At 47.3% G+C, this 143,528-nt stretch overlaps 3 protein-coding genes and 1 pseudogene across 3 annotated transcripts; 2 read left to right on the plus strand and 2 right to left on the minus strand.

Annotated features, from left to right (window-relative positions):
* The first annotated feature begins 684 nt into the window (after window positions 1–684).
* On the plus strand, window positions 685–29,438 carry SLC1A4 (solute carrier family 1 member 4). The gene is made up of 8 exons (XM_075535198.1): window positions 685–1,444; window positions 14,235–14,277; window positions 16,095–16,157; window positions 19,650–19,816; window positions 22,179–22,412; window positions 23,886–24,080; window positions 24,276–24,410; window positions 26,748–29,438. The coding sequence occupies exons 1-8, from the start codon at window positions 933–935 to the stop codon at window positions 26,980–26,982; spliced, it is 1,584 nt and encodes a 527-aa protein (XP_075391313.1). The 5' UTR covers window positions 685–932; the 3' UTR covers window positions 26,983–29,438.
* Window positions 29,439–39,457: 10,019 nt separating this feature from the next.
* LOC142430829 (small ribosomal subunit protein eS19 pseudogene) lies at window positions 39,458–39,895 on the minus strand (annotated as a pseudogene).
* Window positions 39,896–60,031: 20,136 nt separating this feature from the next.
* Window positions 60,032–86,791, plus strand: CEP68 (centrosomal protein 68). The gene is made up of 7 exons (XM_075535623.1): window positions 60,032–60,140; window positions 71,403–71,778; window positions 73,088–74,539; window positions 74,981–75,103; window positions 79,928–80,024; window positions 81,330–81,500; window positions 82,217–86,791. Exons 2-6 carry the CDS (start codon window positions 71,440–71,442, stop codon window positions 81,494–81,496), a joined length of 2,178 nt encoding a protein of 725 aa, XP_075391738.1. The 5' UTR covers window positions 60,032–60,140; window positions 71,403–71,439; the 3' UTR covers window positions 81,497–81,500; window positions 82,217–86,791.
* RAB1A (RAB1A, member RAS oncogene family) lies at window positions 85,325–120,164 on the minus strand. Its single transcript, XM_075535624.1, has 6 exons — window positions 119,939–120,164; window positions 96,059–96,131; window positions 91,763–91,858; window positions 89,402–89,497; window positions 87,412–87,543; window positions 85,325–87,076 (listed from the first exon to the last, which is right to left on the minus strand). Exons 1-6 carry the CDS (start codon window positions 119,959–119,961, stop codon window positions 86,879–86,881), a joined length of 618 nt encoding a protein of 205 aa, XP_075391739.1. The 5' UTR covers window positions 119,962–120,164; the 3' UTR covers window positions 85,325–86,878.
* Window positions 120,165–143,528: the final 23,364 nt, after the last annotated feature.

Genomic DNA, 143,528 nt, shown 5'->3' on the forward strand with positions numbered 1-143,528 from the left:
CTCTGGTAGCAAGTGCCTCTGGTATACAGTGTGACCCGGCCCAGGCGCTGAGGTTGATGTTATCAGGGTCTCCCTTTCCCTTGCGAGGGAAGCTTTGTTGGAGCCTTTCACGGGGGTGCCCAGGCGTCTCCCACTCATCCGGTCCCTCATTCATTCTGCATGCATCCTTTGTTTCGGGGCCAGGGCCTGTGAGTCCTAAGCACATTCTCTCTCGGAAACCCCACTGAACCAACGAGGGATTTCTAGCCCTAGGAGAGTGTGCCGCGCTGCCCTACGCGGGTATGTGTGTGTGCCCGGCCTGCGTGCGTGTGTGTGCGTGTGCGTGCGTGTGTCGCCAGCATCAAACCTGGCGAGGCCTGCCCCTAGGGCTGGGAACGCGGCTGCGTTCTACCTTTGCCCGGGCCCGCGGCCCGGAGCCCAGGCGCCGCCGACCTGGGCAGCCCGGCAGGTACCAAAGAGCCACGCCGGCCCGCTCGCCCCCGTTAGCCGGGCGGGACGAGGCTGCGCCGCCCAGCCCCGGCGGGTTCGCGCACGGGCCCGGGCTCGCCGCGCTGCGCCGTCACCGGCGGCCAGGGGTGGAGACGAGGGCGTCTGCGGCCCTTTCCGGGCGCTGATTGGTCGGACGGGCGAGGGGCGGGGCGCCGGGTGGGAAGCGGACCGGCTCGGACCGCTCCCGGCGCCCGCTCGCGCGGCTCCCGCTTGCATCATCTCGCGGCGGAGGGGCTCTGGACAGCTCGGCTGGCAGCTCCGCTCTGCCCCGCGCTCCCGCCGCTCTCCGCGCCGCCCCGCGCCCTAGTCTGGGGAGCAGCGGGCCGGCTCCTCGGCTCCGCCGCGCACCGCTCCAGCCAACTCCATTCATTGGGAGAGCCCCGAGTTTCCCCGGAGGATCCCGGGACCCCCGCCTCCTCCTGCACGGAGCCGCGGGGAGCACCATGGAGAAGGGCAGCGAAACCAACGGCTACCTGGACGGCGCCCAGCCGCGACGCGGGGGCCCCGGGGAGGCGGCGGGACGCGGGAAGTGCTGCGCCTTTTTCCGGCGCAACGCGCTCGTGCTGTTCACCGTGACTGGGGTGCTGGCCGGCGCGGGACTGGGCGCCGGGCTGCGCGGGTTCGAACTCAACCGCACGCAGATCTCCTATCTGGCCTTCCCGGGCGAGATGCTGCTCCGCATGCTGCGCATGATCATCTTGCCGCTGGTGGTCTGCAGCCTGGTGTCGGGCGCCGCCTCCCTGGACGCCAGCTCCCTCGGGCGCCTGGGCGGCATCGCCGTCGCCTACTTCGGCCTCACCACGCTGGGGGCCTCGGCGCTCGCGGTCGCTTTGGCGTTCATCATCCAGCCGGGGTCCGGCGCGCAGACTCTTCAGTCTAGTGATCTGGGGCTAGATGAGTCGGGGCCTCCTCCTGTTCCCAAAGAGACGGTGGACTCTTTCCTTGACCTAGCCAGGTAATGCTTCCCCCACCTTACCTAGGGGTCACCGGGCCACACCAGCTCTCCCTGCCCTCCGGCTCACACAGGAGCACACAGCCCATCAGATACTCCAAGGGTTAATTATGAATTGGCTTCATTAGATTCTTAATGTAACATTTGGGACGGTATCAGGATAGCAGTGTTTGCACCCAGGCAACGCCTTTTCAAAAATCCACAACAAGGGTGCACGAGACAGTGTCTCGTAGGTGGGCTGGATCTGTGGGCACGGTGTTGGATGACGCACTAAACAAGGTAGGCACGGGCTTACTTGTGCATGCGAACTAATTTGTAGTGAACAATTGAACAGTTTTTCCAGCAGAGATTTCCGCTGCTAGATACAGGTGGCATCTTGCTTCCAACCCCACAGCACCTTCCTACGGAAGCAAAGCTGCTTCCAATTTGCAATCCCTGACAGCAGTGGAGTGCCTGGAAATCGAGGTCAAGCGCAGGCTTATGTTTGTGAATTGGTACTGAGCAATTGCACATGTAGTAAGTAAGCACGAGGAAGTCTGCGCTTACCTTGCTGATGAAACCCATGAGGAAATGTCCCATACAAATTAGTAAATAAGTACAAGTTAAGCCCATGCTTACCATGCTTATTGGGTAATCTGTCCCTGGTTAGCATGAAGCAGTGTTTCCATTAGGTGGGATGGGGGTTTAGGAAAAAAGCCTGTATGGGGCTTCTTGTACTCCTATTTTGTTTCCCCGGTTGTTTTTTTCAATCTGATCACTCCTGAGATCTTAATCCCATTCCTTACCCTTGGGGTCCGGAAGCTGCTTGGACACTGGTTCAAGTGTGTTGGTTGATGGTACCCCCTTGTGGAGCATTCTCTTTCAGCACTTGAGCTTGGAGAAAGCTGAGTTTTCTGAAGATTTAGTACCGAGATTTAGACCAAGAATTACAGGACTGCAGTTAGTGGAGTGGGACTTACTGCCTAGACAAGCTCCTCTCTCAGAAGCGTAGGACAGGTTGCTGACTATCACAAGGGCCAAGACAGGTGATTTTGTAAGCTTCAAGGGGCTCTAAGAAGCCCTGGTAGCTCAGTGGGTTATGTCTTTGACTGCTAACAATAAGGTCCACAGAGGCGTTCTGCCCCATACAAAGAGTGACGGTCTCGGAAACTCACAGGACAGTTCTACCATTGAGTTGGAACTGACTCAATGACAGTGAGTTTGGATAGAGCATCGCTGTGCATTGGAACCGGTGGCAGTGAGCTTGTATTTGAGTTTGAGGAACCCTTGTGGTGTCGTGACAATGTCAGCAGTTCACGTGCACCAGGGAGGAAGATGTCGGGTTCAGCTTCCCTACAGATTTCAAAGAGCAAAACCTCAGACTCCCAGTGATCCCATTGGACATAGTGGTCCTGTCCCTGTGGGTTCCGAGCCTGTAAATCTTTAGGGGAGCAGAAAACCTCATCTTTCTCCGTTGGTGCTGCTTGTGGGTTCAAACTGCTGATCTCCCAGCCCATAACCAGCGTTCCTATAAAGCCTTACAGCCTTGGAAGCCCACAGGGATCTGTTTTGTTTTAGGTTGATGCCTAAGTCAATTCGATGGTAGTGAGTGAGTGTGAAGGGACTCGGAGGAATGTGGAATTCTGTTTTAACGGGGTGAGAGAGAGAAGTGCCTCACTTGGCTTTGACGCCCTTGAGATGATGTAGTGTCTGTTTGGATCCTGCAAAGCCTTAGCCTCTCCCGGTTTCTCAGCTAGCCCTGAGTTTACAGATGGGGGAAACTGCAGCCTTGGAGGCATGAGTTACCCCTCCAGGTTTCCAATGATTCTGAATTCTGAGCCTTGTGGTTCGGTTTTGTTTTGCGTCACCGAGGTAGAGTTCCTCCTGGCCTGGGTGGTTGGAAACAGCATACCCTGAGCAGAAGTGACTTTAGAACGACTGCCTGGTATGTAAGAGACAGGTTGTTGATTAAAACTGAAAGTACCCAGGCCACCGGCCTTGACCACGACCTTAGATGATGGGACCAAAGAAGCATGCTTAGCAAAAGCCCGGTGGCCACTCAAGGTGGCCCATTAGGGTTTCGGTGGGATCACAGCCTTAATGTTTGGAATCTTTAACCTGCTTTAAAGTTTGGGGATTTATTTTCAGGTGGGTCCTGGGCGTGGGGTGGAGTTTACCGAAGTCGAGCCATCAGCTGTGAGCCTGGAAGGTGATCGTGGAGTTAAAGGAGTCTGCTTCACAGAGCAGCAAGTGGCCTGGCCCCCAGGAAGGGAGCATGGATGTCCTGCTCTGACCTGCTGGTGATATCACCGGGGGTGGGGTCTCTGGGGCGGGGTGGGAGTGTTTGCTTGGGGATTCTGTGTTTCCTAACCACGCTTATTTCTGGTTGTAGAGGCAAGCCCTGCAGCCTGTTTCTGAGGTTAAGGGCCGGGTGTGGGGACGGCAGGTGCTTTGTGGCTCTCAGGTGGGTGCAGGTGCAGACTTTACAGTGACGGGCTGCAGATGCAGTCAAGGGTTTAGGAGCGGCTTTGTCACTGCTTCTCGGGTGGAGGTAGTGTTTCATAATGTGTCCAACGGCCAGCTTCATGCTAGCTCGCGGTCGGGCAGGTGGGGTTACCCTCGTAGACAGCTGAGGGAATTGAACCAATGGAGACACGGAGAGATTAAGCAATTCTCGCAAGGTTACAGAGGGGTTTACGGAAAGGGATTAGCCGGATGGCGGTCCCTTCTTGCTCATTCGACCCTGCTTCAAGCCATTCAATGAGGCCGGAGATGTGGGTCATTAACTACATTCTAGTGTAGGCAGTCTGTTTCAGAAACGTTTTCTCCAGGTCAAAAGAGGAACCAGGTATGAGCGTGCCCGGGTCTGGGCAAGGGTGCACTTGCTCCAGCCCAGGGGCTGTGCCCCTTCGGGGAAGGGCCCTGTGCTTGTGTGGGGCGCAGCTGCTCAGAGTGGGCTTTCCCAGTGGGCGGGCAGCCTGTGAAAGGAAACTGAGGCCTGCGCCCCCTGGAAATGCTTCCTGGGTCTGGCAAAGCCTTCCAGTCAAAAGAAACCTGGTGGGTGCCGATTTTATGGGACTCTGGGCATGTTTGTTTGGCAAAGGCAAGGACCAGAGTCCTCTCTTGCCTGTGCGCACCTGGGTGAAATGAGAATCTCAGTAAACACCCCAGTTATCCAGCTGGTGCTCAACTGCTAATGGCCCAGAAGTTAAACACTTGAAAGGAGTGCAAACAATCTCTAATGAGTTACTGGGGGTACAGACCCTCCCACCTCCCACATCGCTTTCTGCCATGGTTTTTCACATACTCCCCCTCCCCACCTCCACCAAGAAGGTATTAACAAGCCAGAAAGAAACAGAGCTAAGGTTTGTTTCCTTTTAATTTAGAATACCAGTGCTAAGTGGTTTGATGTCTCAACTCTCAATGGGTTAGAAACCACAATGTAGCATGAGGGGTCTGGTGCACCTGAGGCAGGTGCTAGAAGCATCCCCTTGAGAGCTCAGAAGCAATGGTGGCTAGCAACTGGCAGGCAGGACAAGGGACAGAACAGTGTCCTGGCAGCCCAGAGCTCCGTGCCCGCCCAAACATCACGGCACTGGCAGAGCTGTGACCCTTGTAACTGAGTTGTGTCTTTTCATTCCAAATAAAATGTTTTGCTCCCAAAGAGACAAAAGCAAGTTATCAGGAAACCTGTCTTTGTGGAACCTCATGACCCCTTCATGCTTACCAGTTGGGGGCCTGGGCACACGGGCTCTATCTTTCTGGGCCACAGCCTCCTGGTCTGTATAACGGGGAGCAGAGTAGTTACAATCCACGTCACAGAAGTCTCAGAGGGGTCTGACAAGCGGGGAAGCGCCTAGAACACCCAGCCCAACAAATAGAGGCCATGGGAGGGACGCACGGTTCATCTGCTCAGCTACTGACCACAAGCCTGGAGTCTAGCAGATGTGCCTCAGAAGAAAGACCTGGTGATCTTCTGAAAAACTGGCCCTCGAAAAAGCCTGCGAGGCATAGTCCTACTCAGACACCCACGAGACCACCATGGGTCAGAGTCGACTCCACCACATCTTGCTCTTGGGATTGAAGGTAGCAAACAATGCTATAGAGCGCTGGCATTTCCCAGTTCCCATGGGCCACGGGCAGGGGGTAGCCCTATTTTATAGCCTGAAATAAATGAGGGGAAGGGGAAGGCAAAAGACAAGTAACGTGGGTCCCTGGCTGTGAGGGGACTGGACAGCTGAAGGAACCTGAAGCTGCTATTTGGAGCCCTGGTGAGAATGCCCTGGGCTCTGAGGAGGAGAGACTGTCCCAGACTGGTGCAATCACGGCGGGACTTTCAGAAAGTGGAGAAAAGACAAAATTCAGGATTTCCACCCCCCCCCCGTCATTGTCCTGACATGTTCATTGTCTCCCAAGTTGATCTTGGGTTTTTGTTTTGTTTTGTCCTGCTTTTTCCCCTTGAAATAAAGGAGCATCCGCCCCTTGGGAGAAAGATGAGGCTTTTTCCTCTTGCAAAGAGCTACAGCCTCGGAAACGCTCAGAAGGGGCTCGTTCTACCCAGTCCTCGAGGGCCACGATGAGTCGGCACCCACTCGATGGCAGTGCGTTCGGTCTGAGGTTGTGAATTGAAGGTACGGAACCCACTGGCCTCTGAGGCTCCTGGGATCCACCACTTTGGAAGCTTTCAAATGGTTTGCCCAGCGAGAGACCTTGCTGCAAAGGCCGCCAGTGCCCGGGTGCAGGGCTCCGCGGGCGCCAACGGCGGAAGCTTCGCGTTTCACTAGCTGGGCGAGGTAAACAGAGTGGTGCCAGGTTTTCTTTTCCTTTTACCCCTTGGGCTCATTCTCTCGGCAGTAGACCAGTGGAAGCCTGACAGACATTCATTTCACCTCCCGAGCAGCGAAGACCCTGCTTCCTCATGGGCACAACGAAGGCGTACCTGGGCTTGGGATCTAATATTAGCCCCTCGTTTGCAAAGTCAGAGGAGTTCATTATGAATCTGACCATGGCAGGTTATTTTATTAATTATGCCTGGGTCTGTCTCTTCTATCAGACGCTTAGCAAATCTCACAAGATCAGATTTAATAGTTTCTCAGCCTAACTAGTCACTCCAAAAAAAGAACCCTCAAACTCACTGCCATTGAGTTGATTGCAAATCACAGTGACCCTAAATGACCTCTGGGTACCTGAGACTTTACAGACAACCTCATTCTCACAGAGAGCACCTGGTGGATTCAAACCACTGACTGTGTGGTTGACAGCTCAATGCATAACCCACTACACCACCAGGGCCCCTTAACTAGTCCCTAAAGGGAATATATATACATATATATATATATCTAGAAGATTAGTACTCATTCCTTCTACACTAGGAGAATACCTGAATATTTCAGACTGAGAAGAGCAAACCCTCCCAAAGGTGGCTTGAGTATCTGATTGACAGCAGACACAAAAGCCAATTCCCTGGGCTCCAGTCCCAGCTCTCCTCTCTGCTGGTCAGTCATGTAACCTCTCCAGACCTCAGATTCCCGAGCTGTCAACTGAGGTGAGTGATAGGGAGCATCACCTGCCTCCAATGGTGAAGTGAGTTCATTTTTGAGTGCCTTGCTCATGTAGATCCCAGTGCCCCGCCCCCACCAGCTTCTAGAGCCCATCGAAGGCTACTTGATATCAAGAAAGAACATTGTTCTCATCCTGATTTCCCAGCAAGCCTCTACACCCCAGGAGGTCAGCACTAGCCTTTCCGGCAGGAATCTAAGACTAGATATGGGCCTTTTTAAAAAGAGGGTGGATTCATCCCCTCCCCATGGTGCGAACCCACCACCTTCAGCCCTCCTCTGTTCCCAACCTTGTCGGGGGTACCAAGATCTGAAGGGGCATGTCCTCGTTAACTGGCTCTGTAACAACAAATACTAAGGCGAATAAACATTTATCAAGCATTTGCACTGTACCACATCCTGTTCTGATAGCCCTTTGAAGATGCCACAAATGTGGTACTTTTGGACTTAAATAAAAGCAAATTGTTCTGGGATTAAAAAAGATATAGCTCTACCTAAACAAAAGTAGACTGTTTTACATTCTTCTCATATAGAAGAGGGAAATGCATTCCACTCCTGACAATAGGCTCAGAAGAACAAACGGCTCCAGGTGCAAAGAGGGAAAGTTTTGGGAAGGCTTTCCCGTGTGGGCTGTGTGAGTCCGGAGGGCAGTTTGACAGCCGTTCTCATTCTGCCAGTTCAGCCTCAGCTCCCACCAGATCCCCTGTTTGTCTGGTTGTTGTTAGGACCCAAGGATTCTCTGGACAGACTGGTCCATTCATTCTCTAGATTCCTCAGACTTGGGTCTCTGGACATAATAGTACGGTCTCAGCAATGTGGGGAGTGTGTTTGGCCGTGACCCGGGATAAAGAACGCCATTTGACATCGCGGCGCCCACACGCACTGCCCCTCCTCCCTACGACATGTACACCCACGCACCAAAACACGAGTTCCGTACAGTATGGGACGTGTGAGATGCTTCTGTTCTGCATACTGCAGCTCATCTTTTATAAAATGCCGATTTGGAGCCAACAGATGTAGTGCAGAGCCTACAGATGTAGTGCAGATTTGAGAGTCGTTGGGCTAATGGCTATTTGGTGGTTGATATTCCAGTCTCTTTCTCAGGATCAAGTAACCCCAACGGGGGGCGTTTGAGGCCCTGAGCGAGAGGGTGAGCTGGTTGGTGAGGATATCCCTAACACCCAGTGAAATCCAGTGATCTGCAGAAGGGAGCATGAGGACGTGGCTCATCCGTCCTGTTTCCAGACGGTCGCCGACTGCGCCGTCCCAGAGGATGGCCACTAGTTACATGTGGCTTTTTAAATTTATTTATTTTATAAGTAAAATTTCAAACTGGTGCACTTACCACATTTGTTATGCAGATTTACCCACCAACCACTAAAGCTAGTGATGAAGAAATTGAAGAATTTGATTAGCTTCTGCAGGCTGAAATTCACCAAACACAAAATCAAGACGCATTGAACATTACTGGTGGTTGGAATGCGAATGTTAGAAACAAAGAGGAAGGCACAGCAGTTGGGAAAGAGGCCTTGACAGAAATCAAGCTGGAGATCACAAGATAAGAGTTTGGCAAGGCCAACGACTCCTTCATTACAAATACTTTTTTCAACGATGTAAATGGTGACTGTATACATGGGCCTTGCCAGATGGCATACACAGGAATCAAATTGACTACATTTGTGGGAAGAGACAATGGAGAAGTTTAATATCAGCAGCCAAAACAAGACCAGAGACCTGCTATGGAACAGACTATCCATTACTCATATGTATGTTCAGGTTGAAGTTAAAGAAAATTAAGTCCACGAGAGCCAAAATAAGGCCATGAGTATATTTCACCAGCATTTGTAGAGCACTTCTCAAAAACAGATTAGACATATTGAACACTACTGACAGAAGACCTGATGAGCCGTGGGAATGACATCAAGGACATCACACACGAAGAAAGTAAAAGGTCATTAAAAAGACAGGTCCAAGTGGATGTGAGAAGAGCCTCTGAAACTTGCTCTCAACTGTAGCGTAGCTGCGCACATGAAGATGAAGCTGAAGCGAGCAGAATGTTGTAGGGCGGCACAAGAAGCCAAACTATCACAACACAATGTGCAGAGACCTAAAGTTAGAAAACGAAACTGGAAGAAAACTCTCAGCACATCTTACAACACAGTCACTAAACCAGAAAGAACCGGTTGACTTTCAATCCTTTCAAGAGGAAGCGTATCATCAAGAACTGGTGGTACCGAAGGAAGACCAAGCTGCCCTGCAGGTCCCAGGAATTGAGAGAATACCAATAGAAATGTTTTCAACCAATTGGGCAAGCGCGGGAAGCACTCACTTGCCTAGGCCCCCAAAAGCTGGAAGAGACCTGTCCAGCTGACTAGAAGAAAACCCTATTTGTACCCATTCCCCCCAAAGGGGGACCGACCTAATCTACAAATTATAGAACAGTATAGTTAATATCACAGGCGAGTCAGATTTTGCAGCAGGACATCAACAGGGAGCGGCCAGAAACTCCGATTCAGATGAGAACGTGGAAGGAAGGCGAGCATATGCCCACAGATGGATCTTGACTAAGCCGAGAATGCCCGAAAGATGCTGTGCTTTCTTGACTGTGCCAGAGCTTGAGGCTGCCGAGCACACCACACTGGGTAACACTGGGAAGCGGGGTTCTAGAGCACTTCCTCGTGCTCCCGTGAAACTTGTACTTGGGTCAAGTACTCACTGTCATTAAGCAAGGCCGACTCAGCGACCCACAGGGCAGAAGTGAGGTAGAGGGAGAGCCTTGCAGCACAGGTGCTAAGAGCGCATTGGCCTGGCTGTGAACTGCCCCTGCTCATTGGCAGCCACAGGAGCCAATTGAAAGATGCCGGCATTTAGTAGTTGCCAGGAGCCCTGGTGGCTTAGTGGTTATGCACTGGGACTGCCAACTGCAAGGTCGGCGCTTGGAAACCACCAGCCGCTCCACCGGAGGAGAGTCGATCTCAGAAACACACTGGGCAGGTCTGTGCCATCACTGAGTTGGAATCAATTCAGTGGGTAGCGAGTCTGTTTGCGCTTCTGCTACCAGGCGCCAGCTAATTCTGATGGATCTGAATGCCCAGGTATAGAGTTGAAAGAAAGTTCAGTCATCTCATTGAAAGGATGTAACTTCAAAAAAAAATTCGATTCTTAGGTTATTACTTTATCAGTGCTGTTGTTTTGTTTGTAGCGGCTTGGATGAACGCTTACAAAGATCCAAGTAGTTTCTCAATCATGAGGTTGGTGACAACCTCCTCTGGTATTTATTGTTTCCGTCACAGGCCTTCTCGGGTTCGGCTGGCTGTGGTCTCTGGGACTAGGTAGGCAGTTCCAGGTTTGTAAAGGGCTCTGTCTTGGGGTTCCTATCTGTCTCGATCAGACCAGGAAGTCTGGTCGCAAGCATGTATCTATCTTGGAAAATAAGTCTCCTTCCCAGTTCAGGTATCTTACCCCCTCCTCCCATCTTTCTAGACTTTTGAGCAGTGATTCACATACAGGAAGATGCTCCCTGCTTGCATTTTGCAAAAAGCAAAGGTCACCAAGTTGTGACTAGTGTATACTCCATTTGAACACTGCTGTCCCCTCCAAGTGTGCACATGCTTGCTTTCTCACGCTCACAGGTGCGTGTGCAAACACACACACACACACACACACACATGAGATTTCTCAGCCTTCCCAGCTCTCACCCCTGGCCACAGGAAGCTGATTACTTTTGCTCTTTCTAGCCTGCCCAACACTGGCATCATTCCATACGCCTTCTCCTTTGTCTCTGGCTCCCTGGGCTCAGGGTTGCGGAGAGTGGCTGTGTTCTTGGGTATATCCTTTCTGAGTTCCGTCTTACTGTGGCCGTGAGGCAGGACCCCCGGATGGCAGCGAGGTGAGATGGATGGAGGAGCGTTCGTTCCATTGTGCGGCCATCCCCCTCGTGCCAGTGTGACATTATCACCCCATGACGTGCGCGGGGCCTTGCTGCTGGCTTATGCTTTCATTTCTCGCCTAAAGAGCCAGAATTGCTGGGGCCAGATTGTAATTTGTGAGAATCTGCCAGAACACATCGACCTTTTAAGAAACTTGGAATTTTATTTGGGAGGGGGGGGGTGCTGGTCTTTTGCCCCAGGAGTGCCCTCACCTCTGTGTCCCCACTGGGTTTGTACACTAGGTGGTGTGGACGGTCTGAAAACAGTGGCCATTTGGTCTCAAAATCCTGGGTCAGGGTCAGCGGCTGTTATGGGGGCACTTGGACTGGACACGGGCCGAGGCTTGCCGTCATCGTCCTGCAGAGACCAAGCAGGCCAGGCTGCAGGGTTTAAACAAACAGCGTGTGTGCTCTTTGGAAGAGAGTGCTTCTAGAGACTGTGGGAAAGGTGGTAGGCGCATCAGAAGTGGAGTCTGCTAATCCCTGACGGATGTGAGGTCTTTACAGGGAAAACCTGTTCCCCAGGGGCTGGTGGATGCTTCTAAGCTGGCTCTTTCCTTAACTTCCCAGGCCTCTCAGTCCTGGAACGATTGAGAGTGTACACAGTGGACATAGGAGCCTCAGTGAGGGGTCACTTCATCCTCCAACAGAGCAAATGGAAATATGAGGGCAAGCCAACCCCACAAGATTGAAATGTGTAAGAAAGTTGCTTTAAAATGCAAATAACAGCTACATCTGCTATTCGCCCACGTGCTAAAGAACAGCTAGTACAAGTTACTATACTCTGTTTCTACCTTTAAAATTGTTCTAAATTTTAAAATAAATATACTTGTGGGTATCAAATTTCTGTTCACAACTTTGCAGTGGCAAATTCAGCCAAATGCAGGCCTGTACTTGGTGGTAGGTATCCCGTGTCGATGGCAATTCCTGTTTCATAAGGAAGCTTGGGAATGCCGGTCACCGTGTCTAGAGGCGGGCTGTTCTGTGTATGGCTCCCCCTACGGGTTCTAATGCAGGTGTTTCATCCGTCAGATGTTCCATTAACTAAACCTTGTCGGCAGGTGCCTGAGTTAGCTGTTGCTGCCTGACAAAACACCACGCATGTAGCAGCTTAGAGCCACACGCATTCATGGCCTCACAGTATCTGCCTGTGGTTCAGGAGTCCTGGGTCCTCTGCCGCAGAGTCATTTACGAGGCTGCAGTCGCCGTGTCCATCGGGGATGCGGGTCTCATCTGAAGGCTCGACTGGAGAAGAATCCACCCCTGTGGTTGCTGCAGAATGTGGTTCCTTTAGGGCGCTTCTTTGTGGCTCCTTTAGGGGCCCTCCGTTGCTAGCTGGCTGTTTGGCTGGAGGCCACCCTTAGTGTCTTGCCCCATGGGCCCCTCCAGCATGGCAGCTGGTTTCATCAAAGCAGGCGAGCCCGGAAGCCTAGGAAGCGTCTATGAGCAAAACCGAAGTCACCATCTTGAGTAAGCGAATCACAGAATTGGCAGCCACAGGTCCTACCGACAGTGAAGGGGGGGACAATGTCTCAGGGTGTGAATGCTGGGTGGGGTCATTGGGCCATCCCAGAGTCTTGTTTCCCTGTAAACTCGGATGCACTGCGAAGAGTTAACTGGAGACTCTAGTCCTGGCTGACCGGCCCAACCTCAGCAGTCAGAATTAGCAGGTACATCTGGTACAGATGATCAAGGACACGTCTCTGGCCCTTCTCGAACGTGTGTGGGAAAACCAAATGGTTGCGTGCTGGACGCCCAGAGCCTGATCCAAAGGAGACTCTCCAGAGCCTGATCCAAAGGAGACTCTCCAGACCCTGATACAAAGGAGACCCTACATAGAAACTGTTGGCATGGTTAGATGTTGCTTCAAAATGTACCTTAATGCAATCCGTTCTTTCCCTCTCAGAAAAAGTATAGCAAATACTCTTAATACCTTTCTTCGACAATCAGAATTTGCCTATATGCAGATAATTTCAAAACAATCGGCATAACTTTCTTATGAAAGATGAAAAGAAAATGATTTGTCATAAAATAATGCACTGGACCCTAGTAGCATAGTGGCTACTCAGTGGGCTGCTAACCACTCGGTCAGCAGTTTGAAATCGCCAGCCCCTCTGAGGGAGAAAGACGGGGGTCCACTTCCTGTAAAGAGTTAAGAGTTTCAGAACCCCACAGGGGCAGTTCCATCCTGTCCGAATCAGCTCGATGGCATTGTTTGGTTTGCTATGTGAATGCTCTGAAATGGTAGAATGTTCTAAAATGGGATGCTTGCTTCTGAATTTTGAATCACATTGATGGGATTAGGAACCTCTGGCATCGTGACAGGTTGGGCAGCTAACTACAAAGTCAGCCGTTCGAATCCACTAGCCTGCTCTGCAGGAGAAAGATGAGGCAGAATCGACTTGACAGCCAGGGCCTTGGTCCCCGAGTTTACTGATGACACAGCTATAAGTGGAGTCTGGCTCACGATACGAGTGCATGGAATTCAGGACTCAGATCCGACCATTGCCACTGGTGGTATGATGTCCAGAAAGGTGAACTTTTAGAAATATTCTGAACAAAATCATAAATAATCTTCCCACGATTTGCATGGTGGTTGCACTTCTGGTAAGTTCAGTATCTGTTCAGACTGTGACACCACCCCCACTTCACCTCCCACCCACACACACGCCTGTAGTGTCCCCCTGCCACACCCCACACCCCCAGCCAAAAAAAATCACTGCTCTAAAGCTAGTCTAGGCTTAGGTTTTCATCTACACCATATTCATCTACACAGACCTTGAGACAGTGGATTGTCCAGAACTTGGCTTCACATTGGAGGATGAAGGCTAGCCCCTGGCCTTTCTCCCCCACCCCCACCCACTCCCTCCATTCCCAGGAATGCCTCCCAGCTACAGTGGGCAGTGCCCCTGACCACTGCAGGAGCCCTTCCGAACAAAAACCCAGCTCACTGCCATAAGGCCCTTCTGACTCCGAGCCACCACATAGGGACGGGGTAGATCGCTCCCTGCATGTTTCCACAACTGTAAACTCTTTACAGGAGTAGAAAGCCTTGTCTTTCTCCCGGGAGCCACTGTGAGTTCGAACTGCTGACGTTAGCTCCTTCGCCAGGGGAAAGTTACGTGGTGCCGTGACTCTGCTTCCGTTGGACCCAGGCTGAACATCCAGGAGGGCCGTGAGGGAAAGGAGGGGAGAACTGGTGCCCTCTGCGTCCCTCGTGGCCCAGAGAGAGACCACCAAGTCAGGCTGCTCAGAATCTGCATCAGAAAGTGGATACTTGGAATGTTACATTTTCAGCATACTAACGGTAGGATCTCTTTTCCAACAGAAACCTGTTTCCTTCGAATCTAGTGGTGGCCGCTTTCCAAACGGTACGTTCCCATGCTTGGCTGCAAGGGTGAAAGCTGGGGTGCAGAGACTGATGTGCTATGCTGTGCTGTGAGGTGGGAGCAACACTGGCCCTCGGAGTGTAAGAAACAGCAAAACAAAGCAGACAACAGAGCTTCTAAAAGCGCATCACTGTTCCAGCAACTTTTCACATCATCTCACGAATCCCCTCGAGTTTAAAAATATTTCGGAGTTTAAAAACTGCACTTCAATCCTTTTATTTCCTTTCCACCCTGGCTATAAAAGTAACGTGACGTAGCATGGGTGCTTAGTACAAAATACAAAATAAGAAATAGCCCCAAAGTGAGAGAAAATAAAAATTAGCCATTACTCTGAACCAATAGGCTGGGGTTCAAAACAGCACAGAGACTCTTAGAAGATAGGCTTGGCATTCTGCTTCTGAAGGGCCTCTGCCGTGAAGATCCCCAGGGCAGCCCCCACCTACTCCCTGGGATTCGAATCAACACCACCCACACTGCCATCCGGTCGAGGCCACCTCAAAGCAACCCTTTCAGACAGGGTAGAACTGCCCCTGTGGGTTTCTGAGACTGTAACTCTTAATGGGAGTAGAAAGCCCTGTCTTTCTCCCTCGGCATCGCTGGTGGTTTCAAACTGCTGCCCTTGAGGTTAGTAGCCCAATGCATAACCGCTACACCACCAGGGTGCCTACAGCAGCTAGCAACCATCCCTCTCTCAAGCAGTTCATTGTCAGCACTGTAGAAGCATCCTTCAAACAGGCGATTCTATGCGTGTACACATGCATGTTTTACAAACAAAGAGTGAGCTCACCCCCCACAATGCCCTTTCATGAGGCGGGCGCTCGGGAACCCCGTTGTCGCATGTCAGTTGTGCCTTCTGCACCAGGGCTGGTGGCTGTAGGGAGTTCCCGAGGACGGCCCAGCGCTGCCCTCTCAGTGGATGGCCTATTCATGCTGCTTCTCATCCCTCCCTGTTTTCAGCGATGCTGCGAGTAATGTCTGGAGCCACAGGAAGAGAATAGAAATGTCTGGATGAGGTTGTCTGCCCTCTTGGCCGTTTTCCAGCAACTTTCCTGTTTCTGTTTAAAGCTTCTCCTTTTGTTGTTGTTGTTCATGAGTAGAAGCACAGGTGTGCCGTGTATATATGCATGCAAGCATCTATATACATGTGCGTGCTATGAGGGAGGAGACAGTAGTGTGAGTTTTGCTTCTTCTACAACCTTCATCTCTGGACGGCAGGCTTGGAGCTGCAGTCCTTAACAGGCTCCTGCACAGACAGTTCAGGAACCAGCGCCTCCACAAGCGATCGGGAGGCCTGTCTCCTGTCCGTGCCTGCCGCCCGGGGAGCCCAAGGGCCCCCAGCAGGAGGGAGCAAAGTCGGAGAGCCGTGAGCCAGTCTCCCGGCCTCCCAACCCTTCCTTCCCTGGGAGAGTGGCTGCTCCAGCCAGATTAGAAACAGATGCTGGAAGGCACACCACTCGAGTCAGTCCTGGAACAAAGGGGAGCACGAACGCACGGCGGGAAGACGGCGCCACGGCGGCCTGTGGGAGCCACGGATAGGCTGTTTAAATAAGAAAAACTAGCAGCTGCTCAAGATCTGAAAGTACACACTCCCTTTGCACTGCCCGGGGCGTTCAGAGAGCCGCCCTGCTTCTCCGGGTCTGTAACATCACCGGCGGCCTCTGGGTCTTCATGTAACTCCCTGGTAGTTACCAGCCAGCGGGTGAGGGCTGCTCCAGACAGGGGTGTGATGGTGCAGGGAACCAGAGGCCCCGCAGCCCCCGTGAACTGACAACAGGTGTTTTTCTCTTTCTCGCTCACAGTACGCAACCGATTACAAAATGGTGAAGTACAACACCAGCTTGGGAAATGTCACCATTGAAAAGGTAAAGCTCTTCCTCAGATCACTTCTGAAAAGCACTGATAAAGCAAATCCGGTTTCCTAACGGCAGGTGCCTGTGTGATGCTGCGCCTTCCGCCTCAGGAGGGTTTGCCTGAAACACAACCTGGGCCTGCTGGGTGGGCCACTTTCCCATACTGGTGCACACAGCTTCCATGGCGCTCAGATCCAAAGTGGAACACTCACATCCAATTGGAGCGAACATGCCTTTCTGCCCCACACATTTCCTAGTACCCCTTCTGTGACTCTAAAAATGGGCCCAACTTCCCCGCCATTGAGTCTCTTCTGGGTCACGGCGGCCCTCTAGGAGGGAGGAGAACTGTCCCCGTGGGTTTCTGAGACTGTCGCTCTGTTACGGGGATAGAAAGTCTAGTGTTTCTCCCTCAGAGCACCTGGTAGGTTCAAACTGCCGACCTTCCGGTTAGCAGCCCAACACATAACCACTACGCCATCCTGGGAGTCACTAGTAGGTGAGTTCAGCGATACTCGTTTTTCTTTAAAACAACATCATGGGGAAATAAGAGACATAGGAAAGAGTTTGTATTTTGCCGTGTAAAAGCACAGCTATGCCAAGAAGTATAACAGAGTTTTCAGGTGTTTGTTACCATGAATAACTGGGGGTTAAAAGCAGTAAGAGAATGTAGAGGACTCTGGTAGTGCAATGGTTAAGTGGCTGGCTGCTAACGAAAGGTCAGCAATTTGAGCCCGCCACCTGCTCTCCGGGGGAATGAGGAAGCCGTCTGTCCATGAAGGTGACGGACAGCCTTGGAGACCTGCGGGGCAGTCCTAGTCTGTCTGTCTCCGTAGTATCACCATGAGTCAGAATCAACTTGACAGCTATGAGTCAATAGAGAGAATTCAGTTGAACTTTGTTGGTACTTTTTTGAGGGGGCCATTTTGAAATAAGGGACAAATACCGTACGTGTATGAAACCACATAGGAATATTCCTAAACTCACTGCTGACGCTCGGTGACCCTCTGGGGCAGACTCGATCTGCCCTGTGGGTTTCTGAGACTTTATTGATGGGAGTAGAAAGGCTCATCTTTCTCCCATGGAGCGGCTGGTGTGTTGAACTGCTGACCTTGTGGTTAGGAGCCCAATGCACAGTGACTGTGCTATGAGAGCTCCTATGGATATGTTAACACATATGTACGTATGTCCACTCGGAGTGCAGTGGCTACAGACTGACAGACAAGCGTGGTACCAATGACTTGGACATCATTGTCACTGAAGGACAAACAGTACTCCGTAAAGTTCAGACCAAATTATAGTACAGTCTGTTTAGCTTACATCAACGTAGCCTTCCGGAAAACTCTATTGTGGATGAAAACAATGCACATAAGAGGCTGTGTTTATGCATGGAGTGCATGCAGGTCACAGCTCAGGTGACAGGTGTCACAGGTGTCAGCTGTATGACAGCTGCTTGGAGCCGGGGGGAGGGGGGCTGCTGGGCACAGCTAGGCATTGCAGGTCCCTCGGTGGCCCCCTCCGTTTCCCAGTAAGACCCCACAAGCATTATGATGACCAAAAATACCACCGCACATCCCAGCACTCCCGAGGGGAGGCTAGGTTGGCCTTGATTGAACAGGAGGGGCGGTCTTCGCCACCCTCTGGCCCTGAGAGAAGGTAGTAGAGCAAGCATGGCAGTCACTGGCTACCCTGACCCCCCGCGCCCCCAATGGAAAGCCGGTGACCCAGGAGCTCCAACTCCCAAGGGCGGTGACCCAGGAGCTCCAACTCCCAAGGGCGTGCGCTTGCCTCCACTGTCCGTGTCAGCCAGCAGCACACAGGACCTGCGGGAGAGGAGTGATGCTGCCCCTCCATAGTTCCCCGGGGGCTCCCAAACTGTGTCAAGACGGACCAGCCTTCCCTGAGCAGGCTTGTTAGTGACACAGTGAAAAGTTGGAGGCGCAGCAGCCCAAGAACATCTGGAAGGCCCCAGCCCTGACCAGGCGCCATCTCCACGCCCCCTTTGATCCCCTGTGGTACCCTGCTGTGGGCACCCACCTCGTAGGCTTTGAGTCCTTCCCTCATTAAACAGATTCCGTGCCCTTCCCAGTGCCGGGCTGTAGCAGCGATCTCAGACAAAGCTCTGCTCTGTGCAGGGAAATGTGAAAATATAAATATGTTTATATATATATATATACACACACAATTCCCCAGCTCTTGAAACTATAGCTTCAATCAGTCAAGATCCAAGAGAGAACAGTGACAGTCAGACATCTTATTGTCTATGCTGTTAACGTGAAATTGTAAGAGAAACTCTGCAACAGGAGGCTAGAATGCCCTCCCGCAAAAGACCCCCTGGAAGCCTCACACTAGCTTGTTTCATGTGGCTCATACCTGTTACCTAGTTCTCTCCGGCTAACCCGGAAATCAGAAACGACTTTGGAAGCCTGTCTGGTCATTTTATTGGGCAAACATGCTTCTGGGCACTTGTCGCAAAGGTGACCACGTGCAATCATGACTCCTGTTTGGTGGAGGGTCCCCTTGTGACCGCTGCCATCACTGTCATCTGCTGCTTGCCCGGCACTGGACTAGTCTCCGTCTTTGTGGCACTAACAGCCAGGACATGGAATCTGAGAGCCAGGAGAGGCGGGGCCCTTCAGGATGATTCCTGACTCTGCCCCACAGAGCTGTCGTGGGGAGGAGTAGGTCCATCCAGCCACCTGACACCTCTTGTCTCCCAGGGATTGAAGACCTTTCTTTCTCTGACGGAAAAGTTCTACTTCCCAAAATGTAAGCATTGAAAGCTGCTGGTTCAGCTTGGTTTGCTTCATCTTGCAGGCTGAGAACAGAGCTCGAGAAGTTAGTTGCTGTCAGAGCCTGGACTAAGCGCCGGGGCCCAGGGTGCAAACACCCTCCCTGTTTTCACCAGGTCAACAACATACGTGTCCCTTCAGAAGGCCGCCGCTGCGTGGGAATGGTGGGGTGAGAAGTTTGTCCCATACGTGCAGCTGTGAGACAGCTAGCACCGCTGGTGGAAAAATATCCAGACTGCGTTACGTCTGCACGTGTCTAAGTCAGGGATTTCGAGAGGAAGTGTGCTGAGAAAGCGCGTCCGATCCTGAACCTCTGGTGAAACGAGGCAGCTCAGCATCTACAGGAAGGGCCTGGCGACAGAAAAGTGTGCTGGCCGTTAGGAGGCAAAGCTACAGCCTGACTCTGGATTTAGTCCTTCTCTTGGAAGGACCCACCTGAGGTCCCCACCGCCTTTAACCGTGTTCCCTGGCAGGAGGCTCCCGGCTCTGTGCCTCTGCCACCTTTGAACAGCTGGTGTCGCATGAACTAGATGAGGGTTTCATCTGTTGACTTTGTGTGCCATTTTCCAGTGGGTTCCCTCAACTCCCACACTACCGGCCAAAGAGACCATGAACCGTCGTCCCGTGCTGGGCGCCGGGTTCAGGCTAGTAGACACGCCACGCCAGTTTTCCTCCTCGGGTCTCACTGCGGTGTCTCTCTGCTCTGGTCCCCTAGATCCCCATTGCCACCGAGATCAAAGGGATGAACATTTTGGGCTTGGTCCTTTTTGCCCTGATGTTAGGGGTGGCCCTGAAGAAACTGGGGTCCGAAGGAGAAGAGCTCATCCGTTTCTTCAACGCCTTCAACGAGGCCACCATGGTGCTGGTCTCCTGGATCATGTGGTGAGTGTTGCACCACCCGCTCCCCGCCGCTCTCTGCTCCACCAGAGACTGCACCTGCAGCGTGGTCCCCCGCTCTCTGCTCCACCAGAGACTGCACCTGCAGCGTGGTTCCCCCGCTCTCTGCTCCACCAGAGACTGCACCTGCAGCGTGGTTCCCCGCTCTCTGCTCCACCAGAGACTGCACCTGCAGCGTGGTTCCCCCGCTCTCTGCTCCACCAGAGACTGCACCTGCAGCGTGGTTCCCCCACTCTCTGCTCCAGCAGAGACTGTACCTGCAGCGTGGTTCCCCCGCTCTCTGCTCCACCAGAGACTGTACCTGCAGCATGGTTCCCCGCTCTCTGCTCCACCAGAGACTGCACCTGCAGCGTGGTTCCCCCGCTCTCTGCTCCACCAGAGACTGCACCTGCAGCGTGGTTCCCCACTCTCTGCTCCACCAGAGACTGCACCTGCAGCGTGGTTCCCCCGCCCACCCGCCCAGGACTCGGTATTGGCTGATGCACTGAGAGCTGGTCTTGACCTTATAAAGGATTGCCAACGCTGTCAATCTTTTTTCATTAGGGACTCTTGCAGCTCTTATCACAGTCCATCCATCCCTGTGTCAAGTACATTTGTACATATATTGCCATCATAATTTTCTTTGTTTTTTAAAATCATTTTATTGGGGCCTCATACAACCCTTATTACAATCCATACATACATCAATTGTATAAAGCACATTTATACATTCGTTACCCTAATCTAAAAACATTTGCTCTCCAATTAAGCCCTTGGCATCAGCTCATTTCTCCCCGCCCCCCTTCCCCTCTCCCCATTCCCTCATGAACCCTTGATAATTTATAAATTGTTTTGTCATATCTTACACTGTCCAATGTCTCCCTTCACCCTCTTTTCTGTTGTCCAACTCTCTGGGAGAGGATTATATGTCAATCATTGTGATCAGTTCCCCTTTTCGCCCCCCACCTTTCTCTTACCCTCCTGGTATCATTACTCATTATTGGTACTAAGGTAAGGTGACCAGATTTTAACATTGGTAAAGTGGGACACATGGCAGCCGAAAACCGTATACCCTAGCTTGTCATGCATTCTTTCCAAAAATCGGGACTTTTTAAAAATGCCGCAGGATGTGGGAAAATTTGTTAAAAATCGGGACGTCTGGTCACCTTATTGGGGGTTTATCGGTCCTGGATTCTCCATGTTGTAACCTCTTATCTGTACCAGAGTACATGCTCTGGTCTAGCTGGATTTGTAAGGTGGAATTGGGGCCATGATAGTGGTGGGAGGATGGGATGGGAGGAAGCACTAAAGAACTAGAGGAAAGTTGTATGTTTCATCAGTGCTATACTGCACCCTGAATGTTGTCAGTCTTCATGGGACCAGACAGCCTCTTCTTTCCTCCAAGGAGTAGATGGTGGATTTGAACTCCAGACCTTGCAGGTAGCAGTGCAATACTTCTCCGAGACAGCATCATGGGGCTCCTCATGGACTGTTAACTACCTGTCTCATTGAAATGCACACCTGAGTAAAGCCGAGAGCTATCAAACCCTGGCTCAGTCTGTTTTAGATCCCAAGCATCTGTTCTTTGTCGTTCCTGTGGGTAAGAGTTCCCCTGCCTTCCTCCCTCTAGTCCTGCCATTTAAAAAGTCCTCAGTCTTAGAGGGTCCCCAGCATGTCATGGTTCATGGCTTTCCCCACAGTTTCCTGTGTTCCAAACCACAAAGGCCTTAAAACTCCTTCACAAAAGCCCCTGCTGCGGCTCACTTTTGTCCCACGGAGATTTGGAGTAGTAGGTGTTGGTCTTTCATGTTTCCAAGTCGCAGGACAGGCAAGAGCAAAGCTGAGTGTCAGGCTCACAGTCCCTGGAGCCTTTGGTCTTGAGCTTCCTGCCTTTCCTCCTGGGAGTCAGTCCCCACTGCTGGGAGCATGCATTTGCTGAGAAAGGGGAAACAAGGCTGAGTTCTGGCCCTAACTCCATCCCCATCAAAACACACTGCTTTTAAGCTGATCCTGATTGAGTGAGCTTGTACAGTTGCCCCTATGGGATCCTGGGATCATCAGTCTCCACAGGAACAGCTGAGGGGGAGGGGCAGAGTTTGAACTGCCGGCCTTTTGGTTAGCAGCCCAACTTGTAACCCCTGACCCCACCGGGCTGCTTTCCAGTTCCCTGGGTGAGGGAGCATCTTCATTGAACTCAGTTTCACGGCCTGTCAAATGGGCTGGTGAGCTCCTTCCTTCCTGTTCCTCAGGGTCTCCCAAGGGAGAGATGGGAGCCATTGGGAGGCCCTGTGTTCAGTCTCAGCAGAGTCTGCGTGTCCAGGCTCCCTGTCCCCGCCCCCACTGACAAGTCCCTGTGCTTCTGTCCTAGGTACGTGCCCGTGGGCATCATGTTCCTGGTTGGGAGCAAGATTGTGGAAATGAAAGACATTGTCGTGCTGGTGACCAGCCTGGGAAAATACATCTTTGCGTCAATCCTGGGCCATTTCATTCACGGAGGGATCGTCCTGCCCCTTATTTACTTCCTGTTTACCCGAAAAAACCCCTTCCGCTTCCTGCTAGGCCTCCTCACGCCGTTTGCCACCGCCTTTGCTACCTGTTCCAGGTGAGTGGGTTTGGGATGTCCCCCTGCCCCCCTGCTCTGAGCCCTATTCCCGTGGGGACCAGGTGAGCTCTGTGGGAGACACCTGAGCAGTGTCTCACCATATTGGACCTAAATTGGTCTCATTCTGGGTTTTCAATGTGACCACCACACTAAAGCCTCCTCCTGTGGGGTTTTCTGTCTTATCTCGTCATCTGTTGGGGTTACCTCTTCCCTCCTTGGAAAATCACATCATGACGTAAGCCAGCCACGGTTCCCTCGCCCTACTTGGTAAGTCCTTTGCCCGGTCAAAGAAGTCAGCCCACCTAACTCAAGGTGTGCCTGGCAGGGCGATTTCCAGAGCGGGACCTGCCCAAACCACCCTTTCCGGGCACGTGGGTTAGAAATCTCTTTCGGTTCGTGGCTAAGGCGTTGTGAGGATTTGCATGCTCGACGTCCTCTGAGTTTTGTGGATTATCCAATTTAGCACCAAGGAGGCAACTTGTCACTCACTGGAAATGCTTCAAGAGAAAGAAATGGGCTTTCCAAAGAACGGGAATGAGACGGCCACACGGTGTCTGCACATCATTTGATTTCTACGTTTAACACTTGCCTCCCCACTGCACACTTCCCCCGATCTCTGCTGGCTGTTGATCTTCACAAGACGCGTGCTAGAAAGAATTAGGGAAGGGAGGGAACACCAGAACCAATAGTGATGACCCAACTCATTTTAAAAGCGATTTAACCACGATAAAAAAAGAAGAAAATGTTCTAAAATTGATTAGGGTAATGATTATATAGTTCTTCTTGATATGATTGAAGTATTGAATTGTATGATGATGTGGATTATGTGCCAATACTGTAAAAAAAAAAATTAGGGAGCCGTGCTTTATCCGCCCTCGACAGAACCAGCCCTGGTTCTCAGTGGCCCGACAGCTTTGTTGGGGTTTTCAGAACCAGTCGGAGAGAGGGGGCCCTGTTCTTAACTGGACAGTTCATGCCTCCCTACTGACCGGTAGCTCTCTGCCATTCCGAGAGACTTTTCTGCTGGTTGGCCTCCCAGGGGAGAAGTGGAGGGGTGGGGTGGGGGTGGGAATCCTAGTTTGCACATTTCTTTTTGGGAAGCAACATTCCAGAGAGGAAGTGAGCCAGACACACAGCTAGAAAGCACGGCTCTCACTCCTCTGGAGAACACTTGGCAGGAGGGCGCACCGTGGGGCTCTTGAGAGCCTCCTACTACAGGCGAGCGCAAGTCAATAGCAGAACAGGGGAACCCAGCAAGTGGTAACTGGGACACTCTGGGAGTTCACAGACCTGCCCGGGTCGGGACAGAAACACGTGGGCCCTTTCCCTTTCCCCAGGGAAGTCTACCCCAAACTGGGACCATGCCAAGGTTTCTTTGTCCAGGCTTCTAAATGAGAGAGATGTGAGCCTGCCTGGAAGGAACTGCCCTTGTGCCTTCTGGTTGGTTTTCTCATGTTCTGTCTCCATTTCTAGCTCGGCTACCCTCCCCTCCATGATGAAGTGCATCGAGGTAAACAACGGTGTCGACAAGCGCATCAGCAGGTTCATCCTCCCCATCGGGGCCACCGTGAACATGGACGGGGCCGCCATCTTTCAGTGCGTGGCCACGGTGTTCATCGCCCAGCTGAACAACGTGCAACTCAACGCCGGGCAGATCTTCACCATCCTGTGAGTGCCCCTCCCCCTCTCCCTTCACCGTGTGGAAACAGGACGATGCGAGCTCCCTGCCAGCCAGGTGGGCTGTCTCTGAGGGGCCCAGCTGACAGCATGTCTGACTGAGCGGGTGTCCAAGCCCTGGCTGGAGTGCTTGGCGTTTCTCCCGGGCGCTGCACTAATGGCTGGCCCTGCTTCGCCATCCCGCAGAGTGACCGCCACAGCGTCCAGTGTTGGGGCAGCAGGCGTGCCCGCTGGAGGGGTCCTCACCATCGCCATTATCCTGGAGGCCATCGGGCTGCCCACGCAGGACCTCTCTCTGATCCTGGCCGTGGACTGGATTGTGTGAGTAGCCCGTCCCAAGGGGGCCTGTGGTTGGGAGATCAGATCTGTCCTGCTAGAGCCTGGCCCCCTGCTAGGCCTGAGGGCGGGGCCAGCAAACCAAACTGACTGCTACTGAGTCTTTCCGACTCTCAGCAAGACTACAGGACAGAGCAGAACTGCCCGCAGGGGGTTCTGCAGCTGTCGATCTTTACGAGAGCAAAAAGCCTCGTCTTTCTCCCACAGAGCAGCTGGTGATTTCAAACAGCTGGCCTGTGGATAGCAGCCCAACAAGTAACCCCTATACGGCACCAGGTATCCTTTGGGCCACACAGAGAAACTTAAAAGAGGGTCCTTGCCTCATGCAGGCGTGTCCTGTTGAATCAAATCCCCGTGAAATAGCGCCATTACTGAGCACTTGCTGACAGCACCCTAAAAGGTAGGGGGTCCCAGAGCCAGGCCGGGGCTCTCGGGGTAGGTAGGCCCAGGGACCGGAAGGGTCTTTGGGAGTGTTGGCAGCTCAGGAGAGTAGTCGTTGCAGCTGTGATCCTTCAGGAATGCTGGCCCTTGGCTGGGAAGAGCCCAAGTGTGGTCTCTGAGCAGAGAGGAGATGAACACGCCCAATCACAGGGGCTCGGGCTTGGGCTCCTAGACAGGAGGGGAGGGAGGACAAGGAGCCATAATCCAGACCACCTGGGCCTCTGTGAAGATACAGACCTGTGTTTGCATGTCAGTGCCCTGAGTTTCATGCCAGCTTTGAGCTGTATTATTGGGAAGGATGGCCGAGACACTGACATTGAGCGCTAGGGAGCATAGCGCTGAACACGGAGCCCTGCCGTCTGGAGGCCTGGGTTCAAATTCTGGCATCACTCTGGAGCCCCCAGGCAATGTTAACTGTTCTGTGCTTCAAGTTTCCCATCGATACACCGGGAACAGTATGAGGACGCTTCAAAAAGTTTGTAGGAAAACGTCTTTATCCTGTATTTCCAGTGTGCAGGCCCCACTGTGGGAGCATCTCCACCAGGGCTGTACTGGCGACAGTAGGAGTTAGTGCATGCGCCATGCACAGAACAGGAGAATGGGACACGCAGTAGCTAGCGGCCATGGCCAAGCCAGGGAGCGCTAGGAATAAGGTAGCTGAGAGCCAAGCCCCTGCGCTGGGCTGGGCTCTGCCTATAGTCATTGGGAGTGGTCCTTTCCAGCTTGATCTTTTTCTTCCCTAAGCCTTGGAGCCTTAAAGGAACCAAGGGCCCTTAGGGCCCCTCAGTGCGATGAGCGGGAAATGTGCGGCAGAGAGCCCCTCGGTCCAGACAGCTCCTCAGAGGGCACATCCCTCCGCTCAGAAGTTGGGCAGGACCAGAGCAGGCGGTCCACAGCCCTAGCTCCTTCTCAGCCGCCTCTTCTGCACAGGGACGTGGGCGCAGCCAGAGCAACCTGCCACGGCAATGGCCTCTGATGCATTCCCAGCCTCCTCAGCGCCCTGGGGCAAGTTCACAGTCTCCCCCTCTTCAGAACGGCACAGCAGGGCCTGTGGCTGCCGGGGACTGGAGGGTGGCCACTAGGCTCATCTCTGGACAGAGGAGGGACCCTCCGGCCGGGAGGCCGTGTGGGCGAGCAGCCGTGAATGCACGTGAAGATGACACAGTAACAGCAGCGCTGGGGGGGGGGGGGGGAAGAGAGGCCTTCCCACCGTATCTTGAGTGGGTGCAAACCAACCAACCAGACACAGAGCAGTGTGTGCTCTCCTCTCAGTTATAGGTAATTTCTACACAGCGGCATTCTGCCTGAAAACAGACAAACCCTCGTACTCAAAAAGGACTGACCCGAAACAGATCCGAACGTTCCCTCTGACTTGGGGTTGGGAAGTATAAGCACATGACTTTGGGGTCGGTCTTTATACTTCTCTGTTTTTTAGTTTTTTCCCGGTTTTCTGCAATGTCAGTGGATTACTTTGATAAGAATACCCCCTCCCCCGGCCCCCCAAAAAACAAAACCATTGTCATTGAGTCAGTTTTCACTCATGGTGACCCTTTGGAACAGGGTAGAACTGCCCCTGTGAGTTTCAAAGACTGAACCCCTTTCTGGGAGTAGAGCGCCCCTTCTTTCTCCCACAGAGCAGCTGGTGGTTTCAAACTGCTGGCCTTCCGGTTAGCCGTCTGACTTGCCAACACGCTGCCTCCGGGGCTGCCTTTTGTTAGAGTCAAAAATGTTTATGGAAAATCCATGTGGTGTGAGGGAGGCAAGGCCGCCTATCTCAGGCTCTCCGGGGAGCAGTCGCTTCTCCGTGGCTCCGGGCTGGCTCCCCGGAAGCTGCCGGGCAGGGCCGGATATCACACCTGCCGTTTGCTCTTTTCCCACCAGGGACCGCACCACCACCGTGGTGAACGTGGAAGGGGACGCCCTGGGCGCGGGCATTCTCCACCACCTGAACCAGAAGGCCGTGCAGCAGGCGGAGCAGGGGCTGTGCGAGGTGAAGGTGGAAGCCGTGCCCAACAGCAAGTCGGAGGAGGAGACCTCTCCGCTGATGGCACACCACAACCCTGCCGGCCCTGCGCCCGGTGCCCCCGAACTGGAGTCCAAGGAGTCGGTCCTGTGATGGGGGCGGGGACACCCCACCCTGTTAGTCCAGCGGCCGCACCTGGAAGACCGCCCTCACCTACGTGAACCTCCCACCTGAGCTTTAGCCCACCAACCAGTATGTGGTTGGTTTGGCACTGGACTTCCTAGCGGGGCTGGTTACCCAGGACCAGGCCCCTCTGTGACATTGGACTTGACCCAGGCCCAGCTGCAACTGTGTTTCACAAGGAATCTGTCGGAAATACCCCCTACAGCCGCCAGACTCCCAGAAACAATGAACTCATGAGGAGCTGGTGGGACTAGCTGGGGGAAAACACAGGTGTGTTCTTCTTTGTCCCGGGTCGGCTCTGCACCTGCATGGCGGGCAAGCTGGGCAGATCTTGGGGTTCCCCGTCACCTCTTGTATGGTAGTAATAGGAAAAACTCCCAAATTCTTAACCTTGGCTGGACTTTACTGAGCGGGCACTGGATGTGCATGGGAAGTGGGCTGTAGCCAGGTGGGGTTGGGTGCAGGGCTGCTGTCCAGATGGGGGTAGGAGGTGTGGGGTGCAGGCCATTGGTGCAAGCTCACCAATGCTTACACCAAGAGCTTACGCAGTGTAAGCGCTGGGGCCCCAGAGGGCAGGGAATGCAGGCCAGCCCTGAGCCTCTGACAACGCTGGAGTTTCACCCAGTCACCTCTGATTTGGTGTCTGGCCAGAGGGAGGCTTTTGTTTCTTGGTGAGTGGGGGTGGTGTGGGGTGCGGGTGGTCATCACACTCGACACCTTCATTGGCTTATGGGTGCATTCTCCATCCACCTAGCCCAGTGGTTCTCAGTCTTCCTGATGCCTTGACTCTCATACAGTTCCTCACGTGTGGTGACTCCCCCTCCCCTTCCCCCTCCCCCTTCCCCAACCATAAAATTCTGTTGCTACTTCATACCTGTCATTTTGCTACTGTTGTGAATTGGGCAACCCCTGGGAAAGGGTCGTTCGACCCCCAAAGGGGTCACAGCCCACAGGCTGAGAACCGCTGACCTAGACCTTCCTTAGAAGCCACACTGCAGCAACAAAAAACAAACACCCCATCTAATTGAGGTGGCGGATCCCCACCCCCCCGGACCCCTGGCCTCACCGATTTCCACGGAGCCTGCTCTCCCCTCCTGTCATTGTATCCACGTGGAAAACTCTTTAAGGGAAACGGTCCGCCACTGGCCAGCAGACTTGGCTTTAATCTAGTTTGTGTGTTTTGGTTCTTCCCCAATCAAGAAGTCGGTGGGTTTGTGTGGCTGTTGGTGTGACCCTCACTCAGCAAGTCCTGGGGCCTCACTCTCCCCCATTTGTAAAATGGGGCTCATGTCACCTGCCTCCGACCTACCTCACAGGGAGACGGTGGGGCACACCGCCAGAGCCCGTGCAGGTGGCCACCTCGCTGTGCGTCTCCAGTGCCAACACCCAGCTGCCTTCCTCCACGGGCCTCGTGCCCACGGCAGACGGCTTGTATGAGCGGGACTCGGTCCTCCGTGCCCACGGGCACACTTCTTACTCCGCCAGCTCTGTAGCACCAAACGTAGCCCCTCCTGATGATCGAGTACGTACTTAATGAGCTCGCCGCCTTCCTCTTTTCTGGGTGCCAGACCTTGCCGTGACTCCTCCCACGCTATAGGTACTGCTTCCTACTCCCCCCTCCCCTCCAGCCATGAAAGACCTGATGTTCCAGCCTCGTTCACCCCAAGCCACCCAGGCGTTACAGAAGAGCACCTCTAGTTGAGTGGGGGCCGCTGACTCTCAGTGTGAAAGACAGAGGTCTGCCTCTGAGCAGAGCTGCTGGGGAGAAGCCCTGTCCCCTGGGACGAATGCCCAGCCCTCTGGAAACCCGCTAAGCCACTCCAGGCCCCGGGCACGTATGCGGGCGCAGGGGTGGAGAGCGGTCTGGAATCGTTGGCTCTCAGCCTAGAGCTTGTTGGGAACACCCTTCCGTGTCCACGGTTTGGCTTTGTTCCCAAACAGCAAGTGAGCTTTTGGTGTCATTCAGCTTCAGGGGACCACCTCCCCACCTGAAGGGAGTTGTTGCCTCTTCAGGAGGGTTTGCGTGTGGAGAGAAGAGCCTAAATCTCCCTGAGGTGGGAATCCAGCTTCCTGGTTTCCCCAAGTTGAAAGGGTGACGGGGTCCAAGGGGGACAGAGCCTCACCCTTCCTGGAGCTTGGACAGTCGACCCCCTGCGCTCTCAGAGGCAAGAAGAGGCTCTCACTCCTCCCCTGCCCCCCACCCTGTTTGGGAGATCCACAGCCAAGAGAGAAGTCAGTGGGCTGGGAATCACCGGCCTGGGGAAACCCCATTTCTGGTTGTCTGAACACATCTCCCCAGCTAGTCTCCTAACATGCTATCAATGCTGCCCAAACGCTGTTCATTTCTGCCTGCTTTGTATGTGTGACACCTGCCTTACAACATAGCACAGTCCTCCAAAAGAAAAAATACAGTGTTTCTACTGGGATCTGCACAGCTCCTTTATTTTCTTTAACTCTTCAGAAGAGAGATTTACCGATGTAACTGTTGGATCTTCCAGCGGTGGCCTGAGATAACGGAATTTCTCCCCTTCTTTCAACACACCTGAGCCCCTGCAGCAGGTGGATATGCCAAGGTGGCCCAGGCTGCAGCTGGGCATCGCAGGTGCATCTCTGGCAGCCAGCTGGAGGCTAGGGAGCATTGCGTGGCCCATGGGCTCCTCAGGCAGCAGCAGGGCTCTTGCAAAATGTATGCCCTTTGCACACAGCTCCGTGAAGCCACCTCTGGTCATGACAACTCAGGTCAGCAGGCTATAACTGAGCACTCACTGTCAGCTGAGAGCCAGGATGGAGCAAGAGAATGAATGCCTCAGGCCACACATGACTGGGGAAGTCCCTGAGGGGACAGCTGCCCATGCCTCTGCCCATGCCTCTACCCATCACTGCCACCACGCCCTGACCATTCCTAGAGGGAGCCCTGTTGGCATTGTTTCAGCACAGTTAGGGGCCCTCAAGGCTTTTGTAAGGTGACCAGATTTTAACATTGGTAAAGTGGGACACCATTGATAAAACTCATATCCTGGTGAAATAGCCACATGGCAGCCGAAAACCATATACTCTCGCTTGCCATGCGACGTGGGAAAAAAATGGTTAAAAATCAGGATGTCTGGTCACCTTATTTTAGAGTCAAGGGACCCGGTACACTCACACCGAACCCTCGGATCCCAGACCCTGGGATCTCGGAAGAAAAGCCAGTTCTGACCCGAACATTCCCAGCTCTCACGTGCGGGGGAACCAGCTTTCGGTTCTGTGCATAGTATGCAGCGTTGGTGCAGATAGGCTGCTAGTGGCAGTTTGGCTCCTAGACTCCAAATTGCCTCCATTCACGTTTGTGGGGCGTGTGCGGAGGTTGGGATCAGTACTCGATGCCAGCTTTACAGGGTGGCCTAATCTAGGAGCAATTCCACACACACGGGTGCCCAGGTCAGGTCACGTGAACCCGCTCCGAGGAACACCTGTGACTGGCCCTGCCGTGTAGCTAACAGCAGGAGCTGTCTGCGCCCCAGGACAGCTCAGCCCTGCTTATTGTGTGCCCCTGGGCTCCATGTCTCAGTGGGCCCACTTTTTAAATGGGGTAAATCGTTGTTAGGTGCCATCTGATCGGCTCTAACTCCTAGTGACCCTCTATAGAGCAGAACAAAACGTCACCCAGTCCTGTGCCACCCTCCACCCTCACAAAGGCCAAGTTTGAGCCCGATGTTGCTCAAACTTAGCTATGGGGTCAGTCCACCCCACAGGGGGTCTTCCTCCTTTGTGCCGACCCCCACCAAGCGTGATATCCTCCAGATGTCTCTCCTAATGGGATTGCCAAAGCTCATAAGAGGAAGTCTGGCCCTCCTCACTTCTAAGGGACCTTCTAGAGCTACTTCCTCCAAGACCGCTGTCTGTTCTTCTGGTCAGGTTATGTCTGGTAAACATTACAGCGCTGGCAGCATCCAGCAGCTGGGAGACCCTTGGGGGAGGGGGAGTGGCTTTTGGCACATGGCTGAGTCCAGGACAAGCTCAGACTCTGACTCTCCTGCCCACGGATGACAATGCCCACTGTTGTGGAAGCTCAATCCAGTGGTGCCCACTAGCAGGGCTAGTCCAAGGCACGGCACCAGCAATAAGAAAAGGGACTCGGGAAAATCCTGGCCCATCACATCCTGGTCTGCTTTCGAAATGCAAGGGTGGGGAAATGATGGAGACAATTCCATCTGAGGGATCCCAGCCACCACGACCATCTGCAAAGGCGAAACCCAGTTAACTTAAAAAAACAAAGTTTTACTGGTATATAGTTCACAAACTCCATTTCACACAATTCAATAGCTCAATCATTAAGAAGACTTCTCCAATAATCACAATCTATTTTTGCTTATTTTCTTCTTTCTTGTACGCATTACAGCCTACTTCTCCCCAAACCTCCCCCACCATATGCCCAAGAAACCATTCATCTCTATAGATTTACTTATCCCAGATTTCATATGCAGAAAAACATTACTCCTCTGCCCCCCCCCCCGCAAAAAAAAGACAAAACAGGAAAAACCTCAATTGAAAAGAAAACTGGAACAAATTTTAAATGGGTCAAAAGGGATATCAAATGATATTTACACACACACAAAAATCCAATTAGCTGAAGTTCTTGACCCCACCTAATTTAGAGTCTTGGTTAAACTGTGAAGCTGACCCCCGCCTTTTGAAGTTTTACCTAAATCTCTTGTTGGTTGCCCTTAAGTTAATCTGACCCTATCATGCCACAGGACAACAGGATGGCCCCATCCGGCCTCAGGCTGCAGTTTTCACAGCTTGATACGCTGGCGGCCGGTGGAGTCATGGAGGGGTCAAGTTGGCCAGCCTGCCTTCAGCATCTGAGCTGTACAGGGCCTCGAGAGGTCAAGGTTGTGAAAGGCTCAATGGCTACATGAGACCAGCAGTGAGGAAGGATGCAGATGCAGATGCAGGCTGACCCACTGCGAGGGGAGACTCAGGGTTCTGTTCCAGTGGTCTGAGAAGCAATTCTCCTCTTGTGACAGGATCGGTAATACAAATTCCAAAATACAAGGTCCTGCAATTCTCTGGATGGTTCCAGAGCAAGATGGAGGGCGAAGTAGGACAGTCACTTCCCTGGTGGATGCTCCAGATGGAATGGGAGACAGCCCGTGAGAGTGGAGGACTTGTAATGGATGGTGGGACCAACACTGCAGTCCCCTTAGGAGATGACTCATGGGGGGCTGGACACAGGAGGTTCACCCTGGGGGACACTCCCGGCTGCCATGTACTGCCTAAGGAGCAATGTGAATGTGAGAGAGGGTCGGGCTGGAGTTGAGCATGGAGCTCCCCAGGAGGCTGAGATGGCCCTTGGGATTCGAGGGTGCTCTCGAACCGATGGGCCTGCCTCAGGGCCCACACCTCTCCCCAAGCTGCCTTGCAGGGGGGGAAAGAAAACGCAAAGGTAAAGCTCAGGAGGGTACCTCGGTCTGTTGGAAAAATAGCCTCCGGGCTGTCTGGAGGCTGCAGCCCTCACCATCATCTAATTCCAGAATAGCTCCATCACCTCACCAAGAAACCCAGAAACCCAGCTCCAATAGCAGCCTGCCCTCCCTGCGCCCTCAGCAAGCAGTGATCTGCTTCTTGCACGGTGGCTTTGCCTAGCCTGAGCACGTCATGTGATCTTGACCTTAGTACAGGAGCCCTGAAGTAGTGGGTAAGCATTGGACTGTTAACCACAGTCAGCAGTTCAGAGCTACCAGCCATTCTTGGGGAGGAAGAAGGGGCATTTTACTCCCATAAAGAACTAGTCTCAGGAACCCACAGGAGCGGGTCTATCCTGTCCTAAAGTGTTGCTATGAGTCAGGAAAGACCCAATGGCAGTGAGGTGGGTTTTTTTTTAATTACCTTGGTAGATAACCACCCAGATAAAGGGAATTAGTGCCCCATCCCACACCCTACACACACACTCAGAGAAGGCTCTAAGATTCTGTCATCAAATGCAGCTTCAGTCGTTTCAGCCTGTTCTACATTAGTTTGGAAATGCATTTGCTTCTTTTATATCTAAAGTTAAACCTGTGCTCAGGAGAGGGAGGATAAAGAGGAGCTGATACCAAGGGTTCAAATAGAATGTCAATGTTTAGAAAATAATGAATGTCATATATGTACAAATATGCTGATGCAATGGATGGATGGATTGATATAAGAGCTATAAGAGCCCCAATAAAAAGATCTTTTCATTAAAAAAAAGAGGGGAAGTGGTCTGGGTCCAGAGTCAGTCATTCTGTTAACATCGGGCTGGACCAGGATTCTGCAATTCCTTTGCTCATCTTTGTATTGTGTGTGAAGAACACACCCCGGAGGTGTGCAGTGTGCAGCCTCCCATGCTGTACACAGCGGGTGGACTCTGGAAAGAAGCTTCCGTTGAAAGGTTTCACATGCACGTGCACACACTGCCTAACCTGAGTTCTTTTAAGAGCGACTTCTACCAAGTCACACCTTTTCTGTTTCAAACCATGCGCTATGCTTCGTTCTGGTCACCAGGGACTGCCTCTCGCTCCATGTACCCGTTCTGCACGAGCACAGTGTCGCGTCCTGGAAGCCCCGTTCTTCTAAACGTTATCCAAGTTGTGATCCGCACAGTCACATGCCTTTGCATAGTCAATGAAACACAGGTAACCATCATTCTGGGTCTCTGCCTTCAGCCAAGGTCCATCTGACGTCAGCAATGATATCCCTTGTTCCACGTCCTCTACTGAATCGGGCTCCAATTTCTGGCAGCTCCTTGCTACGACTGCTGCAACCATTGTCGAACAATCTTCGGTGACATTTTACTTGGATGTGACATTATTTGTTCAATAATTTCTTCCTTGAGTTGGATCACCTTTCTTTGGAATGGGCACAAAGATGGATCTCTTCAAATCAGTTGGCCACAGGTAGCTATCTTTCAAAATTCCCACCACAGACAAGTGCTCTGGCACTTTGTTGAAAAATACCAATTGATATTTTGTCATTTTGAGGACTCAGGTGCTCCTGATCCAAGCCTTGGTATTTTCCATCACCTCATTTGCATGGAGAAGCTGGACAAGGAAGAAGGAAGCCCGAAGAATCCTCAATGTCTGGAATATACCATGGAATATACCATGGGCTGCCCAAAGAATAAAAAGATCTGTCCTGGAAGAGGCATCTCCAGAATGCTCCTTAGAAGCGAGGACGTCACACGTCCTCTGGGTGTGTTACCAAGAGGGACCAACATCCGGAGAAAGACATCACATTTGGTAGGCAGTCACCACAAGAGAGACTTGTGGTTGCAACAATGGGCTCAGGCAGGGCAATGAGTGTGAAGATGGTACAGCACCTGGCAGTGTTTGGTTCTCTTGTAGAGAAGGGTTAGTCCAAGTCAGGGCTAATTTTAGGACACCAAAAAATGATGGGGTCAAATCACAGGTTCTAACTGGTTCATATCATCGGACCCCCCTACTGAGAATTTGCATTCCCTCCCCAGATATACTGAACCAGAATCTGTATTTTAATGTGCTCCCCCAGGTGATTCTTGTGTGACTGTTATGTGACTGTTATGTCATAATTGATAATTATGATATCATTATTATAAAATAATAAAGAATAACTATTGTTACACGATTCTGATTCCATATATCTAGGGTGAAATGGCAAATCCTCAGGAGGGGCTGAACAAGAGCAAACCAGTTTAAACCCCTACTTAGGGGGCAGCGAGGCGCCCTGGTGGCATAGTGGTTATGCTCTGGACTGTGATCTGCAAGGGCAGTTCAAAACCACCAGCTGCTCCTGAAGAAAAAGACGAGGCTTTCTATTCTGGTAAAGAGTGACAGCCTCAGAAACTCACAGGGTGGTTCTACCCTGTCCTGTAGGATTGAGATGAGTCGGCATCAACTCGAGGGCAGCGAGTTTGGTTTGGTGAGTTTCAGCGAGGAGGAGATGGGGACAAGAGGGGTCTCTGGGAGAGCTGGCAATGCTCTGCTTCTGTAAATAGAAGCAATGACATGAAGCAGGGGGCAGGGTGGGGAGCTTGGATGGGCACAGTAGGTATCTGACCTGCTCTGGCTTCTAAGGCGAAAGGAAAATCAAAATCTACATTGCCCAAAGCTGATTTCTAGAACTCTGAGGTCACACATACCTCCACCCTCCAACCATCCCTCCAAAGGCACTCAATGCTTCTCAGCTGAGCTCTATAATTCGTTGCAATGGTTATATAGAACTCACAGAAAATACTCACGATTGCTGAGTTTACTAGGGAAGGGAACAGGTTATAATCCAGGTGAGAAATGCTCAGGATACAGTTGTATCATCAGGACCGTTTCTTTTCTGCTATGCCTGCAGCCAGGCCTCTCTCTGGCCCTCAGCCTCTTGGCCTGGCCTCTCCACTGCTCAGGCTGAATTGCAAAGCTCGTTTAGGGCTGCCAATAAATACCCAAAGGGCATGCCACTCCACTGTAAGACTCCACCTGAAGACACTCAGCTCCAGCAAACCCAGCTCCCCCAATTAAAGTGCTCAGAGGCACCCACTCCACAAGCTCAAAAGCACTCTTCATTCTCTGTCTTATGCTTTGGTTCCTGGTTCTGCTACTGCTGCTCCTGCAGTGTCAAAGCTGCCTGCTGGATCAAGGATGTTCCGTGCACAGGAATCTGAGTTCAAATGCCATGCTCCACTCCTGACTATCCTCCATTGCTGGTAGCGAAGACCATCCCTCTTCCCGCTTCTGCTTTTTACACCCAGCGGGACGGCGGTCACAATTAACCCTGCTGATGATCACTCACAACTGAATCATATAGTCCAATCAACATGTTCCGCGCCTTCTTGATAAAGGCTAATTACAGCTAGAAGAGCCATATGAAATAATTCGCTGCATTGCAGTCTTTTCGCCTGGATGGTGGTTACATGGACATTTTTTTTTTTTGCTTTGTGATAGCCATTTTAGCTACACTTAGGCTTTATGTGCTTTTTGATTTTTTTACATACTGCAGAGGAGAAAAGGGGTGGGGGATGGCCAAGGCCTGGCATATGATCTCCCTCTCAGTAGCGGTTATTTTGAGTGGTCATGTCTTTTCTCAGGTGTCTGTGCCCCACCAGAAATTCTCTTGTAGGGAACCGATTATAAGGATCTACATGTGACCTCCTCTCTCAGGGACGGACAACAGAAAAGGGGGTGAAGGGAGATGCCGGACAGGGCAAGATATGACAAAATAATAATTTATAAATTATCAAGGACTCATGAGGGAGGGAGGAGCGGGGGGGGCGGGCGGAGAGGACTTGATGCAACGGTCTTAAGTGGAGAGCAAATGCTTTGAAAGTGATTAGGGCAAAGAATGTACAGATGTGCTTTATACAATTGATGTATGTATGGATTGTGATAAGAGTTGTATGAATCCCTGATAAAATGTTAAAAAAGAAAAAGAAATTCTCTTGTGCCTTGGTCACTTACAGAGGGCGCCAGCTCGCGATGACACATGGGCCAAATCCAGCCTGCTTTTCTGTGTCCACAGGCACCGATCCTACAGACTAGTGCTCTGTACCAGGGAGACCAGGCCTGGGCTGCCTCTCCACCCATCCAGGATCAACTCCCCCATCAAGCACAGTCGTCACAGTGTCTAGGGTCCATGATAATGTTTTAACTTTTATTAAGTCAGAGGGGAAAGATGCGTAAACCATCTTGGGTTACATTTAGCTTTATACAGCATAGTCAGAAAATACAATTTCTGCTCGTTTTATTTGTAGTGGAGGAAGGGGCCCACAGAGCCACCTGCAGCCTTGGCTCCAGACCCCCCTCCACTCTGAAGTGTTCTTGTTTGTGAAAAATTTCCATTATCTTTCCATTCCGTTTTCCATGAAATTTTTTGGAAGCCCCTTCCTAGATCTCAGGTGAAAATGCAAATTCTCAGGAGGGTAGAACTGGAACGAACCTGTTCCAAGTCCTGCTTCCTTCCTAGGTAATGGCCTCATGTCAGGTGTGGCGGCCCATCAAGGCTTTATCTCCAGGTCTTCAAGAATCAGGTCTGTCTCTCACTGCTGCTGCCCCCAGGTCCCCTGCCTGACTGGAAGCGAGTGAAGACAATGGGCAAGGGCAGCCGGAAGTTGAAGGGCAGGTCCTCTCCTCTTTGACTCCCCAGTTCAAGGACAGGGTGGCTTGTAGGTGAGCGGCTCCCACCATACTCCTCTGATCAGAGATATGAGGTATCTATTGTGTGCCAGGTCAGGGAGGGCTCACAGAGGGGAACCTTGGTATGTGGCTCATTTGTTACTTATGATGAAATTATCTCCTTTCATCTGATATAAAATCTGCTTATGTTGCCAGATCAACTTTGCCCCGTGCCATTTCCATCCGAGTGGCAGCAGTGACTTCCAACGGAGCACAGCATCATACGTCACGGAGGAAACTGCCAGCAGGCCCCGGGAGGCAGCAACCCATTGGTCTGAAGGCGAAATCCATTCTTTGACCCTTAAGAGAAACAACTTGGAACAAAGCAATCTCTAAATTGAGGGGACCAGTAGGGTAATTCTTAGCGTTAGGGAGCCACCTTGTGGCCAAGGGTCAAAAGTGAGGTCTTTCTAAACTTCCAACTGCCTCACTCTGATCCAACCCTCTGCTGACAATCTGCATTTCCACCCCAGATCTATGGAATCACAAATTATAGTTGCACAAGATCACCAGGTGATTCTTATATTCTTATCATATATTATATATACACAGGTGAATTTGAAATAAAGCCCAGTTCACTCAGTAGGGTTTCCACTTTGAATCTTTCTGGTGTGGCCTATGAAGGATGTTGTGAGTCTCAAAGGGCGGAGTCTAAAGTCCCAGTTGTCTACGCCACATGTACTGGGTCACCAAGGGCTGGACAGAAATGAGTCAAAATTCTCCAGTTAGGAGCACAGTACCCCTGTCGGTTGATTTGAGGTGGGCTTAGCACAATGTTACATGGCAGCAACTGAACGGTCTTTTTCCTCTTCCCACATCTGAAGGAACGGAGGTGAGGTCTCCTCTGTTGCGTGGTTTTTAAGATGTACATGTCAATGGATGGTATGCCGTCTGGGGTGCCAGGCAGGCTCTCCACCTCATTGGCTGTTTGGCCCATTTTTTAATTGAGTTATTTGGTTTTTTTCTTATGATGTATCTTCTATTATTCTATAGATTTCAGAGAGCAGTTCCTAGTTCATTGCCATTGCTAAAGGACTTTCCCAGTCCACAGGCTCTCCTTTCACTCTTTTGATGAAGTCTTTTGATGCACGTAAATGTCATATATTTAGTTGGTCCCAGTCATCTATTTTATCGTCTACTATGCATGCTTCCTTTGTTATATTAGGCAGCATTGGGTGTATGCCCGGTAAGAGGGCCCTTGAAGTCTGTCCCTATCTCTCATCGATGATCTGCGATTTACATTTATTTCTTTGATCCATCTTGAGTTCATTTTAGTACATGGAGTCAGGTGTGGGTCCTTTTTCATTCTTCTACAGATGGAAATCCAATTTTGCTCACACCATCGCTGAAGAAACTCTCATTCCATGTTTTGTTTGTTTGTTTGTTTGCTTGCTTGTTTTTCCCTTTGTGGAAGACTAGTTGTAAGTGAATGATCGATTTCTGGGGTTTTTATTTTGTTCCATTTGTCGATGTTCTTTATCACCGTTGCAGCCCCAGGCTGTTTTGACTATTGTGGCTGTGTCATGAGTTTTGAGATCAGGAAGTGAGAAGCATCCCATTCTGTTCTTCTGAAGAAATTCTTTGCTTGCGTTGAATCTCTTCCCTCTGAAGTTAGGTTTTAGTTTTTCCATTTCTTTGAAGAGTGAGCTGATCTGGATAGGAACCGTGTTGCATTTTTAGATTACTTGGCTTCCTATCAATAAACATTGAATATTCTTCCATTTATGTAGGTCTCTCGGTTTCTTCAGTAGTGTTCTGTAGTTTTCTCTGTACAGGTCTTTCGTTTCTGTAGTTAGGTTTATTTCTAAGTATTCATCTTTTGTGTGACTACTGTAAATGGTATGGTGTCCTTGTTATCTTTTTCAGAGCTCTCTCTCTCTCTGTTAATATAAAAGAATCTGATTGATTTCTGCTTCTTGACCTTATAGCCTGCCCTGCTGCCAAATCTTGTGATCGTTTCTAACAATCTTTATGTTGAATCTTTGAAGTTTTCTACATATAAAATCATATAATCTGCAAATAGGGAGCGTTTCACTTCTTCTTGGCCCATTTGGATTCCTTTTATTTCATTTCATTGCCTAATGGGACTGGTAAAGTTTCCATCACAATGTTGAGTAAGAGTGGTGATAGGGGCATTCTAGTCTGGTTCCCATTCACAGGGAAATACTTTCCATTTTTTTTCCCACTGAGCGAGATGTTGGCCTTTGGTTCTTTTTAATATAGCCTTTATTATATGTCTAAGGTCCCTTCTATCCCTCTTTTTTTTTTTACGAATGAGGCGATTTATTAACCCAGCATCATTCGTTCTAATGTTTCTTGTTGGCAGCTGCCACCTGTCCGGCGATTCTGTCCAGATCTCTCTGTCCCTGAGGTGTCAGTTTGCGGCCGCCGTCTTGGTCCTTCTCCACCATCTTGAGCCCCTCCAGGGCTTGCAGGACCTGGCGGGCCACGCTCTTGGAGCCCCGGCTGAAGTGGCTGGGCATGACACCATTCCTCTGCCGTCCCCCATAGATCTTGGTCATGGAGCCGACCCCAGCGCCACCCCGAAGGTACAGGTGCCATGCTGTAGAGGCAGCTCGCGTGTAGAACCAGTTCCCGTCATGGGGAGCAAGCTCTTTATGCTTGGCCAACTTGACTGTGTCTACCCATTCAAGGACTTTCAGCTTTCCGGACTTTTTGAGGAAGGCTGCCAGAGCCCTGACGAACTCCTGCTGGTTCACGTCTTTTACAGTAACTCCAGGCATCGTGTGGCCTCCGCGCTGCCGGCCAGGGGAAAGGCCCCTTCTGTCCCACTTTTGTGGGTATTTTTTTATCAGGAATAGGTGTTAAATATTATCAAATGGGTCAACTGATACAAGCATGTAGTTTTTTTATGTGTTGTTGACGTGGTGAATTACACTGATTGTTTCTCTAATGTTGAACCATCCTTGTGGACCTGGTATGAATCTCACTTGATCGTGGTATATTATTTTTTGGATATATTGTTGGATTCCCTTAGTCAAGATTTTGTGAGAATTTTGTGGCTTTGTTCATAAAGGATCTTGATCTATAGTGTTCTCTCCTTGTGGTGTGTTTGCCTGGATTTGGTATTAGGAGGATGCTCCCTTCATAAAGTTAGTTCAGGAGTCTGCTGTTCTTTGCTATGTTCTAGAATCATCTGTGTCAAATTGGTGGTAACTCCTCAATGAATAGTTGGTAGAGTTCCCCTGTGAAGCCATCTAATCCTGAATTTTTCTGGGTTGGAAATTATCTAATGACCCATTCTGTTTCTTCTTTTGTTACGGGTCTGTTGAAGTCTTCTACATCAGCCTGTGTTTACTTTGGGTAGGTGGTGTGTTTATAGAAATTTGTCCATTTCATTAGGTTTTCAAGCTTGCTAGAAAACAGTCTTTCATTGTAGTATATTATTCTGTTTATTTCATTTGATTCTGTCTAATGTCACTCTTTTCATCTCTAATTCTAGATATTTGCATTTCTCTTTCTTTTCCTTTATTAAGTGGGCCAATTTTGTTCATCCTTTCAAAGAACCAACTTGTCTTGTTTATTGTTTCTCATTGTTTTCTACCTAATTTATTTCCACTCTCATCTTCACCATTTCCTTTCTCCTGTTGGTTGAAGGTTTATGTGGTGGCTCTTGTTCTAGTTGCTGAAGACGCTGCTCGAGGCATCGATTTTGGCTTTCTCCTCTTTTTCAGCATGTGCGCGGATTGCTATAATTGCCGTGGTTGCTGTGTGCTAACGTTTTGGTATGTTGTGTTCTTGTTTTCATTTGTTTCAATGTCATCCTTATTTGATGGATCACCCCATTGTTTTTAGATGGTATGTTGTTCAGTGTCCATTCGGTTTATTTTTTTTTTTGCCCTGGTTCTTTCTATCGTTGATTTCTAGTTTTATAACATTATGGTCTGAGGAAATGGGCTGTTGAGCCTCGTGCTTTTTAATTTATTAAGGCTTGCTTTGTGGCCTGCCATGTGATGTATTCTAGAGAATGTGCCACGTGTCCTGGAGAAGGATGTGCTGCTGTTGGGTGGAGTGCTCTGTAGGTCTAGGATGTCGGGTAGTTGATTGTATTGTTTAGTTCTGTGTCTTTATTGGCCTTCTTTCTTGATGACCTATCTTTCTTTGAAAGTAGTGTCTTGAAGTCTCTTAATCCCAACCTCCTGCAAACTTTTCGGAACTGCCATGTCTGGGTGAATATTTACAGGAGCAGATGGTCTCATCCTTCTCCTTTGGGCAGCTGGTGGGTTTGAACCGATGACCTTTCAATTATCCATCCCAAGCTTAACACACTGTGTCACCAGGGATCCTTTTTGAAGATAGAGCCAATACGTTTTCCTGACAGGAAAACATACTCTTAGGATGTATCTCATTAAGCTTGTCTTTTGCTCCCACACAATTTGCATAATTCTTTGTTTTAGTACAAATATTCCACCTTCTTTTATAAAAATGTGCTTCAGTTTGAACAAGTAGCTTTGAATGTCACAGACAATACATTTAAACACCAGCATCTACAGTGAAGGTAGCTGCTGTACTTAAGGTAATCAGGGATCATTCTTCATAATAGGAACAGGGCTTGCTTATGGATTTACTGTTCATGTTCTCTCTGCTGTACAAACTAGCAACAATTATATATAATTCACACACACATGTTCGTCATTCACCATCCAGGCTTTTGGCAACCTCAGCCACCTGGAAGAGAGGTATGAATTCCCAAACTATCTTCCGGCGGTTAAGTGATATGGCTAAAATTGAGGTTAGTATAAAAATAGGCTTAATTCTGTGGCTTCCTCTGGCAACCGTCCATTCTTTCTGACTTAATCCAATCCAATAAATGATTGTTGAGTGCCTACTGTATACCAGGCACATTGAGCTGCTTCGATAAGGAGTGTGGAAAGTGTGGAAAGAAGGTGGATTACAGCCACAGGGAAGGAGGGATGCAGACAAGTTGTTGAGCAAGAAGGCAGGAACACCTCAGAGGCTTTCAAATAGCTCTAAAAATCAAAACCAACAACCTCACTGCCATCCAAGTAACTCTGACTCATAGTGACCCTACAGGACTGTATAGAACTGCCCCTGTGGGTTTCCGAGTCGAAAGCTTGATGGGAGTAGAAAGCCTCGTTTTTCTCTTGTGAAGCAGCTGACAGTTCTGAACCCAATGTATAACCTACTAATTAGCACCAAATAATTAAATGGCCCTGAATTGGGTATTCACCAAGACAGTGCTTAAGTTTTCATAAAAATGAGTCTAAGGAAAAAAATCAAGGTATTTACTAGCATAATTTCCTATGACATGGAATAATAGTACATGAAACTTTAAAATGTTTACTCAAAACAACATTTGACTTAAAGGGATTCACTTAAAGGGTTGGTTTTCAGTCATTTCAGTGATCACTTAAATCCAGACTCATTTCCCTAAGAATTAGCAGGCTGGGCCGTGAAATGTGCTCACCCATCACTGTCATCAAGTCGACTGAAACCATAGCAACCCCACATGGGGTTTCTGAGTCTGTCAATATTTACAGGAGCAGACCAAAATTAAAACAAAATGGGTTCACTGCCATCTATTCCATTCTAACTGCTGTTGTTAGGACCATTGAGTCAGTTCCAACTCACAGCGACCCTGGGAACAACAGAACGGACCTCCACCCACTCCTGCACCATCCTCACGATTGTCTTCACACCGCCCACTCCTACACCGTCCTCACGATTGTCCTCACTCCACCCACTCCTACACCGTCCTCACGATTGTCCTCACTCCACCCACTCCTACACCATCCTCACGATTGTCCTCACCCCGCCCACTCCTGCTCCATCCTCACGATTGTCCTCACACCACCCACTCCTACACCATCCTCACGATTGTCCTCACACCGCCCACTCCTGCTCCATCCTCACGATTGTCCTCACACCGCCCACTCCTGCTCCATCCTCACGATTGTCCTCACACCGCCCACTCCTACACCGTCCTCACGATTGTCCTCACTCCACCCACTCCTACACCATCCTCACGATTGTCTTCACACCGCCCACTCCTACACCGTCCTCACGATTGTCCTCACACCACCCACTCCTGCTCCATCCTCACGATTGTCCTCACACCACCCACTCCTACACCATCCTCACGATTGTCCTCACACCACCCACTCCTACACCATCCTCACGATTGTCCTCACTCCGCCCACTCCTACACCGTCCTCACGATTGTCCTCACACCACCCACTCCTACACCATCCTCACGATTGTCCTCACTCCGCCCACTCCTACACCATCCTCACGATTGTCCTCACACCACCCACTCCTGCTCCATCCTCACGATTGTCCTCACACCACCCACTCCTACACCATCCTCACGATTGTCCTCACACCACCCACTCCTACACCATCCTCACGATTGTCCTCACTCCGCCCACTCCTACACCATCCTCACGATTGTCCTCACACCACCCACTCCTGCTCCATCCTCACGATTGTCCTCACACCACCCACTCCTACACCATCCTCACGATTGTCCTCACACCACCCACTCCTACACCATCCTCACGATTGTCCTCACTCCGCCCACTCCTACACCGTCCTCACGATTGTCCTCACTCCACCCACTCCTACACCGTCCTCACGATTGTTCTTATGTTGGAACCCATTGTTGGAGCCACGGTGTGAGTCCCTCTCGTCAAGGCCCTTCCTCTTCCTCGCTGTTGCTTTACTTTGCCAAGCATGTCCAAAGGATGTGTGACAAAGTCTCACCATCCTTACCTCTAAAGAGCATTCTCGCTGTACTTTGTCCAGACAGATCTGTGTGTTCTTTGGCAGTCGTCCATGGCACTTTGAATCTTCTTCACCAACACCACAGTTCTAAGGCATCAATTTTTCTTCAGTCTTCCTTATTCAATGCCCAACTTTCACAAGCCTACAAAGCTTGCATCAGGGTGTACCTCAGTCCTCGAATTAACCTCCTTGCTTTTCAACACTTTAAAGCGGTCTTGTGCAGCACATTTACCCAATGAAATGCATTGTTTGATCTCTTGACTGCTGCTTCCATAAGCAATGATTCTGGATCCTGGTGAGATGAAATCCTTTCTCTAATGACCGTGATGTTGCCTACTGGTCCAGGTGTGAGGATGTGGGTTTTCTTTGCATTGAGTTGTGATCCACACTGAAGGCTGCAGCCCTTGTTCTTCATCACTGCAATCCTTGTAAGTCCTCCTCGCTTGTCAGCAAGCAAGGTTCTGTCATCTATACAGCAAAGGTCGGTAGTAAGCTTTCCTCCAATCCTGGTGTCCCATTCTTTTCCATACACCCCAGCTTCTCCGACTTTTTGCTCAGTATACAGACCAATAACTACACTTAGGGGCTACATCCCTGATGCACACCTTCCCTGGGTTGAAACCATGCAATACGCCCTTGTTCTGTTTGCACAACATGTACAAGTTCTGCATGGGCACAATAAAGTGTTCTGGAATTTCAATTCTTCTCAATACTTTCTGATGCAAGGTGACCCCAGAGGACAAATTTGAACGGCCTCTTGGGTTTTCAAGTCTGTAAATCTTCATGGGAGCAAAAAGCCTCATCTTTCTCCCACTGAGCAGCTGGTGGTTTCAAACTGCATTTACAGTCCTGTGTAACCCACCATGCCACTAGGAATCCTTGTGAAGGAAGAATTTGACACGGGACTTCTGATTGTCCAAACAGACACTTGTCTTGGGTTCTGTGCACATGAATGGTGACCCTGGAGATGGGATTGAGAATAGAAGGGAATACTCATTCACTTTATTATTAGCTACTGCTTATTCTGCCTGGATGCGAGTCGTGGTGGCAAAAGTGTGGCCTGCTAATAGAAGGGTGGGTGGTTCAAACCCACCAGCCACTCCTCTGGGGAAGCTTGGAGATGCCGGCTCCCATAAAGATCTACAATCTTGGAACCTTGGTGTTACTGGCTGGGAACTTGAGGTCTCAGGGTACCCCTCTCTCAGTTCTTGTCCCGCTCCAACTATTTGGATGAGGGACAGAGATAATGTTTCTGGAACGAGTGAGGTCATAAGAGAGGTGCTTCAGCAGGGACCATGCCAGCTAGTCTGCGGGCACCCACAGGGTGGAAAATTAAGATTTTAAACTGCTTGTGGTGGACCTTCTGTTATTACTTGGCATTTTGTAGCATACCCCTGCTTCATAGGTGATGGGCATGCACCCCATAATTCATACTGTACCTTTGATGCCAGGCCCCAAACCCAGAGTCCATTCAATCATTGTGGGCAGGCGTGATCCTGTTTTTCCACCTGCACCCTTTCACTGTCTGCTGCTTCTCGAAAATTATTGATAAGGAAATATGTCTTCTCTGCCCTCCCTCTTCCGTTGTGCTGGGAGGCTCTTGATAAGAAAAATGTGCTAGAAATTCCTCCTATTGTCCTTCTTTGCTCTTGTCCCAATCTGTCTCCCTAGCGTGACGGTGCTGTTCCACACTTCCACTGCGAGGAGGAAGCGAATCGATGGCAGGGGGTGCTCTGTACGTCTGCCTTTTTATCTTTTTATTAGGAGATTTTAAAAAGTGTTGATTTTGTTTTATCATAGTGAATGAGCGGGGGAGTGCGGAGTGGAGACCCAAAGCCCATTTGTAGGCCACTGGACATCCCCTTATAGAAGGGTCTTGGGGAGGAGATGAGACAGTCAGGGTGCAATGTAGTAATGATGAAAAATACAACTTTCCTCTAGTTCCTAAATGCTTCCTTCCCCACCTCCCACTGTCATGATCTGAATCCTACCTTGCAAGTCTGACTAGACCAGAGGATGTACACTGGTGCAGATGGGAACTGGAAACACAGGGAATCCAGGGCAGATGATCCTCTCAGAACCACTGGTGTGAGTGATGATACTGGGAGGGGATAGAGAGGGTGGGTTGGAAAGGGGGAACAGAATTTAAGGATCTACATGTGACCTCCTCCCTGGGGGATGGACAACAGAAAAGTGAGCGAAGGGAGACGTGGGACAGAGCAAGATATGCACAATAATTTGTAAATTATCAAGGGCTCATGAGGGAGGAGGGAGTGGGGAGGGAGGGGGAAAAATGAGGACCTGATGCCAGGGGCTTGGGTGAAGAGCAAATGTTTCGAGAATGATGAGGGCAACGAATGTACAAAAGTGCTTTACACAATTGATGTATGTATGGATTGTGATAGGAGTTGTATGAGCCCCTAAAAAATGATTTTTTAAAAGTGTTGATTTTGTGGTTGTCAACATACACAGAGCAAACCACCACCAGCTCACCCGTTTCTGCATTCACACTTCATCGGCGAGGGGTCAACTATCCGCGATGCTTTCCGAGCTGTTCCTCCAGCCATAGCATGAGCCCGCTGTCTCCTAGGCTTTCCACCTAATCTTTTGAATTGCTCTTGTCAATTTGGTCTCATAGATAGTTCTCAAAAGAGCACAGTGCTAAGGCAGATTTATTTTTTAACTAATTCAGTAGAGCTATTGTTTGCTTTTAAGAAGACATCAGGGAATATTTTGGTTTGTGGATTAAGGGTTATAGCAGGGAAATAGTTTTCAAGGCTCATCTAGTTTAATTATGTAATTTTGAAATTAGATACACCAATATGACAATTAAAGTTCAAGTGGGATGAAGCAAAATAATGGCATCTAAGGAAAACGTCCTATTTTGTGCATCAAAGCATTTGTTTACAAAGACAACCCATGGGCCAGCAGTTTGAACTCATCAACTACGGGGGGGGGGGGGGGGGGGGGGGGAGGGGAGATGAGGCAGTCTGCTCCCAATAGATTTACAGCCTCAGAAACCCACAGGGGCTATGAGTTACAATCAGCTCGGGTGGCAGGGGAGTGTGTGTGTGTGTGTGTGTGTGTGTGTGTGTGTGTGTGTGTGTGTGTTGGAAATGTGGACAGGAGGTGTTTGGAGTATGTCTTCAGAGAAATCAAGGAGAAGTGTGGTAATTGACAGGTGATGGCTCCTGGCTTCGCCTCGCCCGTTTGTTCTCAGCTCTCGGACTGTCCTATGATCCTGGCTATAGGACTGCACCCAGTTCCTTCTCCTTCGGCAGCGGCTCCTTCCACACTCTACCAGAAGAGGGCACCCGAGAGAGCTGGCAAGGCCCAGGGAGGAACAAGGTGTTCCTGTGTCTGCTACCCTGTCCTGTCCTGCCGCCGGCAGTTCATTCTACGAGGAGCTCCAGAAACTCCTGACTCACGGTGACCTCACAGGGCAGAGTGAACTTGACAGTCGGCCAGTGGGTGTCAGACTGTAAGCTCTACAGGAAGAGAAGGCGTCATCTTCGCCTGGCCCCCCAGCTGGTGGTTTGGGGGTCTTGCGATGACCAGCCCACAGGGAAACTCACTAGCCACCAGGGCTCCTGTCAGTGAGAGCAGGTGATTCCAGGCCCCCTCTAATCTCACCACCCCCGGGGACCAGCACCTTCTCCTCCGATTGCTGCCCTTCCAACCAGCTTCTAAAAGGTAACACCTCCCCCGGCTTCTCTTCGTTCTCAAGGTCCCAGAGGTTGGTTCCAGGTTGCTACTCTATGTGACCTTCCCGGTCTCTTTCTCTCCTGTTTCTTTTGGTCTTTTGGGGTCTTTCAATACTTCGTCAAGCATTTTTCCTATTAAATCACCGGATAAAATAATTATGTTTCTGGCTTCTGACTGGACCCTGACTGATGGGGTGGAGCCACGCCCGCCTTTGACTCAAGCCGAGTAAAGAGGGGTTTCAACCAGAGCCCGTGGAAAGCAGGCCACGTGTCCTCGTGGACAGAGGACCTCTCAACGGCCTCAGGCAAGCCGGTGAGCTGCTTGGGAGCAAGAGTTGCTCTGTCACTGGGCTGGGCCTGCATCCCAGTTTCTCAGGCCAGGGGGAGTGTGGCTGCCATGAAACGTATTCGAGAAAGAGGACCAGAGAAGCAAAAAAGCACGCGTGGTCAGAGTGGGGGTCCTCTGATCGAGACCATCATCGGCAGAGGTGGACCTAGCGCATGGCAGGATGGCAGTGCCCTTTCCACGGGTGCCACTGAGCCGTTCCTAGTAACCACTGCATTTACGTGGCCAGTAGAAGAGCTCATTCGGTGACTTCAAGCCAATCCTTTGGTATTTGAGAATCTGTACAGGTCAAAGCAGACTGGGAGATTTTGCTCTGCTGAGTGTAGAAATTCGAGGGGGACGTGGGTGGTGGGGGGAAGGAGGAAGGTGGTTAAATTTTGAGCACATTGTCCATGAAAGCAAGAAAGGGGCAGGTATAATTTTCATGTAGTGCTGCAACGCGGTCAGTGAAAGATGAATGCACTTGACCTGTAATTGTGAGCGAATATTATGGTGAAGTTATCTAAAGGATGGTGTCAGATGTTTGGACAGGGGGGTGAATCCAACAATTGCCATAGGGGTTATTTCTTATAGGTGACGTTGCTGCCAATAGCGCCGCCTGGAGGGGCCGTGGGGCCTCAGACAAAAGTGGAGGTTGAAGCCGATTCTCAGGCCCTCTGGAGGGAGCCTAGAACCCACCGTAATTCCAGGACGAAGGAAGCCAAGAGGAACCAGCAAGGACAGGGTTCTTATAGAGCAGTGGTTCTCAACCTTCCTAATGCCGCGACCCCTAAGACAGTTCCTCATGGAGTGGTGACCCCCAACCATAGCATGACGTTCGTTGCTACTTCATCACTGTAATTTTGAATAGTCATGTAAATATCTGATAGGCAGGATTTATTTTCATTGTTACAAATTGAACATAATTAAACATAATTAAAGCAGAGTGATTAATCACACAATATGTAATTAGATATTGTGAAATATTTCTGTATTTTCTGATGGTCTTAGGCGACCCCTGTGAAAGGGTCCTTCGACTCCCAAAGGGGTTGAGACCCACAGGTTGAAAACCTCTATTATAGAGAGTCCCATGGGAGATTTAAACCAAGCCCTGAGAGGATAAGGCTTCGAACTACAAACTCAAAAAATCAAACTCATGGCCACTGGTTAGCTTATTGTGCCAACCTGGCTGATAAACACATGTGGGGTTAATTGAAGGGCAGAGGGATAAATGGCTCAGTGACCTCGCCCTTCCAGTTTTTGGGTCTCTTGCTTTCTGATGGTCGGACCAGGGTGCAGCTGCTTTAGCCAGTTCTCTGCTTTAGCTGGCAAAGCTCACTTCCTGCAAGACATCCCTGAGGAGAAGCCACATGCAGCCCTGCAGCCCTGGGTGCTAGAGCAGCCGTGTGGAGACCCCTGCCAGCTCTGAGATGCTTACACACTCACTGACTCAGCTTTCCTCCTGCAGTCGGCATCATTGCGTCTGTTTTGTGAGATGGAGGAGGACTTTGTGGATTGGTGTCGGACATATGGGCTAATGTTGGACTTGTGGGCTTGGGCAGCCCTGGGTTGGGATGTTTTCTTGATGCGCACTTAACCTTTATGTAAAACTCTCTCTCATACATGAATTTCTGTGGATTTGTTTCTCTAAAGTACCCAGACTGACACAGCCACTGACTCAGCTTTGTGAGATAGGGTCAAACTGCCCCCCGTGGGTTTCTGAAACTGATTCCTTTTTTGTTTTTGAGTAGATTTTTTTTAAAAAATCAGTTTATTGGGAGCTCTTATACATCCATTGTGTCAAGCACACTTGTACATATGTTGCCATCATCCTTTTCCAAACATTTTCATTCTACTTGGACCCTTGTTATCAGCTCCTCATTTTTTTCCTCCCTCTCCCACCATTCCCCACCCCATGAACCCTTGATATTTTATTAATTATTATTTTCATGTCTAATACCAGCTACTGGCCCCCTTCACTCATGCCTCTGCTGCTCGTTCCCCCAGGTGATGGGGCGCAGCCATATGTCGATCATTGTGATGGGTTCCCCCTTTCTCTCCCCTCCTGTCCCTCCGCCCTCATGGCACCACCACGCCCATCACTGTTCCTGAGAGGTTCATCGCCCTGGATTCCCTGTGTTGAGGAAACTGTGACTCTTCATGAGAGTAGAAAGCCTCATCTTCCTCCAGTGAAGCAGCTGATGCTTTTGAACTGCGGACCTTGTGATTAGAACCCCAATCCTAACCCACTACACCACCAGCACTCCTCCAGCTCACCATAGTAACTGCTCACCAAAGACATTCCTGGCCCTCCTCACACCTCTTCCTCCTGAGACTGTAATCCAGAGGGGTTCAGAACCAGGGTTGGAAAGCTGGGGTGCCCACTAAAGCTGAAAGCAGAAGAAAAACGACTCCTCCCTGGCTGCCCCAGAATCATGTTTGGAGTCTGAATGCTGAGGACTGGCGTTTTATTTTCAATGATCACACGAAGAACCATCAGGTTTGCTGTGTGAGTGCCAGTGAAGGATTCCTCCCCACCTCAATGATGGGGGCCCTCATCCGTCTCCTATGGAGTGGCTGATGCGAGGTGGACTGGTTATGCTTTGGGCTGTGATCTGTGTGGTTGATAGTTCGAAACTACCAGCAGCTCTGAAGGAGAAAGATGGGTCTTTCCACTCCTGTAAATAGTTATAGTCTCAGAAACCCATGGGGGGCAGGAAGGGGGGTGGCACTGTGAGTCAGCATTGACTCGATGGCAGTGAGTTTTCAAAAAGGAAGCTCAAAATGCAAAACTGAAGTTGCTGTTATGATTACGTTATAAGCCTTGCTTATTCAACATACAGAAGCAAAATACAAAAGAACAAAATCCATTGTCCTCGAGTCGCTAATGACTTTATAGGACAGAGTGGAACTGCCCCACAGGGTTTCCAAGGCTGTCAATCTTCATGGAAGTAGATTGTCACATCCACTGCGGGGGAGGGGAGAAGGGGCAGCTGGTGGGATCAAACCAAGGGCATTTCGGATAGCAGCCAAGCACTTACCTAACAGGCAGATGCGCCATGTTACCACAGGGCAGTTCCTGTCACTGTCACCAGCGTGTAGACAGAATGAAACACTGCCCGGTCCTGGGCCATGCTCACCATTGCGGCGTCTGAGTCCACGGATGCAGGCACTGTGCTGGTGCAGCTCTTAACACGCTTCTTCTCTTTTTGCTGCTCAAACCTGACTTTACCAAGCACGACGACCTTCTCCAGGGACTGTTCTCTCCTCATCACATATCCAAAGTCCGTGAGAGGAAGTCTGGCCATCCTGGGTTCTAAGGAACAGTCTAGTTGCACTGCCTCCAAGACAGGTTTCTCTCTCTCTCTCTCTCTCTTCTTTCTTTCTAGTAGTCAATTGTACTTTCAATCTTCTTCGCCAACACTTCATGGGAGCAGACAGCCTCCTCTTTCTCCTGTGGAGCAGCTGGTGGGTTTGAACCACTGCCCTTGTGGTGATCAGTCCAGCATTTGCCTGGCAGCACCACCAGGTCTTGTAGTCTTGTTAATTGGGCATCTTTTTTTCCTAGCCAGGAAAGAAAGGTCGGTTCCTTCAGCCAGATTATTTATTTTTAATGTGTCAGCGTGCTTATTTTAAAAAGGGAAAGAGGGAGAAGTTTTTCTAAAGCCCTGGGGGAAATCGCTGGGGTCCTGTTAAATATTCCCTCTTTTCTAAGTGGGGTTTCAGAAGTAGAAAAGCACATCTTAGCTCTTGGAGAACCCAGTGCTGCAACTCACTGGCACCTGGAGGTAGGGGGGGGGTGGGTGGTGTGTGTGTGTGTGTGTGTGTGTGTGTGTGTGTGTGTGTGTGTCAGAGGAGGACTGTGTTTCACAGCGCTTGGGGGGGGGGATGCCTTGGGGCAGGGGCAGGGAATAGACAATCAGGCTTTGCTCCTGAGGTGGCTCTGTGGATTCAAATAAGTGCTGCATGTATAAATTAGAAATGAGACCTGACGAGACTGTGAGCCTGGAAAGGGCAGTCACAACCCAGGCACAACAGACACCCGTTAAAGTGTAAGGGAAAACGTGCAAAGCAGATCAGCCGAAGCAGCCCATGGGTGAGCAGGGCATGCCGAGAGCAGATTGACCAGCAGCGGAATGAGACACAGGACATCGGGCTCAGCTTGAGGCGATCACGCCGGCTTCTCCCTCCACTTGGTGGCCCGGAGTTTCTGGGATCAAGGAGCATGACCAGCAGTGCTCCCTCGCTGAAGGACGTGCTGCTGACCACAACCCCAATGACCTTCCTTGCAGTACACTGACACGGCACCTGCCCCAGACTGCTAACCAAGACTCTCGCTTGGTCTTTGCTTATGAGATCTGAGACTGTGACTCCTTCGGGAGCTCAGTGAGGTCCCTTCAGTGAGGTGCAGCCCATGCAGAGGGGGCAGGAAGGGCTTGGGCTTCATCCTTCACCCCAAATCCACGCAGGCTACTGACTGCAGTGAATGAAACCCATACACAATTCAACGTCTCCGGATATTTTAGGGGATTTGCTTAAAACAAGAACCAACCCTTTTGGTGAGCAGATGTGCGGGTTGAACCGTTTACACTATTCATGGACAATGACATTAAAAAAACAAAACACCTCTTCTGCAGACATCTTTACCATGATTCACTGCAAAACCCACTGCCAGCAAGAGAACTCTGACTCCTAGCGACCCCGTAGGGCAGAGTCGAACCGTCCTCCAGAGTTTCCAAGGTTGTAAACCTTTCTAGCACAGACTGTCCCATTGTTCTCCTATGGGGCTGCTGGTGGGTTTGAACCAGTGATCTTCCAGTTAGCCACCTGATGCTTAATGTGCTGTGCCCCTGGGCTCCTGAGTGACCTCAAACTAAATCTATTCTTTATCCTCCTAGTCTGCATCCCCTGCTTTCATAGATTTCCCCAAAGGCACAGCAGGCCAGGTGCTTTAAACACATTTTCACATTGAATTCTTACAGCCACCCAAGAGGCCGACAAATGTTAGCAACCCCATTGCACGAACGAGGACATCTAGGTCAGGAGGCTCAAAGGGTTTCAATACCTTCAGAACCAGTTAGTAAGGGAGTTGGGGCTCGAAATAAATCCGACTAGACCTGAAATGCATGCTGCATCCACTAAGCCACACTACCTCACGGTTGATAGAATTTCAGGTTTTCCAACTGGAAATTAGTAAATTATTCTGGATCGTACCTCTTCCTTCATGGTATCGATGGATTAAAAACAAAAATCTAAACTGAATTAACCCCACTGCCATTGAGTGACTTCTGACTATTAGGGACCCTGAGTTGGGTTTCTGAGACTGTGACTCGTTATCACAGCCTCAGTCTCATGAGGAGCGGCTGATGGGTTTGAACCGCAGACTTTGAGGTTAGCCGTCTAATGCTTATCCACCACGACCCACAGGGTTGTTGAAAGGACTTCCTAACTTGTCCCTTCCTCTTTCCTCATGGGCAAAGTCTTCCTGGCCCCCTCCCTTCAAATTGCGCACGGAGTATTCCAATAGGTGTCCAGTCCCGGTCCCACTGGAGCGAGGGTCCTCATTCCCAAGCCAAAATCCAGACAAGCACTCCGCACCCAGAGAGCCTTTAGACCCCACCGAGAAAGAGCCTAGAAAATGTGAGACCCTTTTGAACTTTTTAACTCTTGTGAATGGGGCAAAGGTTTACAGGGCAGAGTGGCTTGACACTCAAGTTCTCCCTGTTTTGTTTCATGTCGTTGATCCCAATCCCCACAGTGCGACATCGCCCATCCCACAGCCTCTCCACGCTTCCACTTGCATTCCCCTTTCTTTCCAGCCCTCTGAACTTGGTCCTTGGGTAAATGCTGCCTTTGGATCCCAAATGATCGATTATTCTGAGGTGTGGGTACCATGCTAGTGTTCTTGTGACCTGTTTTGGGTGAGCTCATTTCCAGACAGGAAGGGTGACGAAGGGCTGTAATCTCAGGAGTTCTATCAGTGCATCACCAACCAGTAGGCCTGGCCTTTTTTGTCATTTTGAATTGTGTTGTACAATGTTCTTCCTTTCTAGCCAGGACTTTCTTAGTGTGATTCCCTCCGGAGCGGTTGGCAGTGATGGTCAGCCTCCTTCCGGAGCAGATGGCAGTGCTGGTCAGCCACCATGTAGTTCTTGTCTCAAGATTGTGGAGGCTGATGTTTGCATGGTCCAAAAATGTCTGCACCCTTTGAATGAAAAATTCCAGTTCTATAAGTCAATCTTCAAAAAAGAATCCTGCGTGCAGGGAAGGTTATAGTCTCAAAAAGGAGCCCTGGAAGTATAGTGAGTTACTCATCGGGCTGCTACCTGTAAGGTCGGCAGTTTGAACCCACCAGTCACTCCTTGGGAGAAAGATGAGGCTTTCTGCTCTCGTGAAGTCTTACAGCCTTGGAAACCCATGGGGGCAATTCTACTCGGTCCTACCAGCTCATTGAAAATCAGAATTGCCTCACTGGCAGAATTGGTGACAAGCAGGGTGGTTTTATATTTATGTAGTATATCCATTCCCTGCCATTAAAAAACAACAGGTCCACCGTGGATTTAATTCTTTAAATGACCTTAATTTCAACTACAACCCAAAAGGAAATCTTCCCTTGGGAAGCCCTCAAAAGACCCTTCAGTTTGTGCTTGGGAAGAAGACCCTGGATTCAAACATTCTACAAAGTACATTCTATTAAGCTTTAAGCAGAAGACAAAAGAAACATAATCGTCTGAATGAGGGAAACTGTTAGCGTGCGCACAGAACAGATGCTGACGGAGTCCGACGAATCACATCCATCGGATCCCAGCGAGGACAAAGACTATCACAAGATGAGGACTGGGAGCAGGTCAACCCATCGCTGCTGCCCCCAGGACCATCGTGGCAGAGAAAGGACCATGATAGGGACAGTACACCATTGTAGGTTAAAATGGTTACAGGATGGAATCTGGGGTTTTGCTTCCCTGGCTATGTGGTAGTTGGGACATGACTCATGATGACGTGACATTTAGTGGGAGGAGCCTCAGCGTTTCCGGACTCTTCACTCCTCGGTTCTTGTCCCGGGCATGAGAAAGATTTCCTGCAACGAGCAAGCTTCAGACAAGGGCAGAGAAAAGGTTGGAACAGAAATAGTACATTTAGTGAAGGGGGGTTTTTTTGGAAATGAAGTTCAAAGCACCTTTACCCTCATCTTGTCCAGGATATGCATTCGGGCCCCCAGGCTTCATGTAGTACTCCGGTCTCAGACCCCGAACTCAAGAGTCCACCCAGTCCTTGTGGGGTTGTGTGGACATCCTGTCCTTCTTCCCTGGGCCTTTTCATGATCTCTGATCTCTAGTCTCTCAGGGTGGTGGGGTGTCTCTTCTACTGATCTTCTACTGCCCTTCACCTGCCTTCGTGCTGGAGGGCTAAGAAGTCTCCCTTTTGTGTTACGATTCCCCCCAGTTTCTTTCCATTCTCCCCTCTTCTCCCCTTGCCAGCCTCTGACTGCCTCGCAGGTCTCAGAGTCAGTTTTCAGGCCCCCCACCTCCAACTTCAATTAGCAACATGCATCTTAGCGGCTAATAAATGCCCAGGCAAGGGCCCAGCTCTTCGTGGGAGCATCTTTTCACATCCAGCCAGCGGCGGGGGAGAAACATAAAGAACTCAAGTGGTGTCTGATCTTACTTCAAGCCTAAAAACGGGCTTCAGACCTCCTCCTACAGACCAGAGTCTTCCACAAACCAAGAGCTTCGGATGTAAGCTCCAATGCCAGTTATGGGTAGTCTTGGTCACTGCCAAGGTCCCAGCCTCCCTGTTAATCCCATTCCCTCAATTCTAGCCCTTTAGCTTCCATGCCACTGTTGGTGCATACAGATGTCTGGTGAGGCTGGGAATCCCAGGGAGCGCCCTCTGAGGCTTGGCCACATGCCTGCAGTGGTGACATGAAGCAAAGCACAAGTCTCTGCTCTGAGGCTCCTCTCCCAGCCCGAGGGAATCTTTCCCCCTAAATCCGACTCCTCTGCACACCTCTTATTTTTGCTCAGGTTTCCTGTCCCTCTGGGCAGTAAATGACCTCAGTGGGTTTAGACTTAAAACAAGGTCAGGAAGGGGAGTGTTTTGCAGGCCACTTCTGCTTTCAAGCTGCCACAAGCCTCCCCTGGGGAAAGAAGCACAAAGCCTGCCCGAGGAAGGGAGGGGTGGCATCCCGTGTGCCAACCCCATCCTGTGCTCTAGCACACACTCCAAACTCAAGCTCACTGCCAAGTCAATGCCGACTCCGAGAGACCCTGTGGGACACAGTAGAGCTGCCCTGGGGGTGGGGGTGGGGGTGAAGGGGGTGGTTTCCAGACTGGAGCAGTTGGTGGTTTCAAACTGCTGGCCTTGAGATGAGCAGTCCACCTTCAAAATTGTTTTTGAAAATTAAAAAAAAAGCTTGTATTAGTTCAAAAGAATAACGCCATTTGATTGGTCTGTATACTATTTTCAAATCAGGGCAATGCTTTCCTCATACCAGGGGAACCTGCTTCCAGAGAAGAATTCAGAGACCTCAATAATTTTTGCTGAACGAATACAAGTTTTCATGGTGCTGAAGTTTTAATGGCTGCTGACTTAGCATTAAAAATCTGAACACACACTCACACACAATAAAAATAAACAGCTGCTGGGAGGTTGTAGCCCTTTGCCCACAGTTAGAGGAGCCCTGGTGACCTCTGATTATGAGCTCAACTGCCCCAAGGAGAAGGCTGGCTGCTTCCATAAAGATTTATGATTTCGGACACTCTCTGGGGCAGATCTACTCTATCCTACAGTTTCTATGGGGCAATAGGTTTGGTTTCTTCCGTTCTTTCTTTGAGGGTAAGACCCACTAAGAGACCTCTTGAAATTAAAATTGGGCGAGGCCCAGAGTCTTTTTCATGAAAACAGAGGTCATGGGTTTGTTATTGACTGCTGTGATAGTTAAACGTTTTGTGCTGGGTCAAGATTCTCAATGGTTTGAAGTTAAAATCTCAGTGGCTTGCAGTGGTTTGCAGCTAATCCTTTATTATGTGTTCTAACCCAGAGCAATCACTTTCAAAATAGGATCTGCTTTGAGCAGTCAGTCTTAAGAAGATTACCACGGGGTTCAGTACCCTGAGGTCATAGCCCTGATGCTATCAATTGAAGACATTTCCCCTTGGGTGTGACCTGCTTCTAATATAAACAGACACTGTGTAAAAGCTCGCTTTCTTTTTGCTGGGTTTGGAACCTGCATCTGACTCAACTACCTCCAGTTCTTTGGATTAGAAAAGCGAACGACCTGCCATATTGCCTGCCAACCCTGAGAGTTGTCTGCAGCCTACCATGTGACCTGCTGATCTTGGATTCATTTGCCTCTTCGGCTACCAGTCTGTCATCACCCTGTCAATGTTCAGCCCCTGCAGCTACTCCAGTCAGGAGAAGCCTCCAGTTTAACATCTTTAAACCAAGAATTTAGAACCTGCAAGGACTTGAACTTTACACTTCTCTGACTCACCGCCCTTGAGTGGATTCCAACTCATAGTGCACCCATAGGGCTAAATATAAATCAATCAAAATCTCTCTCTCTCTCTCTCTCTCTCTCTCTCTCTCTCTCTCTCTCACACACACACACACACACACACACACACACACACACACACACACACACACACACAAGCATCACTGAATTTGCTTCTCCAAAGAACTCAGCCAAAACCAACTGCCCTTCATGCAGGAAAGAGAACCTTGTGTGTGAGAAAAACAAAACAAAACAAACAAAACCCCAACCAAAAACTCCACAACAAACAAAGCCCCCAAAACCAGGCCAGCAAAGTCTTAGGCAAGAACAATCATAGGTCCAAAAGTGTTAAGTTCCTGAACAAGAAAAGCCTCTTGAAATGAAAGTAAAATATCTTTTTAACTTAAACAATGATTCCACAAAATGTATCTGACTCCAGAAGCTTAATGATCAGAAAATGTGAATGTTACGCATGAAGTCTGTGGGTTGCGCATACATACCAAGGAGGTCTGGGTGCCATGTAGTTTGCAAAACTCATTCTATTCTCTTCACTAGCTTAGTCTAGTTGCAAATTTCCCAAGTTCTTGTCAAAACGTTTGGAAGAATCAATCTTATCACAGCAAATTCTCTCCGTGGTTCCAGCTTGACGTGGAACTTTTTTTCCTGTCCGGAGTTTTCTCGATCATGTCCATGGGACCAACCAACCCATCTTTAACTCTGGGTTTGATTTTCAGTTTCAGGTTTTCGGCTGCCGACAAGACGCTTCGTGTGCAAAACCAGCTCCACTGTCTTTAACCTGAGTCAGGGTCCTCTGTATGAGTCTTCTTTTTGCCTATGAGACTGGAGAGGATCAGTCAAGCAAAGGTCCCCTTATAGACATCCTCAGATGTCTGCTGACGTCTTTGACGTCAGAGCTCCATAGTGGAAGTTGCTCTATTTGGTACCATCTCAAGCACAGATGGCAAATAATTCATGGAAGCATCCCCAGTGCAGACGTGCACCCTACTCAGAGTGCTGGGGCAGCATGGCTTGCCCGAGTACCTTGCCATGTGGGTTTCTAGATATTCAGTCCTGATTCTAAGCATTTATGATACAAGGAGTATAAAGTTGTGCCCAACACAGAAATACAGAATGTTGGAACAGAAAGCAACTTTGGGACACATCCACCTCCTCCCACCATTTACAGGTGAAGAAACCGTGCATAGCAAAGGCCATGGTGGAGGCATGCACATGGAGCTGCAAGGTCCAGGAAGAGATCTAACCTGGGATTTGACAAGCAGCTGGTGTAATGTGCCGGCCTCTGCTGGCTTCAGATTGATTTCCTGTCTGCTTATGCATCGACTTGCCATGTGGAGCTGTTATTCATTTGCCCTTGCTTGTGACATTGACCTTCATTTAAAATTTTTATTTTAATAAATTTTATTGGGGGTTCTTACAACGAAAATCCATACATCGATTGTATCGAGCACATTTGTACATAGGTTGTCATCATTTCCAAAACATTTTCTCTCTACTTGAATCCTTGCTATCAGCTCCTCTTTTTCCCATTCTTAATAATAAAAACCTCTGTGGTACCCAAATAAAACCATCCGTGAGCCAGCTTTTTGTGGCCCCAGGGTTGAAGAACATTTCTGTTAACCTGTCACGGTAGGTCTCAACAAGACCAAGAATATGGACCCTGTCTGCCCCTGGGATTAAGCCGTTTACACACCTGTTTTCTGCACTGCTGGGGTATTTCCGTGCAAGATCGCAGAGAGGGATGCTGAGAGCAAGTCCTCAGGAAGGAGGGACAGGTCTCCTAAGGATTCAGTGTGATCCCTTGTCATCCCTGGCCTTACTTGCATGCCCCAGGACTGCGCTAAGCAGTATAAAGCGGTGTCTGTGCGGCGCGGGGAGGACGTGACTCCTGCCCTCCCGTAGACCCCAGCGCCCTTCCCTACAGACCAGGCTGCGGAGAGCGCTCCGCAGCGCGCGTTTTATTTCTCCCACCCCGGCCCTCCGTTGCGCAGAAGCTGTCCTCGGCCTCCGGAGTCCGCGCCCTCGGGCGCTGCTGCCCAGCAGCACCAGTTCGGGACTCGGGCACACGCCGCCCGGTGGTTCGGACGCGAAAGGAAACGGACGCACCGCGTCCTGGGGGCCGCCTCCTCGGCCTGGAACGCACTCGCAAGCCCGGCGCAACATGACCGGACAAAGTGACCCGCCCGCGCTGAGGCCTCCGCAAAGAGAGGGAGCCCCTCGGCGCCCAGGCCTTTCGTCGCTCCTCCGCGTCATCCCCAGCACGACACGGCCTCGCACGACCCAGCCATCCCCCTCAAGGAGAGGCGCACCCGAGCCCGGAGCTCCAAGGAGAGCCGCCCGAGGACGATCTGGCTTCCGATAGGCCAGGGCCACACAGAGGGTGGGCTCTTCTTGCAGCCGCGGGTGGCGTATTGGTCGAGGCTCTGAACCGAGGGACGCGATTGGCTGCGCCGCCACAAAGCAGCCCTGGGCGGGGCCTGTGGGCCAAAAGACGGGTGGGAGGAGGAGACGGGCCTGAGGGGCGGGACCAGAACACGGCCCCGCCCTGCGCGTTCCGGGCTGAGGAGGGCGGGCCGCGCTCACGGCGAAACATCCCAGCCTCCGGGCCTCCGCATGGGCTTGCCTCCCCCGCCGGCTCCGCCGCAGGGGCCGATTGCTGCGTGCGAAGCGCCCGAGACGCGGTAAGCGGTGGCGGCCGGTGGCGGCCGGGCGCCAGGAGGGCCCTCGGGGCTGGGGCGGGGGGCCCCCGTGCAGACCCCGCCGGCCCCTTCGCCGGGTCCTCTCGGGGTCCGCGAGGTTGTGGCGCTGCGACCGCCGGGCCTCGCGTCCCCGGTCGGGAAGGGCACCGAGGCTTTTGGGGGACGGGCGCACCGGGGCCGGGGCCTCCATTTCGCCGTGAGCCGGCGTGTGCGGGTCGCAGCCGAGGAGTCGGGTCCCACAGCCGGAGGCCGAGCTGGAGAAGGCGGGGGCGCGGGGAGGGCCCCCCCGGGAGCGCGCGGTCCCGGCAGCCGCGCGCACATCTGCCTCTGCCGCAGCGCGCCCCTTTTTTCCCCGTGCGTCCCCGCCGGCGCCGAAGTATCGGTTATCAAAGACCCTGTTGCACGATTTCAGGGCAATTCCTACTGCAAAGAGGTGAATGCAGCTTTGCGGGAACGTCCCCTCAGATGGCAGGGGTGGAGGGGGCGGGGCATGGGAGCAAAATGGCTCAGTTGTTTTGTTTTGGCTAAAGGCGCCCTTCCTAACTATCATAACCAGAACAGTTATCAGCAGGCCAAAGGCACATGCCCCAAACACCCCCTCATTCCAGGCCTTTTATAATTATTAGGTTGAGTTTGGTGTATTGTTTGTAGTAAAAATGAGCGGAAGACTTGTCTTGGCCGATAGGACCTCATGGTGATTCGTAAGGGAGGGGTTCTGCAAAGAGCAGTCGCCTTTCTAGATGCCCTAAGAGTTCCCCAGATCTTGAAGGATGTTGTTGAAAATGCAGAACAAAGTGTGTTGCATCATTTTGCTCAGGTTTGGTTAAAAGAAGTAGACGCCCTTATTCATGGCACACCCCATTTCCCACCAACCCAATATGTCAGGGGGGGGGGCGCTTCAAATGACTCAGTTTCACCTTTTCTAGAAAGTACTTTCCACCCTCCCACCTCGTTTGAGCCACCTTCGTCGCTCCTGTTTTTATACATCACCTTGGACTGTGGTTTCCCCAGCTGCTAACACGGCGCTTGGAACACGGGCCGCGCTCCGTCTTTGAAGGAAATAAAAAGAAAGCAAAGTCGGCAACATAGCCAAAAGTGGATGAAACACAAACATTCATTTGGTTTACTTGTTGGGCCAGTTACTCTTACAGGTGGTTGAGCTCAGGGTCTGAGACAAATCAGGCGTTAGTTTGACAGGTTTACTAACTTTAGGCAAGTGGTTGACTGTCTTGGTGCCTTAGTTTCCTTGTCTGAACTGGGCGGAGTGATAGGACCTACTTCATGGATTTGCTCAGAGGATTCCATCCCCGTCTAAGGTGCTTTAGCCTATTTCCTGGCCCGAAGAAAATGTTCAGTAGCTGTTAGTTGTTAGAATAAAAAGTATTGGAAGAGATGTGCTCATTAATAGCAAATAATTGTATTCCGACTGAGGTGCACAGCTGGCCCAGGGCATCATGGTATTTCAATGGTGTCCTGTGCATGTGACAGCGAGACAATGACCGAGGAAGACCTCGGAAAATTGCCTGCATTTGAATCATGGTGTTGGGTAAAAATATTGCAAGTACCCCCAGACTGCCAGCGGAAGAACAGAACAAATCTGTCTTGGAAGAAGTACAGCCAGAATGTCCCTTGAAAGTGATGAGGTTGAGCCTTCATCATACTTACTGTGGACCTATCACCAGGAGAGCTCATTCTCCAGAGGCAGGGCATGCCTTTGGCAAAGCGGAGCTAAGTCCGTGGAAAAGGGAAGACCTCAGCGAGGTGGAGTGACACAGGGGCGCGGACATGGTGAGGATGGCGCAGGACCGGGCAGCCTTGCGTGCTGTCGGACATGGGCTCCCACCGAACGGACAACGCATTTAATGACAACGTTGAGCTTTCAGAGTAGTGCTACCTTTTGGTCTTTCTCTGATCGCCCCCTAAGCTTTTTCCGATTCTGCTCCACAGTAAGATAGTCTAAGGCTTAGAAGATAACCTGTTGGTGCCTTGCATCTCACCAGCCTCTAGAGCAGCGGTTCTCCACCTGTGGTCGCGACCCCTTTGGGGGTCAAACTACCCTTTCACAGGGGTCACCCCCTCACCCCATGCCTGGCCACAATTACAGTTATGAAATAACAACGAACATAATTTTATGGTTGGGGGGCACCACAACATGAGTGTATTAAAGCGTTGCGGTACATCAGGAAGGTTGAGAACCACTGCTTTAGAGATTAAGGGCCAAATAAGGAGCCATTCTTCATGTGGCTTCTTACGTGAAATGATTACAGAAGTGCAGAGGAGCCAAACGGCCTGAGGTGGCCAACATCGAATCTTCAGGATGTTCGGTTCCACCAGAGGTGCGCTCTGGGTCGCGTGATTCTGCACTCCTGAAGAAATCGTCTCTCCTCTCTTTATAGTTGCTCACAGTGCATTGGGAAAAGTGGAAGTCTGCCCGTCCACTGTAACCAGGTTGGCAGACTTGGAAGTCCCACTGCAACTCACTGGGAACATTGCCTCACTTCCAGGCTTTCCTGGTGAGCTTCATTGTGAGTGAGTACCGCTTCCTGGCCAAAGGAAACGGATAGCTAGGTTGTCCATTTCCTTCCCACCTGGAATGGAATTGTTAATTTTGCAAAAAGTATGTTGATGTCAAGAGATCACAGATTACCGTTCCGGTCCCCATTCGTATCTGCCACCGGGAGAAGTCGGCTTCTGAGTCTGCTTTTTGTGCTGCCGCCGTGAATCCTGGACGTCTATAGAGAATACGCTCCTTTCTGGAACGTTCAGCTTGGACTGCACTCTGCAGTCTAGTAATCGGTGCTTAAAAACCTGCCGCAAACCTTAAAACCCTGAAGGGTGCTTTTTCTAGTGGCCTTGAGGACAAGGATTTCTTTCTCATGTATTTCTGGCTTATAGGCATTCAAGGAATGGTCCCAAAGCCAGCATTATAGTTGTTTTTTTGTTTTTCGGGATGCTGAAACAGGCTTGCTTACTGGCTGGGTCTCCCCATATGTCACTGTGCTTACCTGGGGATCTTGTGAAAAACGCAAGTAGTGATTCAGGTTCTGGGGTGGGGCCTGAGATTGTAACCCCGCAAGTTCTGGGAGGCCGCAGGTGCTACTGGTCCAAGGCCCACACTTGGGGAAACTGCTACTGTCTTAGTGTCAGTTCACCCACCATTAGGTTGTACTGGTAAAGCAGGTCCCATTCCTGAAGGCATTGGGCTGAATCTTGGATAGAGGAGTTGTTTTGTCACCGACATTTATTCTGTTCTTAACAATTCCTTTCCCTCGTCCCAATCTGAGGAATCTTTCCAACCTCCTTTTACTGTAGTAAGAATTTTAAGGAGAATCAGGTAGGGTAGCACACAGTGAGAAGTAAAGGGTAAGATTGACACCAAACCCGAGTGAGTTTTTGTCCTCTATTTCAGTAGAGCGAGACTGTATATTTGGCCCTGAACATCCTAGCAGTAAAAGCAAGGATAATTCAGTTAGTTCTCCTAGTACCCGTTTTTTAAAAAGGAAGAAAGGTGTGTTGTTTTTTAAGGAGCCCTGGTAGCACAGTGGGCTGCTAGCTTCAAAGTTGACAGTTTAAACCTGCTGGCCACCCCTGCAGAGAAGGCCAGGCTGTCTGCTTCCCTGGAAGTTGATAGCTTCAAACACCCTAAAAGCAGTGCTCTGTGCTATAGAGTTGCTTTGAGCTGTAAATGCCTCAATGGCCGTGGGGTTTTGGTTATTTTGGGCTGTGTTTTAAAAGGCGAAAAAAACCACACAGACAAATAGCTCGTTTCTAAAGTCACTAAGGAAGACCCGTGAATGTTTTTCCTGTGAGTGCTCTAAAGAAGACCTTGGTACAGTTCATGGTACTCTTCGTAGTATCTCTTGAGAACATGGATAAACTCCTATAGATCGTCATTCATAGAGACCGGCGGCCTCACAGAAAACCGAGCACACTGACAGTTACTGCCTGTAGCACTGCAGCCAGGTGGCCCAGCCACAGTTTCACCTCACAGGACTCTGCTGAGAATAGACGGTGCCTTCCATGGACATGCTCAGCCCTCGCCCTCCTGGGACTCGGAGCTCTGTTGGACCAGGCCGACCTCCTGTCTGCTGAGAGACTGGAGCGCTTGGGGCGGGGCTGGTGGGGAGGTGATGGGAAGCAAGGGTCCCAGGAGCTCAGCTGAGCTGCATGACGATGTGGCAGCTTCATCTCCTTAGAGGTCACCTGAGACCTTTCCACACCTGCTCTTGCTGTGAGGCTGACTGGTGGCCTGGTCAGTGAGCCAGCAGGGAGCGACTGAGAAAGCTAGGAAACCATCAGAAAGCCCTTTTCTCACGCGTGTGGGCTTTGGGGAGGTTCTTTGCACCCACGGGAGAATTGCTCTCTAGTGCTCATTCCCTTATTTGAATGGTGTTAATGAAGAGGGGATATCACCCCCCTCACCCCATGCCTGGCCCTCCTTTTTTCCACCCTGACCCGAGTGAGGGGCAGCAGTTCTTGCAGCTGGGACGGGACTGCTAGAGGCCAGTGCAGTAGATCCCTGGAAAGGTCAGGTGGGGCAGAGTTAGTGTTACTGCATACTTAATGTGTGAGCATATTTTTACTGTAGCGTGAGGGTGAGCCAAGTCTAGGTCAGTCCTAATTTTATCTGATAGGTCATACATGCCTGCAGGTTCTGGGGATTGATGTTGTTAGGAGCCTGTGTTAGTTTGGGTAGACCAGAGAAACAAAATTCATACATACTCATGTGTATGAAAGGTTTATATACAATAGTAATTGAATATTGAGAAAACAGCCCAGCCCAGTGCAACTCAAGTCCTTAAGTCCAATATTAGTCCATAGTTCCAATACCAATCTATAAAGTCCTCTTCAGATTCACGTAACACATGCAATGATGCCGAATGCAGGAAGACCACAGGCCAGTGGGTAGGTAGTCTTGTAGATCCAGTGGCGTTGTAAGTATCTCAGCACTGGCAGGGGTCTCCACATGGCTTCTCCAGGTCCAGGGTTCTGGCTGCATCAGGGTAGACCCTTGTGGCTTCTCCTCAGGGATGTCTCCAAGGGAGTCAGCCTTGTCAGTAGTCTCCAAAACAGGAATTCTCAGGAGAAGGCCATGCCCACACAGAGGGCTCATTGGCTATAACCCGATTGACAGACTAGACTCCCTTCACTCTTAATCCTCTCAAGTCCCAAATTGACACCAGATTATGTAACTACCACAGGTCGGATACAGTATTTGGTGGCTGAGAGACACCATAGTATCTGCGGTGTTGGGAAGGGGGAAGGCTTTGGGCGTCCTGGGGAGATGTGGGCCCTTGGCTCCGTGATAAAGAGGTGGAGGGTGTGAGGATATGAGCACTCTCAGGAAGCTCTGTTCTGATGTGCCAGGTGCCAATCACTGCCCAGCAGAACACTGACCAAAAAAGCATGGCTTTACTGACTGGTTTCTGTGGCAGAGCTGAAGTAGCTACAGGAAGGGCTCCCTGGGAAACGGCCAGCATTCTGGAGAAAATCCATCCAGATCCTGGAGTACCTAGTGGTCTGTGCTTGGAGTTGGAAGAGGAGGGCTTCTCTCTGGCTGACTTACCGAAAACAATCTATCTCCACAGAGAGGACCAGAGCACTCAGTTCTCTAGAAAGTCCCTTGAATCTTGACTTTGCCCTCTCCGGCCTTGTTGTTTGAAGCACCTCAGGGTTCACTGCTTGGATCGCGCCACTCATCAGCTTCAGGTGGGTCTTGTAACGGCGCCATGAGGGTTCACTTGAAAGAGCCTTCAAATAAATGACAGCCTTGGTTAGTGCCCACCCCTTCCCCAGAATAGAGTTTTAGATCACCTGGAAAATATCCAGCGAACAGAAGAGACAATGACAAATGGTTTGGGAAGTTAGGCGTATGCCTTAAAGGTTTCTAAGCACGCTGGCTTGCTCTCTCCAGCCTTGCCACACCTGGGCCTCAGCCCCGGGACTCTTCCAAGCCTAGCGTTGGCGGCAAAGAGAAGCCATTTGCAAAACAGCACCTAGGGTCTTGCTTGTTGGCTTTTACCAGATGTCTACAATGGGCTGCTTGGCAAAAAGAATCCATAGAAACGGTCTCCGGGGTTGGAAAAGAGCTGGACTGGTGGATTCTGCTAGTAACAGTGAACTGCCCAGAGCACACAAAGCCCCTTCCAATTTCACTTCTCCTGCTGATTTCTCTTTTGATGTTGCCCTTGGCCCCGGAAGAGAGGTGTTCCACCTTCCACCCTTTTCCAGGATGGCAGCTGCCGAAGGTGAGTTCTTCTGCCATGGCTCCCCAATCTATTGGATGCCAATAGTTTCTGGATGGAGTGGAAGTAGGGACTGAACGTCCTGGTTTCCCAGATAGTCCAGGTGTTTGAGAGACTTGCCCTCCAGGGGCAGGTTGAGGAAAGGTTACCACAGCACGACTTGTTCAGTCGGACTAAATATTTAGACAAGATCACCTCCACAGATCAGAAGGTCTGTTGGTCCCAGCCTTTTCCACGAACCTTGGCCATGAAACAAGTCCGCCCCAGCCCGGCTCTGGATCCTGTGCCGTGGGCTGGAGCACTCTTTATCAGCTGCTTGGTAAAGCATGCCATTGGTATCACGTGGCAGAGTCTGAGCTGCCCCAGGCCAAGAACGACTCGGCTGAAAATAACCCTGCTAGCTCCTCCTAGAGCAGTGTCGCTGGGAGGGCCCCCCAGAGGCAGGCTGCACGCGAGGGACCCCGGCAGGAGCAGCACAGACGGTCTACCGTGAAGTCTGCTGTGGAAAGAGGTCAAGTAGGTGCTGAGCGTGACCGTGAACCTTAGCACCTCTCCCCACCGAGGTGGATTAGCTTGGAAGAGGCTGAGTGTTGACCAGGCGATAAAGACCCTGAGGGAAGAAGCTTCACAGCATCTCCTTCATCTCATGAAACCCTTCCATCTCACTCAGGACAGCGTGGCCCAGGCACTAAGGTGATGGGAGCTGGCTCCCCAAGCCTGGCAACTGTGACCGTGAATGCCAGGTATGGCCAGTATTGGACATACGGTGCACGTGGCTAGGAAATGGCCAAAATTGCACCTGCAGGCTGTAAAACAAGCAGCCCGGCCACATGATCTGGAACCAAAGGAGGGCCGGGGTGCTGGGAAGGAAGTGCACAGAGCCCGGCAGCGGGATGACTGACTGCCCGGACACCCAGCCTCGAGGCTAGGGCGACGGGCAGACGTGGGTTCATCTTCCCAGGACAAGAAGGGACTGCAGGAACTCACGCCGCTACTTCCCAGGAAAGCTGTGTCACTGCCCCTACTTCCGCCACCACACAGCCGTGTCCAGCAGAAGCACAGACTTCATCTTGCTCTGTGTGCAGGAAAGTGCCAACTAGATGGTGGGTGGGACGATCTTATGTGGACATCAGCATCCTCTCCGTGGTGTGTTTCAATTTGAAAGAACAGCTCTGAGAACTGGCTCTGTATAATGGTTGTGAGTTACCTTTAAAAACCAGTGAGCCCTTTCTGCCACACACAAATCTCTGCAGAAAAAAGATTTAGATCCTTGGAAACCATGCATAGGGTCACTAACCATGAGTCAGAATCGACTTGACAACACCCAACAACAGTGAGTCAGAATCTACGCGATGGCCCTTGCCCCAGCACCGGTTTAATCAGTCCCCTGTCTCAAGTCTACATCCTCTAATCTGGGAAGAAAGAGGGGGCAGAGGGAGCTAGCCAGCCAGCTGTGCCCCTGCTCTGGTCAGTGGGAACTGTCAGAAATGGAATGGAAGTAGAAACTGTGAGCTCTGGATTTAAGCTTCACTCTCATTTATCCAGTGTGAGAGTTCCATAATCTGGTGTCAATTTGAGACTATTAAGAGTGACGGGGTGGAGTTGTGGCTTGACCTCCTTTGGAGGCACTGTAGAGATAAATAGCTCACCGGAGGCCAGACGCACACTGCTTGACATTCCTGTTGACAAGCCACATGGAGCTACCCTGATGGAGCCAGAGCCCTGGAGCTGGAGGAGCCACATGGAGACCCCTGCCAGCACTGAGATGCTTCTACCACCACTGGATCCTCAAGACTTTCCACCCACTGGCCTGTGATCTTCTTGGATTCTGCGTCGTTGCCTGTGTCTGAAGAGGAAGTTACAGGCTGATATTGGATATATGGGCTAATATCTGGGCTTGGCCGGGATGTTTTCTCAACATCTCTCTGAAACCAAGTTTTCTCTTTATCTCTCTCTCTCTCTCTCTCTCTCTCTCTCTCTCTCTCTCTCTCTCTCTCTCTCTCTCTCTCTCACACACACACACACACACACACACCACACACACACACACACACACACGAGTCTCCCTGGATTTTTTTCTCTAGTCTATGCGGACTAACACAGCAGGTTCCTGGGCCCAGCTTATTCCCGTAGGGTCTCCAGGGCCATACTCTTCCTGGAAGCCGACTTCTCTGTCTTGCTTCTGTGGAGTGTAGGGTGGGCCCCAATCACTGACCTCTCGGGGAGAGGTTGAGAACACAACCCTGAGAAAACAACCCTCCATTGCCCGTCTTCACCTGCAGTTCCTTAAAGGGCCTGGTGGAGACTGCGGGGCCATGAACTCTCAGCCTGCAGCCTCACCTGCCTCTGCCCTCTGTCAGTCTTCTCCATCCTGTCCTTTGCGACTTGGTTCAGGAGAGCCCGAGTCCTGCTGTCAGTCCGTCCAGAATTTGAATCTGGGGGAGCCCACAACTATAAAGGGAGAGAGGTGACCACCTCCTTTGGGCTCCCGGCACTCTTGCATGTTGTGGTGCGGAGTGTGAAGTTGATCCCCACCCCACCGGAGGACTGCTTGACAACGTAGGTCAAAATTCCTCATGCCTCAACTTCCGGCCGCTCCCCCTTCTCTCCGCTTCTCCGCCAGCTGGTGTGCGGTGGCCTTCCATCTTCACGGCGCCTTCTCATGAGACTTTCAGCATCAGGACAGTCACGGCCAAGAAGCAAAAGCGGCATCGGCCCATTCCCCAATGGACTATCATGAAAGCTGGTGAGAAGATCGGGTACAATGCCGAGAGGAGACGCTGGAGGAGGACCAGGCTGGGTCTGTGAGGCGACCCCGTGCGGTGGCAGGCAGGCAGCACTGACCTGTGCTCGCTCACTCACCAGGCATGCTCTCCGTGCCGAGTTTAAGCCCTAGCCACCATCTGAGCCATTTGGTTTGGATTGGCAGACATCTGATTTCTTGCTCGGTTTGTTTGCTTCCGCATTGAGAAAAGCCAATGACTACGTGAGGCCTGTGGTTTGAGGGGAATAAATGGCACCCGCCTCCGCTGTTCTCCCGCTCGCACCTAGTGCTGCAGGTGCCCCAGCACACCAGGGGATGTTGACTTCTTTCGGACGTTGTTGATTGGAGATGACCAACTACCCCTTGGGCCCCGGCAAAGCAAGCTGCAGTGGGCCTGTGTAGTGGAATAGAGTGAAAAGAAAGAGGATTGTGTATTGACCAGGGCCCATCAAGGATATTTTGTGAGGGGAAAGCAGCAAGTTTCCGAACAGTCTCTTGGACAGTCTTCTCCCTTACGCATTGAAGGTGCTGATTTGTGGGCGTCTGCATGTTTCTCAGGGCACAGGGGGGTAAATGCTGATCAGGTGTTTTGGGGTATCTGGCAGCACGTGCGTGATTGATTTGAAATGTGGCTGCTTTTTACCTACCATTCAGCGCCTTTGTCCGATGTCACCCAGGGAGCCAGGGGGTTAGATGGTGGGCGCTAATCAATAGATTGGCAGTTCAAACCTACCGGCTACCCCACAGTTGTCTGCAAAGATTTATAGCCTTGGTGGCCCTGTGTTAGGGTTGCCCTGAGTCGGAATCGGCTGGATGGCAGTGGATTTGGTTGTTGGGCTGTCGGCTCACCTGTCCTCTGATTCCATCTCAGACTCCTGCCTGCACATACCCGGCCCCGGTCACTTGCGGCGGAATAGAGGACAAGGGCCGAGGAAGACTTAACGATGGAAGTGCATTATGTGAACCAACTGCCTGTACTCCCTTTTCAAAAAGCCACGAAAGGGATTTTTTCCCCCCTGACCACTCCCTGCTGCCTGTGGTGGTGTGGGAGTGAGCTCAAGTCTGAGTGGAGGGCAGTGCAGCTCTGAGGTGTCCATCAGGCAGGGCAAGGGGCTCTCCTGTATGTGAGCCCCGCGCCGTCTCAGGCCCTCCTCGTGGGAGCTGAGCAGAAAGAACTTGCATCCATGGCTTGCTGCCACCAGAACCTGCTCTTCGCATTTTTGGGGCTGGGAGTGCAACTCTGTCCGGGTTGACCGGAGTGTTCACCAAGCGGTTGTGGGCATCCTCAGTGAGGAGGGTCCTCTAACCCCTTCTAGAACCGGTCAGTCTCGTTAGCTTCTTGCTCCCTGGTCACCTCCCCAGAGCTCTGCCAGCAGTCCTTGCCGCTACACCAACCTGCGGGTGGGCTTCCTCTGTTGCCCCCCGTTAGGGTCCGTTGAAGCAGAATGAAACCATGCATGGCCCTGGGCCATCACCATGGTGAAGTTGGGGCCCCTTTTTATCCCGGAGGCTGTTCCTGTGCATACGGCTGTATTTCTGGGGATGATTTTCCCCCTCCCTCGGTCTCAAACCCGCACACCGTGTGGACGTGACCTATCAACCACCCAAGTCCCCAAGCCAAGTTCGGGATAACCCAGGCTGTTCGAGAGGCATGGTGCCCATCTCGCTATGGTGCTGGCTGCCATCAGGGGGAGCCGTGGCTCTTGGGCCATGGTTTCCGAGATGGGAGGGCATCGTGCCTTCCGAGGCAGGCATGGTCGCCATGGCGGGGAGCATCCTTGCAGGGCTGCCAAGCACGCCCTGACTTGCTGTTTCCAAGAGCTCTGAGAGCCCAGCGGTCAGAGCCAGGCCCATGCCACTTGCCCAAAGAGACGTTGGGACACAGAACCAGGGCTGGGCCGGATACTGGGTCTCTTAGTGATGGGGCTGGGTCAAAGAGGCAGGGCCAAAAAGGTGACTTCAGCCATGACTCAGTGGTGACTTGCTGTTGTTGAGGACAGTCCCACCACTGTCGAGACAAGAGAAGCAAACATGGTGGATCTGGGTCACCTCTGAGGGGTTGGAGGTCAAGGAGACAGGAACTTTGAGTGCCCCTGTGAAGAAGGGGCCCTCTCCATTTGTCCTTCCACTCTCCCTCCTGCCCTCCCATAAACAAAGCGTGTTTCCCATAATTGTTAAAAAATGCCGTTTCCTGGGTGCCGGTGCAGAAGTTTGACCCCTGCCTCTGTTTTGTAGGAGCTGAAGACCCCAGGCCCCGACTGGGGACGGCTCAATGGCCCTGGGTGAAGAGAAGGCTGAGGGGGAGGCTTCCTCCAACGCCAAGACCCGGCCCTACGGGCAGTGGAGCTGCAGGGAGCAGGACACGGGCACTCTGGGGCCAGTGAGCGGGGAGCAGCCCCCACGTCTGGAGGCGGAGGGAGGGCCTGCCTCCCCAGGGTGGCGGGCAGAGGGGTCGCCGGCCCCGACCTGCTGGGCCAAGGCCAACCCTGGCGGTCCCACGGGAACCCTCCTGCTGCAGCGTAGCTGTGCCAGCAAAGAGTCGGCAGCTGGTGGGTCTAAGCCTGCCCCTAGCACGCGGCCTGGGCCCTTTCTGCACTCCGTGGGAGGCCAGGTGGGTACCCCTTTGAGAGTGTTGTGCTCCCCCTTTTCTCAGCATCTCCCACCCGCTATGCAAATGGGCTCAGTGGGCAGCCTCGGAAATGTGATTGAGGCCTCTACCTTCAGCATCTCCGGCCTGCTGCCCAGAGGAGTGGGGAGCTAGGCTTGGGGGCTAGAAGACATGGGGGTCAGGTCTGGAGGGCCCTTAAGGCGGCTGTATCCCCAGGGTTCCCAGGGAGCACCGCCCCTAGGCAAGGCAAATTCCACAGGACTCCCGGACTATAAGGTAGCACCCAGTGGAGGCAGCTGGGGTGGGGCTGTGTGGCCTTGTTTGTAAATGATGGGCGGGCTGACTGGTCTGCCCCTCCCACTCCTGTCATCCCTTGTGCTCTGCCTGCCAAGGCCCTTCCTGGGCATGGTGCTGCTCTTCTGGTGTCCTGGTGTCCAGTATGAAAGCCTGGGGGCAGTGCAGGCCAGACAGCCTTGCCTGGCAGCAAGGGGTGCTGGGAGGCCCCAGGCACCTGCAAGGCCGGAGGTAAATAAGCAAACACAAAAATGGGCTTAGTTTCCAGTGTCTGATCTGGTACTTATACAGCCTGCTGTTTGCTGAGCTTTTCCCACCCAGAGTGCACATAATCCCCACTCCCTGATGAGGCGGGGCTGCTTTTAGCCCCGAGGTGCCAGAGAGGGAGATTCAGCTCAGTCGCAGAGCTAGCAAGTGGCAGGGGGGTGGGGGTGGTGGTGTTGATGTCAGCTCCATGTGGTTCCAAAGCCCATGCCCTTACCCACTCCGCTATCCCACCGTCCATGAGCGTGAGCTCTCCATTGGACAGATGGGCGATGCAGATCAAATCCTTACCCATGAGACCAAAAGAACTCGCTGGTGCCTTAATGGTGCTACCGTGACCCAAGTGCCAAAGATTTCTGGGGGAGAATCCTCAGAATCGGGGGGATGCAGAACAGGATTTCAAACGTTCATGGGCTCTGGACTTTCAGGAGACATGGATAGTGGATGAGCCCCACACACCCCCAAATAGCCCCAGAAATCATGTTGAAACTGAGCAGCAGTGTGGCTCAGCTTAGTCCAGAAATGGTCTTAGGCTCTGTGGCCTTGGAGGAGAAATGGCAAGCGTGATCCGTCCCCAAGTTAGCAACCTCAATGCTGTCGTATCTGCATAGCTGCCCCACACCTTTGGGGGTGCTAAAGAGAAGTGGGTATTAGTTCACTGCCCTGACCCTCTGACCACGTCACCAGATACGGAGCCGTGGCTCGGTCATCTTCACCTGTGGGTGGGCGGGCTTTCTGTCCCCTCTCCCTGCAGTTGGAGGAGACCAAGCTCTCGGCCCTTGGGGAGCTACCCCAGGCTCTCACCGTCCTCAGATCCGCAGCGGCCTGCTCAGGATGTGACCCCGATACCAACGATGACCTTTCCGCGGTGGAGTCGCCCCGGGCGCTAGACCTCAGCACGCAGACCCACCTCTCAGGTTTCCCTGCCTCATCAGGATGGGCGCCCAGGCTGAGCCCTGGGACCACTGCCCCTCAGCTTTCCAGCCGCAGCCTCTCCACCTCGTCCCCAGGCACCAGTTTGCAGAGTGGCCAAGAGAAGGCAGAGCCTCCGAGTGGCTCTCCCGCCCAGGCCTCGGCCCCCCTGGAGCTGGCCGTCCCCCAGACACCCCCGCCTGCGGTGGGGCCAGGGCCTCGGCGTCACTGGTCACTGGCACCCATGTCCTCTGCAGGGGGTGCTGCCGAGCCGGGCAGGCGGCGCCTCTCCTTCCAGGCCGAGTACTGGGCCTGTGCGCTGCCAGGCTCCCTGCCTCCCTCCCCTGACCGCCGCTCCCCTCTCTGGAACCCCAACAAAGAGTACGAGGACCTGCTTGACTACACATACCCCCTGAGGCCCCCACAGCACCTCGAGAGCCACATGCTGACTGATCCTGTGCTGCAGGACTCGGGGGTAGACCTCGATAGCTTCTCTGTCTCCCCCGCAAGCACCCTGAAGTCACCCACACATGCTGCTTACAGCCGCCCACCCGCAGGGGCCTCAGGCCTGCTCCTCCCGGGGCCCCAGAAGCCGGACAGCGCACGGCTGCCATCTTGTGGCCATCTTGAATCCACCCCCAGAACCCCAGGCAGGAGGGCTGCTCCCTGGCCAAGCAAAGCACCAGCCCTGAGGGCCATCCAGCCCGAGGGGGGCTCGCCCACACTGAAGACACGGGGCGGAGCATGGCCCTCCTTGCCAGACAGGGCTCAGGGGGCCGGCCAGGATGTCCCTCGTGCCCCCCACGTGGTACCTGCCTGCAGAGCAGAAGAGCTGGACGGAGAAGATGAGTTTCTGGCCCTGCCCTCTCGGCTGACTCAGGTGTCTGGCTTGGCTGCCTATCTTGGCTCCTTTCCCACCTTGGCACCCCTGGCCCCTGGGGCGGCTGAAGGACAGAGCTCCTTGGACATCTCGGACAGCGATGGGCCAGCTTCCCTCCCTTCACACTCCAGCCACAGCCAGCTTCCATCTGAGGGTGTGGCCCCAGGGGCCCGGGACTCGGGTTCCCAGCACCCTGGCTTCCTGTACCCCGTGACCCGGGCCCGCCAAGACACCGCAGGGGAGGGCAGTCTACTGAGCAGCCTGGCCTCGGGGGTACCCTCTGGACAGCTGAGATCTCGCCCCTCCTGCCAGAGCAGGCTGGACCTGCGGGTGTCCTCACATTGGGGTGCTGCAGGGCGGCAGTCGGGGGAAGAAGGCGAGCAGGGAGAAGCATCACTTATGCAGTGTGTGAAGGTAAGATGCCTTGCTCTTCCTGCCGCCCGTACCATGATGTGCCCAGCCCTGCTTTACCCCATTCAGGCCTCGCCACCCCAGTAGGACCTTGCACCATTGTGAGAGAGGCACAGAGACTAGGTAACTTGCCCGAGGTCACATGGCAACCCCAGGCAGGCCGTCTGCATACCTGGCCACCACCGCAGGGACTGTTCCCCACCCCCTCCCCGAGGACCTGAGCACTGTCAGTGCCCTGCACAGAGAGCATCCCATGTCTGGACATGTTTAGTAAACACTGGGCTAAGCCGAGGGCAGTGGCCTCCTCGACACCCCATGACATCAAGTGCAGCCTTCAGAGAGGAGAGCCTGAGAAAGGTGACACCCCCAAAATGACCCTATTGACCATGGTAGCCAGCGGTTCAGTCAGATCCAACGCCCCCACCCTTCTGTTTGTCTGAGCAGACCTTTTGCTGCCAGCTGGAAGAGCTGACCCACTGGCTGTACAACGTCGCAGGCCTGACTGACCTCTCAGTGCCGTGCCAGCCCAGCCTGACGGGCCTCAGGTCCTCTCTCCAGCTCTACCGGGTGAGTGTTGCTCCTGCCTTTCCAGCCTGGTCACCACGCAAGCAGTGGCCAACCTAATGAATCTCAGAGTAAAAGCCCTTGGTACATAACTGCCGTACATAACATCTATTCAAAAACCTTTCTCCAAACTCCCGGGAGGAAGTATGTTTATCTTCAGACAGAAACACTTAAGGGAGCTGTGAAATGTGTGCTTAGTTGCCTCGACAAACAATGGCAGCGGCCTGCTTTGCCAGGAGATCAGAAGAACTGGAGGGTGCCCCGCTACCACTATTGAGGATTGGGATCAAAAATCTCTTGATCAGAAATGACGGGGGTGGGGCAGATAGAGAACATTGTGTGTACTCTAGTGTCTGGAGCCATAGAAGGTAGATGGACCCTGGAACAACTGCCCTGAGAGAGAAGCTCCAAAGTATCCCTTGCAGTCCTCTGGAAGCTGAACAAATAATAGAGCTGGACTATTAAAAACGTCTGCATTGAGCCTTCCAAAACCCAATGCTGTCGGGTCAGGTCTGAGCCTAGCAACCCCAGAAAGGCTTTCTGAGGTTAATATTTATGGGGGCAGACAGCCTCAGCTTTCCCCTGTGGATTGGAGACTTGAAGGTTTGCAGTCCGCGATTACTCGACAGCCCCAAATTGCGCATTATGCTCTTCTGAAAAACCACATGGGATCAGTGACACTAGCTCCAACTCGAAAACTTTAATAGGAGCCTTAGAGGGGCGGTGATTAATGACCAAGGCACAGCTTTTGACTGTGAGGTAGAGAAAGGGGAAACTGGGTTGTTGGCACTAGGGACCGGGCACAGAGAAATGGTTAAATTGATGTGTGCAGTGCTGTATGTGCAAAGGCAAGTCTGGAAGCTTTGCTGTAAACCATAAATCCATTTTGGTCCTCCATGCATGCGTCCCTGAGGCCCGCATGCTTTGAAGGCTGGATTTCTCTTCCCCACCCCACCCTTCCCTGAGGAATCGTCACTACTAACCACGTTTTTCAATTCTTTTTTTTAATTGCCTATTTTGATAGGTTTTTCTAGGGTGGGTTGATGCATACATTTTTGAAAACAGTGATGCTATAGTTTGGTTCTTTACTATAAACCTGCAAGACCATACTGTGTGTGTTTTAAATGAAACTTGTGAAGAAGAGAGTCTCGAGGGGCTAGGGCCGGCTGGAGTGGAGCGCATGGGATACAGTTTTCCTGAGGAATTTCTCAGGACATCCTTGGAGGGGAGCCTCTGGCCCTAGAAGGAGCAGGGGTGTTGTCCCGACGGGTGAAGCCCTCAGCACCGCTTTCCTGGCCTTTCCTCAGCGATGCCTTTTCCCGCGGTCTTGAAACTCCTTCCTGCTAAGTCTCAATGACTGCTCCATGTCCTTCAGGACAGTCTAACTAGGTTGTCCCCCAGAACTCTCCTTACCCAACTGTCTGAGCCCCCTTGAAAGCCACTGCGTTGACTGGACTTTGACCTTAGCTCGCGGTGGTGAATCCAAGCCTTGTCCCAGAGTACAGCTTGTCTCCTAAGATGGTCTTCGCTCGTGTCCATCTTTCTTAAAAGACCTGTGGACAGGTCAGCTCTTGCTGGCCAACCAGCGTTTTGGGGAATACACCCTGATGAGACTAAGACAAGTGTACTTCTGAGAGCCACTGGTCTCAGAGGCCTGTCGATACACATGTTGCGTGTGGACTGGACCTGTGTGTAACTCGCTTGTCCTATCAAAAACAACAGCGACCAAGTTAGATAGAAAATACTTACGGCCGATTTGCCATTTAATTTTTCTTTCAATCATTTTATTGGGGTCTCATACAACTCTTATCACAATCCATACATGCATGTGTCAAGCACATTTGTTGCCATCATCATTCTCAAAACAATTGCTTTCTACTTGAGCCCTTGGAATCAGCTAGTTTTTTCCCCCTCCCTCTCTGCTCCCCTCCTTCATGAACCCTTGATAATTTATAAATTATTTAGTCATATTTTACACTGTCTGACGTCTCCCTTCACCCACTTTTCTGTTGTCCGCCCCCCAGGGAGGAGTTTGTATGTAGATCCTTATCATTGGTTCCTCCTTTCTGTCCCACCCTCCCTTAGCACTGGTCCTGAAGGGATCATCTGTCATGGATTCCCTGTATTTTCAGTTCCTATCTGTACAAGTGTACATTCTCTGGTCTAACTGGATTTGTAAGGTAGAATTGGGATCATGATAGTTGAGGGGGAGGAAGCATTTAGGAACTAGAGGAAAGTTGTATGGTTCATCATCGCTACACTGTACCCTGACTGGCTCGTCTCCTCCCCACAACCTTTCTGTAAGGGGATGTCCAGTTGCCTACAGATGGGTCTTGGGTCCCCAATCTGTACTTCCCCCCTCATTCACAATGATTTGATTTTTTGATGTCTGATACATGCATGATCCCTTCAACACCTAGTGATCACACAGGCCAGTGTGCTTCTTCCATGTGGACTTTGTTGCTTCTGAGCTAGATGGCTGCTTGTTTACCTTCAAACCTTTAAGACCCCAGACACTATATCTTTTGATAGACAGGCTTTACCACATTTGCTTATGCACCTTTGTTTTCAGCGATTGTGTTGTGAAGGTGAGCATCATCGAATGCCAGTTTAATAGAACAAAGTATTCTTGCACTGAGGGAGTACTTGAGTGGATCGCCATTTAATTTTTCCAGTGCCTCAGAATTGGTTAAGTTTGGAGAGGCAAATGTCCGTTTAATAGCCAAGCCAGATATGATCTGAACCAGTGGTTCTCAACTTTCCTGATGCTGTGACCCTCTCATACAGTTCCTCATGTGGTGGTGACCCCCCAACCATAACATTTTCGTTGCTACTTTGTCCCTGTCATTTTGCTAGTGTTAAGAGAACCGCTGATCTAAAGGAAACCTCCTGCCATGGCACGGGGTTGACCCCGACTCTTAGCCACCCTACAGGACAGGGGAGCATTCCGTCGGGCGTCTGAGGCTGTGAATCTTCATGGGAATAGACAGCCTCGTCTGTCCCCAGGGAGTGGCCAGGCAGGTCGGTGCTGTTGACTTTGCGGCTAGCAGCCCGACTCAGAACTCAGTGTGCCGTCGGGGATGCAGCCACATTGGCTATTTCAACCTAACTAAAATTTGCTCAAATCGAAGGTTCTGCCCTTCCTTTATAGTCCCAGTTCTTCATGCTCAGACACCAGGGAGAACATGTCTCAGGGCCACCACTCTGGACCCTGCTGACTAGACCATTCCCTGGTCACAAAAAGTCTGTTGGAGCGCCCTGGGGGGCTGGGGGGGGGTGTTTGTTTCCATTCAGGTTCATTAAACTCCTGTTCTTTAAAACCAACCCATCCCACCTCTCTCTAATTGAGGGCCCTGGCTAATGTGCTCCGATAACACCCATTCTGAATGGAAGGTCGCAGGGTGTCTGAGTTTGTACCCGTTGAGGTTTAAAGATAGGCTCCCCCTTCAGTCTCAGAAGGACCCGTATGAGAGTGATATATTACATAGCTGCCCTAAATATAAGGTTAACCTTACCAACCTAACAGCATGCATGGTCAGCTAAGCTTTTTCTAGTAGTCACGAAGGCACACAGGTGCTTGTGGCTTTCTGGGCAAGCTGTTTGAATTTCCACCACTTTATATGGCCCCAGCCTTTGGCCTCTGCCAGCCTGATGGGCATGAAGCAGACTGCTCTCCCACCTCCAGCTGTTGATGCTAAGCTTGTATGCACCAGCTAATTTTGGTGGGGCGGGGAGCCTCACCTGGCCCCATCTTAACGGGAAAGCTGTTTAGGCCGGATGAGGCCTTTGCCCAGGGTGAGCTAGGGCCAGGACAATGGCCCTCTGCTTGGTTTGTGTGCCCTCCAGTCATGCAGTGGACCCAAGGAGGTCTTCGTACCAGGCTGTCCGAAAGAAATCACCTCCTTGAGCTGACCTTGATAGCCCTTCACCAAGAGCAAGGGACAGTAGCTCCCCTCCCCCAGTTTGCCCTTCATACCATCCTGCGCCTCAACTATAGATTTCCATCTGCGCCAGAACTTCGGCTGAAGGCCCGGAAGGCCCAGCCCTGTGTCCCCACACAACTGCCGCAGGGTGGCCTCATCCTCTTCCTTTGGTCAAAGGGTGTGTGGTGCTTAGCATAAGTAAATGCATGTGTGTATACACTGATAGTCGGGGATCTTACCTTTGCTTCTTGCTTCGTTTTCTCATGTGCCCTATCTTAGTTAACCACACAGTGGGGTTACGGTGGTGTCGACACTACAGAGTACTAAAGAATAAGAAAAGAACACCTAAGAGTCAGGACAGAGAAACTGAAGACTGAAAAGTAGCCCACCACAAAATAGGAACTACTATAGGTTCTCCATCCCCATGGGCCATGGATTGGGAGGCACTTAGCAGCTCAACCAACTTCACAAAGCTACAGGGTTTGGGGCCTGTGAGAAGACCCGTCAGCTGCCCGCTCAGTAGATTGCCCTGATGCTAACACCCAAGAGGGGTTCTTCCTGTGGGTGCTCCAAGACTGAGGCACTGGGGTGAGGGTCCATTTAATGGGGGTAGGGTAGGGGTGTTACCTTGTGGTTGTCAGACCCCTTAGAACAGCATGTGTGCTCTCTGGAGTTCAGGCGGACCCTGCAGGCTGTGGCCCCAAAGAGAAGCCCTGAGCCCACACTGTCCATGAGCCAGACTGCCTCAAAGAAGCTGAAGACTAACTGTCGCACCATTTCACTGAGGGAGGGTCCCTGCAACCGTGAGGGGAATTAGCTGTGCTGCTCAGTGTTCACTTTGAATAACTTTTCTTCCAAAGCTATAGTACTGATGCCTTTTTCTTTTCTTGTATTTTGCTCTAAGCAATTTAAGAACAACATCGATGAGCATCAGTTCCTGACTGAGCGCGTCTTACAGAAGGGGGAGCTGCTGCTTCAGTGCCTGCTGGATAGCACTCCAGGTGAATGCTGCACAGCGGGAGGGAATTTAGCCAGTTAACACCCCACCCCCACCAGCAGTCCCAGGACTCCACCCTGCAACTGGCAAGGGCCTCTTTGCATGCATACACCTTCATCATCAAAGACCCACACTGCCCCACATCCTCACTCCCAGCACCCCCTGCAAGCCCCCATGCTCAGGCATAATAGTCTGGGTAGGAATCCCATAGGAGCGGGCAGCCTTGGGGCTCCCCATTCCCTCCAGTTCTGGGTACTTTAGGTTAGGCTTGGGGAAGGCTGCTTTAGAGTTGGGACTGCCCTTGCCCTCCTCCCCACCCCCTCTGTGACTCTAGGGCTGTGGCTGCTTCCCACCCACACTGGACAGCTGGGTTTCTCCTTCCGTTCAGCATTGTCTGCAGCCAGGCACCTTCTGCTCTGCCTTCCTTTGCTAGCAGATGTTGCATGGGGGCAGGAAATGGGGTAGCGAGGTAGCACAGTGATAAAGGCCCAGGAAACCCAGGCGGGGAACTTGGAAAGAGAACAAGCCTGCTGAGCCTGGTGTGGGCCACACCCTCAGCAGAACACTGAATCTTGAACGAACTTTCTCACCTTAGGCCCCCTTTTGGGGTATTTTCTAAGGCAAGTCCTTTTAGTTGGCACCTACATAAAAGGAATAGCAAACACCTCCAAACACATTACTTGGCCCCATTACAAAAAAGCCATGGGGTTGATTCCAGCTCGTAGTTCCTGAGACAGAACTCCCTGGGGCCTCTAAGGTCTCACTCAGTCTTTACAGAAAGCAGACTGCCATCTTGCTCACCCTGGGGGGCTGATGGCTTTTGGTGAGCAGCTAAGCACTTTGCCACTATGCCAGCAGGGCTCCTCAGAGCCTCCCCTCACTTTGCCCCCCACCCCAGGCAACCAGAGGTAGCAAAGCCCAGTGCCCCCATCTTGGCATGTTTGTTCCTTCATTTAAGCCTCCGCTGTAGTGGATCCGTATACACTGCACATGTCTCAGCTCTGTGCCAGGTGACACCATCCCTAGAGAACCTGGCCTGTGCTCTTGCCTAATGGCATCCCGAGGTGGCGCCAGCGGATCTCTCCTCAGGAGTTCACAGTCAGATACCCCAGTGGCAGAGGCCCTGAGAGACACCGAGAATGAAAGGCCCATTCTGAAAGGTCTACCACGCTCCTGTTTTGTGCAGAAAGAGAAAATCCCTTATACAGGGGTCTTCCAAAAGTTCACGGGAAAATGAGGACATCCGAGTCTCCCCGGTGGTTGTGTTCCCATGGGAACGTCCTTCATTGCTCTCCATCCTGTTGGCTAGTGTTAGAGGAGGTCCTGGCGAGGATCGCTGAGCAGCCTGGAGAGTTGGAGCGCCATGCCGACCACGTGTATGACTCCATCTTGGCCTCCCTGGACATGCTGGCTGGCTGCACCCTCATCCCGGACTGTAAGCTGACAGCAAAGGAGCGCCAATGGGAAAGGGTTTAAGCAGGTAAGAGGAAACCTGCTTGCTCCCAGCCCAGGGCTTACTCCTGCCCTGACTACGTGCTGTGGCTTATCTGGTCGAGATGCTAGAAGCCACCCTGGGGTTCTGATGGAGTGGCTAGCTACCGCTGCCAGGGGCAACCAACACTGCCCCTGCCATCCAGAGGTTTTATTTTTGTACACATCAGGCATGGTGGGCTGCCCCACAGGCTCTTCTCACCCATCCTTTGATAGCCCATCTGATGGCAGCAGACGTCACCAAAAAAGTTGATGATTCCATCCGCCTGCCCTTCCCATAGAGTTCCCGAGACGTTCCCATGCCCCATCCTGTAGAATGGGCCAGGGGAACCAAAGGAGAGGCATGGCTTAGATGCTTAAGACACTTAGAAAAAAGAAAAACTGGGAAAAGTAGGAGAGGAGCTCAAGAGTGGGTACCCACATGGGGTATGTGATTCCACCTTTGAGCTTAAGACTAAAGACCAACTCAGATGCTAATTTGTCTCTGTTTGCCACCCGCGCCCTGCCAAATATTCATAGATTTTGTAGATGAGAATTCACACTAGACAGAATGTGGAAGTGTTAATAGGGTAAGATCTCTAGGCACGGTAAGAGCTGAGACACACTGTATTTGAGTGGCATTCATCTTTGTTCTAAGGTGAGCACGGTGGCCCCGCACTCACGCCTAGGCCTTCTGCCTGTAACAAAGGCTTCTTTCTCTTTCAGGTGTCTTCTCCGCCCAAGTGTAATCTGTCAGCCAAACCTGACTGATGGGGAAAGGCACTTTCAGGAAGTCCTTGCAAGAGCTATTTCAAACTTCCAGCTTTAAGACGCCTTGCTCGTCCATGAAGTAAGGGCTATTGAGTTTGGGTTTTTATTTAAACTGAATTCTTCCAAACTAAGGTTTTTCTTGGGTGCTTCTCCCCCAAAGAGCATGTGTGGCTTTCTCAAAGCTGGGCCATTATAAGGCTTATTACCCTTCCTCCCCTCTTCTCCAGACAGAGCCTAGAGCAGTTCCACCTGCCTGCTGAGGTGACTCATGGCTCAGAGGGAGAAGTGGCCTTGCTCAGTAGTCTGTTACACAGGAGGGTTCAAGAGACTCAAAAACAAGGTAGTGGTTGGCCATGGGCTTGGATTTTTTTTGTAAAAACCTAAGCCTAGGTTATCCCTGGAAGATTTAGGATAAACTTCAACCCTTATTCTGCAAATTGGGGGGAGGGAGCGGGGAGACAGTGATATAGGTGAATAACCCCTAAAAATTCTTTGAAGTATATGATGACACCTCACCATAGGTCAAAGCCTAAGGCTCCATCTTCACAGCAGTTTAAAAGGCACAGGAGTGCCAGGGCTATGGTGTGAACGCCGAGAGGATGTTAACTCTGGGAGGCTTTCTTCAAGCCTATCCCCACCCCACAGGGTGACAACTGGTAGGGGAAGGGATGGGATCACTCGGTCAATTTAGTCCAAGGAAAGACGGAATTCTGTCTTGCTTGGGAGCTGGGCAGTTAGGTACCATGCGTGGGTGGGGATATGGATTAACCATTTAAACTACCAATACTATGACCTTTTTAAAGCAAAAATGATGAGTTAACTACAGATTCTGCACAAACAAAAGCACTTACCCCTAAAAATTTCTATTTTGGCCATGAATGAACAAGTAAGGAAAAATCATTTTTCCACTTAGTTTAAATCTAGTATAAGGTCTGCCCCCCCCCAAAAAAAAACAAAACCAAAAAACCTTTCTGAGAGTATTCCTATAAAACTCGTCAAAGCCAAAATGGCATTAAAGTGAAGAAGCCATTCCCATTCATATGGGGAAAGTTTGAGAGTCCACAGCCCCCCAATCCCAAGCCTACCAAATCATACCAAATAAAGATGACACTTCACAAAGTCGCTGCAAAACAATTGAGAAATATGCAGTTTTCCCAAGTGCTTTTAGCCCCCCCTCCCAGAGACTGGGCAAAGCTCTGGAGGTGCGATGCAGACTCCTGAGTGCAGGTCCCAGGAAAGGAGCTTGGTGAAGCTTCTCTCCCACCCAGGGCTCAGCCTCTAAACAGGGGTTCTGCAACACAGACACAAGACTAATTCCACTCTTCGCTTTTTATCTTAAAAGCGACAATGGTCATCAAGAATGGGTACCCATGTTGGTCTTTCGTTAAATTAAAGTGATATAATGCAAACTTTGAAAAAGCACCAGATTCCTGTGTGTGTGAAATGAACATTTTGAGGAGTTTGAAAAAAGGAAGCTTGGGGGAGATTGGCGAGGGTGTGATTTTTAAGTTTGGGGGCCACAAAATTTTATCACATCTAATTCAGTGATGAAGGGAAACTACATAAAACCCACCAGTCGCCATGCAGAACAGAGTAGTTCATGTGCCTGCTGCTTCTGCTGCGGAGTGGTCACTCGCCACTATGCTAAATTATCTCAGTGCTGCCCCTTCTGAGCTCACCTTCGGTTTCACAAAGAGCAGGGCTTCAAAAACCCAAGATGGGTTACAAAGGCAGGCATGTCCACTCATGGCCTGTTTGTAAAATGGACACGCTGTGCAAGCAGTTAGACCCGGTTACTTACTACAGAATGATGGTACAGAAAGGAGTCCCTTGGCTGGTGTATAAATGCACGGTGACATTTGAGATGAACGACAGCAGTCTGAACACAGACTAGGGCTTTCTGTTTTCACATAAACTAGTTACAATCGACTTCAACTGATAGGAGTTGAAAACCAACAGGAATTATTTTGGAGTGTCCTATTTCCCCAAGTGCGACCTTAAAGACTATCACAGATATTTTTGTTCCTCCCCTTTGAAATACGGTGTGACTAAAGAGTGCCAATCTTCTGAGCCTGGCTGTGAATGCCACTGAAGCATCTCGGCCCAACCGAATGCGCTTCACCAGGGCTCAGAGACGTTAATACCTCCCTTGAATGACACTCAGTGGTTTCTGGCTCCCTTACCTGCATGGTGATATTCCCACGAGCAGCGACGCAAGGCAGCTAGACAACCCCGGCTTTAATTCAGAAGTAGGTGACATAACACCAAGTCTATCCCCGGAATAAAATTTTAGTAGTTACTTAAAATTAATCGGGTTTACAAAGTGGCTGGGGTGGAGGCCAGATTTTTGTTGCAGCTCCGGGCCTGAGCTCATCTGCAAATGGGAGTCTGTAAAGAAAGGGCTGTTGGGAAGCCTGAGCAGGAACAAAGAAGAGCTGTCTGTATATATTAAAAAAAAACAAAACACACAACTGTAACAGCAACTTGTGCTTAAGGAAACGCCTTTGTGAACTTCCTGCTCCGAACAGGATGGTGCTCTGTAGGATGTCCACAGGGTGGTGAGGTCTTTGACTTAGTCTTCAAGGCAACCAAGTGAACAGATTATTAAAACCCACAGTAGTTTGGAAGTTTTGTGTTCAAAAGTGATGACAGACCTGGGAGTTTACATTTATAGCATTATCACAGTAAAAACAAGCATGCTCAAACACCCTGTGGCCAGCCCCCATCTTAAATGCCATAGGGGAAAGAACAGGTTTTTCAAAGTGTGTAAATAAGCTTGCATCTTGAATGTTTTTTGCTAACTCACTGAGCTGCTGGTGTAAACTGGTTGCTGTATAAAACCAGTGCATGACATCATACCTTAACATTTGTGTCTGTAAGCTTGTTCAGAAAATCGTTCACAGATTTTACCCGTGTATTACTTTAGGTAAAGTTAAAAACAGACAAAACAAAACCCAAACTTTGAACCATTAAAGGTTTTTTCCCCAAATAATTATCGGTAATGTCAGGAATTTGTCAGTTGCCTTATGTGAGGATGAATAGATCCAACAAGCACGTCTATAATACAAAGTAAACTATGATTTTATTGTGAAATTCTCAGATGGAAAATTAAATGGAATATTTATTCTGTCCATTTCATTTTACAATAATCTTACCACTTATTTTTGTACCATGTATTTCAATTGCCTGCTTAGTGAAAAATAAACCTTTAATTTTTGGCTTGTTTTTTAGCTAAAATTTTATCATTAATGAAAGAGCCTCACCATAAAATGTGTTGTCAACAGCCACATCCCAAGCTCTGACGGGAAGAATCTTTTGGCTGCTACTTCTACCCCAAGGGAAAAGCCTGGCCTCAGTCACCTGAAAGTGCCAATTTAGGTGGAAGGCTGTTTCCACAATCAAACAGCCCCTGGGATCTCTCAGGTCTTAATGGACAGAGTACCACCCAGAGAAACACACCTCTCTCCAAGGTTCCATCCTGCACTCATGCTTCCAGTCAGTTTAGGGGGTATAAGTTATAAAATTAGGACAAACAGCGAATCTCCAAGCTTTCTACGAAAGAGTTGTAACTTTCCCCCATCATCCACTATTTAATCCACTATTGGATGACATCTGACCTTGGCCTGGAAGAAAATCATTCACCCGTGTGAGTCTGATTTTTTTTTTTACTAGTTCGTATAGGGGTGTTCGTTCCTGTGCTACTACCACAGTGGGTAACAATTAGTTAATGAAGTCATTTGGCTTGAGAAAAGGACAAGCATATATTCTATCTAGAATTTTAAATTCCTGCATCACTAAGGTTGGTTAAATCCCTAATAGCACAGCTGCCTCCCTGGGTCGTTTAGCAGGTTATTATCCGGGAAGCATATTGGACGCTGCTCTGAGAGAGACCTACAGTGTCCTGGTTGCACACACAAATGGCTGTTTTGAGTATAATGCAAAGCTAAATTCCCTTTAACCATTAAGAATTAAAACAATATTTATCACCATACAGTTTGATATTACTTCCAATAAGTACAATATTTATTAAACATATCTTCAGTTGTTTTGTTACATAGTGTGCAACAAATTACAATATTCTGCAGCCACAAATTATATGCAGAGTATGAAGAAACTATTAATCAGATAGTGTAATTCTTTCCGTTTATAACTCTACAAGGAAGAACTAGCGAATCAGATCTTACATATAACATCTCACTAAACTTTATGCATGGAAAGTGACAGACACTGGTAGTGCTGTTTGATACAAAATGGCTGAACTTCATCTTCAGAAGACTAAATAAACCCGACATCTAAACATGCCAATATAAACAAAACAAAATATATTCTAACCAACCACGGGGAAACGGTCTGATATCAGGAAAGCAACGAGGATTACACACATTATTTTATAAACCAGCACACAAAGGTTTAAAACAGTTCTGAAAATGAAGTTAGCTGTCTTGAGTCAAGGGAATAAAAAAAAAGTCAGTATTGACCATTTACAATCTCTGACCTTTGTGGAGACGGTAAGAATCTGTTGTAGTGCAGCTACATACAGTACAATTCAGGCAATTTTGTTTTCACTTGGGTTCAGATTGCAAATTCATTGCTGTGAGAAAAGGATGGAGGCGAGTTTTAGCAGCAACCTCCCCCTGACTGCTTGACGGGAGTGCTCTGAATTTTAACATTGGACTTCTCTGCACCACCGGCTGTTGCTCCCGGGCCCATCCGCTTCTTAATCTCAGCTGCCATCGTCATGAAAGACTGTTCTACATTCGTTGCGTTTTTAGCACTGGTTTCCAAAAATGGAATTCCAAGGGAATCAGCAAATTCCTAAGAAAATATAAGGCACAATTATTATTCCTCACTTGTTGAGAAGTATTTACTGAATCCAACCAATCACACTATGCAAACTCACAATCGTACTATTTTCATAGCCACCCAAAACACCCACCACAGGCATTGAGTCAGTTGTAACTCATAGGCCGTCCAGGACAGAGCACAAATGCCCTTCTGGGTTTCAGGGATTGAAGTTTTACAGAGCAGAGGGTCCCGTCTTCTGCATCCCAGTCTTTACTGCCTGCGCACTACTTTACAACAGCAGTTGGTTGTGTGATTAGGTCCAAATGGGACTCAAACTCCACTTGATGAGCACACTTTGGGCTTACCTTTGCTGTTGTGTAGTCTACTACTTTCTTTGTAGTCAGATCACATTTATTCCCTACCAACAACTTGTTGACGTTTTCACTGGCATAACGATCAATTTCCTGCAGCCACTGTTTAACATTATTGAAGGACTCCTGGGGAGGGGAGGGGGAGAATTCACATTCAGTAGGATAGTAACAGTTCTAGACACTCCTCCAATGAACAAGTGACACAAAAACCCTTTTCTGACAAGGCATTTAAGAACTGGTGAGACAACTCTAAAAATAATCACTAGTGCGGAGAAATAAGTAAACCGACATTAAATAACTAGACATCTAAGTGGGAAACTGGAAGGTGAACTGATAATGAAAATACTGTGACAGCAAAATATGCATGAAACCATAACTCAGGCAAATCTAATTGTTTTAGATTATGAAAAATGAAATGCAATAAAAATCCTGGTTTTTGAAACATGATAAAATCTTAGTATATTAACAGTCTGCTGTCTTGCTTCTAGAGAACTGTTAAGAGATGCTATTAAAAATAGTTCCAAAATAAATATGCTGTTTCTTTCTGTAATCATACATAGAGGGTTAAAAGCTTTTGTTTTTAAATATGTAATAGTACTCTGACTTGAGCTTTTTTTAAGGTATTTTTTTCTGCTTGGTAACACCCACTCAATCTAAACAATTGTGCTGCTTCTAGCTATCTCCTGTCATAGCTAACATGTGCTACAAGGGGCAACATGTACTTTTCAAAGTTTATTTTTTATTCCTTTCTTTGAAAAGATCCTGAAATGTGCTAGCTTTATGGTCAAAAGGAAGCATCAACATATCTTTCTCAATATAGCCCCCCCTCCCCAAACAGCTAATCGTCAGACTATACATTCCCCTTCTAAACCCTTCCTATAACTCATCTTATTCAAAATTTTTATTCCTAAACCAAATTTTCCAAAGGCCAACCTTTAGTCTCTTTTGGCAATTCTGTCAAGTTTAACTGCCACACAAATTCATATTCATTCTCAAAATCAAGAACACAATATAAAACAACTCAATTTCCTATAATCTTGTCTGAATAATTATTTACTGGTTAATAATATAACCACAGAATCATAGGTATTTGCTTTTCACTCAGAGATCAGGTAGATAAGAGGTTAAGATCACTAAACCAATTCTATACTAGAAATACATTCAAAGGTGACTGGATTTTTAAGAACTTTAATATTAGAAAAAATAATTATTTGCTTATTGGACATTAAAGTGATTAAAAATGTAAATTGGCTATCAATTTTTAGCAGCAAAAATAAAGAATTTTGACAATTTTAAATAAATTAGCTTTTAATAAACCTTCCAAAAATATTAGTTAGCCAAACATTTATGTAAGTGTTGGAGGAGGGGAAGTAAGTAACAATGGGCTACTTCTCTCTGGTTCCTGTAGGTAGAGTTCACACCCTACTGATAATGGTCTCTTTAGTTGGGGGGGGGGGGGGAGGGGGGAAACAGGTCAAACCTGCTTGCTCAGTGACATCCAAAGTTAGGCTGCCATCCTGAATCTAGGATCCGCCCATCTTGCCACATGTATACCCCCAAATCCCTTAAATCACCCCCCCTCCCATTACTGTATTAACTATAGCACAACCCTTTCCTGTAATTAGGGGGCTTGCATGTCCTCAGAGAATATAAAAGCCTTGGTTAGCAATAATTATCTCTCCATGGTGGACCACCAAGTGAGGCTGAGGTGAGCATTGCTACCATGAAATGTGTCTGACTCCATTATTTCAATCTCTTCTATCTCTCACGTTCTTTATGACTTTACTATAATCTTATCGCTGTACAATTGCGCCTACTGGACCCATGATGATGTGTTAGGGGCTGGTTAAGCCTGACATACCTGGGCCTAGAAAACGGCTTCCATCACAGAATCAATACTGATGGCCAGTATGCAGAGTAAACAACATGACACCTGTCGAATATTTGTTTTGTAGTTGCAAAACCATTTCCTCTTGGCACTTACCTGATCTGTCACATCATAGACAACTATGATGCCATGAGCTCCTCTGTAATAACTAGAGGTGATTGTTCGAAATCTTTCCTGGCCGGCTGTGTCCCACTATGATAAAATAATCGAGAAATCCAAACAATGTCATTAAAAATGGGAGAAATGCGCAAGCAGAGGGAGATAAATCAGGATCTGACTTGGAAGCATTAACATTCTTAATGATAATGGGTCAATTCCAGCTCCTGGCAGCCCTACAAGGATAGGGTAGAAGGGCCTCTTGTTGCTGTCCAAGACTACAACTCTACAGGAGTGCAAAGTTTCATCTTGCTCCTGCAGAGCAGCTGGTGGTTTTAAACTGCCCATCTCTTAGTTAGCAGTCCAACGCATAACCTCTACGCAAGTGATCCCAAAATTGTTCTAATCATAACAGACTAAACGCTCTAAAACCAGGAACCATGTCAGAAATTCAGATTGCCCACGACCCTTAGCACAATGCAAGCAAGGCATTTAACAGAATAAGGAAAGCAAGTTGATGTGCTTAGGAAAACAACTGGCTTAAAAAATACACACTCTCACATGTAAGAAAATCACTGTCTACCATCACAGACAATCCCAAAGGAACTAATTCAGGTGATTCCCAGTCAGGATAGCTCTTTAACCTTTAAGCAGGTATAATACTAAATAATCCTGGGGAAAACGATGCAAGATTACAATACTTTAGTCTAACTCATTTTAACCATCATTTACCACCCTCCAACATTCAAGTAAAACACCCAGAACAAATACATCAATATTAAAGCTCTAATTTATGCAACACATTGTTAATTTGGGGGATTTTAAAAGCCTTGGTTTAACAAAAGCAATGAGAAATTTGTGTAAGTTACTCCTAGGCAATGATCCATCTCTCTAAAATGCTAATTGTATAATTTGAGTAGCTACTTAAAACCCTCATAAATACTGAAAGATACAGGTGAAAGACAACATTGTGATTAACTGTAATGGGAAAATCACTGAATGGCAACCATTTAAAAAATGGGACTAGAGGTCTAAGACAAATGGAGACTAAGATACAATAGTCTAGGGACAGCAGTTGTGACTGATCCTTATGTTTAAGTCTTTGCTTAAGACTTCATTGGTTCTAAGTATTTAACTGTCAATCACGTGCATTACATGCAAAGGCACAATTATCTTTGTCATTCTTTTCCTCCCAGTAACAACAAAAAGAAACGAGGGGGTGGGGGAATGAATGAAGCAGATGCCCATCCATTTGGGCACATTATAGCAACATATTTGTGTACTAACATTTTAAAACAGGAAGTTACCAAGTTGATTGTCAAAATTGCTTGGTAAGTAAATCCAACCTCTTCACATCCATTTCAGAGCTAAGAAGGGAGCCTCAGGAAGTAAGTGAAACCCATAATTCTTTAACTAGTTAACACTAAAATCAGAACAACATATCCATCTTTTCTAACACCCAATCCAGGACTTCTTTCTGCCAGTAGACAGTTACATATTCGCCTCATACTAAAAGACTCAAGAAGATTTTTATAGGGCCACTGTATGTCCACACTGGTAATATGACAAAAACGTAACTGACGGAGCTCCCCATTTTTCAGTGAGGCGGGTACGGAGGGTTAGGGCAGGGTTTAGTGATGCTGGAGGACAAGTCACTTCACTCTGGCACTAACTGTAGGCAAGTCATAAAATCTCTCACATCAATTTCTAAACAGTAAAATGGACATGTAAGTTACGTTTCTTGCCAAAAGTAAGACTTTCTAGAGTTGGTACTTCCTACTGCATACTCAAAACAGAGCTAAGTAAATACTTTTTCTTTGTTTAAGCCGATTATGTAAAACTTCATCTAGGTTTCTGGCAATGTTCTACAGGACTCAGAAAAGCAATGAACTAGAAATAAAACTCATTCATTTCTGACTCATGTAGGACAGAGCAGAACTGCCCTGGTGGGTTTTGAAGGCTGGAGCTCTTCATGAAAGTAGAAAGCATTATCTTTGTCCTGTGGAGTAGTTGGTTGCTTTTGAACTGCTGACCTTGCAGTTAGCAGCTCCCAAAAGCAAGACATACAGAAAAGAAAAAAAAAAAATCTTTAATAACACTTCCGTATAAGGCACAGTAAGCCTGAACTTTCCTTCACGGTTAAGAGCATAAGGGACTAGCCCAAGTCTTACATAAAAACTACATGTATTTCTGCTTTTTCCATAAAAAATTAGCTAGAAAAGATTTAAGAAGTAGTTCTACTATGTCATAACTGCATGATTTTAAATATACGTTCTATTCAATTTTTTAGCATTACAAATAAATTTATTCTAAATGTAACAAAATATTTCCAAAAAGTTTTCCGGACCAAAAGCCACTTACTATTTGAAGCTTGATTGTTTTCCCATCTAACTCTATAGTTCTTATTTTGAAATCGACACCAATTGTGCTGATGTAGCTTTCTGTGTATGTGTCATCCTAAAGGAAAGAAAAGTAAATGATAAACATCGATGTGCAGATAATAAGAAGTCTACTTTTAGGTACAAAGTATATAACATGCTGACAACAGCCTCCCCATGACAAAGCACTGACTCCTTAAGAAAAATGTTTACCTTAAGAATTTTTTTTTCCAGTTTTTATTTAGGCTTCAAATATCTCTTGGCAAATTCTCTACATCCATCATATAGAAAAAGTTAAATATTTTTCATGATTATGAACTTCCCAATGATTAGTTAGAAAAACTCACCCCTCACCCACCCAATGTATTCATCACAATGCAATGTTCACGCCACTCTTTCTTGTGAGCTGTTTTCCTGGAAATGTTTTATTTCCTAGTTGGGATATCTTTAAAAATTTGAAACATAATTCAAATAACAAAATTTACTATTTAAAAGTCACAATCCAATATGTGTACAAGGTTATGCAAACAATCATCCCTATTCTAACTCCAGAACATTTTCATCACTCCCAAAGGAAACTAGTGATTAGTTGCCCCATCTCCCACGGCAACCACTACTCTACTCTGTCTTTAGGATTTGCCCATGCTGGACAGTTCCCCTCAATGCACTCTAGAAGATATGGCCTTGTTTCTGGCTTCTCTCCCTCTGTGGTGCAGTACACACAAGTACTCCCACTCCTTTTGCTACCTAATACTATCTCATTGTATGAACAAAACATTATTTTATCCATTCATTAATTAATGCAATAAAGGCTGCTTCCACTCTTAGTGTCTATGAATAATGTGGCTAGGAATGAACACTGTATATACATTTTCATGTGAATGTCTTCTGTAAACTTTTAATCCAATGTTGACCTTCTAAAATTATACCTGTTTCATTTATGGGTCATGACATTTTTCTCAGAATGGAAATAAGCCACCTTTATAAAATGAAAATGCTTCTTGTAAAAAGCTATGTGAATGGAGAGTATTTGATGTTAAACCCATAAATCAATTCTAGCAATACTACACGTGGGACAATCAGGCTTGTGTCCTGAAGCACAAAATACCACTTATGAATTTTGTTAACAATGATGAAGCTGAATTGAATTGTTTCTATCTAATAAAAGTAGTGCTAGCAAATAATTTCAAGATAATAGGAAAGTTCTATAAAGTAGGCTAGCCAACGATAGCCACAGAGTCCTGGTTGTCCCTCTGGGTTATGCACAGAGCTGCTAACTCTAAGGTCAGCAGTTCAAACACACAAACTGCTCCAAAGGAGAAAAGAGACGTTTTCTACTACTGAATGCATGTAAAAAGGAACAGTTAGAATGAAGTCTTTTTTTTTTAGAATGAAGTCTTAAATAATTAAATCTTAAACATTCTCACAGAACATGTGATTAGCACTGTTCCTGAGCTTTCTTCCAATCATGGAAATATGAGTTATAAAGAATACACTTAAGGACACAGGAAGCAATGACAAATCTATAATGGATAATATACAGGTCAACGGACACACATTTTGAAGAAAAAGATGAAATCACATGCACAAGAAAATATGGATATGGATGGCTGGATTTAATTTCCCTAAAGTGACAATGTAAAATATTCTGTCACCAAGAACACCATCAGAACCATCCTGGTGGCACAGTAGGTTATGCACTGGGCATCTCCGAAGTAGGAAGATGGGCTTTCTGTTCTCATCAAGATTTACAACCTCAGAAACCCAAAAAGGTAGGTTCAACTCTGCCCCATAGGGTCACTCAGGTTCAAAACTGACCCAGCGGCAGTTTTTGTTTTTTCATATCTTGATTAATGTAAACATCCTACCTGACCCAACTCTGAAGCTTTGCATGCCTTCATTCCTCTCAGACGTAACCAAGCTCCACTGACCTTTCCCTGTTGTTGTTGCTATATATAGTAACCAATAAGACTGAACTGCCTCCTAGGCTGTAATCTTTACAGGAGCAGATTGCCTGACCTTCGTGCCTCCCTGGAGCAGCTGTGGGCATGAACCACATAACCAATGTGCCACAAGTGTGTGTCTTTATCCCTAGTTGTTACTTAATGCAGAAATTTTGGGGGGGAAAAAAGCATAAGAAGAGATAAAATAGCTATTTCACCATTTAAAGAACGCTAAATAATTTGGATTATAAATTTCCTTTCTGTGCATGTAACATTTTTTTAAAGGGGGCACTGCATTTTAGAGCCTATTTTCTTCAATAGACAATCACTTCACACTTAATGGGAATTATAAATAATTTTATCCTGAAACAAATTATAGTTTGTTGACTTAGCTCATATGCCCACTTGAGCACTACTAAGTAAAAGGAGGTAAAGTTTTAAGACAGTTAAATGCAATTTCACAAAATGCACTACACATCTCACTATACATCTTGTTAGGTGCTATCAAATCGGTTCCAACTCACAATGAATTTCTGTACAATCGAATGAAACAATGCCCTGTCATGCACCATCCTCACAATTGTTATGTTTGAGCTCCTTGTTGCAAGCAGTGTGTCAATCTGTCACACCAAGGGTATTCGTTTTCACTGCCCTTCCACTTTACCAAGCATGATGCCCTCCAGGGCAAAGTACACGAGACAAGTCTCAATCTCCTCTCTTCTACAGAGCAATCTGAATGTGAATTCTCCAAGACAGATACGGTTGGTCTTTGGGCAGTCCATGGTACTTTCAATCTTCTTCACCAGCACCATTTCAAATGGATCAATTCTTCAGGCTTCTTTATTCACTGTCCAAATTTCACATGCATGAGATAACTGAAAATATCATGCCTTGAGTCAGTCTCACCTTAATCCTCCAATTATCACCTTTGCTAATTAACAAGTCTTGAGCAGCAGACATGCCCAATTCAACGATGTCATTTTGGTTTCTGGATTGCTGCTTCCACGAGCACTGATTGTGGATGCAAGTAAAATAAAATCCTGAAAACTTTAATAGTTTCTCTTTTTATCATGCTGTTGCCGGTTTGTCCAGTTGGGAGACTGTGTGCTTTCTTTATGTTGAGGTGTAATTCGTAGGGAAGGGCGGGAGGTAATCTTTGATGTCCTCCTTGGTTTCAGTAAGCAATGTTGCATCATCTGCATGTTGCCAAGTTATTGATAAACCTCCTCATAATCCAAATGCCACATTATTCTTCATATAGTCCAGCTTTATGCTTATTTGCTCAGCATGCAGACTAAATATGGTAAAAAGGATAAAACTCTGCCATTCATTTCTGGATTTCAAACCCTGAGGCATTCCCTTGTTCAGATTAAATGACTGATTTTTGGTTTACGTACAGGCTGCTCCACATGAGCACAAATAAGTATTACGGAACTCATATTCTTTATAATGTTATCCATAACACTGTAGCATGCATGCAGTGCTGTATACTCCCATTTTCTCACATAGAATATTGCAGAGAGAGAATAATTTTTACTATTTAATCAGCACATTCCTAAGTACAAAACATTTTTTCCTCTCCTCTTTGAGTGCATGGTGCTGAAAAGTAATACACTGACAGTTTGGGGCCTAGCACTGCGCCTTGATGTATGCCAGGGCACCAGCAGCAGTTTCACCCAACATTATGTTTATATTTTTAAAGTGAAAAGGAAAATGTCTTTGCTTTAATATAACTACTAAGTAGACATTTACTACGTAAAAACTAATGTCTGATAATAGTTTTTATCTTACAGACCCTCTGAACGGGCCTAAGAAACCTCAAAGGTTTGGGGCCCATATCCTGAGAACTACTGGCCTAGAGAGTGACAAGAGAGTCGAGCTAAATTTGAAGGCAGCTGATAGATTATACAGGAAATTGTGGGTTCTACTCAACAGTGTCATTTTGTCAGTCAGTTTCTGCATAAAGAAGACTATTGTCCGATCAAGTTGGTGGTAGACTATGCCTTTGCTTTTTATACTACTTCAGTTGTACTTGAAGTTTAATTTTCATCAAGTCACTTTCAACGTAAGGCAATTCCCACCCCCACCTAAGCTGGAATAATGTCAGAGTATTACATACTCCAACTGCAATCACACTTGGCTAGATTTCGGAATCTTGGAACATTTGATTTCTTTTCAGAGTAACAGCATTTCTTCTAGTTAACTATACAAGTTTGAAGGCTTGAAGTATATAAATTCTGTATTAATTAATTTACTGTGAATAAAGATGTTTCATTTTTTAAATTCTACCTAGAGAATATATGTAGCGTTAATTTCTTTAAAGCATTTCAACTTACTGCAAACCTGAGGAGGAGGCAGGACTTTCCAACCCCAGAGTCACCAATCAGAAGTAACTTGAATAAATAATCACTGTAAAGAGAAAAAGAGGGGGGGAAACATAGTTTTATAGTAAGTTTCACATCAATTTACAGCCCAGAGTAACAGCTCACTTTTCAAAGTCTGAGAAGTCCACGGAATGCTTGACAGAAGCAAAACTGCAAGTGACATTATAAGCCCTTTTAGAAATATTATCTTTGTGAATACCAGTTGTTAGTAAGGCTTACATAGTGATATGCAATACTTGATATGTTATTTCTTTTTTTTACAAAGTTACCATAGTACACTATTACCACATATACTCGAGTATAAGTCAACCCGAGTGAGTATCAGCCGAGGCACCTAATTTTACCACAAAAACTGCACTAACAATGTGCTGAAAAACTTGGCTTATATACGAGTATACACGGTATTTTTAATTATATCTGGAGAATGAAACATCTAACATGCCCTGCCATCCACAGCCAAACAGAGGTCTCAGGAGGAAATAAAATATTTTAAACCAGTATATCAGGGGACAGGATTGAAACACCGAATGAACTAAGAAGTAACTAATATCCTGTCTAGTTTGAGGTTGTTTTTTTAAAAAAAAATTGTGATTGTAGACACTGACTTTATAAATGACTAATATCTAACACAAAACAAATTCTATTATGCAGTACAATTGATAACTTCCTCCTTAATCAGATCAAACCAACTTCTTAACAATGTTCGGCATTGAACATTAAACAAAGAGTACACATTAATAATTTCTATTTTGGTGAGAAGCAATATTCAAGGCACTTACACTAGACACTTGGTTTTTAAACTATAGTGCCTCATTTCCAATTCCACGTATCACAATGTCAGGCACTCAGTGAATACTAAAAAATGTCTCAATAGGCTGTACTGGATCCAGGCTGGCCCACTTATGCTTCCTAACCTATCCTTACTTTAAAAATTAATTTCTCAACTTTATTTCAGAGCTACCAAGGTCAGAAAGATACACAAATGCATCCTAATGATGTTACATGTTATTTTATGGTTTCAAGAAATTAATGTTCAAATTAAAAATAATCTTTATCAACATTCTTTAGAAGTTTGCACATTCTTTAGAAGTTCAGTACACATACTGTTATTTCAATAGAATGATTTATGCTTTTCTGATCATTTAAGGCAATAAAAATAAGTCAAGCAGCACTGCAAAAGATGATTTTGATCTCTTCTAAATTTAAGAGAATGGCAAGTAAAATCAAACCCACAAGGCTCCCCATCAAATACACGTTATTTTTATACCGTACTTAGCAGTATGTCCCATGTCTTGTTAGATGTCAGTGAGTTGGTTGCAACTCATAGCAACCCTAGGTGCAACAGAAAGAAACATTAACCAGCCTGCACCATCCTCACAGAAGCCTACAACTTGCACTCAAGGGGTAAAAAAGTAAACAAGAAAAAAACTGCTACTGAGCAGATTCTGACTCATAGCAACCCTATAAAATAGAACTGACCCTGTGGGCTTCTTACAATGTACCTCTTTACAGGAGTAGAAAGGCTTGGCTTTCTCCTGTGGAATGGCTAGTGGTTTCAAACTGTCAACCTTGTAGTTAGCTGACCAATGTGTAACCATTATGCCAATAAGACCCTTGAAATTAAGTGTTGACTGCTGTATCCTATTTCCAAACTATGAATGTACTGAGTGTTTAAAACAATTCAAGAGATATGACACTACTTAAGATTTTTCTTTGACTTCCAAAACAGTTATACAGAAGATTAAGACACACAAGGGCAGAAATTGAGTACTAAGAGGCAAAAACAAGAAAGGAAAAAAAAACAGCAAATAATCAGACTTTTAAATGGATTTATTCTTTATTCCCCAAGAATTAGCAAGCCTCTGTTTGGATCACTAAATTTTCAACCTACAACACAACTTTGATTTAAGTGAAAAAGCTAGTTATGCTTGTCTAAGTTAAGAGATACATAATTTTAATCACCCCTTAAATTTGATTCTCTTTATAAGACCTGCCACTGTTCCCAACCCAGAACTTTCTCTTCTTGTTTACATTTCTAATTGACTATGACACTTGCCTTTTGTAGCCCTGAGAAGTATGGAGTTTATTTCTCTCACTCTTACTTCTGACATAACTATCTGTGTGTGTGAGGTAAAACTGACTTATCAACTGTGTATTCAGGATCAACTACTGTACTTTTTACAGATCATATGCTAAGGCATCAGAAGGTGTTTTACTTCTGCATTTTTAATTAGTTATCTTTCACTGTGAGACAGCAAAAAAAATCTATTGAGGGAGGGGGTTTAAGAAATTAAAAATAATTTAGAAATTAACTACCTACAATTTACTGGAAATACCATTCTTGACAAACATTTTGAGGTTAACACCAAAGGGGGAGGGGAGGAGAACATGCCAAGACAAAGACACAAGAGATGACCTGAAAGTTCTCTCAATGGCTAAAGCCAGAACAATCTGAGTCACAAAACGAAGCACACACTGGACTACCGCACACACTGGACTACCGCACACACACAAAATAAATATTCATGAGTCCATACTGATAAAATGAATAAATAAAAAAACAGGACAGATAGAACCAATCTACCTTACAGAAGAATCCCAAGTAATAAATGTAGATGGAATGGGGAAACAGAGAATTCCAGTAGGTAAGTATAGTAATATTATTGTGCCCAAGATTCACTAAGGAATGCCAAAATTAGTTAGTGAAACTTTAAAAAGAAATAGCCTATATGTATGGCTTCAAAGTTATTTTCCAAAATAAGAACCTTTTTCTGTTTTGTTTTGAAGATCATTTTTTGCGGGGGCTCTTTTTTTTGGGGGGGGGGCTCTTATAGCTCTTCATACACATCACTTGTATCAGCATCTTTGTACATATCTTGCCACCATTATTTTCTAAACATTTACTTTCTATTTGAGCCCTTGGTATCAGCTCTCTTTCCCTCCCCCTCGCACCCTTATGACCCCTTGATAAATTATAAATTATTATTTTCATCTCTTACACTGACCACTGTCCCCCCCCCCAAGTTTGTTGCTCATCCCCACCCACTTCCAGGGCGGGTGGGGTGGTTATATGCCCATCATTGCTATCAGTTCCCCCTTAAACCCTCATGTCCCTACCTTCCTTCTACCCTCCTGTTATCACTACTCCCCCATTTCTGCTGAGGGGTTTATGTGACCTGAAGTCCATGTGCGTGAGCTCTTAATCTGTACCTGTGTACATGCTCTGGTCTAGCCTGCAGTAAACGGTAATAGGTAGTAGTTTTACACATTGGGCTCCTAATCTCAAGGTCAGCAGTTCCAATCTACGACTCTTCAAGGAAGAATGCAGCTTTCTTCTCCCACAGAGTTAGTCTCTGAAACCCACAGGGCAAGTTCTATCCTGTCCTATAGGGGAGCAATGAGATGGCATCGACTAGATGGCAATGAGTTTGATAGTAATTTTAACATTTGCCCACTAGTTCAGCGATACTCCTCATTCCAGGAGATAGAACCTACCTCTCCCCCCTTTTGAGTGTGGGCTCTACCTGGGACTAGTTCCCAACAAATGGAGTACATACAGAACAGGAACAATTAGGTGATGGAGCATAAGAGACAGTGAGAAGTACAGTTTTTTGGTGCCACCAGTTTCTCTCTAGATCCCACAGCCTGTTTTAGCAATACTTAAGACTTCAGGAGTAGATGCTCAGGACGGATGAATTTTATTTTGCCCAGTTTTGGGAAATTGATGATCAATGACCAGATGATATTTGGTTCTTGGTAAAGTATTTGAGTGGTCTTTTGTAAAAGTTAAAAAGGGGGAGGGGGAGGGGAGGCAGAAACGAACCCTTCATTCTATTAAAAATCAGTTAAAGAGTCCATCCCTGAACTTTTGTTTCCACTTTTGGAGTTTGTGGTAGTTACATAATCTCCTGCCAACTTGACTTGCGAAAGAGTGGAGTCTAGTCTGTCAATCAAGCCATAGCCAATGAGGCCTCCATTGTGGGCATGACCTTCTCCTGAGGATTCTGGGAATTGCTGTATTTCTCCCTGGAGGTGGGAGACTCTCTGCTGCTTTCTTCCTGACAAGCCACATGCAGCCAGAACCCTGGAACTGGAGGAGTCAAGTAGAGACCCACGCCAGCACTGAGATGCTTCCACCACCACTGTATCCACAAGACTTTCCACCCACTGAACTGTGATCTTCCTACATTCATCATTACTACATGGCTGCGTGAGTCTAAAGAGGAATTTATGGACTAGTATGGACACATAGGATAATATTGGACTTATGGACTTCATGTGGACGGAGCTAAGATGTTTTGTTAATGTACAACTGCTCTTTGATATAAAGTTCTCTCTTACACACACTAGTGTCTCTGGATTTGTTTCTCTGGTATACCCAGTCTAACACAGAGTTCTATCCCCATTATTTATGATCAGAACATAAAAATCTTGCTGCCTATACTATTCTGTCATTAAAGACTAAGATATTTCATTGTCATTGAGTCAATCCCCACTCAAAGTGACCATATAGGTCAGGGTTTCTGGGACCATAAATCTTAATGAGAATAGAAAACGTCATCTTTCTCCCAAGAAGAAAGTGGTGGCTTTATACTGCTGACCTTGCAGCCCAATGTGCAACCCACTACACAGCCCCATGGCTCCTCCCTGAAATTCTTACTTTAAAAGCCACTATTATGAAAGCTTGGAACCATATTCTGCAATAGGTTACTAAAACCAATTTTATATTCATAATTTTATTTGGGTAAAATGCTTTTCCTTTAGGAAGAAACTATAAAGTATGAAGCAGGGGACAAATCAGCTTGTTTCTATATCTAAAATGCTATGAGAATTCTGAAACCTCGAGATAACAGGTTTTGAAAAATCTTTGTGAAAAGGTTATAGAATATTTCATATGGTATATTTCCATTCAAAATATTTTTGAATATAAAAGATTTAGAAATAAAAGTGGATACTTCTCTACTGCAGGATTACAATCTAACTGATTAAAAAATACAAACCTGTATTATATGATCAGGAAAACAAGTTAATTGAAAAGGGAAACAGTTTTAAGCAGAGGGTTTACTCAATAACTCAACACTCTTGCTACTTTAATCAAGAAACCTGCCATACACAAATGACTTCAAAATAAAAGTCAGGGGGCGGTAATGGTTCAGGGGCAGCACTCTTACCTTCCACATGGCAGCCTGGGTTCAAGTCCCACCCAACTACAGCCACCACTTACGTGAATGCAGGTGTGGGTGTTGCTATGATGCTCAACAGGCTTTCAGCACAACAAAACATTCTGACTCAAGATTCTACAGAAGAATTCTAATCAAAATGGAGGAAAATATACAACAGAATTCAAGTTCTCCAGGAATCCAGGTTTTATGAAGTCATTGAAACTGAATGACTACTGCTCTAGATGATATTTAAACCTTACCTACATTCCAAAACCAGTTTCACTTTATCAGCAAAGAATATCACCCTGAGCACTGTGTTATTTTACATATGGGATCATAATGAAAACTATTCAGAGAGTTAAATGAAATGCTTATGAGGACAGTTTATCTTACTGTCAGATTAACTTGGAAAAGCATAGGAAGAATGCATAACTTAAATATAATCAATGCGACTGCATTGTACATGTAAAAATTGAATTCAATGGTTTACCACATATATTTCTACCCCCAAAATGATGTTTACTGGAATTTTACAAATAGCATGCACCTGCATGTAACACACAGTGAGAATGGGGTGCTCGGTTTAAAAACCATGTAATATGCTATTTGGGTTAAAATGTATTACACACATATACACACACAGGCATGTGGGTAAGTAAAATATATATATACACACTGTATATACTCGAGTATAAGGAGACCCAAGTACCAGCTGAAGCACCCAATTTTACCACAAAAACTGCATATAAAAATGTGCTGGAAAAACTCGGCTTATCCACAAGGATATACAGTATATTACTACTAGGGTTCCAGTTCATACATGCGCAAGTTTACTCTAAACAACCCATGTTGAAACATGTCTCTGCCATCAGTGTCGCAGACATGTTTTCTCAGTAATATACTTGTCTAAGCCTTGCCTTCAAAAAATAAAACTGGTCCAATCTAAGAGATCAGCTCAGAGGGTTAATAATCATGATAGATTTTCTTGAAAGACACATGTGATGATGAATAAGGGTAGGAAAGTTGTTACGAGGCATTCTTTTCCATCTCAACAACACACCTGTTCAATCCTTGAGGGCAGTCAAGGCAATCATAAAACAATTTCTTTGGGAAATCTTCCCCCATCCACCTTACAGCACCAACCCTGCTCCATTCACACCACACTGCCCTGCCCTCAGTTTGAGCCCATTATTGTGTTCCATGCTGAGTTTTTGGGAAGCAGAACCCCAGCACTTTCTTCTGAGACATCTCTGGGAAGCCTTAAACCTCCAACCTTTAGGCAGAACAATTTGAACCCAAAGATGCCTTGCTTAGAATAGTGTTGCACATATTCAAAGCTAGAAATCTGAAAATAAGAAAATCCTTGATAGTATCAGACTGCTCACTGCAAGGTTGGTAGTTTAAACCTACCAGCTGCTCTGTGGGAGAAAGATGTTATCCCGATCCCATAAAAACAGCCGCAGAAACCCTAGACAGGGTCACTGAAAGTTGGAATTGAATTTAATGGCAATGGAATTTTAGGGGGCGGGGTTTTCACCAGGGCTGACAGGAGGGGCAAGTAACAGTGGCAAGAATGCACTGCCTTACGTCTATCTATCAAACTAAATGCTACAGCAATTAAATACTGAAAGTGTACCAAGAGGAAGGTGTAAACATCCATTCTCTTTAACTCTTGTATTTTTACCTCTTTAAACCTGTATGGCTTTCAGAACTGAGAAGACATACTAGAATTCAGGTTCCATCCGCATACTAGCTCCAAGATCTCAGGGCAAAGTTATGCAATACTATAAATAAGCCTCCATTACTCAAATAAGTGACAGAGGATCATGAGTTTACATATACCCTGAACTCATGAAGCTAGTAGTTGTAACTAGGGTGATGACAGGATAATCAAACTCTGAAAACCAGCAGCACATTACATAGTAAGTCACCATCAAATGTGCCGTGTAGAACAAGAGAAAGGCGGCAGTTTTTGTCTGTTTCACTTCATTCACAGAATGACATCCAAGAGGTCTAACTATATATACACGAGAGGTTACCCCACAAAAACCGTTGCCCATTTTTTTAATGTGAGGATAGTGCCTTTAGTGTTCGGTTCCACCAGGTCTGACTGTTAATCAAGCTTTCTATTTACTTTCTGAAAATATTGCATAACTTTGTGACAAAAAAGGCCTGATTTGTGGCTGCCGGGGAAACTGGTTTTGCCACCAGGACAACGTACCTGCTCATGCAGCCATCTCAGTGCACCAGTTTTGGGCAAAAAATAAAATGGCATGCCTTTCTTAGCCCACGCACCTTAGCACCTTACTCACCTGATGTCGTTCCTGTGACTTCTTTTTGTTTCCGTGAAGAGAAGAGAAACATGAAAGTACAGCGATTTGACAACTTAGGAAAAGTGAAGAAAAAAAATGAGTGAGGTGGTGTCAGCCATCCAAACAGATGAGTTTGAAAAATGTTTCCAAGAATGGAATGGCAGATTTGACAAATGTATTAAGTGTAATCGAGAATAGTCTGAAGGTGGTAAGGCTGTTTGGTAAAATACATAGCTTTGGAAAAAAAATTTTTTGGGAGGTGTCCCCTGGTATGCCAGAACAATCATGAGTAGAAAAACTAAACCGACACAATAAACCATAAACCTGGAGAATATCTGAGTATCATCAAACAAGATGTGAAAGAGAAAGCCAAAGGTCCACCGAGAATGTACTTCAAAATTCTGTTTTAAAAAAAAGATATATCCCCATTATGAATTTTTAGAGTAACCGACAAAAGAGAGGGAAAAAAGCAGAGGCCTAATTGTCTTAAACTTTAAACTCCCAGACGTTAACCACGTTATGAAGTGAAAACAGCATGTTTGGACAGTGAAATTACAGACTTACAAGCTAAAATACCAATTTTAATTTCTCTGAATACTGCTGGGCAAGCCACTAATTCAGGCAAACTAAGACTCTCTTTCTACAGATCATTACTGTGAGAATCAGGGGGAACAATGCACATATTTATAAAATTCTTAGCTGTTATTAGGAATTAAAAAGGTTAGTTGCTGACTCTTTATCAAGACTAGCATCCAGGGCTCTGCAGAGGCCTCTGCCTTGTTCCTCTCCCGCTACATCAAACACAACTAAAGCTTTCTGTTAATAGAAATTTATAGGCCCCTCCCTCCTTCACATCTGTATCAACTATTAAGCAATCATATATAAAACAAATTAAACCCCCCTTGGCATGTGTTTGCCTGTCTGTATATGTTAAGTGTCCTTGAGTCAGCTCCTACTCAAAGGTACCTATGCACAACCACAGAGACACTGCGGGTTCTGCAGCATCTTCACGACTGAATGTTGGAGCCCATCGTTCTAGCTATCTGGTCATCTGCTTCAGCAAGAGTAATGACCTCAGTAATGGTCTCTCCTGGTAACATGTCCAAGTAAGGAAGATGAAGTCTCTCTAGCCTCCATTCGATAAGGAACACTCTGGCTGTACTTCTTCCAAGTCATATTTCTTTGTTCTTCTGTCAGTCCAATATTCTTCAGTAATACTGCAATACAAATATATCAATTCTCCAATCTTCCTTATTCAATGTCCAACTTACACATGCATATAAAGTGACTGTAAAACACCACAGCTGGGGTCAGGCCCACCTAAGTCCTCAAAGTAACATCCTTGCTTTTCAGCACTTTAAAAAGGTCTTGAGTAAATTTACTTAATGCAACTTGTCTTTTGATCTCTTGACTGATGCTTTCATGAGCATTGATTGTTGAGCCAAGCAAGATAAAAGAATCTTTGACAACTTTAGTCTTTTTTCTGTTTACCAAGATGTTACTATTGGCCTAATTGTGAGGATTTGGGTTTTCTTTACATTGAGTTGGAATCCTTACTGAAGGTTGTAATACTTGATCTTCAACATCAAGGTTGTCATCGGCATATCAAGCGTTGTTTATAAGCCTTCCTCCAATCCTGATGCCATTCTTCCCCGTGTAGTCCCCGGTTTCTCTCACTATTTGCTCAGCATACAGACTGATTAAGAATGATGAGAGGACACATCCTTGACACACACCTTTCTTGATTTCAAACCACAAAGTATTCTCTTGTTCTGTTCCCACAACTGCATTTGGACTCGGTTCGGCACACGCACAATTGACTCCCTCAATATTACAATTTGAGGCTTGAGTGTCGACTTCAGTTCTTGCAGCTTAAGATATGCTGAAGATGTTCTAACTTTATAACTGCAAATCTTTTATTAAGATGTCCTTTTGCTTCTTCTATACAGCTCTTGTACAGCTTCATTCCTTCCATTTACTTTAGTGACTCTAGAATCTATGGTAAAGATGTTCTGACATCTGACATCCACTTTGAGCTTTTTCCCTTTTTAATGACTTTTTTAAAAGTCCTAGATGTCATCTCACAACTCAGCAGGTCTTCTGTTTGTAGTATTTAATATATCCTATCTTAAGATGTTCTCAAAAGTCAGTTGGGATATTCTCTTGTTATTTTGGCACTCTTGGACTTGTTTTAATTTTCAACTTCAACATGAGCAATTGATAGCCTGTTGCACAATAAGCCCCTGGTCTTATTTTACTAATATTTAGTTTCTCGATTGTCTTTTCCTGAAAATACACCAAATTTTTGATTCGTGTACAGTCCACCTGGCAAAGTCAACGTGTATAGACACAATTTATATTGCTGAAAAGTGTATTTGAATGAAGTCAGTGATTTTATAAATTTCTGTGATCTCCAGCTTTGTTTCTACCCCTAAGGTCACATATTCCAACTATGGTCCCAGCCCTTCCTCTCTTTGCAACTTTCTCCATTCAATCAGCAATTAACAGTGTATCTTCAGCTCCTGTTTGATCAGTTTCAGACTGAAGAAGTTGGTAGAATTCACTAGCTTTAGTAGTTGGTGTATAAATTTGAATCATACCTGTACTAACTGGACTCAATTGTAAGCAAACATATTATCGCATCACAGCACCGCAAGCTATTATCTTGAAATGTTCATTTTGAAGTTGAATGCAATGCTATTCCTCTAGGATTTGTCATTCCCAGCATAGTAAGTCTTTAAAATGACCAATAACAGTCCATTTTAGCTCACTAATGTCTACAGTATCAATTTTCATGTGCTTCATTTCATTTTTCACAACTTTCAATTTTTCTAGATTCATACTTTGTACATTCCACTTTCTGATTATTAATGAATTTCTCCTTTTGAGTTGTGCCCCATCAGCAGATAAAAGCATTCAAAGGCTTATTAATCCATCACAACATTATGGCCAACTCAACTTTGAGCAGGCAGCTCTTCCCCAGTGCTATTTTGAGTGGTTTACAACGTGAAGGGTTCATCTTCCAGCATTACATCTGACAGTCTTCCACTCTTACTCATAAGGTTTTCCGTGGCTGATCCCTCAGAAGTAGATAGCTTTTCCTTTTCTGTAGTCGTTTTTATTCTTGAAGCTCTGCTGCATCCTGTTTGCTTTGGGTGATCCTGCGGGGTTTCAAAATAGAGATGACATAACCGCTGGCATCACACTAATATGCAAGCCACTGAAGTACTACAAGCAGACAGACAAATGGTAGGTGGTGGTTGTTAGGTGTCATCAAATCAGGTGACACCTGGTATGATGTGTAACAGGAGGGAACACTGCCCAGTCCTGCACCACCCTCACAATTGTTGGCAGTCCTTGTGGTAATCCATTTTGTTGAGGGTTTTCTTATAAGTTGATGGTTTGTCCCAAGGTCTGGTCCCCAAAACATTTCCAAAGTACGAAAGACAAAGTCTCACTACATTCTCTTCTAAGGAGCATTCTCACTGTACTAGTAAGTTAGATTTGTTTGTTTTCTAGCAGTTCATGGTATTTTCGATATTCTTTACTAGAACCTTAATTCAAATATATCAATTCTTCGTCAATCTTTATTCATTGTCCAGCTTTCAAATGTATGAGGCAAGTAAAAATACCATGGCTACATTTAGAATCAATTTATGGCTCAAAGCGACATCTTTGCACTTTAACACTTTTAAACAGTGGTTCTCAACCTTCCTAACACTGCGATCTTTGATACAGGTCCTCATGTTGTGGTGGCCCCCAACCATAAAATTATTTTCGTTGCTACTTCATCACTGTAAGTTTCCTACTATTATGAATTGTCATGTAAATATCTGATATGAAGGATATATTTTCATTGTTACAAATTGAAAATAATTAAAGCACAGTGATTATTCACAAAAACACTATGTCAATGTATATCGTGAAATATTTACTTCTAATAACAAATAAATGAAATTTTGTCTTGAAGCATGATGTAGCATGGGTAACTGTCTTCACGCCAGGAACTCGTATGTGCGCATTATCTACATGTGGGTGGACCCGCCTGGAGATGGATAGAGCGATGTCAAGTTTCCTAAGACCATTGAAAAACTGTGTTTTCCAATGGTCTTAAAAGTGACCCTTCACATGAAAGCAGTTATGAGAATGCGATTTATAGCAATCAAAATACATGAAAAAGAGGAGAAAACCAAAATCAACACCTTAACCCAGCATCTGCAACTGAAACAAGAGAAACAATATAGACTGTGATAGGAGTTCTATAAGCCCCCAATAAAATGATTTTTTTTTTAAAGTGACCCTTGTAGAAAGAGGGGCCAGACTTCAACCCAGCGCTCCAAGATGTGAATGCAACATGCCGGCATGGAGTGGCAAACCAGTGGAGAGGTCTGAAAGGCAGGCCCCAATCCCAACTATGTGGACACCTGCCCCTCCCCACCCAGAATAATTTATTTCAGAGGACAGGACTGAATCTGCAGCTCCAGGAAAGGGACATGGCTGATCAGAGCACACAGGAACAACTGAAAGGGTATGGAGAGAGTGGAGCACATCTTAGCCCATCTTCCCACTCAGAGCAGCCAATCCACAGTGAAGATCACATGGCTGGCCCACTATGAGACAAGACATCCCTCACTGAACCATAGCCCTACAGGGGACAACAGTGGAGACACAATGTGTAAATCCTGCCCGATCTGATCTACCACACTGAGTCAAAACACTAAGGGCGTACAACAAAACAGCAAGGGGAGCAGAGCAACAAAGTCCCAAGCGAATACCAAAAATAGACTTTGGGGTCAGGGCTTGGCACCCCAACAGACTCAACTGGAAAACACTCCTAAAGGCCAACAAACAGTCCTTGAACTACAAACTTTTATTTCTTGTTGTGTTTTGTTTCATTTTTATCATTGGCTTGTTGTTGTTTTGTTTTCTTTTGTTGCTTGGTTTTGCTCTGTCTTGTTTCTGTGCATGCTATTATCTCCGCAGGTCTGTTTAAATAAAATAGGCTGGATGAACAATCTGGAGGAGAAAAAAACAGGATGGACAGTTCCGGGGAGACATGGGAGAGGGGGAGTTGGGGGGGAAAGGTACTGGTGTTAACAAACCCAGGTACAAAGGAGCAACAAGTGATCCAAATCGGTGGTGAGGAGGGTGTAGGAGGCCTGGTAGGGCGTGACCAAGGGTAACGTAACCGAGAGGAATTACTGAAACCCTAATGAAGGCCAAACATGATAGTGGGACAAGAGGAAAATAAAAGGAAATAGAGGAAAGAGCTAGGAGGTAAATGGCATTTATAGAGATCTAAATAAAGGCTTGTACATATATATGTAAATATATTTATATATGAGGATGTGGAAATAGTTCTGTGTGCATATATGTATGGATTTAGTATTAAGGTGCAGATGGACATTGGGCCTCCAGTCAAGTAATCCGTCAATGCAAGAATGTTTTGTTCTATATAAACTGGTATTCCACGAAGCTCACCTTCCTGACACAATCGCTGAAGACAAAGCGGGTGCATAAGCAAATGTGATGAAGAAAGCTGATGGTGCCTAGCTATCAAAAGATGTAACATCTGGGGTCTTAAAGGCTTGAAGGTAAACAAGTGGCCATCTAGCTCAGAAGCAACAAAGCCACATGGAAGAATCATACCAGCCTGCGTGATCATGAGGTGCTGAAAGGATCAGTTATCAGGCATCAAAGAACAAAAAATCATTATCATTGGCTGCACATCTCCCTGAAACAATAGCTGAAGACAAATGGGTGCATAAGCAAATGTGGCAAAGAAAGCTGATTGTGCCCGGCTACCAAAAGATATAGCCTCTGGGGTCTTAAAGTAAACAAGCGGCCATCTAGCTCAGAAGCAACAAAGCCCACATGGAAGAAGCACACCAGCCTGTGCGATCACAAGGTGTCAAAGGGATCAGTTATCAGGCATCATCATAAAAAAAATTAAAAATCACATCATTGTGAATGAGAGGGAGTGGGGACTGGGGACCCAAAGTCCATCTGTAGGCAACGATGAAACATACAACTTTCCTCTAGTTCCTAAATGCTTCCTCCCCCCACTCCAACCCCCACTATCATGATCCGAATTCTACCTTGCAAGTCTGGCTAGACCAGAGGATGTACACTGGTACAGATAGGAACTGGAAACACAGGGAATCCAGGGCGGATGATCCCTTCAAGACCAGTTGTGTGAGTGGCGATACCGGGAAGGTGGGCTGGAAAGGGGGAACCGATTACAAGGATCTACATATAACCTCCTCTCTGGGGGACGGACAACAGAAAGGAGACGTTGGACAGTGCAAGATATGACAAAATAATAATTTATAAATTATCTACAGTTCATGAGGGAGAGGGGAGCGGGGAAGGAAGGGAAAAACGAGGAGCTGATGCCAAGGGCTATGTGAAGCACAAATGTTTTGAGAATGATGAGAGCAATGAAAGTACAAAAGTGCTTTCCACAACTGATGTATGTATGTATGGATTGTGATGAGTTGTATGAGTCCCTAATAAAATGATTGAAAATATAAAAAGTGACCCCTGTGAAAGGGTCATTCAACCCCCAAAGGGGTCATGGCCCACAAATTGAGAATTGCTGCTTTTAAATGATCTTCTATAGCATAATATTTAACTGTTTCAAGAAAAGTTGCCTGGACAAATAGTACCAACCAACAAAACATAAGTCTATTAAGGGAATTCACAATCCAATACCTACTACAGATGGAGGGGAGGAAAGAAACCTCTGAAAATGTTTTTACAGTACAGAAAAAAGGAAAAGAGCGAAGCGTGTGATGTTTAAATGTGATTAAAAAAAATAAAACTGACACATGTCCTAATATCCCTTACCAGAAAATCCAAAGTTCAATAACATCTGGATAGCATTTTAGAGTTTACCCTTAAGACACAGAACTTAGCTGACACTATGAATCGCATTTTACAAAGTATATAAATGAAATGTATGGAAAGGGGTAGTCTATATTCAAACCTAGGTTTTCCAATTCTAAAATCTGTTCTTTTCATCACACCATATTCCCTTTAAATTCGATAGACCTTACATTATAAAAACACCAGTAACTATATTAAGTTCTATATAAAAACTATTAGACTAAATCAAAGCAATTAGAACTAGCTAATGCATAAGACTAAGCAGTACAAAAAATATGTGATTCACTGCTCAAATTAATTTAGAACACTTGTGGTTAGCAAAGACTAAGTGAGACTCAAAAGCACATGAAAATAACCTATTTTAGAGTTCAGACTTCATTAGCTTTAGTTAAGTGTTGAACTTAATTGTTCATGAGCATAGGTGTGAGCCACCAGACTTCAAATTAAATAACCACTTACCATATATACTCATGTATAAGCCAAGTTTTCAGCATTTTTAATGCAGTTTTTGTGGTAAAATTAGGTGCCTGGCTGATATTCGGGTTGGCTTATACTCGAGTATATACATCAATCAACCATACCATATATTTTCTAAAGTTGCCTCAAATGGTCTTTTAATGAATTTATTCATCTAATCCACTTAAAGAATATATTATACTGGGCTAAGCATTTATCCCAAGGAGTTCTGGTGTAGTAGTGTGTGCTTCAGGTTGCTAACCACAATGTCAGCTGTTCAAATCCACTAGTCACACTGCAGGAGAAGATGAGTTTCTGCTCATAAGGATGTACAGCCTCTAAAACCCAAAGGGAGCAAGCTCTACTCTGTCCTATAGGATGGCTGAGAGTCAAACTTCACTTGCCAGCACTGAGTTTGGTATATTTTGGGAGGCATTTATTTATCCCTATCATACCACATGAATTCTGAAGTGGTAGAGTCACTACAAAGATTACCCACCATTGTTAATGTGAATACTAATGTTCTATGAATTCTGTGCTTTTATTTTTAGACTCATGAAAACACCCCCTAAATTAGTAACTTAATGAAAAACAGATAGGTAAGCATTAAAATGAAAAACACTGACTAGGGTCATCAAAATAAAGGAATGCCTCACAGTCTAAAACTCAAACTATTTCAGGATACCAGATTTAAAGTTAAGCTCCACTACCTTCAGATTCCAGAGAATTTTTCCTATCTGCTTTCAATTTTCTAAATCAAGCATTGTTCATTTGAGGCACAAGCTCAGGGATGTGAGGCACTAATGATATTATGCATAAGGCTAGTATGATATGTAGACAAAGGGAGAAGGTCCTTAGGGGTCATCAAATGCTCCAAGAGTTAAGAAGTACTATCCTGAATTAAGTTACCGTAAAATATCTACATAGCCAGAATGAAAAGGAAAAGTTCACTCATTATACAATAAACAAGTTCATATTGTTCTTGGAAAACCTCAATTATACATTTCATTCTATTCCATTTGTAAAAAAGTTCAGTGTGAGATACAGCTTGCATAAAATGTCCTGTGGAAAGACCCTAGTCTAATGTTTGGCACATGACTTGGGAACTCATAAAAAATGGTGCATGAGTTTCAAACTACTAGAGGGCAACTAGAGCCCTGGTGGCATAGTGGTTACGTGTTGGGCTGCAATCCAAAAGGTCAGCAGTTTGAAACCACCAGCCACTCCACAGGAGAAAGACGGGGTTTTCTACTCCCAAAAAGTTACAATCTTGGAAACCCATGGAGGCAGTTCTATCCAGTCCTATAGGGTCGCTATGACATGGCATCGACTTGATGGCAGTGAGCTTAGGTTTTGGAGACGGCAACTAGTTCTTATTATTAAACTGCAATGTTTTCAGAGTGTGCGGTCCATCCACCCCCCCTCCTTCCCACAACAAAAGAACACACATGCAACACTGTTGGAATAAAGAATTCACAAACATCCAACAGAGTAAACTTTAACTGGGATGCACCAGGATCATCTACCACAAACCTTGGATTTAGTAAAGCAAGGAGTTCTAGCCAACTGAACAGACTAGTCACAAAAGTACCAAGGGGATCTTCATGTCCTACTCTCCCTGCTTCCCTCCCACGCATCCTGGTGGTCTTTAATCACATGTTTAAGTCAGCCAATAGAAGCCCGTTCTCTTGTTTTCAGAGACTGGGAAGTATTATTTTCCAAATTACTATTCGAAATACTGTTTCACCAATTCCAAATACCGTTTCACCATTATCCTGTTAAAATCTGAAACATTCAAAGAGTGGTTCCACGGGAAAACTAGACCTTAGGTTCTCTTCCAGACATCTACTCCCTAGGTTCTACTAAAATTATTAACAAAGCAATCTCATACAACAGTGTTTCTCACAGCAAACCAAGTGCCTATAGACAGGTGAATGGATGAACACACAATGGAACACAGCACACAAATAATGAATCCATGAAACATTTCACAACATAGACGAACCAGAGCATATTGGTATAAGATCACTATAATAATAAAAAGCCTAGAGAAGGTGAACACGAAGAAATATTCTTTAATGGTTACCAGGAACGGCACAAGGGTGAAAAAAATCACTAATTAAGACTTAGACAAGCATTAACTTGGGTGAAAGAATAGGTAATGTACAACAAGGAGGGTAGGGGTTGCCAGCATAAAAGGACCAAAGGCAAAGACAGACTAGGAGGCACACCAGAGTTAAAGGCAACAAATGCAAATATTATTTAGTTGTGTATCAGAAAACACTCTTACTTGATATCTAGGTCTCATAATTCACTACCACAACCACGCAGAACAGACAATATTCATGATTAAAGGATTTATTATAGAAATTAACACGTTATAACACAAGTGAAAAATGCTTTGGATACCTATGTTCAGTCAGGACACTTATAAAGTTCTTTCAAGACTGTTAATAAAAACCAAAGAGCATGCTATTCCACTGGAAGCCTCAACCAGAAGGCATTTGTCTTAAGTTCCAAGGGTCAGTGAACACAGCTCCCCCAATTAAGTGCCCTGAGGCACCCCACTCCATTAACTTCAACCTGAAGGTTCTCCACTCTTAGTGGGTCAGCAAGCCCAGCTCCCCCAATTAAGTGTCTAGCAGTACCCCAATTCCACAAGTCAGAGTTCTGCTCAAAAGCACTCAACTACTTGCTCTATAGGCTGGGAAATACACCACTCTGTTCCATCCTCTGGCTCCTGGTTCTGTTACTGTTCCTCTGCCACTCCGTGGATGTCACAGCTATCTTCTGATCCAATGAGGTTCACTGTGCAGGAATTTCAGGGATTAGAGAATACACTCTACCCCTGGCTCTTGTTGATAGTGAGACAGATCCCCCTCCTGCTTCTGAGAGGACTCAGTTTATACCCAGCAGGATAGCAATCACAATAAATTCCATTAACAGTCATTCCCAAGTGAATCCTATGAGAGTCTTCCCACAACTTCTCAGTGAGTTAGGCTTTTTCGCTAAAAGAGCCACATTACATTATCCACTGACCCTGCACTATCATATACAGAATCCCGCATTAACAGTAATAGCAAACCATAATCTATTAGTGGATACATAGGTAGACATGAACGCTGAACAGGCATAGGAAGGTGAACAGGACTACACCATCAGCATATATAATACGCTATTTCCACTTAGGTAGTTGTGATGTGCTGCAAACACAGCCATGTCTATAGTGGAGCACAAAGGAGGCAAGGTTATGAAAATGTAAAGCCATAACCAAACGCCTCATAATTAGTCATTGGGCTTTGGACACAATTGTCTCAGGAGACATCTAGGTCAATCAGCATAACATAGTTCATAAAGGCAATATTCTCACGAAGTAGTGACTGAGATCTCCTTGTTCAGAGAAATGAAGAGTAAAGAAAAGTACACACTATCCTGAGACCAGAACTAGAGATGGTTCCAGGCTCCCACTAAAGACCACTCAAATCAGTGATCACAATAGAAGGTCATAGATGGAATAGGACAAAAATGTGGAACAAAATTCAAAATCACAAAAGATTAATTACATTAATGGTCTGAGACTGATAAAACACCTGAGCACTTAGACCCCTCAAACCTGAAGCCCTGTCCAACAAAGACTTCCTGTAATCTGAACAGTAACGCTCTCAAGAACATACCTCTCAGACCAAAAGGGGAAGCACCTACTCAAAACATAAAAGTTTAGAAAGTAGAAAAGGGCAAGAAAGATGGACCAATGGAAAAGAGGAACCCAGGAAGGAAGTGGAAAAAATGCTGTTGACAGGATTGCAACCAACTAGTATGTCATGAAAATAAATGTGTGAATGGTTGAACCTTCAAAACATGCTATCTGATTCTGAGTCAATTCCAAGTCAAAGTGACCCTACAGCAAAGCTTCTAAAACTGTTGGTCACAGTCCCATATGGGGGTATGGGGTCACATAACTGAATGTGGGAGCCACAAAAGAATTGGCAACAACAAAAGGTTTTTTGAACATGAAATGACCAAAATTTAATTCAAAATCAAAACACAGTGAATCTGAGGTGTTTCTGGAAGCACCTGCCTGTGCTGCAAGTGTCTCAGGCAAAAAGGGACGGTGAGTGGAAAGTTTAAAAAGTCCTATCCTAGTAGGACAGCGGCTCTCAACCTGGCGGGGGGGGGGGGGGGAGGGGGGACATGGGACGGGGACGCGGTCAAAAAACCCTTTCACAGGGGTCTCCCGATTCATAACAGTAGCAAAATGACAGTGATGAAGTAGCAACAAAAATAATGTTATGGTCGGGGTGGGGTCACCACAACGTGAGAAACTGTATGAAAGGGTGGCAGCATTGGGAAGGTGGAGAAGCTCTGCTCAAGGGCAATGCAGAACTGGTTTCTGGGACTCTAAAGCTTCAAACATCAACAACCTCATCTTTCTCCCTCCGTGACACTATTGAGCTGGGACTGGCTCCATGTTTAACCCAATGTGCCACTAGGGTTCCTTAAACTCAGCCACAATAGTCAAATAGTCTGGCCACTCCCCCCTCCCATAAAGAAAGGAGGGGGAAAAAAACCCTGGGCATTTTGCCTACATCTCTTATTAAAACTTTGTCCAAAGTTCAGACAAAGTGGTAAAGCTGATAAACCACACCATCTAAAACATCTCATACACTGACACTCAAAACCCATTTTTAATTATTTTCCACCTTAAGACATTCAAAGCTGATTCTTCAGCAGACCATAAAAGTCTCAATGTTAAGTTTAACCTTAAACATCTCCATATATTAAGAAAACAAGAGTAGAAGGAGCAAAAGGAATCTACTCTTTACTATCAAGTTGAAAGTTAAATATCATAATTGACAATAAAGAAGCTATCTCATACACACAGTCCAGGTAGAAACGCCATACACACTAAAACCTTAAGATTTGCTGGAATAGGCAAAAAAAACAGCCTGCCGCAACCCTTATTTTAACTTAAGTTTTTAAAAGGCTAAATGAAATTTTTAAATGAAAAACTCGTTATTTTCAAATGTACTAAAAGATCATCCCTTCAAACAAAACTTTTTATGTGAAGATTCTATGGAGCTACTAGTAATCTAAATTACCCAAAAAACCACAGATGTTGATTCTCTAGAAGTCATATTCTAAATAGTCAAAGTATGATTTTTCTTTTGGAATTTTCTGCATATTTCAAGCCACCACCACCACTATAAAAGTCATTGACAACCCAAAGGGCAATTTTTAGTTGGTTCCTGTTTTTCTGATTAAAAACTCTAATAAAGTATATGAAAGATAATAGTGATTACTTAATGAAATCATAATGTCAGAGTTATAAGTGATAAACCTGATTTTATTTTCAAATCCTTGAGAATAAGTTTAATAAGAAGCATGGGGCAGGGCGGGGGGGGGGGGGGGGGGAGCAGCAGCATAGGGCTGACAAAGCAGCTTCTTTGAATCTACCATGGATAGGAGAGCAAAGTTGAAAGAATGATTAAATCTTGAGATTCAAATGGGAGAAGAGAAAAACGAAACTAGGCAACTGCTTTAACATTTTTCCTACAGTTTGTCCAAATATGCTACTATAGCTCTCCCTACTATAGCACACTGATGTATTCATGATAGGTGTACACGCTTTATAACATTAAAGAGCCAAGACTCATTATGATTATCTCAGCACTGAAAAAATACTGTGATGAGTTTAGAAGTTAGTGGATTATAAAAAAGCTTCTGGTATGAGAATAATGTTAAGTATTTCTTATCCAGTGTGCTGAAATAATCACTGCCTGCTTCACCCTCCCACCCCACTAAGAAAATAAAAATCTTTCTTCAGATTTCCTGAGGGGGAAAAAAAGCTCTGATCTTTTTTCCATCTACTTTCTACCATTCAGATTACACTTCCAATTATGTTTTTAGTTTGTAGCTCAAATTTACAAGTCAGTCATTATACTTAACTTCTACTGTAAAAAAATAATCCTGGGTGGTCATTTCCCTCAAATCAGCCAGACAGGATGGGAAGGTGCTGAAGGGGTAGTTTAAAATGACTGATATAATCCTTTCTCCCCAAGCCAAAAGCTTACAACCTAAATGACCATAAAGTAAAAGCATTCAATTATAAAGATATCAACAGGTAGTTTTATGTCAACCAACATACTAATTTTTATTCCTTCTAAATAACCAAACTTTTTTTGTTCAAGAACCCATCTTTCATTACTAAATAAGTAGCATTCATACGGCATAAAAGGAGTAATATAAAATGATTTTTAAAAAATGAAGCATATCTTTGGTTGTTAAAACTCTTAAGAATTTGCTTTCTCAATCATTTTACAACAGCAAGAAACTGATTAGAAACTAGCAAGTCAGACTTTAAAAATCAGTTGCCAGCAGCCTTTATACGCTCCCCTAATTGAGTATCCATAACCTCCACTCACCGCAAGTAATGTTCACTAGCACTTTTCCAAAGGTTTTCTGTAATTCCTAGAGTATCTTATTAGGAACAATCTAGAATATAAAAACAACCTGGCTAATGGAGAATACTCAAATGCAAAAAAAAAAGTAAAATACAAACTACATTTTGGTTTGATTCTGTTAACATTAATAATTTAGAGTCCTATAAAGAATGTTCTGACAAGGTATTTACTACATACTGTCCATATAATCTAGGACATGAAGAAATTTACAACTATAGAAACAAAATATATTGACAGAAAAGAGTAAACAAAGGTGTGAGAAGAACTTAGAATTCAACAAGCCACCATTAATATTTTAAAGACTTTTCTTCCAGTTTTCTCCAGTATATTCTATAAATAGGATAGTAAATGATTTCCCTCTTGTAATACGAAGTTTTCATCATGTTATTGAAAATTCCACAAAAAATTTAACAGTACAATAGTCCATTCTTTAAAAATAAGCCCTTGCCATTTATTAGCCATTCCGCTTCTTCCTTTTCCCCTTAGAAAATGCCCACTCTCTTCTGCTTCCCATTTCCTCAGGAGACGTCCCTTTGTATGAAGGATACACTTCTTACTGCTTCCAAGTTGTGAACCAAGCCACCCACCCTCCTACGACATCTTGCAGAACGGCTCCATGGCACCTAGCTGAACTTGCCGTAATACTGATGTTTGCCAGATAGGTAGTCTATCTTCTATATCCCATTATGAACTTCTTAATAGTAAGGACTAAGCACTACTCTAGTGCCTTACAAGATGAGGTCTATGTACCACCTAGAGAGTAGTACTCTTAGAGTTTGAACTTCACATTCAAGTATCCTGACAGGAATGACAGGAATGATTCCCATTATACTATTTTACAAAAAGAAACCCATTAAGAGGCTAAATAACTTGTCAAGGTTCTCCTCAACAAATAGTTCTATCAATAGTATTCCATGCTTGTAGCAAACAGTAGAACCCCCTGAAATTCAAGAGTAAATCTCGACAAAATGGCAAACCCAGATTCTCTACTGTTGCCAAGAAACCTACTAAATTAAGGACTAAAAAGTTCGACTCTGCTAATCCAATTTTGTCCTTGGAGCCCCTAATGAAGAATATGCTTCAGCAGAGGAAATAGGTCACTCTAATACACTATTTTCAACTTTATTTTTTCTCAACTTCTTAAAGTATATAAAAATCTAATAAAACACAACGGCTTCTGTTAAGTACGGAAAAAAAGGGGAACATTTCCGCATAAACCAGAGTATTACAAAACTTCCAAGTCAGAAAGCATTTTGCAAGATCATGTGACACACACATGACAGTCAGCTAAACTGATGGGTGGTGGACCTTTTCGGGGAAAATGAGAAGCAAAGAAACCAAACGTTGGGGGGCAAATACTGACTTTTGCTTTAAGAAACATCTCCCCACTCCTCCTAAAAACTTCCGAGACTAGAGAGGGCTATGAATTCAATCTGCTGGGATGGTTTAACTTACATATATGGGGAGGGGGGTGTAAAGAATACTGCAGAACGACTTTTTCTTTTTCCTTTTTTTAAGGGACGCTGAGGAAGCACCCGACAAAATCTCCCCAAGAAAGTGAACACCCAACCAGTTCCCAGGAAAGGAGCCAGGTGTGTCACATCTGCTATGGTGACTTGTTGAGTAAGCAAGGAAAAAAATTCATTAACTTTTCATGACACGTCATGGAACCTCATTCCCTCTCTGCAAGCGCTTATTCAAGCAGGTAACACAAAACCGACGGATCTATCCTAGGTCCCATTCGTGTCTCTTTCAAGCCGCCAGCGAAGGCCTCCTTTACTCGGAGGAGATCAGGAGGACGGCGCTGGGTTTTTTTCGTTTCGTTTTTCCTTCGACCTACAGAAGACAGAAATGACTTCAACGTCCTCTGTGGAAAAGGAAAACGAAGAGGGAGAAAACCTTCCCAAATGGCCCAGGTTTTTAAGAAAGCAAGGATCCCGGCGAGTTCTCAAAGAACTCCCCTCAGAGAACTCGGGACGGAAACCCTGACATCGCTTCTCCCCGTCTCCCCCAATCCCACGCAGTCCTGAAAAGCATCCATGTTACCTGCAACCTGGCGGGGAGGGCGCGAGACGAGGCAGCGAACGGGCTCAGGATTGACCAGGAAAGCCGGTTCTCACCCGGGCGCTCCTGACAGCGTCGCCGACCAGGCGCAGGGGCTCTCAGCGGCCCCCGGGAGACCGATCCCTCACCCCACCCCTCGCCTTAAAAATAAGTCCTTCCAAAGTCACTCCCTCCCGGGAGGGCTCCCCCTTCTCACCGCCCCACCACTCAACTCCCAGGGCCCCGGCCCCCCTCAGCTGACTCTCCCGGCCCCTTCCTCCGCAGCGGCCCCGCGCTCGGCCTTCACCCCGACCCCGTCCGGGCTCCCTCAGGCCCGCCCCCTCCCCCCCGGCCGCCCCTCAGCCCTCAGACAATGGAGCCCGTCTCCCGGCCTGCCGGTCTCTCCAGCCCCTCACCCCGGGCGGTGCTCCCACCCTCCCCGCCTAGCCCCCTTTGAGCTTCCCCCTGCGGGGCCAAGGACCCAGGCGACCGGAGCTCCCTTGCACTCACTATTCGGGATTCATGCTGGACATGTCACTGCAGCTGCCGCCGCCGCCACCGCCGCCCTTGCTGCCGCAGCCGCCGCCCTGACTCTCCGCGCCACAGGTAATCAAAGGGCAGGAATGAGATAGGCTGTTCCAGGAGAGCAAACGTCTTCCCTGACTAAGTCCCCCTGGAACACAATCAGCAGCCGCCGCCACTCAGCGATCGCTTCCACCCAAAATGGCCGCCGGCGAACCAGGAAATAGGGAAGTCTTAGACCGGGGGGCCTTTACACAGCCCAGAGGGCGGCCGCACCGCCTGGCATGCCGGGAAAGAGAGTCACGAACTGCCGCTGTGGGCGCCGAGAACTCACAGTGCGGCGCAGCCAGGACTCAACTTCCCGCCAAGCCTTGCGCCTGTGGCACATGCGCACTTGGAGGGCTGTGGCCCGCCCCATTTCCCCACTCTCTCACCCCCCCACCCGACCGCTCCTCCCAGGTCCCGCCCCACTGACTCGCTGGCTAGGACTTCGCTCGGACTCCCCCTAGCGGATTGGCTAAGGCCGAGCGGCCCTGGTGATGTCATCAGTGAGACGTGGCAGCTGGGCGAGTCAGCGCCCCACGGGAGCGTGGGGCGCGGGGGAGGGGGGAAGGGCGGGGCAGAGCGCAGCGCCGGGGGCCGGCCGGGGACGGGACCCGAGAGCGGGGAGGGCTCAGGCCGCGGGACTGCGGAGGCGGGGAGCGGAGGGGCGGGTCCCGATCCGCCTGGCGGGTCCGCCTCTCCTGCGGCTTTTGCTGGCCAAAGCAGCTGGAGGCTGGGTCTCTAGACTGGCCGAAGGATGTCCGTTCTAAGGGCAGAAGGCTTGTTGCCGAAGACTCCGGGTCCCCGGAAAACACGAAGCCCTTCTCTCTGATTTCTTCCTCGCTCGCCCTGCCCCGTGTGTGCAGGGTCACCCTAGTGTTGGCCGCAGGCATTCCCATTTTCTTCCCATTCCTATTCCAGCCCCTCCCCTAGCACCTCGCCCTGAATAATGCGGTATCTTGGGGTGGCCTCCCTGCTTCGATCTCCTCTCCACCCCAGCCCATCGTGCACACACCGGCAGCTTTATCTCCCGAAACAGTGCTTTCATCTTGACCTTCAGTGACTACAATTCCAAGTCCTTCCTGCTCAGGCCCAAGCCTTAGAGTAGGAGTGTACGGTCTGGTTTTTTTATTGTTATTTAATACTGAGCCGTTCTGCAAGATTGGAAAAGTAATAAATAATAGAAACGTTTAAACCTGTGGTCCTAACAGTGCTCTCTAATCAGCTCAGGAATTTAAATCTCCACTAAACTTTAACACATTATCTTGGGTTGTTTCATTACAAAGGGCATAGTGTAATACATTGGCCAAAGTTTATCTTCCAACTTGCTGTGAGATTAGAACCAAGAAAATCATCTCCCAAGGCTGGTGGCAAAATCCTTCTGTATTTCTGTGAGACCAAAATAGAGGATGAGAGTGGCTCAGGTTGCTATCCCTGTTCACTGACTACATCTCTGAACCCGCAAATTCCACCTGGGCCTTGGTTGACCGCTTCATGAAACAGCACCCGAGTGCCTTCACATCATGTCGGCGTCTGAAGCAAACTCTCGGCCCTGGAGTTGATGCCTGCTCTTAGCGATCCTGTAGGACAGTGTAGAACTGTCCCTTAGGAGTTTCCTAGACTGTCACTCTTTATTAAGTAGAAAGCCCTGTCTTTCTCCCAAACTTCCTCTAATTGTTGATTCCCTTTCCCAACAGAAAGGAAGCCTGGTGGCAGGTTGGATTACAGATTGGACTGCTAACTGTGAAGCCCCAGTTGGAAACCACTAGCCACTCTGCAGAGAAAGTTAAGGTTTTCTAATCCCAGTAAAGATAAACAATCTTGGAAACCCACTGGGGGAGTTCTGCCTTGTCCTCTAGGTTCACTATGAGATGGAATCAACTGGCCGCTAGTTACGTTTCAGAGTTGGAGTTCCCAACAAAACCTTATAAAACGTCAGCATAAATTTGATTGTGAGAATCAAATCACATCTAGTAGAAAGCGTAGCGGGCACAGTTGGAGGGCATTTGTTGAATGTTAACTCCTTTTAGCTTCTTCCCTCTACCGTTTCAGTGGACCTGCCGTGCAAGGACAAGAAGGTTGATATTTTAGTATGGGATTGTAATGTGCAAACAACTGCTTGAGATTGGTTAGGTGATGTCTCCTTTCCTCACTGAAACACGCTTTAAAAAGTTTTGCCAATTCAAACAAATCTTGTCAAACTTAGATTTTTTAAGAGCAACTATTTTTTATCATTAAGATGAATAACTCAGAATAATTCATTAAACCAGCGTGAGTTTTACTGGCTTTCTTGTTGTTGACTCAGAGCTCTGCAGGTCTCTTGATGGTACACTAATTCTAAGCAAAGCTAGGGGTGGGATCTCAAGTCTAATTCTTGCTATATTCATTCAATATGCAACTGCATCCAACGTGAGTGACTACTGGGAAAGAATGGATTATATTGACACAAAATAAGTGGGAAAGTATTGCTCTGAATCATAAAACCTTTATGAAGCAGCAAAAGGTTAGAATGTGTAGCTGTGCTTTCTCAACATATCCTCAATCTACGGTAGTGTTGCCACCTCACTCATTCTTCTCCTGGAGAATCTGCTCTCGGATTCACACCACGTCAAAAAGACAATCTGGGCATCCTCTAGAGACTTTCACTGTGCTCCATTTAAATGGTTTTTGAGTTTGGGGAACAAAAAATCTGCAGGGGAAAGATCCAGATTGGATGGTAAGGCTTCCCAACAAAATCCTCCAGAACAGCTCTAGTAGCCCGCAGAATGCGCAGATGCGTTGTCAACGGGGACAAGAATTCATTGGCTTCTTCCTCACCAAGGCAGTTCTCCATTTTCTTACAACGTTTCCCTCCTAATCCTCCATGAGCATTCTGTGTCCTTGGAGAAAATCTATCCAGATTACCCTTTAGGAATCCCAAAGCAATTGTCAGAGCCTTCTGAGCTGACCTCTCTGCCTTGAATGTAACTGGTCCAGTAGAGCCCCTCGGTAGTCACTGTTTTTATTGACCTTTTTTAAAAGCAACTTAATGAGAGTAAGACAAGTGTGTTACTGAGAGAACTTGTTTGCAGCCATCTATGGATTTCAGAGACATGTTTAAATATCTTTTGTTTGGAAGAAATCCAATGCATGTACGAACCAGAACCGGAGTGGTAGATTTTCTTTTCCTACACTGCTAGACAGCAGATTCAGCCGGGATGACCAGCAGTGCTTTGTGCCATGGTACAAACGCAAAGAGATGCTCTTGCGCAATCCCGGTAAACAACCATTGGAAACTCCAGCCCCAGATGACTCATCCAAGGAAGGGCCCTTGAACAGTCAACCATTGCAACTAATTCAGTCAAGTTACTTTTTACCTGTATAGCAATTAGGTACAGAGTTAGGCCATAGATTTTGTAAACAGTATTTATAACTTTAAAATACTTAGGCATGTACACAGATGCAATTGACTGCATACTTATTATCATTCTAATATGAATAATAATTTAATATAATACATATCAAACATCCCCCAATACTGGAAATGTTACTATTCATCGAACATGAGAAGTTTCTTATGTATGTATTGAGTTTCATTTTTTATGATCTGTTGTACAGGACACAGTGCTTACTAATACTTGTTTATTCATTAATGACTACAGCATTCATTACAAAACAAATATCTAACTAAGACACAAGCCACTTAAAGGAAAATTGTTGAAAGTCAATTTTTCTGTTTGGGAGATCAACATAATTTTACCATGGGTTGCTGACACAACTAAGTTAACAGCCTCATTTTGGGGGTGGTGTATAATGTGTGGAATATTCTTTTTTTAAAATAGTTGTATTGGCATATACATCATGTATCATACAATTTAATCATTCAATCATACTTAGAAGGATTTGTGCAATCATCACCAAAATCAACTTCAGAACATTTCTTTAATCATTTTATTGGGAGCTTGTATGTACAGCTTTTATCACAATCCATCCACTGTGTCAAGCACATTTGTACATATGTCACTACCATCATTTTCAAAACATTTTCTTTCTACTTTTATCACAATCCATCCACTGTGTCAAGCACATTTGTACATATGTCACTACCATCATTTTAAAAACATTTTCTTTCTACTTGAGCCTTTGGTATTGGTTCATCCTTTTTTCCCTCCCTCCCCCATGCTCCCTTCTTGATAATTTATAAATTATTATTATTTTTTTCATGTCTTACACTGACCAATGTCTCTTCACCCACTTTTCTGTTGTCTGTCCTCCAGGGAGGGGGTTATTTGTAGACCACTGTGATCAGTTACCCCTTTCTCCTCCCACCTTTCCCTCCCCTCCTGGTATTGCTGCTCTTATTATTGGTCCTGACGGGTTTATGTGTACATGCTCTGATCTAGCCAGATTTGTAAGGTAGACTTGGGGTCATGATAGTGGGGAGAGGGGGGAGGAAGCATTAAAGAACTAGAGGAGAGTTATATGTTTCATCGGTGCTATACGACACCCTGACTGGCTCGTCTCTTCCTGTGACCTTCTACAGATGTGCTTTGGGTCCCCACTCCGTACTCCCAGAACATTTTTTATACTCACTGTTTCTCCCTTTCCCCCATCCTCCCCTGCCATGCCCCTAGGTAATTATTAATCCAGTTACTATAGCCGCAGATTTACCTATTCTGGATTTCATATACCAAAAGTCATACAAAACACAAACAAGATGCAAACAAACAAGAGAGATTAAAAAAAATGACTAGACAAAGCAGAAAAACCCAAACCGCAATTGAAAAGAAAGCAGAAAATATTAACAATGGAAACTCTGGTTTTAATATTGGCCAGTGATGCTGTGAATACATCCCTTTCTTTCTAGGAATCAAAAATACCACATTGGGTCTAGGGATTGTAAAAATCTTAGGCGAAATTGTAAAGATAGAAAACATTTTCAGGATTCTAGAACTTTCCAGTCACCACCACCCTCCAGATACCTCCTCCTGATACCTCCTTTCCATACCCCTGACACTGTCAGGTAAGCATTGGGTTGCTAACAGCAAAGTCGGCAGTTCAAACCCACAGGCCGCTTCCCAGGAGAAAGACGAGGCTATCTGCTCCCTTATAGATTTACAGCCTCTGACCCCCTCTATGAGGCTCTCTGAATCAGAATCAACTCGTTGGCCATGGGGTGGTGAGGTACCATCCCTATCCTAAAAGTACACTCTATACCTTTGGGTCCCAAACATATGTGGCCTATCACTCCTTTTCAGGAAAAAAAAATTTTTTTTACTTGGCGTCCACTGGCAATGAAACACTTTCATGCTATAGTTTATCATCCAGGATAAAGGGAAGCGCTCTGCTTTTGCAGCCCCACCCCCACCCCCAATGGTTCCAGCCCCACCGAGAGGGCAGTACTGCCCACTTTGGGAAACACTGCTCTGAACACAGGTTGGTTAAATTCCCACTTTAGTTTACGGTGTTCACCCCAACTCTACCCACTCTCGCTCTCCCATAGGAAGATCCCCTATGGTCTTAGGGGCAAGAGCCACTTTTGGAGGAGAAATGGCTTTTCAGTCCACTCAGACCCTGTCAACCCCGTGGGTGTCAGAGAACTGTGCTCCGGAAGCACTTCACTCTATGGTTTTCCTGCCAGGCATGTTAATGTTTGCAAAGCCCAGGGCTTCTCCGCTGTGTCTAAAAGAAATTCTAGAAGCTGATGTTATCATCCATTATTCTCATATCTGAATTCCATATATGCCTAAGAGTCCAACTGACATCGCGCCCCTTCCTGAAAAGTGGGCGGTCTTCGGGCCTCTGGTCTACCTCTGTTCATATTTTTAGTGCTCCTGTAATGCCTTCGACTGCATTATCCAGTTCACCGCACACGGCTCTCGAGGTAAATTCATATTCATTTTAAAATTCTGTTCCACGCCACAGCTGCATTAACCATAGTTCAGATGCTTCATGGGTGTGACCAGCGGGCTACCGTAGTTGCAATAAAGATTTCTAGAACATTCCTATGGTGACAGAAAGTTCTTCGGGACATCGCTGAGCACAGTCATAATCTTACATGTATGTGTAGGTCCTATTTTTCCAGATTGAGTAGCTCCTTGAGAACAGGAACTATGCCTGATTAAACTCTGTTTCCATTCCCAACAGAATGTAGCAGAGAGCTTTGTATTGAATGAGAGCTTCAGAAGAGAGGTGCATGGCAGATTTAGGGGGGTTGACCTCAGAAGAGGGCCACCCCCATTTTATTACAAGCGCTTGCTTCTCTGTTACCCAGGAGGTTCTATACAGAAGCTCTGAATTCACATTTGACCAAAGGGAAGTGGCTTGTCTGAACCTGAGTTCACACTTCATCCCTAAAAAAAAAAAGTTTTATTGACATACAATTTACATATCATATAATTCAGTGGTTTCAAGATGTTTTAAAGAGTTCTAAAATCAATGTTAAAATATTTTCTTCTTTCTTACACTCATCATTAATAGCTCCCTATTTCCTCAACCTCTCTGCTATAACCCTAAGAAACTACTAGTCCAGTTAATCTCTCTATAGATATACCTGTCCTAGATTTCATGAGAAGAAAAATAAATACTAACGACAAGATCAAAATAAAACAGAAAACCCTCAAAAATAAAGCAGAAAATAATAAAAACAAGAACAAATTAAAAATGGGTCCAAAGGAAGAACAATTATAAAGTGTAGAATTTTAATCTAATGACATCTGCGTTCGTCTACTCTGCAGCGTGCTGTCTGATAGCAAGACTATTCACATCCCTGGACAACCGTCCGAGAGGATGCTCCAGAGGGTTAATCCGTGGGCGGGACTCTCCAGATCGATTTTGGTTTTTCATTGTAATCCACAGACTTCTGCAAACCGGGTGCTCAGAGCATAAGCTCTAACACCGTTCCCTCTTCTGGTCTGGATTTTATTATCAGAGACCACCTTGAGTCATGCTAACTTCTTTAATAATTAGTGACCCTGCATGGCACAGTTGAATTACTTACTATGACTCTTCTATCCAGGTCATCGTATCTACCTACTAATGACTGGGTGACAGCATGCAACTTGGGTGTGTGGAACTCTAACATGAGAATCAGTGAGTTATGCCATTTCGTTGGGTATAAAGTGAGTCATCTCAGAAGCGGGAGAGAAAGAAGAGCCACAGGAAGAGTGGACAGATAAACTCTGGAGCATACACACAGTGGACGGCTAGGCAACATTCAAGACTCACAATCTATGAAACACCTCACAACACAGCCGAACCTGGAGGGCACCGTGCTGGGTGAAATCCGTCAAATACAACAAGACAGGGAGTGTATGAGACCACTCTTATAAAAAGCCAACAATAGATTTGCACACCGAAAGAAGAAACGTTCTTTGATGGTTACCAAGGATAAGAAGGAAGGGGAGGGTGGAGATGTCCTGGGCTAGAGTTTAGACATGAGATAAATTGGGTGAAGGGAAAGGGGAAGCGCAATCAGCAGGTTAGGAAGAAAGAGTGGAGGCAAGGGAAAACACCGGGAAGTTTACAAGAGTGAAGGGCAAGAGAGGAAAATTCGGTTCAAGACACAGCCATGCAACCCTCCAAGAAGGTGCTTGAACGAACAGGCAGGCTGAGCAGGCGGGACAGGGAGAATGCAAGTACACCATGAATAGGGGTATGATCTTAGCTGAGGATATTTGCATATCACTATTTACTTTGCTCTAAGTATACACTTGAAGGTGGTGGAGCATACAGGGGACAAAAGCTATGGGAATTGCCTAGGCATCACCCAATACTCTGAGGGAATGAGTCCTTGGGTTTGGGCCTCAGGACAACAGTCTCAGTAGACACCAAGGTCAGTTGGCATAGCTTAGCATGGTGTACCAAGGATGTTCTGCATTCTACTTTGGTGAGTAGCCACTGGGGTCTTCAAAGCTCAAGAGCAGCCAGCCTAAGGTCTCTCCCCATCCAAAAGGGAAAAAAAGAGTTATGAAAATTAGAAGACACAGGGAAATAATTAAGTTAATGGACTAATCGAACACACAAACATCAGACAGAGTGGGGGAACAATGTGGAAGAGAAGTTAAAATCATAAAACAGACCAGGCTTACTGTTCAGATAGGGCAGTGGTTCTTGACCTTCCTCATGCTGCGACCCTTTCATGTTGTGGGGAACCCCCCAACCATAAAATTATTTTCATTACTACTTCATCACTGTCATTTTGCTGCTGTTATGAATCAGGCTACCCCTGTGAAAGGGTCATTCATTCCTCCCAAAGGGGTCGTGACCCACAGGTTAAGAACACTGAGATAGGGACTGATAGGACCCTCTGGAAGATGGCCATTACCCTTGACACCTGGGACTGAACTGTGTTAGAATAATCAACCACTTCAGATCCAAAGGGCAGCCTTCCCCCCAGGACAAAGGAAGGAGAGTTAGGAAAGAGGCCATGATGGAAACAGGAAACACCAAGGAAGGAGATAAGTGATCTTGGAGGCCATTCAATGAAAGCATTGGATCAGAACGCATGTGAATCATTGATGATAAAACTATGATCTGGGAACTGATCACAAGGATCTACATATAACCTCCTCCCTGGGGAATGGACAACAGAAAAGTGGGTGAAATGAGACATTGGGCAGTGTAAGAGATGACAAAATACTAATAATTTATAAATTGTCAAGGGTTCATGAGGGAGGGGCAGTGGGGAGGGAGGGGGAAAATGAGGAGCTGATACCAAGGGCTCAAGTAGAAAGCAAATATTTTGAGAATGATGATGGCAACAAATGTACAAATGAGCTTGACAAAATGGATGGATGGATTGTGATAAGAGTTTGTACAAGCCCCCAATAAAATGATTTTTAAAAACCCACTATGATCTGTTCTGTCAGCTTTCAGATCATAATCAAAAGTTTCAAAGTGAAATTTGCAACAAAAAGTTTTAAACGGAAGAAGGAGGGGAGGAGAAGAAGGGCCTGAGAATCCAACACAGAGAGGTGGGGGGTTGGGTAGCAGCACTTTAAGAAGACAGCCCAGCAGAATGAGAAACACCAAGTGCCTTAGGGCAGGAGGCTGGCTTGCAGCAAGAGGGCTGACCTTTGGGCATTTATCAGCATTCGAAGAGTTTTGTTAACAGTTGCCTGAGCACAGCAGAGGCCAAGGGCCATTTGGCGCAAGAGGCCAAGGGCCAGAGATAGGAAGTCTGCAGATCCAGCTGAGAAGCTGGGGCTCTGTGTCCTGAATATTTCTGGTCCTGACTCGCTGCAACCTGTTCGTTCTGAATAGACCTCATCATCATGAGCTCTGCATTGTTTGCCAGGTCTCAGGCCATTGCAATGAACTGTCAAAGCCGGTAGAGAAACTGAGTGCTGTGGGAACAGGCTTGGTGGCACCTACAACAACAGCCCTGTAGAACCCCTCTAGACGCGCATTCAAACTGACCCGATCCCAACAGCCCACATTTGTGGTTCCAACCTATCACTCTAACGCCTCCCGTAGAGTTGTCTTGCCTCATGATCTTGCAACTTCCCACTGGAAGTTTCCACCCCATATCTATCTGTCTCATGGAGGCAGTTGCTCCTTGGAGGACTTGGTCCCATTCTGTGGGCCAGTGTCTCCCACGTTCAGATGTTTCTTGGGCTTTCCATACATCTCAGTTTCACTTTAACGAAGTCTGAGAGTTTTACTCTTCGTACGTAATCGAGATCCCAGCTATCCAAAATGTTCATGGATTGAATCTGTGAACGCCATCTTAGTAAACCCTGATGTACACAAATCATTCTGATGCTTGCTCAGCCAACAATAAAGTTCAGTACACTTTCCTATCCAGAGGAATTCCACCAGCAAAGCCTAAGAGATGAGCAATTCCTTCCCATCCAGGTATAGTAAGCAGGAAGAAAGGGCTTAGGAAAGTATTGGCTAAGATAGACCATGTTGTTGCTGTGCACCAGTGTGTTCATTCTCACTCACAGTGGACCTACGGGCGTGAGGGTGTTAGGGAGCTAGAGGCAGAAACCTCTACATGCCCTCTACATGCCAAGGCATCCCTCCCCCCACCCCTTACAGAAAGTTGGAAGCTGATCAAGGCTAGAGGCCATGCACAAATTCAGGCCTTTGAGATGGGAAGCCAGTACACTTGGGAGAGCCCCAATCTAGGCCAGGTGAGCTCAATCCAGCCAATGGGGTCGACCATGCCTCCCAGCGGAGGGCCCTGAAAAGCCAGAATCCGGAGCCTACCACCCTCTTTCCCAGCTGCTCCTCAGCTGCACTATGGTTTCCTCTGGCCTCGGGTCTCCAGAGTGTGAGTGTGAAGTGCCCAGAGGATGCCTGTGTAAAACCTGAAACTGCTTCTGTCCTTTGTAAAACCCACTTGGTTCACAAACCAGGCTTTGGAGTGCGAAGCCAAGGACGGAGGAATCTAACAAAGTAGAAGTGCCCCATAGATTATCCTAGGCTGAAATCTTCACAGGAGCACATCACCTTTGTTTTCCTCACAGAGCAGCTGGTAGATTTGAATTACCAGCCTTTCTGATTCAGCCAAGTGCTTGACCATTGTGCCCTTTTAAAAAATCCATTGGTCTTACATAGAGGCACCCTGAAAAAAAGGTTCCCCTTTGATCAGATTCCAGACCTTTTATCTGAACACCTTGCTTCCTGACTTTGACCTCTCCAAGAGTGCCCCCCCTATTCTTGTGAGGTCCAGGTGCCGCTCAGCCACCACAGTGTTTGTTTGGGTCTAGGCAGGGCAGGCAAAGGTGTGTCAAATAAAACCAGATTGAAACATATCTAAGTAAGTCTCTGATCCAACTGGATACTCTGGACTTGTTTGGGCTCAAGAGGTCAACGGGATCAGCTAAACAACCAGGGACCTATTTCAGCGCTCCCGTCCAACAGCGCGACCTTATCCAGCTCCCACCTAAACCAGGTCAGAACAACTTCCTATTGGACACAGCTACCAGAACCCTATCTCTCTGAGAAATCCACTAGCAAGCAAGGACGGAACCACACTTAACTATTGTTAGACCAGGATTGTCTTACCTCACAGTCTTGATCTCTAGTTATTTAGAGTGTAATACTCACACCCTTGAAGGCAGAGAACTGCCCTCTCAGCATTGTCTGACCCCCTTCTTGAGAGGATTCCGTTGGGTTGATGTCTGGGCCCATGGCTGCCATGCAGGAAGCCTCAAAAGTAAACTTCCTCTCTCTCTGTCTTCCTCCCTGGCATCTGGCCCAAAGCTATGCCACCTTGTTCACCCCTCCGGAAAAAGCAACTTTTATGCCCATGTGTTCTCTCCTTACTCTCCCAGGGCAGAAGGACCCCTCTGTCGTCCGCACTGGCAAAGGCACCCTCCAGTTGACTTGGGTACGGTTAGTGATCCTTCCATGTAGACTTATGACTTCTGCCAGCATGTAGTCTTAAGAATTGGTGTTTCCAGAGCGTAACTCATGACAAATCTTCAATAAATTTTGATGTCTCTGTAAAACCAAAAAATATATTTCATCAAATACTTAATCAATTGTATTAAACACATGGAAGAAAGATTGATTTTCTACCCCAGTCAAGAGTTACTGACACAGGGGCAGTGCTACCCTGCCCTATTGTTGTTGGCATCCACTCAATGGCGGTGAATTTAGGTTTGGTTTGGTTTGGTTTGGTTTAGGGTTGCGGGGGGGGGGGGGGATCATTAAACACACAGCCACTGGTGATTTTTCACCATAATGGAGTGTAGTTGAGACCAACCCAAACCTCCCTGCCATCTAGTCAATTGTGACTCATAGCAATCCCCTAGGGTGGAGTAGAACTACCTCCCAGGATTTCCGTGGCTGTAAATCTTTATCAAAGCAGACTGCCACACCTTTCTCCCGTGGAACAGCTGGCGAGTACAAACAAGTGACCTTCTGATTAGGAGCAGTGCACTTCCACCCCTGTGCCACCAGGGCTCCTTCTGTTCAAGACCAAAGCTCTTAATGGATCTTTTTAAATAGTCATAGGACTCGAAGCACGTCCACACAGTGCCTAGGATGTCCTAAGTGTTCCATAAACGTTGAACAATGGAAGGTTCTAGATAACCCTGAAAAGGGTACAGCCTTCTGGTCACAGAGTCTAATGTGTAGTAGAATCGTGAGACTGGCTCAGATGATACAGTTCAATCAAGGCTCTTGCTTTTCAGGATGTGCCAGTGTTGCTGCCCTGGTATCATCTACGGACATCGCAGCATAACCGTTCACACAGGACCACCCAGTGTCACGTGACGCTTTTCAAGCGTTCAAGCCACTCTAACGTGGTTTGTGTCCCAAGGAACTCGTTTTCCCTCCATTCACAACTGCTGGTTACCAGGAGAGACCGCTTCCATTTCACCTAATGGCAAGACCCCATGACTAGGCTTTTACTCACTGCCACCGAGTCAGCGCTGACTCATAGGCCCCTGTGGGTTTCTGAGACGGTAACTGTTGACGGGAGTAGAAAGCCCATTCTTTCTCCCCAGGAGCCGCTCGTGGTTTTGAACTGTCCACCAGGTGAATTGCAGCTCAGTGTGCAACCACTACACCACCAGGGCTCCATATGCCCAGGCTGGACAAACCCAAACCAGAAACCAGCTGTGACAACATGAGGTCACAATGAAAGCTCCATATAAAATCCTACAGGACTGGGTAGTGTTCTCTGGAACTGGGTTGGGGTGGAAGGGTAGGAACATAGAGCTATCTTATCCTACACACTTTACCAGAAGAGGCTCAGCCAAGAAGCCTTATCAGTAGGATGGCCCTGTGTATAGTGTATGAAATCTACCTAAGGCTGTCCTCTGCTCATCGATCCGATCCACTCTTTCATCCAACAATTACTATTCTGCTGTACCATGAGACATGTACCAGCGAACAAAGCGGCCCTTTCGTGGATGATTTAAATTGTCAGGGGAGAAATAGATCAAACAAGGGCTCGATTTTCTCAAATCTAAAGCCCAGTGTAGTGGTTACGCGGTGGGCTGCGATCCACGTGGTCAGCAGTTCAAAACCTCCAGGAGCTCTGCGGGAGAAAGACTGGGCTTTCTAGTCCTGTCAACAGTGACAGTCTCAGAAACCCACAGGGGGTGGCTGTGAGGCAGCATTGACTCGAGGGCAGCCCGGTTGGTTTCCACCGTGGCTTTAGAAGCAGCTTTTCGAGACAAAAGGAAAAAGAAGCGCGGCCACATTCGGTGTGCACTTTGATGGGATGTGCAGCTCAGCCTCTTTCCAATTATCACCGAAACCGCATGCTGGTAAAACAATATTCAGTTAATTGCTTACCCTGGCAAGGGAGTCCACTAACGCGACAGAAACTTTGGAGCATTTCAGAGAGGAAAGTGGACTGGTTATCAAGCTTTTACTGTCTAGTTGAAGGTGAGGCATTCCATGTGAGAAGGACACGGACACCTTGCTTAGTGTTAGATAAGGCACATGGTTTGCTAGTTCAGGATACATACCCACAGCAAGGCGAGGAATTCGAGGTAAGGGATTTAGAGTCATGGAGGAGTTATGCTGTCTCTTGAATAGTTTGTCAATCGTTTTGGAAGTAACTGGAATGAATAGTAAGCATATTAGCAGCTATTCTCATCTTGGGCAAGAGTAGTTTTTCCAGAGTCATTGTTGCGAGGTGCTGTGGTAGTTACATAATCTGGTGTCAATTTGGGACATGAGAGGATTAAGAGTGAAGGGGTGGAGTCTAGTCTGTCAATCGGGTCATAGCCAATGAGCCCTCTGTGTGATCATGGCCTTCTCCTGAGAATTCTGGGAACTCCGATATTTCCTCCTTGGAGGTGGGAGTCTCTCTTGGCTCACTCCCTGTGAGACATCCCTAAGGAGAAGCCACATGGACCTATCCTGATGCAGCCCGAGTACTGGAGAAGCCACATGGAGACCCCTGCCAGCGCTGAGATGCTTCCACCGCCACTGGATCCACAAGACTTTTCACCAACTGGCCTATGATCTTCTTGCATTCGGCATCATTGCATGGGTTTCTCCAGTCAGAAGAGGACTTTCTAGATTGGTTATCAGACGTATGGGCTAACATTGGGCTTATGGACTTGATCTGGACTGGGCTGGGATGCTTTTCTCAATAGTCAAGTGCTCTTGTATATAAAGCTCTTTCTTACACACATATGTGTGTCTATGAACCTGTTTCTCTAGTCTACCTGGACTGATACGGTGCCAAGCCCTAGCCACCGTGTGTGCAACAGCAGCCCTGGGCCTTGCTCACAGCTGTTGTTAGCTGCAAGCCCTTCATTGCAGTCACCGTGTCAGTCCATCTTGTTGAAGGCCTTCCTCTTTTTGGTCACCCCTCTACTCTACCAATCAAAATATCTTTTCCAGGGATTGGTCTCTCCTGAGAACATGTTCAAAGTACTTGAGACAAAGTCTCATCATCCTCATTTCTAAGGAGCATTCTGGCTGTCCTTCTTCCAAGACAGATCTCTTTGTTCTTTTGAAAGTCTTCTCAACCTGTGGGTCGTGACCCCTTTGGGGGTTGAACAACCCTTTCACAGGAGTCTCCTGATTCACAACAGTAGCAAAATGACAGTGATGAAGTAGCAACGAAAATAATGTTATGGTTGGGGGGGTCGTCACAACATGAGGAACTGTGTTAAAGGGTCACAGCATCAGGAAGGTTGAGAACCACTAGTCTATATTCATGAACACAACTGTTATGGATTGGAGTGTGCTTCCCTGCCCTCCAAATAAGTTTGTTAAACCCTAATCTATACCTGTGGATACAATGAGACCTGGGACTTTTGTTGTTACCAAGGCCCTATCAGAGTAGGGTGTGTCCTAAACCAATCACTTTGGAGATACAGAAAGAGCATATTAGTCACAGAGCCAAGAAAGCAGGCAGGAAAAGATACATATCACACCGCAGCAAGTTGGCCAAGGAGCAGAAGAAGCTGAGAAGAAGCAAGAACCTTCCCTCAGATTCCTCAGAGATGGAGCCTTCCCCTCAGTCTGGAGCCTTGAGTTCAGGATTCTAGTCTCCAAACTGTAAGGGAGAGAAAAGGTTGCTTTTCACGAAAGCCAACGATCTGTGGTATTTCTGTGACAGAGGGAATAAGAACACTAATACACCCGTGGAAGATTAAAGCCAGGTCCATGTAGACTGTAAGCGGGGTCGACGGTTTCACATAGGTGAAAAATGGGCACCTGAGGCGAAATGAAGTAATGGTACAATTAAGGACAGGTTACTGCTCAGACGCAGCAATATAAGGCACTATGGGAGTGTGTGACGAGGCACCTCGCCCACGCCAGAGTCAGATAAAACATCTCTGAGGAATTTGTTTATGATCCAGAGCAAAATGAGAAGTAGGCACTGACTGCATGAGAGAATAGAGAGATGGGAGTGGGAGGCCGAGCCTGCATGTACCAAGATCCTGTGGCAGGGAGGAACACGGTGCATCTGAGAATTTGTTGGGAGATAAGCAAGGCAGAGACCGAGAGCGGGAGTGAGAGGGAAGAGGCAGACGCCGAGGCGAATGGGGAAAGGTGGGCTTCACTGTTCACTTCAGAGCGATCCGTTTTCAGACAGAAAAGCAACAAAACGTTAGACTCTGAGATCTGAGGCTGAGAAAACCGTGATCTGACTTTCTCACAGCCTTGTAAAGGTAGCATGGGCTTCCGTGCTGGGCCGGCCTCATAACAGCAGGTTCCAGTTGTTACCCAATAATGACAAAACTCGTTCCAGAATAGCCTCCTACATGAGCTCAGACTTGTGGTCAAACAGGTTGTCTTGATTTGAGTGCAGAGCTGTGGCCAAGTCCCAAAAGTAAGAGGGAGAAGCCAGGTGAATTTAAGGAAAAAGAATTCTTTTCAAGTGTTTGGTTTGTAAATGGGCAAAACAACATTTTTCCTCCCCAAATATTTCAGAATAAAGACCTCTGCCTGATAGTGATTTGGGATTTATAAATACTCATTCATTGCTTCATAGAAAAGATGCATATCTATGAGGCATAAGCTGCCACGTTGGATTTTTGAATAAAACACACTTCCTTTCTTCAATGATTCTAAACAGATGACACAACCTTGCCTGCTGAAAGTGAGGAGGACCTGAAGCACTTGCTGATGAAGACCAAGGTTTGCAGCCTTCAGTGTGGACTACAACTCAATGGAAAGAAAACCCAAACCCCCAACACTGGACCAGTAGGTGACATCGTGATAAATGGAGAAAAGATGGACGCTCTCAAGATCTACAGTCAACACTCAGGGAAGCAGCCGCATCAGTCAAGAGACCAAATGACGTCCTGCTTTGGCTTTGGGTCAGTCTGTTGCACAAGACCTCTTTCAAGTGTTGAAAAGCACAGGTGTTACTTTGAGGACTGAGGGGCACCTGAATCAAGCCGTGGGATTTTCAATGCATGTGAAAGTTGAACATTGAGTAAGGAAGACCCAGGAGAAGAATCCATGCATGTGAACTATGGTGTTGGCAACGAATCTCACAAGTGCCCTGGCCTGCCAAAAGAACAGATGAATCTGTCTTGGAAGAAGTACGGCTAGAAGGTTCCTTAGAGGCAAGGATGGTGAGACTTCCTCTCACTTACTTTAGACATGTTGTCAGGAGACACCAGTCCCTGTGGAAGGATATTATCTTGGTAAAGAAGAAGCACAGCAAAAAAGAGGAAAATCTAAAGGCTTGAAGATAAGCGGCCATCTAGCTCAGAAGGAACAAAGCCCACATGGAAGAAGCACACCAGCCTGTGTGATCATGAGGTGTCGATGGGAGATCAGGTATCAGATGTCTAAGACCCAGAACAAAATCATACCCAATGTGAATGGGAAGGGGTGGGCATAGAATGGAGACCCAAAGCCCATCTGTAGACAATTAGACATCCCCTCACAGAAGGGTCACAAGGAAGAGATAAACCAGTCAGGGTGCAGTATAGCACCGAGGAAACACAACTTTCCTCTAGTTATTTGTGCATCCTTTCTCCCACTAGCATGACCTCAATTCTACCTTATAAATCGGATTAGACCAGAACATGCACTCTGCTGCAGACAAGAGCCCGCAACACAGGGAATCCAGGATAGATAAACCCCACAGGGCCAACAATGAGAATAGAGATCCCAGGAGGGTAGGGGGAATTTGAGGGGGGAAAGGGGAATCGATCACAAGGATCAATCTCTAACGCCCTCCCAGGGGGACGAACAACAGAAAAGTAAGTGAAGGGTGACAGAGGATGATGTAAGTTATGAAAATAATAATCTATAACTTACCAAGTGTTCATGAGGGAGGGTGGACGAGGCAGAGAGGGGGAAAAATGAGGAGCTGATCCCAAGGGCTCAAGTAGAAAGAAAATGCTTTGAAACGGATGATGGCAGCATATGTACAGATGTGCTTGACACTGTGGATGGATGTATGGATTGTGATAAGAGATGCAAGAGCCCCCAGTAAAAGTATTTAATAAAAAAATAATAAAAGTTTTTTTAAAAAAGATAAGAAAAGAGGAAGGCCCTTGCCGAGATGGATCGACACCGTGGCCACCACAATGGGCCAGAACATAAGAACAATTGTGAGGAGGGCCCAACCAGGCAGCATTTTGTTCTGTTGTTCTAGGATCACTGGGCTCCAGAACCGACTCGATGGCCCCTAACAGCAACAACACACGGATGAGGATGAGCTTACAACTACACGCTTAAAGGCTGCTGTGAGTTGGAATTGACTTCATGGCAGCACGTTTGGTTTTGGTTTTGCCTAATCTAAAGAGCCCCGCTGGCATTCACTGTCAGGTAAACGAAGGACTGCTAACCATGAGAGCGGCAGATCGAACTCACCAGCTGCTCTCTGAGGGAGAGACGAGGCTATCTGCTCCCACAGAGATTTGCAGCCTCAGAAACCGCATGTAGGGTCACGAGGTGCAGGAATGGACTGGATGGGCCGGCTGGTCTAAGAAGCTCTGGTGGCACTGTGCATTAGGCACTGCAGCGTTGCTGTTCAAACCCCCCAGATGCCCAGGAGAAAGAGAAGGCTGTCTGTTCCTGTAGAGGTTTACAGCCTCAGAGGAACTGAGACCAAGGGGTCAAATAGAAAGTTAACGTTTAGAAAATAGTGATGGCAACGCATGTACGCCTATGCTTGATACAATTGATGTATGGATTCTTATAAGAGCTGTAAGAGCCACCCCGATAAAATTATCTTTAAAATAAAAAAATTAAATACATAGCTTTGAAAACATATATGTCTCACAAATGCTATATAGGGTCACTCTGAGTCAGAATCAACTTGGTGATAGTGAGTTGATGATCCTGGTTATCTAATGCTGGGTAACAAGCCACCTAAAATGTAATAGCTTAAAACAACTGTGATCTCTTATAGTTTTGTGGGTCGCCTGCATCCCACTGAACAATTCTTGCTCCCCGTCTTTCATACAATGGCAGTTACATGTCAACTAGAACCACAGTCCTCCTAAGGTTCGACCAGGTTAGGCACCCTAGATGCTCAGTCATCTCCTGGTAGTTGATGCTGACTGTTGGCTAGGAGAACAACTGGGTTGTCACCCTAAGCACCCACGTGTGGCTTTCCCCTGTAGCCTGGGCAGCTGACAATGAGATCTGTGGAGAAGGTGTCTAAGAGCAAGTATTTCCAGAGGTAGAAGCAGAAGTTGTCAGGACAGGAAGGATGATGCCTGGAATTTCCCCTTGTTCCTTCTGACATACTCTATTGGTCAAAGCAATGGCAGGGCCATCCCCAATTCAAAGGGATCGAGAAACAGACTCCAGCTCTTGAAACAGAGCATGCAAGATCGGAGATACTGCTGCACAAATTTTTGGCAAGCAGAGTCCACGGGATGAGCCCAGTGATCATTAGGACAGACCCCTGTATCAAGCCTAATAGGTAGGCTGAGGGGGTGGGGGGGATGCAGAGGAAACAACAAGCATGGCACTTGACTTTGAGGTGGTTGCTGGCATTGGAAAGCTTACACTTCAAAGAATGGGTTAAGGTTCTTCTAAAACTACACACCGGTAGTCTGTACAGGCATACTTGTTCAGGCACTTCTCATTCGACATCAGAAGAGTTCTTATGAAAAGTAAACGTTCTATGGGAATACTCATCCTGGGATTCTGTTTCCTACTATTTTCAAGGAGAAAAAATGCAAATGGTTACACATCAACTTTAAACTCCCACCAGTTCTCTAAATCCAAACGATGGTACCAAAAAGTACCGACCCACTCACATAAGTACCAGTCACATCTATTAGGGGGTAAAACGCTGAAACACTGTGATCACCAAAAATTAATATGAACATGAGTAAGTCAAAACTGTCGAGCTTTTGAGATTCCTTTCAAGAGTGAGAAGGAGCCCTGGAGTCATAGTGGTTATGGGTTGGCCAGCTGGTCGGTAATTTGAAACTAACTGTTGCTCCACAGGAGAAAGATGGGTCTTTCTACTCCTGTAATGAGTTACAGGCTCAGAAACTCACAGTTCTTCCCTGTCTTATAGGGACGCTATGAGTCTGAATCAACTCAAAGGCAGTGTATTTATTTAGTTTTGCGAGAAGAGAAAATTAGAAATGATTGTTGCTTTGAGGAATGGAAGAATGGACCTCCATTGTTGTGGCCAAGACTGTAGTGGGAAAGAATACTACCTGGACTCTTCCCAGCAGGGCCAGAAGACATTGAATGCATGACGTCTATCAAGATGAGCAGCAAGGATAGGAGCCGGGGTTGGGCGGATTATTGGAGGCTCCTTCTGTGAGAAATAGCCCTGGACTTGGGATCAGGAGGCCTGAGCTCTAATTTCATACACCTCAGTCTGTGCTGTGTGGTACTGAGCAATCACTTAACCTGTCTGTGCTCCAGTGCTTTTGTTCATTGCCATTTTTAAACTTAGATTTGGAAGTCATTTAAATTTTCTAATTTGTGAAAATTGTGGCATTTCTGCCTCTCTCTCACCAGTTTCCCAAATATTACTATCACACATAACTCTGGCCCATTTCTTAAAACTGCAAGGCCAACACTAGTATGGACCCAAACTGTGGTAGTTAAACAATTTCATGTCAACGTGATAAAAGAATGAAGGGGTGGAGTCTAGCCTGTCAATCAGGTCGCAGCCTGATGATCCCTCCTTGTGGGTGTGGCCTTCGCATGAGGATTCTGAGAACTCTCCCTCAGCCTGCCCTTCCTGGTGACAAGCCAGGTGGAGTCACACCAATGGCAGCCAGAGACCTGGAGATGCTTCCACTGCCACTGGATCCACAAGACTTTCCACCCACTGGCCTATGATCTTCCTGCACTCAGTGTCATTGCATGTGTTGTTTGAGATGGAAAAGAAATTTACAGACATATGGGCTAATATCAAATGTTGATCTGGACTGGGCTGGGATCTTTTTGTAATGCACAAATACTCTTGGATATAAAACTCTCTCTGAATGTGTTTCTCTAGTCAACCCAGCCTGCCACACAAACTATAGATTTCTTTTGACTATTACCAGTTCTTCCACTAACACCACCCCTGCTATTGGGTTTTCATTGTTGTTGTCCCAAGATCCACTTTGTTGCTGGAACTTGGCATGTTTCCTCAAATCTCTGGCAGTGTTTTAGGTTCTCCCGGCTGCTCATAAGCTCAACACTTTTGAAGACGACAGAAACCCATGGCCGCATGCCACTTTTTGCCACATGTTGAGCAGAGTTGCAGAAGGACAAGATGACATGGTTTCCTTTATAAAAACACATAAATACATGGAATACTTACACATATGGATTGATTTTATTTATATGACTATGTAGAATTTTATTTATATACATGTATAAATACATGAAAATAATATGAAATTAAGCATAGTGTGAACCTCTGGGAGGAGTTAAGGGCAAAATAGGAAGGGCATACGGAAGGCTTCACCTGTATTGGACATTGTTTTATTTATTAAAATGGGTGGGTGGCAATAACAATCTATAATCTATCAAGGGGCCATGAGGGTGGGGGGGTGAGGGAAGAGGAGCTGATCCCAAGGGCTCAAGAGAAAGTAAATGTCTAGAAAAGAACGATGGCAACATATGTACTAATATGCCTGAGACAATTGATGTATGGATTGTAACAAGAGGTAGATGACCACACAAAGGGTGTAAATATTTCTGAAGCTTTTCAAATGCATTGCCAATTTTGGATCTATATTTTATTTTTGTTCATATTATGATTAATATCAGACACAGGGTACTCCCCACCAATTTTTTAAAGATAATTTTATTGGGGGCTCTTATACCTCTTGTTACAATCCATACATCAATTGTCTCAGGCATATTAGTACATCTATTGCCATCATTCTTTTCTAGACATTTACTTTCTCTTGAGCCCTTGGGATCAGCTCCTCTTCCCTCAACCTCCCCCCCACCCTCATGGCCCCTTAAGGAATTTTTCTAAGGCTAAAAAACAAATGTGCACAACTATATTCATAAAGGGAGTATGATGGCGGCTTTATTTGTAATAATGCAAAAGTGGTAAATAATCCTGTAAAACTTGTAAATAACCTAAAGGTTCAATTACAAAACACAAAACTCTAGTTCTAAAGCCAATTTCTCAATAAATCATGCTCTATGTATGCGATGGAATAGAATATAGCCATTAAAAATGTGTTTGGAGAATATTTTTACCTCTTCAAGGAGTGTCGCAATGTAATGTGTACATTATTTCAATCAAAAAATCAAGATTCATCAATTGGAGAATAAGCAAATTATGGTAAATTCCTATAATGTAATCCAAAGTGCCTATTAAAACAAATGATTTAACCTTCATGAATAAGCTGGGCTGAGCTCAAAATTACATGACTGAGGAATTGATAATGCGTCCAAGTAAAATGAAATTATTGACCATTTCAATATTTTCTCCATTTATCACAAGGATGCTTATTGGGTCCATTGTGAGGGTTTTTGTTTCTTGTGGAAATGTAATCCATGTTGAAGGCTGTGGTTTTTATCTTTATCAGTTCATGCTTCAAGTCCTCCTCACTTTCAACAAGCAAGGTCGTTAATGAGGATTGCAGGTTGCTGACGAGTACCCCTTCAATTCTGACGCCACCTTCTTTCCCATAGAGCCCGGCTCCTCAGCTTATTTGCTCAGCATCCGACTGAGTAAGTAGGGTGAAAGAATACGGCCTGGATGCTCATCTCTTCTGATTTTAAACTGTGCCCCAAACTGCCATCCAGTCGATTCTGACTCAAAACCACACCGTATGGAGTTTCCAGGACTATCCATCTTTACAGACAGATTCATCTTTCTCCCACAGGGAAGTGCGTGGGTTTGAAATGCCCATTGTGTGGTTAGCAGCCCATTGACCAGCACACTGTGCCCCCAAATCCCAAACCCCAAACTCACTGTTATCAAGTATTGACTGTGGGAAACCCACTGGGGGTTTCCAAGACCATAACCGTTTAAGGGACTGGAAAGCCCAGTCTTTCTCCTTCACAGGTGCAGGTGGTTTTGAACTGCTGGCCATGCAGATCGCAGCCCAACTGGTAACCACTGTGCCAGCAGAGCTCCTCAGTGTCACCAGAGCTTGGTATCTCTTTATTCCTACTGAATGGCTGCTTCTTGGTCTGTGTAGAGATTCCTCATGAGCACAATGAACCCACTGCTGCCGAGTGGATTCCAACTCATAAAGACCTTATCAGCTGTCCCTTTGGGTTGGCGTTCCAAGGCTGTCCATCTTTACCAGAACAATAAACCTCACCTGTCTCCCTGCCGAACTGTTGGTGGGTCTGAACTGCTGCCCTTGAAGTTAGCAGCCCAATCCATGATCCACTCTGACACCAGAGCTCCTTGGGCACAAGTGAGCCTTCCAGAATTCCTATCCTTTGTAATGTTATCCAGAATTCATTATAGGCCCCACAATCAAAGCATGCATGTGAAGTGAATGAATATATCATGGCTTGGGGTGGGAACAGATTTATCTTCAAAGGGATATCTTTACTTTTTAACACTTCATAAAAGCCTTTTCCTGAAGATTTTCACAATGTGTTGTTTGATATCCTGAGTGCTGCTTCCATCAGCATTGATTATTGATTCAACCAAAATCAAGTGCTGGGAAACACCAATCCTTTCTCGTTTATCATCATGTTACCTTTTCCCACAAACAGAATGATATGTTATTGGTAACTGATATGGTGTGTTATTACTGGAGTGTGAAGAAATATATCTACAACTGGGAGTATTTCATCTGAATCAGGCATGGATGAAAAGAGTGCATTTGTGGTCTTAGAAGACCAGGATTCACCTATCACCCCTTTGCCCTGGGGTTCGTTTCTACTCGTAGTGACCGATAGGAAAGAGTAAATCTGCCCCCAGAGGGTTTTCTAGGTTGTAAGTCCCTGTGGAAACACACGACCATGTCTTTCTTCCAGGAAATAATGGTTGGGTTTGAAGTGCCTACCTTTCCAGTGACGGTCATGCTTTTAACCACTACAACAGCAGGATGCCCATTTTGCAAAGAGTGTGAGTTTTGCTGATGAAGTGGTGTTTTTTGGTTTGCTTATTTTTTAATGGTTTTATTGCCACTTAGTCCACATATCATAGAATTCAGTAGTTGTTCAGGCATATCAAGAGGAGTTGTCCAATCATCACAATGGAGTTTAG

The sequence above is a fragment of the Tenrec ecaudatus genome, chromosome 17, assembly GCF_050624435.1.
Source record: "Tenrec ecaudatus isolate mTenEca1 chromosome 17, mTenEca1.hap1, whole genome shotgun sequence".
NCBI lineage: Eukaryota > Metazoa > Chordata > Mammalia > Afrosoricida > Tenrecidae > Tenrec > Tenrec ecaudatus.

Bases quoted from the DNA above. Each gene is read 5' to 3' on its own strand.
- SLC1A4 (XM_075535198.1), top strand. From the start codon at position 933: ATGGAGAAGGGCAGCGAAACCAACGGCTACCTGGACGGCGCCCAGCCG. The intron at 14,278-16,094 runs GTACGTTCCCAT...TCTCGCTCACAG, and splicing joins TGGTGGCCGCTTTCCAAACG to TACGCAACCGATTACAAAAT. The intron at 24,081-24,275 runs GTGAGTGCCCCT...GCCATCCCGCAG, and splicing joins GGGCAGATCTTCACCATCCT to AGTGACCGCCACAGCGTCCA.
- RAB1A (XM_075535624.1), bottom strand. From the start codon at position 119,961: ATGTCCAGCATGAATCCCGAATA. The intron at 96,132-119,938 runs GTGAGTGCAAGG...TTCTCTTTACAG, and splicing joins TCCAGCATGAATCCCGAATA to TGATTATTTATTCAAGTTAC. The intron at 87,544-89,401 runs GTAAGTGCCAAG...TCCCCTCCCCAG, and splicing joins TCTATGATGTGACAGATCAG to GAGTCCTTCAATAATGTTAA.
- CEP68 (XM_075535623.1), top strand. From the start codon at position 71,440: ATGGCCCTGGGTGAAGAGAAGGCTGAGGGGGAGGCTTCCTCCAACGCC. The intron at 71,779-73,087 runs GTGGGTACCCCT...CTCTCCCTGCAG, and splicing joins TGCACTCCGTGGGAGGCCAG to TTGGAGGAGACCAAGCTCTC. The intron at 75,104-79,927 runs GTGAGTGTTGCT...TTTTGCTCTAAG, and splicing joins CCTCTCTCCAGCTCTACCGG to CAATTTAAGAACAACATCGA.